Raw genomic sequence first — 141,741 nt, 5'->3', positions numbered from 1 at the left:
ACCATGTTGGGTGTTGAAGGTGATTTTTTGATTTTTATAAGAGATTTAGCCACAGGTATCCAGAATGCACAGCACGGGCTGTACCAGAGAGGGGTCAGGACAGCACAGAAAATAAAGGACTCATATTGCACTCACTATAATTTCATCACTATGGTAATTCATCAAAAGCAGCATAAGAAAACCCAAAACAAAGGCAGGCATCATATGCCTACCTGGAATGTAGGATGAGAAGTCATTTTTAGTCTACTCTCTTGTGAATTGAGATGCAGGTCTTCAATGTCACTGTGCAACCTTGAAACAACAATATTAATCTTCAAAAATCCCAAAGTTGGCTTTCTTTTGAATCTCAGAGAACAGTTGAATAAGCTTGTCCTCTGTTTGCCACATCAGCGCAACCAAACCCTCACTGACCTCACGACCACGAACTAGCTTGTTCTGACCCCTAGTGGCCATTAGAAAGGTTTTGTAAATCGATGTTTTCACATACACTAGCGGTACTGATTGTAGGCGTGGGAATCCCCTTTGTCCATCTCCCTATCAACAATCATCCCATGTTGAAGCATAATATGATTGCGTTTATGGATGACTGCATGCACAAATACATCTTCAAATCCCATATGTATGACTCAGCAAAGTGTATTCTGTCAAGTCTCTCAGTCAGAACAAAATCTCATGACAGGCAAAGAACTGTCTTTCTAGTCCAGCTCAAGCACAATATTTGGTACTATTTGCTGGTCATTCTAGTAAAAACATTTGATTGAAACATATGCCTAAAGGTTTTCGTGCCTCACGTTGCTAGGTAACGACAGCTGTTACCATGGGAGAGAAGTCCCCGGATAGAGACATTGTAGCTGATTGTAGTTCTTTAACTACAGAATAGTGTCATCAACATTGATTTTCCCATTCTTATATGAGCCGGGTAGAATGGTGGACTACAGTTGCTACTTCGCCTACAACTCGTCATGACAATGGCTGTATGAGTTGGTGCCAGAGTTGGTATTTCAAGCGGTGTGGCAGTGGCACTTTGAAAACTTTGTGAGAGATGTCACAAACGAAGCTTTGTGATACATTTTAGGAATGGCATTTGCTAAGAAACGACATGTTGCCAGAATGGAAATTCTGTCGCGAAAGCACCAGCGACAGGTAGGCTAATTATGACATACTGTAATGGAATGTTTCGGGTGTATTGGAATGTTTCAAATAATTCTGTGTGGATACAATTGCATCGCACATTGGTGTGCGCAGGTTTTGCAGTGGGTTCGTGTGTTTTAGACACATATTTCAAAGGGTTTAGTCTTAAAACATGTTATATCCGCTGTATAACCACTGTCTCTAGCTTGACGTTACTAATTTAATTGACAATTTCCTAAATTAAAAATGGAACGCTTAAAAGAGGTAGGCTATGCTTTGTTTTGATAACTAAATTATGCATACAACATAAGTGTGTTTGTGAATCTAATGGCCAGAGAGCCTTGCTCAGCTGAGTGAGAGTTTCTATTTGAACTGCAGATGGAGGATGATTCTATATATAACATGAGTCATGCAAGAGGACTACCTGGTCTCCCACCTCAGCCCCAGGCCTCTAGTGAAGAACCATCAGAGCTTTACCAAGTAAGACCTTTATGTAAAGAAGCCAGTCCCTAAAGTGCTATTGATTGGTGGGAAATTATTATTAGTGTGTTCCTTTGTGGGCATACCTACTAGGACAATTCCATGTCATTCCTGCAAGTTAACTCATTACTATTAAATTGTTCCAGATTGTTCTCAGGCACAGCCATCACCCACCCATCCTCCAGAACACCTCTTGGACTCTGGCTGTCCCTTATAAGGAACAACGGCACCATCGCACCCCCAGTGAGTCCATTGGGAACAACTACAGCCCCCAGGCTCGTCACCTGAAGATCAGAAACCTACAGAGGAGACCTGGAACCGTCAAAGACTCACTTGGGGATGTACCTGCACCTTGTATCCTTTTGACATTTTCATATGTGAATAATTCTTATTCTGATTCATCCCACTGTTGCTACTTTACTGACCACCTGATCGGTGCTGAATTGAGTGGCATCAAAACAATAATATCCAAAACAAGATAGAACATTTTATCTTAATTCTCATTTTAGCATCTAGCCCAGCTGAGAAGAGGAAGAGACTCACCCCCAGGGGATGGTAAGATACCTATCAAATACATCAACATTAAGTGTTGACCACTGAAATCTGGACAAAGGGGTGTCATTGAAGTGGTCTTTTGTAATGCTTTGTCATCTCAATCCCAGGGATTCAGCTCCTGACACCTCGAACTCACCTGGACTTAAGTTCTGCCCCAGAGAGCCTCTGCCCCCCATCAGCCGACCCCTGACTCCCAAACAGCAGCTGGACATCATGCGGCGCCAAGAGGAACAGATGTGGCCTTTTGAGACAGAACCTACAGAAAGAGACCTGGAGGTAAGCATCCAGAATAGAATGGATAAGGAAATAGAATAGATAGAGAAATATAATGGAATATGGAAGGAAATAGAATAGAGAAGGAAATATTATATAGAATTAAATAGAATGTAACCGAATAGAGGAGAATAGAATAGTGGGAATAGAATAGAGCAGGCAATTAGAATAGTATAGCCTCCAGTCCATTCAACCAATTTAGTCAGTCAATTGTTCCATTGCTTTCACTCTTTTGGCAGCTTGTTCATTTTGGATGTATACTTGATGTGAAGTGTTTTGCTGATTTCTACAGAGGTACGTGTACTACATTAGTAACGGCGTCCACAGCCCAATGCTGGCCCACCAGCCCCCCCAGCAGATCAAGAACATAATGAAGCTCCTGCCCCCTGGCATTCAGGACAGCAGCAGGAACATGGAGATACTGAAGGGGAATCTGCTAGATGAGGTCAACAAAGACTACGGCTTCAGTCTCAAGAAGAGCATAGGTGAGCAATACTCCCAGTAGCAGGAGAATTTGTTACATGACTGCAATGTTTGTTACATGTACCGCAATACTACTTTCATTTATTAATACACTATTTGTAATGAGTGTACTAATAATGTAGATAGTCATTTTAATTTTACTGTCCAGCAACAACTGAAAAGAATATAGCCTACACATATTTGCAAACATTCCTATCAAAGCAATGTGGTTGTCTATCAAATCACCCTTCCCCCACTGAAAGTTCCCTTGCCTCCATGTTTTCTGTCTCCCCTCTTGGATCCAACCAGTTGATTACATCCTGAGGGACCCGTCGGAGAGGCAGCGTCTTTTCATCTCCAGCATCCCCAGGCCCTTCCCCAGGAGGGTGATCCGAGGGCCCGTCCCCTGGGCCTGCAATTACAGCCAGGCCTACACCTGGCAGAGCCAGCACCTCTTCACTCTCAACCCCATGATGTTGCACCTGCAGGACCTCTGGGTGAACAGGTAGCCTAGTAGCCTGAGCAAAGACGGACTTCAAATGAGCATCAACTGCAACCGTTTCCATTTTGTGTCAGGGTTTGTAGTTCCAGTAAACTAGGTAACAAAATGGTTTGCGTAGGTTTACATTCCCCAAATCACAGATCACATTTGGTAGTAGGTCTATATGTGGCAGAATACACTGTTGCTCTGGCAACCAATATGTTTACCAATCTGTTTAAATAAACTGTTTACAAAAAAAAACATAAGGAAGCAAAACTAAGCTCAGTACCATAAAACAAGCTAAACAACTGTTTAAATGCTCTAAGATCTAATCTCCTCCCTGTGGATCAGAAGATTGAGCTTCAGATACAGTTTCTTTAATGGACTTGCCTGAACCTATGCTTGGTGCTCTTTTGATCTCCTGTATTAACCTGCATTAGTTGATCAAACCAAGTGAATCAGCATCAACCCCTTCTGTTAATAACCATGTCTTAAGTTTCTTTTCTCATCCTTTCAGTTTCTCCTCCTTGAGGTTTGTGAGACTAGGGGACCTTTTCTCTGCCAACTTCCCCCTGCTGCCCACCGAGTTTGAAGACCTGATTCAGAGACAGTGCCAAATCACCAGGGACGACCTGGCTAATAGGTTAGTAACCTGCTGTCTTCAGTCAGTCAGGCAGGCAGTTAATCAAACAATCAGTGAAACAGTCAGTCAGCCAGCCAGAAAGACGGGTAGACAGTCAGTCAAGTCAACCAATTGGACAGACAGTCAGAGCTTGTAAAACAGTCATTCAGCCAGGTAGACAGACAGGCGGGTAGACATACAGGTTGGCAGATGGGCCAAGGTCTGCATGGCTCATCCCGGTATTGTAGTGAGAGTCTCATGTCTTCTCCTTATTCACTGTGTCATACCCCTGTCGTGTCTTTCTTCTCACTTAAGGATTCCATTGCAACCTGCTTTGTTTAGAGCAAGGGACCAGTAAACATGATTTGTGGCTGAAATATGAGCCTTTGAAATTTCACAGAAATGTGTTGATTTTTTTTCTGAGTTTGTGCCTGCTTGGATACCATTGTTCTCTGACAGTTCAGTCTCCCTTGCCAACCACAGTAGAGCCAAAGGAGATCATGTTCTGGTGTGGCGCTGTTGAAATGCCTAAACATTGCACCAGTTGCTAGGTTTCTTCCTTTTTCTGGAGGCGGAAACCACGTCATAGAGTAACATACATACAGGGGACACATATATGTGTCACAACAATACTACACACATACAGGGGACCAGCAAGCAAGCACCTATTGTATCAGACCACTGTATCAGACCACTGTCGGCGGCAGAATGCTGGTGGCAACTTTTCTATCAACCACTGGTAGCAAAATGGTGTCACACCGCTGCCAGCAAGCCTCTATTAAATCACTGGGGGCATATACAGTGAACAAAAATATAAAATCAAAATGTAAAATGTTGGTCCTATGTTTCATAAGCTGAAATAAAAGATCCCTGCCATATTCTATATGCACAGAAAACAAATTTCTCTCAAATGTTGTGCACAAATTTGTTTACATCCCTGTTATTGAGCACTTCTCCTTTGCCAAGATAATCCAGCCACCTGACAGGTGTGGCATATCAAAAAGCTGATGAAACAGCACGGTCATTACATAGGTGCACCTTGTGCTGGGGACAATAAAAGGCTACTGTAAAATGTGCAGTTTTGTCACACTACACAATGCCACGGATATTTCAAGTTTTGAGGGATCGTGCAATTGGCATGCTGACTGCAGGAATGTCCACCAGAGCTGTTGCCAGGGAATTTAATGTTAATCTCTCTACCATAAATCGCCTCCAATGTCATTTAAGAGAATTTGGCAGTACGTCCAACCGGCATCACAATCGCAGACCATTTGTAACCACACCAGACCAGGACCTCCACATCCGGCTTCTGAGACCACAACCGAAAAAATCACACAAACTGTCAGAAACCGTCTCAGGGAAGCTCACCTACGTACTCGTTGTCCTCACCAGGGTCTTGACCTGACAGCAGTTCGGCATCGTAACCCACTTCAGTGGGAAGATGCTCACCTTTGATGGCCACTGGTATTCTGGAGAAGTGCGCTCTTCACAGATGAATCCGGTTTCAACTGTTTCGGGCAGATGGCAGATAGCGTGTATGACGTTGTGTGCGCGAGTGGTTTGCTCATGTCAACGTTGTGAACAGAGTGCCACATGGTGGCGGTGGGGTTATGGTATGGGCAGGGATAAGCTGTGGACAACGAACACAACTGCATTTTATTGATGGCAATTTGAATGCACAGAGATACCTTGATAAGATCCTGAGGCCCATTGTCGTGCCATTCATCTGCCGGTATCACCTCATGTTTCAACATGATTATGCATGGCCCCATGTCCCAAGAATTTGTACACAATTCCTGGAAGCTGAAAATGACTCAGTTCTTCCATGGCCTGCATACTCACCAGACATGTCACCCATGGAGCATGTTTGGGATGCTCTGGATTGACGCATAGGACAGCGTCTTCCAGTTTCAAATATCCAGCAACTTCGCACAGCCATTGAAGAGGAGTGGGACAACATTCCACAGGCCACAATCAACAGCCTGATCAACCCAATGCAAATGACATGTGTTGCGCTGGATGAGGCAAATGGTGGTCACACCAGATAGTGATTGGTGTTCTGATCTACGCCCCTACCTTTTTTTTAAGGTATCTGTGACCAACAGATCTCTATTCCCAGTCATGTGAAATCCATAGATTGGGGCTTAATACATTTATTTCAATTGACTGATTTCCTTATATGAACTGTAACTCAGTAAAATCTTTGAAATGGTTCTATATTGTGTATATATTGTTCGGTGTACATACAACAATCCCTCATGTGTACTATATGAGACCCCAGTGCCTGTGTCTTGCAGGTGGCTACCACGCTGTGTGTCCCTGTTTGTCACCTACAAGAACCTTTGGCTGCCCCTGGTGCCCCAGAGTGACCACGTGGCCCCAGTCAGTGCTCAGGAGTTCTTCTCCTGTGTGGCCGCCCTCATGTCCCTGCAGCTCCGGAGCCTGATCATTGCCTCCCTGCAGGACCTGCTCCAGTTCTTCACCCTGCACCAGGTCTGTCTAACCATTCAACTCTGTCAGGGTTCAACCACGTTTCAAATATCTATGCAAGGGGTGTCAAACATATGGCCCGGTGTCACACCCTGACCATAGTTTGCTTTGTATGTTTCTATGTTTTGTTTGGTTAGGGTGTGATCTGAGTGGGCATTCTATGTTGTGTGTCTAGTTTGTCTGTTTCTGTGTTTGGCCTGATATGGTTCTCAATCAGAGGCAGGTGTTAGTCATTGTCTCTGATTGGGAACCATATTTAGGTAGCCTGTTTGGTGTTGGGGGTTGTGGGTGATTGTCCTTATTTCTGTCGTGTGTTAGTTTGCACCAGTATTAGGCTGTTTCGGTTTTCGTTTATTGTTTTTTTTGTATTTGATTCGTGTTTACTTCATTTTCATTAATCATGGATCGCAATAGCCACGCCGCATTTTGGTCTGACTCTCTTTCACCTATAGAAAACCGTGACACCCGGCCCGCAAGCCCATTCAATCTGGCCTGTTGTCCCCGGAATTTTTTTCTTGTGGGACGATCTCAATCGACATTCAAATTACTAAAACCAAATCGAAACTGTGTCGAAATAATAATGGACCGACAGTTGAAGTCGGAAGTTTACATACACTTCGGTTGGAGTCATTAAAAGTTGTTTTTCAACCACTCCACACATTTTTTGTTAATAAACTATAGTTTTGGCAAGTTGGTTAGGACATCTACTTTGTGCATGACACAAGTCATTTTTCCAACAATAGTTTACAGACAGATTATTTCACTTATAATTCACTGTATCACAATTCCAGTAGGTCAGAAGTTTACATACACTAAGTTGACTGTGCCTTTAAACGGCTTGGAAAATTCCAGTGGGGCAAAAAATATTTCATCAGCCACCAATTGTGCAAGTTCTCCCACTTAAAAAGATGAGAGGCCTGTAATTTTCATCATAGGTACACTTCAACTATGACAGACAAAATGAGAGAGGAAAAATCCAGAAAATCACATTGTAGGATTTTTAATGAATTTATTTGCAAATTATGGTGGAAAATAAGTATCTGGTCACCTACAAAAGTTTATCTCAATACTTTGTTATATACCCTTTGTTGCCAATGACAGAGGTCAAACGTTTTCTGTAAGTCTTCAATTTTTTCACACACTGTTGCTGGTATTTTGTCCCATTCCTCCATGCAGATCTAGAGCAGTGATGTTTTGGGGCTGTTGCTGGGCAACACGGACTTTCAACTCCCTCCAAAGATTTTCTATGGGATTGAGATCTGGAGACTGGCTGAAATGCTTCTTACGAAGCCACTCCTTTGTTGCCCGGGCGGTGTGTTTGGGATCATTGTTATGCTGAAAGACCCAGCCACATTTCATCTTCAATGTCCTTGCTGATGGAAGGAGGTTTTCACTCAAAATCTACATGGCCCCATTCATTCTTTCCTTTACACGGATCAGTCGTCCTGGTCCCTTTGCAGAAAAACCACCCCCATGCTTCACAGTAGGTATGGTGTTCTTTGGATGCAACACAGCATTCTTTTTCCTCCAAACACGACAAGTTGAGTTTTTACCAAAAAGTGATATTTTGGTTTCATCTGACCATATGACATTCTCCCAATCTTCTTCTGGATCGTCCAAATGCTCTCTAGCAAACTTCAGATGGGCCTGGACATGTAGTGGCTTAAGCAGGGGGACACGTCTGGCACTGCAGGGTTTGAGTCCCTGGCGGCGTAGTGTGTTACTGATGGTAGGCTTTGTTACTTTGGTCCCAGCTCTCTGCAGGTCATTCACTAGGTCCCCCCGTGTGGTTCTGGGATTTTTGCTCACTGTTCTTGTGATCATTTTGACCCCACGGGGTGAGATCTTGCATGGAGCCCCAGATCGAGGGAGATTATCAGTGGTCTTGTATGTCTTCCATTTCCTAATAATTGCTCCCACAGTTGATTTCTTCAAACCAAGCTGCTTACCTATTGCAGATTCAGTCTTCCCGGCCTGGTGCAGGTCTACAATTTTGTTTCTGGTATCCTTTGACAGCTCTTTGGTCTTGGCCATAGTGAAGTTTGGAGTGTGACTGTCTGAGGTTGTGGACAGGTGTCTTTTATACTGATAACAAGTTCAAACAGGTGCCATTAATACAGGTAATGAGTGGAGGACAGAGGAGCCTCTTAAAGAAGAAGTTACAGGTCTGTGAGAGCCAGAAATCTTGCTTGTTTGTAGGTGACCAAATACTTATTTTCCACCATAATTTACAAATAAATTCATAAAAAAATCCTACAATGTGATTTTCTGGATATTTTTTTTCTCATTTTGTCAGTCATAGTTGAAGTGTACCTATGATGAAAATTACAGGCCTCTCTCATCTTTTTAAGTGGTAGAACTTGCACAATTGGTGGCTGACTAAATACTCTTTTGCCCCACTGTATATTATATTATAGCTATACATACAAAGCACCGGGGAGTACTGGCGTTCCGGTTGGAATGGTGGCAGCGACTTTGGGTCGCCACCAATGGAACCGGGGAAGCCGAGCCAGCTTATCGGGCTTTCACGCCCTAGCTGGCTCGAGAGGTTTCCTTGCCCTGGTTGGCTCGGATGGCGTCCATCCCACGTCGGGCCTCAGCCGGATCGTCAGTTCTTGTCACGCTCCTGCCGGTTCGTCTGGCTTTCATGCCCCATACGGCTTGCCCTGCACCCATGTCTCGGCCGGTTCGCCGAGGTGGGACACCGGGTGGCGTCCCAAGGGGAGGGGTACTGTCACGTCTGCTCCCGCTCTTCCCTTCCCCTGGCGCTTAACTGACTTGCCTAGTTAAATAAAGGTTAAAAAAAACACTTGATATAGAAACACATACTGTGCCTATGTATTTCAATTAGTTCATTATAAAGAAGACCAATGTTATTTGTTCTGTTCTCTATGATTTGTTGGACAGGACGGGAATGACTTTGGTGAAGTGTTTGACGAGATGCGCTTCGTGCAGCCTCAGGTGCTGCTGGTCAAGCTGAGAGTGGAGGAGCCTCGCATTGTCTTCCTGCCCAGCCTTCAGGAATGTTGGGAGCTCATCCACCGGGGCTTCATGGAGATCATCAAGAGCGCCCAGAAACTCCCACGGGTATAAAAAAAAAGAACTCTCAGCCTCCTGTCCTTTCAGTTCTTCATGATTAATGTTCAGTTGTTTATCTAATCTGTTCAATCTATTTCTGTAATTAAAACATTTCCAATATTAACAGTTTAAAGTGGCAGTGCCGTCCTGTTTTATGATATTTCCACCCTATGAGGTTGAAATAAAACTCTGAAATTGTGAAAAATATGATAATGCCCTTTTAGTGTAAGAGATTTTGAAAATATATCCTGAAATTACAGCCTGTTTAGATGGGATCACAATCTGATCAGATTATTCTGACCAATGACCATTCATCTTTTATTTGCATATGTATCCTCATACTTTGAAGTGGTAAGCGGGGTAGGCTCAGGGTCTAAATGATCCTAACCGCACAGACCGATAATTTCAATGGCAAAAGGAGGCTCAGGGAAATAAATGACTAAACAAATATTTTGACTTATTTTCATGGAAAAAACTCACAGTGATTTATTAAACATATACAGTGATGATTTAAAAAATGTAATAAAAAAAAGTGGGCTTTAAATTAGTTTATTCACATTTGTACCCATTGAATGTGACTAATCTGTTCTGGTGCTCAGCATGGAAAGGATTGTGACTGACAGTTTGTCTGGTCTTCTCTGTACAGGTGGAGTGTAACCTGTTCCCAGAAATCCAGGGACGGGGCCTTTATCTGCACTCCGTCAGACCTGATGAGCTGCTGGTCACAGACCTGATTAACAGAGCCAAGAACATCTTCCAGAAGAACACTGTGGGACCAAAGAAGTATGGGGACATAACTAAACCTATACCACCTAAATTTGAGTCAACTATCTGACATTCTACTTTCTTACAATACTTATATGTTAACCTGTTTGGTGGATGAAGGTTCATTTAAGAAAATTACTCATTGCAATATTTCAATATGATCTCCAGGTACCTGAACGTGTATAAGAAGTACAGCAACCTACTAGACAACACTGCAAAGCAGGATATAGTGGCGTTCCTCAAAGAAAAACATTCCCTGCAAGGTTTTACTAAGGTAGATTTGCCTCTCTGCCGTCCTTCCTTCAAACACTACTAGTAGACCTACAGTACCAGTCAAAAGTTTGGACACACCTACTTATTCAAGGGTTTTTCTGATTTTTTTTACTATTTTCTACATTGTACAATAATAGTGAAGACATTAAAACTATGAAATAACACATGTGGAATCATGTAGTAACCATAAGTGTTAAACAAATCAAAATACATTTTATATTTGGGATTCTTCAAAGTAGCCACCCTTTGCCTTGATTACAGTTTTGCACACTCTTGGCATTCTCTCAACCAGCTTCACCTGGAATGCTTTTCCAACAGTCTTGAAGGAGTTCCCACATATGCTGAGCACCTGTCGGCTGCTTTTCCATCTCAATTGGATTGAGGTCTGGCCAACTGATGCAGCACTCCATCACTCTCCTTCTTGGTCAAATAACCCTTACACAGCATAGAGGTGTGTTGTGTCTTTGTCCTGTTGGAAAACAAATGACAGTCCCACTAAGCGCAAACCAGATGGGATGGCGTATTGCTGTTGAATGCTGTGGTAGCCATGCTGGTTAAGTGTGCCTTGAATTGTAAATAAATCACAGACAGTGTTACCAGTAAAGCACCCCCACAGCATCACACCTCCTCCTCCATGCTTCACGGTGGGAACCACACACGTGGAGATCATCCGTTCACCTACTCTGCGTCTCACAAAGACTGTGGTTGGAACCAAAAATCTCACATTTGGACTCGTCAGACCAAAAGACAGATTTCCACCAGTCTAATGTCCATTGCTCGTATTTCTTGGCCCAAGCAAGTACCTTCTTCTTATTGGTGTCGGTGTCCTTTAGAAGTGGTTTCTTTTCAGCAATTCAAACATGAAGGGCAGATTCACGCCGTCTCCTCTGAACAGTTGATATTGAGATGTCTGTTACTTGAACTCTGTGAAACATTTATTTGTGTCACGCCTGCCAAGCTGCCTTCATTACGCACACCTGTCACCATCATTACGCACTGCAGCGCTCATTGGACTCACCTGGATTCCTTCACTTTGTTGATTGCCCCGTCTATATCTGTCTGTTCCTCCGGTGGGTCCCTGTCAGCATTATTGTCATTGATGTCGTTTTTTTCCCCCTGTCCAGACACTTTTCCTGTTCTGTTTCATGTCCTTGTTTATTAATGTTCACTCTCTGTACTTGCTTCTCATCTCCAGCGTCGATCCTCACAGAATGTTGACACCACTAAAGGAAGCATCAGGGAGTTTTTATTTTTTGTTTTGGTTGGTGACGTCGGGTCCTGGTGCCCATAACTCAGCTAGCTCGTCGGGCTTCAACGCCTTAGCTGGCTCGAGAGGTCTTCTTGCCTCGGTCGGCACGTCATGCTTCAGCCGGCCCATCAGGCTCCCACGCCTAAGCCGGTTCGTCAGGCTCCCATGCCTCGGCGGAATCGTCAGGCTTTCACGCATCAGCTGGATCGTTGGGTTTCCACGCCCCTGCTTGCTCGTCGGTCTTCTACGCCTCAGCCAGCTTGTCCAGCGCCCATCCCTCGGTCGGCCCGTTAGGCTCACCCAGGTGGCACCCCTAAGGGGGGGGGTACTCTCATGCCTGCTCCCGCTCCTCCTCTCTGGCTCTCGAGGGCGCCAAGCTGCCTTCATTATGCACACCTGTCACCATCATTACGCGCAGCAGCGCTCATTGGACTCACCTGGATTCCTTAACTTTGTTGATTGTCCCGTCTATATCTGTCTGTTCCTCCGTTGGGTCCCTGTGTCAGCATTATTGTCATTGATGTCGTTATTTTTCCCCTGTCCAGACTCTTTTCCTGTTCTGTTTCATGTCCATTGTTTATTAAATGTTTACTCCCTGTACTTGCTTTTCGTGTCCAGCGTCGATCCTCACAATTTGGGCTGCAATTTCTGAGGCTGGTGACTAATTAACTTATCCTCTGCAGCAGAGCTAACTCTGGATCTTCCTTTCCTGTATCAGTCCTCATGAGAGCCAGTTTCATCATAGTGCTTGATGGTTTTTTACAACTGCACTTGAAGAAACTTTCAAAGTTCTTCAAGTTTTCCAGATTGACTGACCTTCGTGTCTTAAAGTAATGATGGTCTGTTGTTTCTCTTTGCTTATTTAAGCTGTTCTTGCCATAATTGTGGACTTGATCTTTTACCAAATAGGGCTATCTTCTGTGTACCACCCCTACCTTGTCACAACACAAATGATTGGCTCAAACGCATTAAGAATAAAATAAATTCCACAAATTAACTTTTAAGAAGGAACACCTGTTAATTGATGTACATTCCAGGTGACTGCCTCATGAAGCTGTTTGAGAGAATGCCAAAAGTGTGCAAAGCTGTCATCAAGGCAAAGGGTGGCTACTTTGAAGAGTGTCAAATATAAAATATATTTTGATTTGTTTATCACTTTTTTTGGTTATTACATGATTCCGTATGGGTTATTTCATAGTTTTGATGTCATTACTATTATTCTACAATGTACAAAATAGTAAAAATAAAGAAAAACCCTGGAATTAGTAGGTGTGTCCAAACTTTCGACTGATACTGTATAACCTAAAAAATATTCAACCATTTAACATGAATTGCATTGTCAAGCTGAAAATAGAGGCTATTATTCGAATGGCGAACTTGGAGATCGGATGAGAACACTTACGTCTACCCACCCCTTCTCAGAAAATCGAGGGTGTGCAGCAGTTGTGGAAGGAGATTGCCTCAATGCACATCACGGTGCCCCTGTCCATGTTTTGCCTGGACGTGCTGAGCCTGAACAAGGACCTGTGTGACCGCGCTGAGAGGCTGAAGGACAGGCTCATCGTCTTCGAGGTGGATGAGAACCGAGAGCTCAACAAGAGGTGAGAGAGGGAAGAACTCCTTATGTTTTAGATAGAACTACACTACCCATAAGACCACACTTTACACAAAAATGACTGGATGGTAAATCCACTCAATTATGTAATGCTCCTACTATTGTGTACTAATGTTACTGCTACCTTTGAAGTGTTTGACTTATAACAAAGAGCCACATCTCCCATACTGTTGGAAGAAAATAATCGGAAATCCGATTTTCTTTTTCTAGCATCTGTCACCGCTATGACGAGATCGCTGCAACCATCACAGGGGCCCCAGGCAACACGGAGGAGCTGGTGTCCCTGAACCAGTACCTAAAGCACACAAGCGAGGTGACCGTCCACAAGCTGAAAGATGAGATCAACGAGGCCGCCAACCGCCTCAGCTTCCTCTTGGACTACGCCACCCTGCCTCGTGCGTAATGGAGGACCTCTGTCGATAGTTGTTTACGGTTGGGGATTTGGGCATAGAATTGAGATGCACTGAGCAGATATGCTGTTTGGTCATGTAGAGTAGAACACCTGTTGTTCTAGGAAACACATTTCTGCATTGGGATTTAAATGGGGAAATCTTATGGATTGCGAAGGTGTTATCCATAAGATTTCAAGTTAATTTAATTGAAATCTTATGGTTACCGCCTTTGAAGTGTTACTGCTTATTGTGTTGGAGGTTTTGCATGTTTAGTTCTATACTTACCATGATATCTCTGTGCTCTCTCTCTCTCTCTCTAGACGATGATGTGAAGTTGAACAGTAGTGTGTTCCACTGGCCAGAACAGATCCTGGCTGTGTTTGAGATCAGTAAGAGCCGTCTGGCCACCAGGAGAGAACATGCCGAGGACCACCTCCTCAAGAGGTAGCTACACACCAGTACACATTGACAGTCCTGACCCTAATAAGGCTAATCCTCATCCCGAACCATCATGTCAACTTTACAACCGGAACCTCCAATACTAAACCTTGCATGGAGACATCTTCTATTCTCTTTTCTTTCCCTCTCTCTCTCTCTCTCTCTCTCTCTCTCTCTCTCTCTCTCTCTCTCTCTCTCTCACCCTCTCTCTCCCTGCCCTCTTTCTCTTCACACTCTTCAAACTTCACCGTAATGCCCTAATACTCTTCATGAAATACACACTAAACCTAAACTGCAATACTAGACCAAAACCACAGACGTCTTTTGTCTCATGCTGAGTCTCCTCTCCTGTCTCTCCTCCTCAGGACAGCAGAGTTTGAGCAGATGTTGCAGTGTGTGGGGAAGGAGGTGGAGGCCTTCAAGAAGAAGGAGCTGATGAGCCTGGAGGAGATGAAAAACAATGTGGAGAAGCTCAACGAGCTCACCTCCTGTCTGGACGCCGCCGTCACCGAACTGGACGTGAGTGAAAGGAGAATCGGAAAATGGTTCAAACTGAATCGTTTTTTTCCTGTTTATTAATTGTTTCACTTCACTAACTCAGTTTGGACCTGCCGTCACTGAAACTGCTTGTAATGAGGAGCGATATGCGAAACGAATTTGTTAGCCATCGGATCACCTTGTGGGTTTTGTTGCTGTGCTTGCTGCTTTTGCTACTGAATGACTTTCACGTGGTATTGGTTTGTCGCCTTCTCCTCTCACCTCCAGGACATCAACAAAGAGGAGACTCTGCTGGAGAAGGAGCAGAGCCAGTTCCCCATGCTGCAGACCCTGATGGGCAACAAGCAGCCCTATGACCAGCTGTGGACCAATGCCCTCAACTTCCAGAACAAATCAGAGATCTGGATGAACGGTACAGAAGTACACACAGGCCATGTTGTAAAACATTTATCAAGGTGTATCATAGATTTATGATAAATGTCAACTGGTGTTATAACTTGAATGGTTCCACGCATAAGACTTTTAATAGAAAGAACTGACGTAATAACTGTATATTTTGTTTCTACACATTGTGGTCCGAAATGATTGTTTGTTTGCTTACTTGTTTGTGTACTTTCTCATCTTGCGACTCACTTCCCAGGTCCCTTCCTCCACCTGAATGCTGAGAAGATCTCAGAAGAGCTGGTCACTATGTGGAGGACCATGTACAAGCTGACCAAGTCCTTCTCCGACCTGTCAGGGCCGCGCCGCGTGGCCGACAGCTTCAAGATCAAGATTGACAAATTCAAGCAGCACCTGCCCATCCTCACCACCATCTGTAATCCTGGCATCAAGGACCGTCACTGGGAGAGAGTCAGTGCCCTAACCCTCCCTCTCTGGAGCTCTGAAGCAGAGCACCAACACTGAACCAGGAGACAGAATATAATGTGTTTTTAAGGATTTATGTATGATAACACATGACATAACATTGTCGGCTTGTCCTAAAATTGGAGAGTCTGAAAACGGGTCATATTTTGTTATTTAAAAAAAACAACGTTATTATCATGAACAGTCAGTACCAGACAGTTCAACCTCAGATAAGATGGCCAGTGAGTCCTGCATACCTGTGATCCATGAAGCTGAGATGAATAATTGATGCTTCTCTGTGTCCTGTTTTCAGATCAGCACCATCGTGGGCTTCGATGTCAAGCCAGATGTGGACACCTCACTGTTTAACATGGTGGAGCTGGGCCTGTCCAAGTTCTCCGACAAGTAAGAATCCATCATTCCTACACTACGCTCTGCCTTAGCATTGCGATAGATAGGAGGGAACTGAAATCCGAATAATTGTTGGTGAGAAACAGGGACTGTATTGGTGGTTTATTACCATAATGACATTCAATGTGGTATAGTGTTTCACCAGTAGCACCTTACTCGTTAATACCGTGGCAAGGAAACAAAACACAAAGAAGATTTTGCCTCTTTAGGAAACCAGCCCTAATATTGGAAACAAACATCATTATGTTGTCATCCAGAGTCACCTTTAATTTAATTTATACACAATATTTTACATAGAGCAGGTTTATAAAGGACCAAAGAGTTGTCTACTTCGTGTTTTCATTTTTGCTATGGAAAGAATATTGTGATACTGGTATTGTCCCAGCCCGAGTGATAATACCGTTTTCAGTGGGTTTCTGCTCTTTTCCATAAATGTGTTAGTTTGTTATTTGCTGTACAATGTGAAGCTGTCTCTGACTTTTCCTTCCTCAACTCTCAGGCTTGAGGAGATAGGGGCGTCTGCCAGTAAGGAGTACTCTCTGGAGAAGGCCATGGAGAAAATGAAGACTGAATGGTCTGAGCTCTGCTTTGCCTTCACTGCCTACAGAGACACGGTAAGCAGCAGCAGGCACACAAATGCACACACACACACACACACACACACACACACACACACACACACACACACACACACACATACATACAGTATTAACTAATTACAGAATTTGTCATCTGGACTTATGAATTATTAAAAAGTAACCAAGTATGCCAATATTAGATACTATTACACCCTAGACAGGATCAACTTTCTTAAAGGCCCAGTGCAGCCATTTTTATCTCAATATCAAATAATTTCTGGGTAACAATTAAGTACATTATTGTGATTGTTTTCACATAGCTTCTTAGCAAGAACAATTTCTCAAGCAAGGACTGTCTGGCACTGGTGTGAGGGGTAAACTGAAAATGAGCTGTTATAGGCAGAGGTTTGGAACACTCTTATTGGTCTATTAACTAATTTACCAGCTGGTGATGTCATCAGGTAGGCCAAAATTCCCACCAAAACAAACAGCTCTTACATTAAATGGCCATTATCATAATTTTCACAATTGTTCAGTATTATTCCAACCTCATAGTGTGGAAATATGCAGTACCAGTCAAAAGGGGTTTTCTTTATTTTAACTTTTTTTTACATTGTAGAATAACAGTGAAGACATCAAAACTATGAAATAACACATATGGAATCATGTAGTAACCAAAAAAGTGTTAAACAAATCAAAATGTATTCTTCAAAGTAGCCACCCTTTGCCTTAATGACAGCTTTGCATACTCTTGGCATTCTCTCAACCAGCTTCAGAGTCTTGAAGGAGTTCTCATATATGCTGAGGACGTGTTTGCTACTTTTCCTTCACTCTGCGATTCAACTCATCCTAAACCATCTCAATTGGGTTGAGGCCGAGTGATTGTGGAGGCCAGGTCATCTGATGCAGCACTCTATCACTCTCCTTCTTTGTCAAATAGCCCTTACACAGACTGTATGTGTGTTGGGTCATTGTCCCGTTGAAAAACAAATTATATTCCAACTAAGGGCAAGCCAGACGGGATGGCGTATTGCTGCAGAATGCTGTGGTAGCCATGCTGGTTAAGTGTGCCTTAAATTCTAAATGAATCACTGACGGTGTCACCAGCAAATCACCCCCACACCATCACACCTCCTCCATGCTTCACGGTGGGAGCAACACATGCAGAGATCATCCGTTCACCTCTGTGTCTCACAGAGACTAATGCTCGTGTTTCTTGGCCCAAGCAAGTCAAATCAATTTGTATTTGTCACACGCTCCGAATACAACAGGTGTAGACTTTACAGTGAAATGCTTACTTACAAGCCCTTAACCAGCAATGCAGTTTTAAGAAGAAAAAAAAGTGTTAAACTATTTACTAAAATAAACTGAAGTGGTGCAGCCGTCTAAGGCACTGCATCACAGTGCTAGAGGCATCACTACAGACCCTGGTTCAATTCCAGGCTGTATCATAACCGGCAGTGATTGGGAGTCCTATAGGGCCCAGCGTCGTCCGGGTTAGGGTTTGGCCAGAGTATGCCAACATTGTAAATAAGAATTTGTTCTTAACTGACTTGCCTAGTTAAATAAAGGTTCAATTTAAAAATATATATCATTTAAAATATATATCAATAAAAATAGAAAAATAACAAATAATTAAGGAGCCACAATAAAATAACAGTAAAGAGGCTATATTTCCAGGGGTACCGGTACAGAGTCAGTGTGGGGGCACCTGTTAATTGAGGTAATATGTAGGTAGAGGTAAAGTGACTATGCATGGATAATAAACAGAGAGTAACAGCAGCGTAAATATGGGGGTGGGAGGGGGACAATGCAAATAGTCCGGGTAGCCATTTGATTAGCTGTTCGGGAGTCTTATGGCTTGGGGGTAGAAGCTGTTAAGAAGCCTTTTGGACCTAGACTTGGTACAGCTTGTCATGCGGTAGCAGAGAGACCAGTCTATGACTAGGGTGGCTGAAGTCTTTGGCAAGTTTTTGGGCCTTCCTCTGACACTGCCTGGTATAGAGGTCCTGGATGGCAGGAAGCTTGGCCCCAGTGATGTACTGGGCCGTGCGCACTGCTTAGTGCCTTGCGGTTGGAGGCCGGGCAGTTGCCATACAGTGATGCAACCAGTCAGGATGCTCTCGATGGTGCAGCTGTAGAACCTTTTGAGGATCTGAGGACCCATGCCAAATATTTTCAGTCTCTTGATGGGGAATAGGTTTTGTTGTGCCCTTTTCACGATTGTCTTGGTGTGTTTGGACCATGATATAGTAGTAGTTTGTTGGTGATGTGGACACCAAGGAAGTGGTTTCTTTGCAGCAATTCGACCATGAAGGCCTGATTCACGCAGTCTCCTCTGAACAGTTGTCTGTTACTAACAGTGTATGTTACTTTAACTCTGTGAAGCATTTGTTTGGGCTGCCATTTCTGAGGCTGGTAACTCTAATGAAGTTATCCTCTGCAGCAGAGGTAACTCTGGGTCTTCTTTTCCTGTGGTGGTCCTTGCCAGTTTCATCATAGCTTTTGATAGTTTTTGCGACTGCGCTTGAAGAAAGTTTTGAAAGTTCTTCAAATTTTCCTGGATTGACTGACCATGTCTTAAAGTAATGCTTATTTGAGCTGTTTTTGCCATAAAATGGACTTGGTCTTTTACCAAATAGGGCTATCTTCTCTGTACCACGTCTACCCTGTCCAAGTTAAGTTGTAGTAGGCTGCTTTGTTCTGGAAGTGTTTGTTAGAATGGATCCTTCAGACGTTCCGATGGTTGCTTGATGGAATCTTTCTCGTGTCTTTTGTCAAAGTTCTAGACTACATTACATTACCCAGCTGCAGACTGAGAATGTTTGGTATAGTCTTTGCCTTCTTCACTTGTCGAGTTTCAGAGGGTCTTAACCATTTCGTAACATTCAGCTCACGCTGTCGGTCACGCTGATCTGTATTTAAATTGCAAACATTTCAACGTATTCAGCTCGCGCTGCACATATACTGGTCTGTTGTAAATTTCGTTAGCAGTCCTTTTATGCACTCGCCTTGGAGGGCGGTTCCATCACGTTGCCACAATGTCTGTGCTCACATGGGCGTGGTCACTGACTCGGCAAAAGCTTACATGAAAAACAATTATCATCTAGAAGGCCAAAATCACATTTAATCTTTTCACAACTAGTTTCATATTTAATCATATAAGTATTACAACATTTAGATTCAAAACTACATTGTGAAAGCTCATAAAGATACAGATCTTGCTATAAAGATCTTGCTATACCATCCGTAATGACATCACAAAATGCTAAATTATATGACATGATTATTGTTTTGATCCCCACCAATCATTCCCCACATGGTTTATGTTAGAAATATTGTTTCAATATCCAATCTTTTGATGTTAAAGTACTGCAAAGTCTCTATTCTAACACTCAGACATTCCATTCTCAATACTGCAAAGGCAAGAGAGAGAAAGTTTACAATAGGTTGTTAAAATCATAAAACCGCCCCCCCTTCCTCTTTGGTGGGAGAGGGGGTGGGGGGGCTCTCTTTGATCCTCACTCAGAAGGAAAAGTCATGACAAGGTGTTTGAGAGAATACCAAGAGTGTGCAAACCTGTCATCAAGGCAAAGGCTGGCTACTTTGAAGAACCTCAAATATTGAACACTTTTTTGGTTACTACATGATTCCATATATGTTATTTCATAGTTTTGATGTCTTCACTATTATTCTACAATATAGAAAATAGTACAAATCAAGAAAAACCCTTGAATGAGTAGCTGTGTCCAAACTTTTGACTGATACTGTATATAAAACACAGGAAAATCATGTTTTTTTACAGCACTGGGACTTTAATAGGCCAGACTGGTTCAGTTTGATGTGTGCTGTGTGATGTTGGGTGTGGAAAGAAGCCATCTCTTATTCCGCATGTGTGTGTGTGTGCGAGTGTAGGGTACGAGTATTGTATCTGCAGTGGACGACATCCAAGTGCTCCTAGACGACCACGTCATCAAGACCCAGACCATGCGAGGGTCACCCTTCATCAAGCCCATAGAGGCTGACTGTAAGGTAGGATCATCACACTGCCACCTGTCATCCCTGGTCTACTGGATTGGGTGACATCCCAGTTGAGATCATTCATGGCCATGAAATTGATACTAGCCAATGTTCTCCTGTAATGTACGTTCGTATTGTACATTCATTCTAAGGGTTTTTAAATCTTTCTGTTTTTCTCACTCTCTCTTTCTTCTTTCTCTTACCTCTCACTTTCTTTATCCTTTTCACTTCAATCTCAAATCTCTATTTTCCCTTCTCCCCCCGTTCTCAGCAATGGGAGGAGAAGTTGCTGATGATGCAGGACATCTTGGACTCCATGTTGAAGTGTCAAGCTACCTGGCTCTACCTGGAGCCCATCTTCAGCTCTGAGGACATCATCGCCCAGATGCCTGAGGAGGGACGCAAGTTTGCCATCGTGGACCGATACTGGAAAGATATCATCGCTGAGGCGGTGAGACACGCCCCCCCCCCCCCCGAAATGACTGTGTGTGCGTGCCTATATGTGTGTGTGGGGATTTCCTTATCTTGACCAATACCCTGCATGTGTGTGTTCAGATGAAGGACACGCGTGTGCTGGTGGCTACAGACCAGGCCAACATGCTTGGCCGTCTCGAGGAGGCCAATGTATTTCTGGAGGACATCCAGAGAGGCCTCAACACCTACCTGGAGAAAAAGAGACTATTCTTCCCCAGGTAACTCTAACAACTATTAACATTCTCTTTGAAATTGCCTGTCACTTTGACATACTTTGACAGTATAAGTACCATTGTATGTTAATTCTCACAAGAAATTTATTTGTGTATTTTAGCATTTACGTCATTCTTGTGTGTATTCATGTCTATGGGAGACTTGTGAGTTAGCCCTTGAAGAGACAGGCCCTTGGAGAACTGTCAGAACTGTCAACTGATCAAAATTAGTCGGAGGATGTGTCTGAAAGAGCACCTTATTCCCTTTATAGTGCAATACATAGGGAATAGGCTGCCATCTCGGACTCACCTCTGACTGAATCTAATCCACAGATTCTTCTTCCTGTCCAACGATGAGTTGCTGGAGATCCTGTCAGAGACAAAGGACCCGAGGCGTGTCCAGCCTCACCTGAAGAAGTGCTTCGAGGGCATCGCCAAGCTGGAGTTCACAGAGGACATGGAGATCACTGGCATGATCAGCTCTGAGAAGGAGTTAGTGCCGTTTAGCACCAAGCTCTACCCCGCCCAAGCTAAGGTACTATTGTAGGACACACACACACGCATTCAGGCACACACACACACACACACACGCTGATGTGACTGTGTGGTGTGATCCCATGCAGGGCATGGTGGAGAAGTGGCTACAGCAGGTGGAAAGCATGATGATGACCAGCGTTAGAGATGTCATCCACAAAGGAGTGGACCAGTATGTCGAGGTACAGTAAAGACATAAATACAATTTAGAAAATAACAAAAAATGTAAATTGAAATGTTTATTGACAATTACACTTCAAATGATTATTTTGCAGGTCCCCAGGAAAAAGTGGGTGTTGCAGTGGCCTGGTCAGGTTGTTATTTGTGCCTCGTCCATTTTCTGGACCAGTGAGGTCTCTGAGGCCATCGAGACCAATACCCTGCTCGTGAGTCACTTAATACATAGCATTACCAAAGACAGTACACTATGAAGATAGGCAGAAACTGCATGTCCTATGGAAACCCCTGATCACTCTTGTAGGCAAGTCAAGGTGACGTTGGCTAGCTAAGCTCATGCACAGAAACACGTCATCGGGTCTAACAGTCGTCTTGCGTCGAACTGCGCATGTGCAGGCTGTCAAATCAAAGGCACACCTTCGATGTAAAAATTTTTTTGACAAAAATGAAAAACGTGTCAGTTTGTGATTTTTCATGAGGTTGGAGTAATAACATGTTCAACTGCTTAAGACATTGGCTCCAATCTAGGTTGTGCCTTTAGATTTTGAGAAAATTAAGTACATATTTTACTTTTTAAAATTAGATTGAACCTTTATTTAACACGGCAAGTCAGTTAAGAAAAAGTCAGTTAAGTTCTTATTTACAATGATGGCCTACACCGGCCAAACCCGGACGACGCTGGGCCAATTGTGCGCCACCATATGGGACTCCCAATCATGGCCGGTTGTGATACAGCCTGGAATCGAACCAGGGTGTCTGTAGTGACACCTCAAGCACTGCGATGCAGTGCCTTAGACCACTGAGCCCAAGCAAGAATGTTTCACTTCTCTCATTGACTTCTCTAACCACAAACACCTGCTTGGCCTGCTTTGCTATTCACTGGTACTGTATATGTTGATCCATTCTAAGGCCTATGTGGATAAGAGCAATGCCCAAATAGCTGACATTGTGGAGCTGGTGCGTGGGAAGCTGAATGGAGGGGCCAGAATGACCTTAGGAGCTCTCACAGTCATTGATGTCCACGGTATTTCCCACTTTTTCCTTAATATTAGTTCTTCTTCTGAGTTCACCCCAGAGGAAGTCGGTGCCAGATCTCTCACACACACACTTTTTTCTCACTCACACACTCTCTCCTCTCTCTCCCAGCTCGGGACGTGGTAGCTAAACTGGCTGAGGACCGTATCTCCTCCCTGAATGACTTCTCCTGGATCAGTCAACTGAGGTACTTCTGGGAGGACGGAGATGTGCGCCTGCGTATGATCACCACCACTGTCAAGTACGGCTACGAGTACCTGGGCAACTCCGGCCGTCTGGTCATCACCCCACTCACTGACCGCTGCTATAGGTCAGTCATCAACTGTATCCTCGACTTGGTTGACTTACCACTAACATAGTATTGACCATGGTTATAATGCAAGGATACATACATGGGTACAGTTGCTGGACATAACTTTATTCCATAAGGATACTGAAAGAGAACAGTCATGTCATATTGGAGGTTGCATGTTACATGTTCCCATAGGACACTGATGGGTGCCCTGAAGCTGAACCTGGGAGGAGCCCCCGAGGGCCCTGCAGGGACAGGCAAGACTGAGACCACCAAGGATCTGGCCAAAGCTCTGGCTAAGCAGGTACATGATCATTTTGTATTTTTGAACCTTTATTCAACTAGGCAAGTCAGTTCAGAACATTTTTTTTATAATTTTTTGTTTTTATTATAGGAACACAAAGAAAGTAAAGTTTTTTAAAAAGAACAACAAAAAAGATAACTTTTTTCCCAGTATTCCTGACCTCTCTCCTCTTGTGTTCTTAAAGCAAAGGTCCATGCTCCATGTGGTGATTTATTTTACAATGTCTATCCATTGTGTCACTGTGGGAGGGTCTTTTTGTAGCCATTTCCTAGTGATAGCCTTTTTGCTGGCTGCCAGTAGGACCTTCAAGAGGTACTTTTCTCTATTGTGTAAGTTGTCAGGTATTTCACCCAAGTACAAAGAAATGAATGTTTGTTCTATGTCAAATCCCATTATTTTTCCATTGTTAGATCTTATTTCTCCCCAGTAAGTTTAGATTGCTGGGCAAGTCCAAAAGATATGAGAGTGATCCAACCTCAATAGACCGCATTCTCTCCAACAAGGGTGTAGGGAGCCAGTCTGTTTTGATTTCAGTTTATGAAGAAACATATAATATTCTTCCAAAAGAACTCTCTCCATGACCTTGTGTTGGTGGAGCTTGTTGAGTCTCTAATATGTTAAGAACATTCTTATATACACCGGCCAAACCTGGATGATGCTGTGCCAATTGTGCGCCACCCAACCACGGCCGGTTGTGATACAGCCTGGATTCATACCAGGGTGTCTGTAGTGACGCCTCAAGCACTGAGATGCAGTCCCTTAAACCACTGCACGACTCGAGAACCCTACTAATGCATTACTGTCTTAACTTTTCACCCAAAGTTTGTTCAGTCTTCAGGTATCATATTTAATTGCATTAATTTACTACAATTTGATTTGTTTTGTCTTGTTTTTTGCTTCTCTCAGTGTGTGGTGTTTAACTGCTCTGACGGCCTGGACTACAAGGCCATGAGTAAGTTTTTCAAAGGACTGGCACAATCCGGGGCTTGGGCCTGCTTCGACGAGTTCAACCGAATCGAAGTGGAGGTGCTGTCTGTGGTGGCCCAGCAGGTGCTGAGTATCCAGCAGGCCATCGCCAGGGACCTGAAGACCTTCATGTTTGAGGGGACCGAGTTGTCCCTCAATCCCACCTGCTCCGTCTTCATCACCATGAACCCTGGCTATGCAGGCAGGGCCGAGCTCCCAGACAACCTCAAGGTACAGTACACCTACCACTGACTATAGGATCAACAGTCGTTATTTGAAACTTAAAAGGGATAGGTCACAATTTACATTGTATAGTTCAACTAGTTTTGCATTAGGTTTATTGCAAGAAAAACAATGAGATTGGGAGTGTGGCGCTGTCAATCTTCTCTTGCAGGTTCTTTTCCGTACGGTGGCTATGATGGTGCCTGACTATGGTCTCATTGGTGAGATCTCACTTTACTCTGTGGGCTTTATCGAGTCTCGCAGGTATGAATCGTACCGATTATATAACTAATCTATTGTGGTTGTCTTGTCATACATAGTTCTCTAACTTCTCACGTTGACTCAAAAAAACAAACTTTCTTGGTGTTCCTATCAGTCTTGCCGGGAAGATTGTGGCAACCTACCGCCTGTGTTCAGAGCAGCTGTCCTCGCAGCATCACTACGACTATGGTATGCGCGCCGTGAAATCAGTCCTGACTGCCGCGGGGAACCTAAAACTGAAGTACCCGAAGGAGAACGAGAGTGTTCTGCTGCTCAGAGCACTGATGGACGTCAACATGGCCAAGTTTCTGGCCCAGGATGTGCCTCTGTTTCAAGTAATGTTGCTTATGTTTCGGCATTATTCAGCTTTGTCACACCTGATTTTGTATATCTTATCAGTCTGTTTTTTTTTACATGAGTTCTCTATCTACGTAACCAATGGCATCATTGTCACACAGCAAGTTAAATTTAAACACAGTTCCAGTGTCCATACTTTTCAGTGTTAAATTACCACTTTGCATTTCCTAGTGTGCCTTTCGAGGGATGAGTTACCACCTGTGACTGTTTTTGTTAGTGAGAGAGAAATGGTGGTTACATTCATTCATGTTCAGTCCTGTGGCCTTTACCAGATGAGATCCTAAGCAAATATGTTACCATTAAAATGTAATTATTACAACACATATTTCATAAGGCCTTATTTTGAGGGCCTAGTTTTACCTTAATACAGTTGCCTCAAACTCATTGTTTACGGGCCACATCAAGTCACATTATGCTGGCTAGCAATGTGATGTGTAATTCCTATTAGAATCCAGCCAGAGTGGGGATCTCAAATATTTGTATTCACCTACAACCTGCATTTAGAATGACTGCCAGATTTGGGAAGAATAAGATGTGAGATCTTAACTGGAACAACCATTTCAGTAACTGGTGCAACAAGTCCAAGTAACAGATTGGATTAGTATAGAAAAATGTATGTTATTTATATTTGAGTAGGATACAGTAGGTAGCCTAGTGGTTAGAGCGTTGGTCTAGTAACCAAAAGGTTGCTCGATCAAATCCTCGAGCTGACAAGCTAAAATTCTGTCGTTCTGCCCCTGAATAAGGCAGTTAACCAACTGTTCCTAGGCTGTCATTGTAAATAAGAATTTGTTCTTAACTGATTCTAAAAATACAACTGCAATAAGAGCATGCTGGGAAATCTGATAATGATGGGTGTGGTTTTAGTTTAACTCTTGTTATTAAAACCAACACTGGGGTTCATTTACTCCAATAAGTGTTAATTTAACATTTACTTTCACTCTGGAATTAACAGTAGAAACAGTAGAAATGTTAACAGTAGAAATGTTACACTGAAAAACCAACACCAGGTAACACTATGCACCTATGCACCAATGTCATCATTACAAACTGAGTCATTTTATGTTTCTCCAGAGAAGCAAATTCTGTCAAAGCTTTCTGAGCTTTTCCACCTGTTAGTGCACATTTAAACTGTCGTATCTCTCAGTCTTTCACGCATGACTGTATGCTTGAATTGTATCCATAGGGTATCATATCGGATCTCTTCCCTGGGGTGGTCCTTCCCAAACCAGACTACGATCTTCTCATGCAGGCCCTGAATGACAACATCACCAAGCTCCAGCTCCAGCCTGTGCCCTGGTTCATCGGCAAAATCATCCAGGTAATCCAAAAACAAAATGGCAGCATTTCTCTGTCCTTCTCAGTGACACTGATGCCTCAACCTCACCTATTATTCAAAGACATTGTGGTTGAATAAGGGTCAGTGCTGTAAGAATTCCTCTCGTTGGTTCTTTCGCGTTGATAGGTGTATGATATGATGCTGGTGCGTCACGGTTTCATGATCGTGGGAGACCCTCTGGGTGGGAAGACCTCTGCCTATAAAGTCCTGGCTGGGGCCCTGGGTGATCTGTTTGAAGGTCAGTCCTACCAGACAGCAACTTGATGACATCGAAAGTCCACATTATCAAGCCATAAGCAGCATCAGTTTTGGCAACTACAAATAAATTGCACCAACTACAAATAAATTGCACCAACTACAAAATCTGATACACACTTTATATTCTATTTTTATGGTCACCATGTTTCCATCCTCTGACATCCTCTTTACCCCCAGCTGGTCTGATGGAGGAGTTTGCGGTCGACTACCGGATCATCAACCCCAAGGCCATCACCATGGGCCAGCTGTACGGTTGCTTCGACCCGGTCAGCCACGAGTGGTCAGACGGGGTGCTGGCCGTCTCCTTCAGGGAGCAAGCCGTCTCCACCTCGGACGACCGCCAGTGGATCCTCTTCGACGGGCCCATCGACGCGGTGTGGATCGAGAACATGAACACCGTGCTGGACGACAACAAGAAGGTAAGGCGTTAGCTTCATTAACTAGGTATCCATTCAATTGGCAACAGATTTTCATGCAAATATTCTAAAATCTACAAAAAGATTTTCCCACCAGAGTTGTTTTTCCATCAAATTGACTTATTGGGAATAAAAGGCCAAGCATTGATCATCATGTCACCAGAATAAGACCCTCAATATTTATTGGAAAGGAGCATCAAGCTCATCGCTGTGCACTTTCACCACCATGTGAAGTTCATCCTCCCAACTTATTTCATCTGTAGCTTAATAAACTGTACGCTTTCCCGAGTCATAGTGTGATCCCAAGTTCTGAAAGAGCTGCAAAACCTGGACCCGTACTCATCAGCTGGGCTTGACAATCTGGACCCTCTATTTCTGAAACTATACGCCGCCATTGTCGCAACCCCTATCACCAGCCTGTTCAACCTCTCTTTCATATCGTCTGAGATCCCCAAGGATTGGAAAGCTGCCGCAGTCATCCCCCTCTTCAAAGGGGGAGACACCCTGGACCCAAACTGTTACAGACCTATATCCATCCTGCCCTGCCTATCTAAGGTCTTCGAAAGCCAAGTCAACAAACAGGTCACTGACCATCTCGAATCCCACCGTACCTTCTCCGCTGTGCAATCTGGTTTCCGAGCCGGTCACGGGTGCACCTCAGCCACACTTAAGGTACTAAACGATATCATAACCGCCATCGATAAAAGACAGTACTGTGCAGCCGTCTTCATCGACCTTGCCAAGGCTTTCGACTCTGTCAATCACCATATTCTTATCGGCAGACTCAGTAGCCTCGGTTTTTCGGATGACTGCCTTGCCTGGTTCACCAATTACTTTGCAGACAGAGTTCAGCGTGTCAAATCGGAGGGCATGCTGTCCGGTCCTCTGGCAGTCTCTATGGGGGTGCCACAGGGTTCAATTCTCGGGCCGACTCTTTTCTCTGTATATATCAATGATGTTGCTCTTGCTGCGGGCGATTCCCTGATCCACCTCTACGCAGACGACACCATTCTATATACTTCCGGCCCGTCCTTGGACACTGTGCTATCTAACCTCCAAATGAGCTTCAATGCCATACAACACTCCTTCCGTGGCCTCCAACTGCTCTTAAACGCTAGTAAAACCAAATGCATGCTTTTCAACCGATCGCTGCCTGCACCCGCATGCCCGACGAGCATCACCACCCTGGATGGTTCCGACCTTGAATATGTGGACATCTATAAGTACCTAGGTGTCTGGCTAGACTGTAAACTCTCCTTCCAGACTCATATCAAACATCTCCAATTGAAAATCAAATCAAGAGTCGGCTTTCTATTCCGCAACAAAGCCTCCTTCACTCACGCCGCCAAACTTACCCTAGTAAAACTGACTATCCTACCGATCCTCGACTTCGGCGATGTCATCTACAAAATTGCTTCCAACACTCTACTCAGCAAACTGGATGCAGTTTATCACAGTGCCATCCGTTTTGTCACTAAAGCACCATATACCACCCACCACTGCGACTTGTATGCTCTAGTCGGCTGGCCCTCGCTACATATTCGTCGCCAGACCCACTGGCTCCAGGTCATCTACAAGTCCATGCTAGGTAAAGCTCCGCCTTATCTCAGTTCACTGGTCACGATGGCAACACCCATCCGTAGCACGCGCTCCAGCAGGTGTATCTCACTGATCATCCCTAAAGCCAACACCTCATTTGGCCATTTCCAGTACTCTGCTGCCTGTGACTGAAACGAATTGCAAAAATCCCTGAAGTTAGAGACATTTATCTCCCTCACCAACTTCAAGCATGTGCTATCTGAGCAGCTAACCGATCGCTGCAGCTGTACATAGTCTATTGGTAAATAGCCCACCCATTTTCACCTACCTCATCCCCACACTGTTTTATTTATTTACTTTTCTGCTCTTTTGCACACCAGTATCTCTACCTGTACATGACCATCTGATCATTTATCACTCCAGTGTTAATCTGCAAAATTGTAATTATTCGCCTACCTCCTCATGCCTTTTGCACACAATGTATATAGACTCCCCTTTTTTTTCTACTGTGCTATTGACTTGTTAATTGTTTACTCCATGTGTAACTCTGTGTTGTCTGTTCACACTGCTATGCTTTATCTTGGCCAGGTCGCAGTTGCAAATGAGAACTTGTTCTCAACTAGCCTACCTGGTTAAATAAAGGTGAAATAAATAAAAAATGTAAAAAAAGTTTACTTCTGTATGATGGTTATTATATCAATATTTGCGCATAAAAGCGTTTCCACCGCCATTTCTTGCATTATTCATTTTGCCGACACAAAAAGATCCCACCTTGTCTAGCGTATTTTGTTTTGTCGACATTTGGAAAGTTTACCGACAAAGTCGCTGTTTCTATATATTCTATATATGTATTTTACTCTCATAAAACGTTGGATGGTTGGTTGGATGGATGGAAATCTGGATATAGAGAGACATAACATATAAGCTTTATAATATGAAGTTATAGAGGTGTACACGCGTATAACAAGTAACTAAGCATTATACCTGTCTGCTTTGAGTAAATTGAGTTTTCTTTTTTACTTCTTCCAGTGACCTTTTACCATGATTTTCCCTCTTTGGACAGTAGTACATTGTCCATTGATTAAATAACTACTGCCCTGTTTGTCTAGTGCCAAACACTAAGGTATGTTTTGTACTTTGTTCTCTGTAGCTGTGTCTGATGAGTGGTGAGATCATCCAGATGAGCGCTAAGATGAGTCTGATCTTTGAGACGGCCGACCTTGAGCAGGCCTCCCCAGCTACGGTCAGCAGGTGAGTGGGGGTGTTTTTTGTTGAGAATTAGTGTCCTCAAATTCTATATGTTGTGGCTTACTGTATCTTGTGACTGGAAGAAAGGAGCAAACCATTCTGGTTGGGTGTTGAGTCAACCAGTGGTAGTATAGCAAGTTGGTTGCTGGTTGTTGATACTTTGATGAAGAAATTATTGTTCTGCTTTTAGGGGTGGATCTTAACTTCCACTTAACTTGAATGTTCACTTAGCTTTCCATTGACATTAATGGATGACTAAGTGAAAATTTGACTTAGGTGGAAGTTAGGATTTGCCCCTTAATGAATTGTACATGGCTGGCTGACTGTCCTTGTATCTTCAGATGTGGTATGATCTACATGGAGCCTCACCAGTTAGGCTGGGCCCCTCTCAGAGACTCCTACATGGACACCTTGCCTGAGAGCCTGAGCACTGAACATAGAGACCTGGTGAGAACAGACACATAAAAAAACACTTTTCTTTTTTGTTTTACTTAAGGAAGGTCCATTTGAATATTCCTATATAATTATCCCCATACAGCATAATCAATGATTTATACCACGCTTTGTCCACTGGGTTATAAGACACATTTTGGTTGAATGCATTCAGTTGTGCAACTGACAAGGTATCCCCTTTCCATTGTATTATGTGTGACACACCATCTCGTGTCTTTCTGCAGATTGTAGACATGTTCAACTGGCTGGTCCAGCCCTGTCTGGACTTCATCTCCAGAGAGTGTCGTTTCCTGGTGTCGACATCCTCCATCCACCTGGCTTACAGCCTGATGAGGCTCTACACCTGTCTCCTAGGTCAGCCAACACACAGCTGTTTCATGATACAATGTCCAAACTATGAAGTCCAAACATAAACAGTGTTATATCTGTCTAGAGACGGTTTACAAGACCTTTCTATTGATTGATGACCTTGAATGCATGTACTGTATGTATGCGCGTGAATGCGTTCCTTTGTGTGTGTTGCTGCGCATGTACTGCTTCACCAGACGACATTGCATCATCGGGGGCCGATGGCACGGAGCCCATGTCCAGTCAGCAGGTGACCATGTGGCTGCAGGGCCTGTTCCTATTCGCTGTGGTGTGGAGCGTGGGCGGGACAATCAACGGGGACAGTCGCAATAAGTTTGACGCCTTCTACAGGAACCTGATCATGGGCATGGATGACAACCACCCCCGGCCCAAAAGTGTCAAACTGACCAAGAACAACGTTTTCCCTGAGAGAGGTGACATGACCCTATCAATGAGTTGTGCTGTGACTGACAACCATACCTGACAACAGTCCCAGAGCGTTGCTGCTTAAGACATGGCTTTTTAGCCGTGCTTTTACCCAGGGTGCTTTTAGTTCTCTTAGGCATATGATCTACTTGATTTAATTCATCCCTTTCTAAGTATCTTATTTTATCGCCTTTTATTTATTGCTGCGTTAGTCTGTCATATCCACGGTTATCTTACTATTGTTATACTATTTCAATTTATCTCTTCATTTTATCGATGTCTATCTTGATTTTACATTTTGCACAGAAATGTTTTTGTTTTATCTTCTTCACGTTGTATTATTTTATTTGTTAAGCACCTTGGAATGCATTTGTTGTAAGAAATGTGCTATATAATAAAATTTGATGAATTATTGTATTGAGCAAGTGAAAGAATCAAAGGTACAATTAGTCATATTTTTCATTTTTTCCCCTCCTCTGTAGGCACCATCTATGACTACTACTTCCACAAGCAGGGCACAGGGCAGTGGAATACATGGACTGATTCCATCACCAAGGAGGAGTCCACTATTGCCACTGGAGCCAATGTCAGTTGTTTACCTAAGAGGGGGACTGCTTGACGGGGTCAAATGGAGCTATAACTGGGTGGCCATGTTCTGTAAAATCTCTCTTCTCCTTGTCAGTTTACTAGTGATTGGGGGGGTTCAAATGGGAGTAACCAGGTTGTCATGCTCTTTAACTAAAATTCCCCTTCTCTCTCTCTCTATTCCCGCTATTAGGTGTCAGACCTGATCATCCCCACCATGGAGACAGCCCGTCAGCTGTTCTTCCTGCAGACCTACCTGGCCCACGAGGTGCCCATGCTGTTCGTGGGGCCCACCGGCACGGGCAAGTCAGTCATCAACAACAGCTTTCTGCTCAAGCTTCCTAAGGAACGCTACACACCCAACTGCATCAACTTCTCGGCACGCACCTCAGCCAACCAGACCCAGGACATCATCATGGGCAAGCTGGACCGCCGGAGGAAGGGCGTGTTCGGGCCACCCATGGGAAAGAAGTGTGTCGTCTACGTGGGTAAGGAATGAGTAGGGCACTCAGTGGAGCACATTACTGTGCCCATGCTACTCAATGCTTAACACAGGTGTGTCTGACATGGCACCCTAATCCCTATAAAGACTCAATAGAGCATTTGAAGCCAAAAAAGTTGGTTAAGATGGCATCTCATGAATAGATAACATGTGCAGTTTGAGCCACTCCAGGAAGTGACATTGCAGGCTAGCTTAGTGCTGCGCCCTCTCATTGAGTATTTCAAGTCGAGTGCCGACCAAGGTTCTGCAGGCTGCAATTAGCAACTAAATTATCCTTAGAACTTATTCTGTGTGGTTCAAGGACATACATCTGGTGTAATAGAAGCAATTGTTGGTACCATGACTGTCTTAGAATCGTTCATTTATTTACACAAAGATTATCCACAAAGATTGTCATTTTCCCATTCATTATAATGGGGATCCTGTTTTCTGCAAACAATGCCTGCAGTACCACGGTCAGCTTTGAACTTTGTGGCTTTAATGAGAGGGGGCAGTCATTCTCCCCTGCTCAAAACGCATTGTTGAAGAAGGTCAGAGGGGAGGAACCTTGAATTTTCTTCTCCAATACATTTTAAAAAGTGGGTGAGGAGAGAGGATGTGAGTAATCAAGGAAATATAATTTAGATTCACCCTAGTGACCTTTGATCTATCAGATGACCTCAACATGCCTGCCAAGGAGATCTATGGTGCCCAGCCACCCATCGAGCTGCTGAGGCAGTGGATCGACCACTACCACTGGTACGACAAGAAGGACACCTCCAGGATTGACATTGTGGACATTCTGTTTGTATCCGCTATGGGACCCCCTGGTGGGGGGAGGAATGACATTACAGGTACTCTTTCTTTGCCCTTCAGTACTGGGTGATGTTCAGTAAGGCACATCAATTTGCGTTTCTTATTGAAAAAGTTGTGGTATTAGCTCTCCATTTAAAAAAAAAATCTCTGATTTTGATCGTACTGAACAAGACCCTTTGCTTCAGTGACTTGGTATACATAAATTGTTTTACCTTTCAAGTAGGTAGGTTTTCTCAATGTGCATATAATTCTGTTGTAACCAGTTTACCAGTTAGTTTCTCTTTTAAATCATAGGCCGCTTCACTCGTCATTTGAATATTGTTTCTATCGACTCCTTTGACCATGAGACGCTGAGCAAGATATTCACCTCCATTACCGACTGGCATTTTGGCAAGGGATTTGATGCTGCTTTCTATAGGTGAGATGTCTTAAAGGTATTCAAACCTAGAATTGAGAGGCTATGCAGTTCTAAGGCCCATTTATGTTTTAGAGTGATGAACTTGGTGATGAACAGAGACATTAATTAATAACTGTTAAAGGAATGAAATGGAAAATTATATCTGTTCAATTAAAATGGCCCCTAAAAGGCTTGTAACCAACAATTTATGTAACCAACAATCTCTGTTGTTGAGGAAAGGACAGAGAGAGCCTATATGTGCGACCAATGGATCAGCTCACTCAATGGAATACATTCTGACCTCTGACTTACAGTGAATCGGAAAGTATTCAGACCACTTTACTGTTTCCACATGTTGTTACTTTACTGTCTTATTCTAAAATGGATTAAATCAAATGAATTACTCATCAATCTACACACAATACCCCATAATGACAAAGCGAAAACAGGTTTGTAGATTGAAAAAAACAAAAGAGAAATAACTTATTTACATAAGTATTCAGACCCTTTTCTATGAAACTTCAAATTGAGCCCAGGTGCATCCTGTTTCCATTGATCATCCTTGAGATGTTTCCAGAACTTGATTGGAGTCCACCTGTGGTAAATTCAATTGATTGGACATGATTTAGAAAGGCACGCACCTGTCTATATAAGGTCCCACAGTTTACAGTGCATGTCAGAGCAAAAACCAAGCCATTAGGTCGAATGAATTGTCCGTAGAGCGCCGAGATAGGATTGTGTCAAATCAAATCAAATTTTATTTGTCACATACACATGGTTAGCAGATGTTAATGCGAGTGTAGCGAAATGCTTGTGCTTCTAGTTCCAACAATGCAGTAATAACCAATGAGTAATCTAACTAACAATTCCAAAACTACTACCTTATACACACAAGTGTAAAGGGATAAAGAATATGTACATAAAGATATATGAATGAGTGATGGTACAGAGCGGCATAGGCAAGATGCAGTAGATGGTATCGAGTACAGTATATACATATGAGATGAGTATGTAAACAAAGTGGCATAGTTTAAAGTGGCTAGTGATACATGTATTACATAAAGATGCAGTAGATGATATAGAGTACAGTATATACGTATACATATGAGATAAATAATGTAGGGTATGTAACCATTATATTAAGTAGCATTGTTTAAAGTGGCTAGTGATATATTTTACATCAATTCCCATCAATTCCCATTATTAAAGTGGCTGGAGTTGAGTCAGTGTGTTGGCAGCAGCCACTCAATGTTAGTGGTGGCTGTTTAACAGTCTGATGGCCTTGAGATAGACGCTGTTTTTCAGTCTCTCGGTCCCAGCTTTGATGCACCTGTACTGACCTCGCCTTCTGGATGATAGTGGGGTGAACAGGCAGTGGCTCGGGTGGTTGTTGTCCTTGATGATCTTTATGGCCTTCCTGTGACATCGGGTGGTGTAGGTGTCCTGGAGGGCAGGTAGTTTGCCCCCAGTGTTGCGTTGTGCAGACCCCACTACCCTCTGGAGAGCCTTACGGTTGTGGGCAGAGCAGTTGCCATACCAGGCGGTGATACAGCCCGTCAGGATGCTCTCGATTGTGCATCTGTAGAAGTTGGTGAGTGCTTTTGGTGACAAGCCAAATTTCTTCAGCCTCCTGAGGTTGAAGAGGTGCTGCTGCGCCTTCTTCACGATGCTGTCTGTGTGGGTGGACCAATTCAGTTTGTCTGTGATGTGTACGCCGAGGAACTTAAAACTTACTACCCTCTCCACTACTGTTCCATCGATGTGGATAGGGGGGTGTTCCCTCTGCTGTTTCCTGAAGTCCACAATCATCTCCTTAGTTTTGTTGACGTTGAGTGTGAGGTTATTTTCCTGACACCATATTCCGAGGGCCCTCACCTCCTCCCTGTAGGCCGTCTCGTCGTTGTTGGTAATCAAGCCTACCACTGTTGTGTCGTCCGCAAACTTGATGATTGAGTTGAAGGCGTGCGTGGGTGAACAGGGAGTACAGGAGAGGGCTCAGAACGCACCCTTGTGGGGCCCCAGTGTTGAGGTTCAGCGGGGTGGAGATGTTGTTACCTACCTTCACCACCTGGGGGCGGCCCGTCAGGAAGTCCAGTACCCAGTTGCACAGGGGGGGTCGAGACCCAGGGTGATGGGTTTGGAGGGTACTATGGTGTTAAATGTTGAGCTGTAGTCGATGAACAGCATTCTCACATAGGTATTCCTCTTGTCCAGATGGGTTAGGGCAGGGACAGATCAGGGGAAGGGTACCAAAACATTTCTGCAGCTTTGAAGGTCCCCAAGAATACAGTGGCCTCCATCATTCTTAAATGGAAGAAGTTTGGAACCACCAAGACTCTTCCTAGAACTGGCCGCCCGGCTAAACTGAGCAATCGAGGCAGAAAGGCCTTGGTCAGGCCTTGGTCAGGGAGGTGACCAAGGACCCGATGGTCACTCTGATAGAGCTCCAGATTTCCTCTGTAGAGATGGGAGGATCTTCCAGAAGGACAAACCTCTCTGCAGCACTCCACCAATCAGGCCTTTATGGTAGAGTGGCCAGACGGAAGCCACTTCTCAGTAAAAGGCACGACAGCCCACTTGGAGTTTACCAGAAGGCACCTAAAGGACTCTACGAACATGAGAAACAAGATTCTCTGGTCTGATGAAACCAAGCTTTAACTCTTTGGCCTGAATGCCAAGCGTCACGTCGGGGGGAAACATGGCACCATCCCTACGGTGAAGCATTTTGGTGGCAGCATCATGCTGTGGGGATGTTTTTCAGTGGCAGGGACTGGAAGACCAGTCAGGATCGAGGAAAGATGAACAGAGCAAAGTACAGAGAGATCATTGATGTAAACCTGCTCCAGAGTGCTTAGGACCTCATATTGGGGCGAAGGTTCACCTTCTAACAGGACAACGACCCTAAGCACACAGCCAAGACAACGCGGGAGTGGCTTCGGGACAAGTCTCTGAATGTCCTTGAGTGTCCCAGCCGGAGCCAGAGGTTTTGCTTTGTCATTTTGGGGTATTGTGTGTAGATTGATGAGGGGGAAAAAGCAATTTAATAAATTTTATAATAAGGCTATAACATTACAAAATGTGGAAAAATCAAGGGGTCTGAATACTTTACGAATGCACTGTATGTTGTCTGTGTGTCCAGACTGGGGAAGATCATGGTGCAGGCCACCATGGCTATCTATCAGGATGCCATGGAGAGTTTCCTGCCCACTCCCTCCAAGTCCCACTACATCTTCAACCTCAGGGACTTTGCCAGGGTTATCCGCGGGGTGCTGCTCAGCCCACCCACGCACCTCCAGGCAAGGCCAGGCGACAACAGCTCATAGTTAACGTTTATACAACTTCTATATACATTTTTTAATTAATAATTTACCTTATAAAAATACAAATATATATATATATATATATATATAATTTATGTATGATCTGTTTCTGTGTGAGCAGGAGGGAGACAAGCTGATCCGCCTGTGGATCCATGAGGTCTACCGTGTGTTCTACGACCGCCTCATCGACAACGAGGACAGAGAGACATTCTTCAACATTGTCAAGGAGAGAACCTCCGGCTACTTCAAGCAGAGCATGGATAAGGTAAGTTCCACATGACCCTTTTTATACATTCACAGTTCTTCATTGTTGGATGATCATTGCCTTTCGAAGATTTACCATGTATCTTCTGTCAGGCTTCTGCATTAGTGTATGTGGGATTTATTTTAAGGGACTGAATTGAACTTATTCTAATGGTTACTAGTTCAAGGGCAATGCACATGTTATTTACTCTAAATCCATTCTACTGCCCCCTGTTGTATGTAGCTGCTGACCCACCTGACGCCTAGCGGCAAGGTTGTGGACGAGACAATCCGCAGCCTGTTCTTTGGAGACTACGCCAAGCCCGACTCGGATGCCAAGGCCTACGACGAGATCACCGACCTGCACGCTCTGACCAACGTCATGGACTACTACCTGGACGAGTTCAACAACATCAGCAAGGCACCCATGTCCCTTGTCATGTTCAAGTTTGCCATCGAGCACATCTCGCGTATCTGCCGTGTGCTCAAGCAGGACAACGGGCATCTCCTCCTGGTGGGCATCGGGGGCTCAGGACGGCAGAGCGCCACCAAACTGGGCACCTTCATCAACGATTACGACCTCTTCCAGATTGAGCTGACCAAGGTAACTGGATCAAGAAAACTATGAAGGTTAATGTGCTTAGTGAAAAATAGCGTGCTGGTCTCCGATAGAGGTGCCGGTTTAAATATATAGGTAAGAGGACTGATAATGACCAGCAGGAGACAGGGATACAATCCATACTTTATTGTCACCCCAAACAGACACATGACTTTACAGAGCAGGTGGTAGTGGTAGTGATAGTGGTGTAGTGGTTAATGGTCAACAACGCTCTAAACACCAGTCATTGAGTCCAGAAGAAGGATTTTCCATTTGGAAAGAGTTCAGATGTGAGTTGAGCTGGAGGACAGGAGTTTATAGAGGTTGTCTCAACCTGCCCTCCTGGAAACAACTAAAGAGTTCAATGGCAGGCTTGGGTCTCCAACCCCTGACCAGGCACTTTGGCTAACTGGGTCAGCTGACTCAGTTCCCTGGCAACCTGGTCCCTAGCACATAAGTTTGAAGGGTCTTCTGCAGCAGGACAAAATACTCAGGCTGAGGTCAAGGGTTTGGTAGCCTACCTTAGCTGTAAGAAGTCAGAAAATAAGAAGTCACAAAGTCCCAGGGCCAGAAGAGGGTTCTGAGAAGTACTCATGAGAAACTGTAACGGTTTTCTACAACCACCCCAAAATGCCGCCACACTTTCAGTGGAATGGATGGAGCGGACAGTGAGGGACAAGGTGCTCATAGGGTCTGTGAGGCAGGGCAGTCTAGAAGGAGTCAGGGTGGTCCATGCCGGTGCTGCTGGAGGTGTCCAGGCTGGTGGAGGAGATCATCCCAATGAGGTGGGCCAGGCATCTTCAGGGCGAGAATGCTGGTTGGGTGGTGGCTCTCCCAAGGGGCAGGATGTGTATCAGTTCCGGACCCAGAGGAAGGCCTAGATCTGGTCCAGGGTTGCCGCCGGATTAGGCGGTGTCCTGAGGGTGGTATGAAGCCTCAGTCCCAGTGCTGGTTGTGGGTCTGGCAGTGGCGTTTTCTGCCCACATGGGCCGATGGGAGCCATAGTGGTAGGACTGGCGCTGGGTTAGACAATGGTGTTGATTCTTGGACAAGAATAGATGGCAGACCCAGGACTGGAGCTGAGTCGGCCGGTGGGTCCAGGACAGGGCCGGGTAGCAGACCCAGTGCTGGTGCTGGGTCTGGCGATGCGCCCAGTTCAGGTCTTGACTGGTTCTCGAGAACGGCAATGGATACTGAGACCAGATAGTGTGTCAGGTCAGCCGACTGCAGGTCCAGAGGACATGGTGCTGGAGGCTCTAGTGCTGGATGGGACGTCGACTGGGACTCTGTCTGACGAGTCAGCTTGGGTGTCAGGCTCAGGCCAAGCAGGTCTGCAAGGGCAGCAGGCAGTGTAGGGACCAGCAATGGAGTTGAGTTTGGTGATGGCTGATCCAGGAGAGACACTAGCAGGAGTGTGTCCTCAGGTTTCGGTTGTGGTAAGGACTCAGGCACCGGTGGCTGCAGATCCGACTGGCAATATGCAGGTAGAGGTGGAGTAGGCTTGAGTGCTGGTGGTTGCTGGTCGGGCTGCAGCTCTGGCAACGTCTCGACTTCCTTGAGCTCTGTTGGTCTCACGGCAGGCTGCAACACTGGCAGCGGCTTGTCTTGCTCAGATGCTGCTCGTATTGGCACCGGCTGGGGTGTGGAGTGGAGCTCGGCCGGCTTCTGGGACAACTCGGGCCTCAGTAGCCGTCACAGGACAGGCTCGGGCACTCGCAGTCTTTGGTCTGGCTGAACCTCTGTCGTTGGGTTGGCTGACTGGAGCGCATTGGATGGGACTGAGTGGGGTTCTGGTTGAGGACTGGCGACGGGAGCTGTGGAGACCGGATTGTTGCCAGCCTGGGCGTGTGAAGGGAGGCCCGTTGTGGCATCGTGTTTGGTGGCAACTCCAGGCTAGACCACTGATTGGCTGACCGGGTCAGCTGACTCTGTTCCCTGGCAACCTGGTCCCTAACACATAGGTGTGAAGTGTCCTTCTGCATCAGGACAATAGACACAGACTGAGGTTGGGGGTTGGTAGCTTACCTCAGCTGTAAGAAGTCACAAAGTTTGTCTCTAAATCCCAGGGCCAGAGGGAGGGTTTGAAAGAAGGTTCTGAGAAGTACTCATGGGTAACTGTAAGGGTTTTCTTTGACTTTCGAGGTCATGCTAATTAGGCTACGTATCTTGTGTAGTCTTGATGATGGTTTCCATTTGTATATTGTATGTATTATATGTATTCCCATTTGGATTATATTTTAAGCGCCTTTAGTGACCAAAGTACAGTCAGTCCTGCCCATTCTTTTACCCGTCTGATAAAGTCCATGAAAGTCTGGAAATAAGTCCATAAGTCCAAATCATGAATTCATTTATTCACCAAGAACTACGGAGTGTCAGAGTGGCGCGACGACCTAAAGCGGTTGATGCTGAAGGCAGGCCTGCAGGGCAAGAACATGGTGTTCCTGTTCAATGACAGCCAGATCAAGGATGAGGCCTTTGTGGAGGACATCAACATGCTGCTCAACACAGGCGACGTGCCCAACATCTTCCCAGCCGACGAGCGCGCCGACATCATCGACAAGGTACAGGGCATCGCACGCATGGAGGGCAAGAAGATCGACGCCACGCCACTCTCCATGTACAACTTCTTCATCGAGCGTGTCAAGGCAAACCTTCACATTGTGCTCGGTGGGTACCTTCAACATTTCATACATTTAGTATTATTACCAGGTTACCCCCCATACTTAATCTCCTTACTGGTAATTGTGATGATTTCAATCCCACATCCATTGTGGCTTTTAGTTACCTTGCTTTAAGAGTCTTCATGTCCAAATAGTGATGGTGTTTGTCTTTGGAATAGCAATGAGCCCGATTGGGGACGCCTTCCGAAACCGGTTGAGGATGTTCCCCTCCCTCATCAACTGTTGCACCATCGACTGGTTCCAGGCCTGGCCTAAAGACGCTCTGGAGATGGTGGCCAACAAGTTCCTGGAGGACGTGGAGCTGGAGGACAACGTCAGGCTACAGTAAGAAACTGATACACTCATAACATCCAGCTAGAGTGTCTCTCTCTGTAGATTTAGCTACAAGCTACGAAATAGCTATTAGCTGCTAGGCTGCTAGTAATCTATGGTAGGCTACTGGACTAGCTAATAGTCAACAGACTAGGTACTTAATATTCAATTTCTCTTCAGCTTTCTGCAAATTGATGACCACACACTTGATGGAAATGTATATGAGCTTGACCCTTCTTGTCAATTTATTGTGACATCCATTTCATGGATTTGTTTTACCAAGTCAGTGATTTGTGTGTCTCTCAGTGTGGTGGAGATGTGTAAAACCTTCCAGGAGAGCGTGGGAGGTTTGTCCGAGAGGTACTTCTCTCAACTCAGGAGACACAACTATGTGACGCCCACATCCTACCTGGAGCTCATTCTCACATACAAGGTCCTGCTCAACTCCAAGAGGAGTGAGGTGGACACTCAGAGAAACCGCTACATTGTGGGTCTGGAGAAACTGTACTTTGCTGCATCTCAGGTAGGATAGTTTAGTCAACTAATTCTACTTACATAAGGCCCATTTCTATTTGCTGAGTTACAATGCTTTGGTACAGAGTTAACAGATAACTATGGCCTATTTTGACATGTGATTGGCAGAACAATCCCCATTGTGGGAATTATGAGGCCTCGGTGTCCTGTCTTAAAGATGCACTGTGCAGAAATTGGTCCACCATTTCATTGTTGCTAAAATGTGAATTTCTGTTTATGTGACAAAACAAGTATTGAGTAGAGAATCATTGTAGCATCTAAACACTGTGAAATTTATTTTCCATAACAAAAAATTTCAGCTGTTTGGAGCTGGAGTACAAAACCGAAAGTAAAATATGTTTAAACAAAACTTAGGAATGGAAGCATAGAAATAACACACATAGAACAGATATCACTTCTTAGACTTGCTTTTAATGAGAATTGCAGATCTATAACTCACATTTCTATGTGAATAAGTTACATATTGCAGCTTTAACCCTTTAATGTACAATAAAGCCTAATTAATCAATACAAAGACCAATAACTCACATTGTAAAGTCCCTAAATTGACTAAAATTATGTTAAAAGCCTTAAACACTCTGCCCCTTCCATCTGAATGACTCCACTCCATGTTGGCTCCACAGGTATCGATAATGCAGGAGGAGCTGACCGCCCTGCAGCCAGAGCTGATCCAGACATCAGCTGAGACAGATAAGATGATGGTCAACATTGAGAAAGAGACAGTAGTGGTGGATGCTAAGAAAGAGCTGGTGTTGGCAGACGAGAAGGTTGCCAACGACGCTGCTGCAGCAGCCAAAGCTATAAAGGTATGTCTACACTGTCAATTTACAACACCTTGTATCATTCAGATCGACTCACACTAGAATTATAAAGACGATATACTGTAAATTACATATTTGGCGCTGCACATTCCAATTACAATTAGCTTGGTATCTGTAATATTAGAACTGCCAGCAAGGAAGAAAATGTTGACATATGACAGTAGTTTCTATATTAAAAGTGAGTGACTGCCTGCTGTTTGTGTTCAGGATGAGTGTGAGGGTGACCTGGCGGAGGCCATGCCTGCCCTTGAGGCTGCCCTGTCAGCTCTGGACACTCTGAAACCCTCAGACATCACAGTGGTCAAGTCCATGTCAAACCCTCCAGGTCTGGTCAAACTGGTCATGGAGTCCATCTGCATCATGAAAGGCATCAAGCCAGAGAGGAAGCCCGATCCTGGTGGCTCAGGTAAGCACTCATTGCATTGTAAAGAAGACACTAATATTGTTTTATCAAATTGTAATGTACTCTGCGCCAGCTGTGCCACCAGAGACCCTGGGTTCACGCCCAGGCTCTGTCGCAACCGGCCGCGACCGGGAGGTCCGTGGGGCGATGCACAATTGGCCTAGCGTCGTCTGGGTTAGGGAGGGCTTGGCCGGTAGGGATATCCTTGTCTCATCGCGCACCAGCGACTCCTGTGGCGGGCCAGGCGCAGTGCACGCTAACCAAGGTTGCCAGGTGCACTGTGTTTCCCGGCTGGCTTCCGGGTTGGATGCGCGCTGTGTTAAGAAGCAGTGCGGCTTGGTTGTGTTGTGTATCAGAGGATGCATGACTTTCAACCTTCGTCTCTCCCGAGCCCGTACGGGAGTTGTAGCGATGAGACAAGATCGTAGCTACTAAAAACAATTGGACACCATGAAATTGGGGAGAAAAAGGGAAAAAATTAAAAAATAATGTAATTTATTTTAATGTACTGTATGGGCCCTACTTTAAATGTTTATCATCAAACTGATTATTTATTTATTTAATATTAAATTACACAGATGAAAGCATGAAATCAGATACTTTTCTGTAAATATGTTTGAAAGAACATGGGCTTAATTATGTATTTTTTCTATGTTTGATTATTTGTGTTACAGGTAAGATGATTGAGGACTTCTGGGGCCCCTCCAAAAAGCTCCTGGGAGACATGAAGTTCCTGGAGAACCTCAAAGCCTATGACAAAGACAACATCGCTCCCGCCAACATCAAGAAGATCCGCGACAAATTCATCGACAACCCCGAGTTCCAGCCCTCCATCATCAAGAACGTCTCCTCTGCCTGTGAGGGCCTTTGTAAGTGGGTGCGGGCCATGGAGGTGTACGAGCGTGTGTCCAAAGTGGTGGCCCCCAAGATAGAGAAGCTGAAGGAGGCTGAGGACGAGCTTGGGGTGCAGATGCAGATGCTGTCAGTGAAGAGAGCTGAGCTGAAGGAGGTGGTGGACAAGCTCCAGGACCTGAACGACACGTTTGAGGCCATGTGCAACAAAAAGAAAGACCTGGAAGAAAACATTGAGCTGTGCTCCCAGAAGTTGATCAGGGCAGAGCAGCTGATTGGAGGGCTGGGTGGGGAGAAGGACAGGTGGACGGAGGCTGCCCGGCTGCTGGGGATCAGGTACACCAACCTGACAGGCGACGTGCTCCTCTCCTCCGGCACTGTGTCCTACCTGGGGGCATTCACCGTGGACTACCGTGTGGAGTGCCAGCGTGAGTGGCATATGCTCTGCCAGGCCAAGAAGGTGCCATGCTCTGAGGACTTCACCCTCAGCAACACCCTTGGCAACCAGGTGTCCATCAGGGCATGGCAGATTGCCGGCCTGCCCGTCGACTCCTTCTCCACTGACAACGGCATCATCGTGTCCAACTCACGCCGCTGGCCCCTCATGATCGACCCGCAGGGCCAGGCCAACAAGTGGATCAAGAACATGGAGAAGGCCAACAAGCTGGCCGTCATCAAGCTGTCAGACGGCAACTATGTGAGAACACTGGAGAACTCCATCTCGTTCGGCACCCCTGTTTTGCTGGAGAACGTTGGAGAAGAACTTGATGCAGTACTGGAACCAGTACTGCTGAAACAGACCTTCAGACAACAAGGTGTGGAGTACATGAAACTAGGAGAGAACATTGTGGAGTACTCCAAAGACTTCCTCTTCTACATGACCACCAGCCTGAGAAGCCCTCACTACCTCCCTGAGGTGGCGGTTAAAGTCTGCCTGCTCAACTTCATGATCACCCCACTGGGTTTGGAGGACCAGCTTCTGGGCATCATGGCCGCCAAGGAGAAACCAGAACTAGAAGAGAAGAAGAACCAGCTGATCCTGGAGAGTGCCGCCAACAACAAGCAGCTGAAGGAAATTGAAGATAAAATCCTCAAAATCCTGTCTTCCTCAGAGGGTAACATCCTGGAAGACGAAACAGCCATCAAGGTCCTGTCTTCCTCCAAGGTGCTATCCGAGGAGATCTCGGAGAAGCAGAAGATTGCTAGTGTCACAGAGAAGGAGATTGACGACACTCGCATGGGCTACCGGCCTGTGGCCGAGCACTCATCCATCCTGTTCTTCTGCATCTCGGAGCTGGCCAACATAGAGCCCATGTACCAGTACTCGCTCACCTGGTTCATCAACCTCTACCTGCAGTCCATCGCCCAGAGCTTGAAGAGCGACGACCTGGCCACCCGCATCGAGAACATTGTGGAGCATTTCACCATCAGCATCTATAACAACGTGTGCCGATCGCTCTTCGAGAAGGACAAGCTGCTCTTCTCCTTGCTCCTCACTGTGGGCATCATGCAAGGCAAGGGCCAGGTGGACGACACCATCTGGCGCTTCCTCCTCACCGGTGGCATTACTCTGGACAACCCCGACCCCAACCCCGCTCCTGAGTGGCTCTCCGACAAGTCCTGGTCAGAAATCGTAAGAGCATCCAAGCTGCCAAACTTAGAAGGTCTCTTCGAGCACGTCCGAGACAACATTCCCAAGTGGAAGAAGATCTATGATTCGGGGAAGCCTCACGAGGAGCAGCTGCCTGACAGCTGGAGGATGCTGGTGGGGATGCATCGCATGGTGGTGCTGCGCTGCTTCAGGCCGGACAAGCTGGTTCCGGCGGTGCAAGAGTTCATTGTGGACAACATGGGGCGCAGCTACATTGAGCCCCCGACCTTCGACCTGGCCGGGAGTTACAACGACTCCAACTGCTGCTCTCCTCTCATCTTTGTGCTCTCTCCAGGATCTGATCCCACTGCAGGTAATTCATTAGAGATACCTGTGACTTTTGAGCTGTATTCTGTGCTTTAACTTAGGTTTTGGATATTTATTTGGGTTTTTTGTGTCCTGCTCACTTAACTTATTGAATTATGATGCATCAAGAAATTATTCAGAAATAATAAGAAACTAAACTAGTCTTTAACCAACTTTACATACATCTGTTATACATCTGCATTAAAGAGGTCACATCTGATTGGATTTTTGAGTGCTGAAAAGTTCACACCAGTACTTAAATGTTCCTTTGGTCTCCAGGTCTGCTAAAGTTTGCTGACGACCTTGAAATGGGGGGCAGTAAAACCCAGACCATCTCCCTGGGCCAGGGCCAGGGGCCCATCGCAGCCCTGATGATCAATGCTGCCATCAAGGATGGCACCTGGGTGGTGCTACAGAACTGTCATCTGTGCACCAGCTGGATGCCCGCCCTGGAGAGGATCTGTGAGGAGGGCATCACCCCCGAAAACACCAACCCCACCTTTAGGTCAGCCGTTGCAGGGCAGGGGGAGTTTCTATCTATTATAGCCATTGGCCAGGCAGTTGATTTGTAATACCCTGGCTTGTAATACTCTGGTTGCTTATGATCCTATACATTTGTATTGCCGACAAATAAAACCAAGAGCAACAAAGTAAACTAACGCTATCATTGCTAACTCCACAGGTTGTGGTTGACCAGTTACCCGTCTGACAAGTTCCCAGTCAGCATCCTGCAGAACGGGGTGAAGATGACCAACGAGCCGCCCAAGGGGATGAGGGCCAACCTGTTCCGCTCCTACGTCAGCGACCCCATCTCCGACCCCGCCTTCTTCAACAGCTCCAAGAAACAGGAGGCGTGGCAGAAGCTGCTGTTTGGTCTCTGCTTTTTTCATGCTCTGGTGCAGGAGAGGAGGACCTTCGGACCTCTAGGTGAGACTAACACTCTTCTATGATTCTCTTTTCTTTCTTTTTACCCATTTTTTCTTAAAACAAAATGTTCTCCCCTTCTCAGTCCCTTCCAGTCACTGAAATTGTATTTTGGTGTTTTCCCTCATCCAATACCTTTCTTGTTCCTTCTCTCTCTCTCTCTGGGGAAACACATTTTCCTCCAGTATACATCATGATGAACTAATAATGTCACCGCATTGAATATCCTCTCTTATAACTTGAGTTAAAGGGTCAAATCTTGTCATTGTTGTTGTTTTTTTTCCGCATTTCACCCCAAGGTTGGAATATCCCGTATGAGTTCAATGAGTCTGACCTGAGGATCAGTATGACGCAGATCCAGATGTTCCTGGATGAGTATGAGGAGATTCCTCTGGAGGCCCTCTCCTACCTAACTGGTGAGGCTCTCACAGACACAGCTGTGTGGATTGGTATAGAGGGAGAGAGGGACTGTATCACATAGCATTAAAAGAGGTTCATTCTCTGTTTGTATCAGAGCATAGGAGGGTTTACTAATCTGAACTAGTGGAAGACAGACACATTTTCTCTCTCTTTCAGGTGAGTGTAACTACGGTGGCAGGGTGACGGACGACAAGGACAGGCGTCTGCTGGTGTCTCTCCTGTCCATCTTCTACAGCAGGGAGCTGATAGAGCAGGAGGGCTACCACGTATGTGAGGGAGACATGTACTATATCCCCCCTCACGGACCGTACCAGGTACTACTGTCACCTCCATCATATCTTTATCATACAAGATGGCGGACTGTCATATCCATAGACGATGATATTTTTAGTTGCCCTTAAGGTTCAGATATTTGTTGTCACCTTAATGATTCAGGGGTCAGGAAGTGCAGTGGGGGTAGAGTGATCTGATCCTAGATCTGTGGTTAGGGGCAGTCTACTGGTATCTGCTTAGATTTTGTCACACCCTCTGTCTGGAGCCTCTGGACCACATTGCCAGGTCAAGCATAAATTGGCATTTAGACTGCTAAATAATTTGTGAAATAGTTCAACAAATAGCTACCTGAACTATCCGCATTGACCCTTTTTGCTCTTCACATACAGTGCTGCTACTGTTTACTGTCACTTTATTCCTAGTTATATGTACATATTACTTCAAATACTTCGTACCCCTGTACATCGACTCGGTACTGGTACCCCTTGTATATAGCCACGTTATAGTTACTCATTGTGTATCTATTACTTTTATTATTAAGTGTTTTACTTTTCTATTATTTCTCTATCTTCTTTCTCTCTGCATTGTTGGGAAGGGCCTGTAAAATAGCATTTCACTGTTTGTCCACACCTGTTGTTTATGAAGCATGTGACAAGTACAATTTTATTGGATTTGAACGAATTTGTACTGTTTGTCTTTTCAAGACCTATGTTGATTACATCCGCAACCTACCCATCGCGGCAGAACCTGGCGTGTTTGGACTCCACAGCAATGCTGACATCACCAAGGACAACCAGGAGACCAATCAGCTGCTGGATGGAGTGCTGCTGACACTTCCCAGGCAGACTGGAGGCGGGGCTAAATCCCCTCAGGTTAGTTGGACAGTGGACACTCGGGTTGAATGGCAGGAACCCGGTTACTGAGATTTACCGGGATTTACTGTCCAAAACCACTCACTTTTTCCAGGATAAATAACTGTGAGAAACCGGTAAATGATAAATTATTTACATGAACAGCATGGCGTGAAATGGAACTGTTAAATTATATGCAAAGTCTAAATCTGGCTTCTCTATGGCCTCTGCATGATGAATCACCAACGCTCAGGGTGGGGACAGACAGTCCATCTCAGTATGGAGCACAGTTCACACTACATGTAGACTTATCATGTCATCATGGTCATTTTCTTGTGACAGGTAAACCTGCATTTGCTGCAGCAAAGCCTATAATACAGAAATATAAAGACCGAATGCGCATCTAATTTACCCATCTCCACCTGGCTTTCGGGGGTCATCTTATTTCTTAATTGTAAAGATACGTTTTTTTTTAAATTGAAGCTGCAGAGTTTTAAAACAGCATAACACTTGAATATCGTGGCTTTAAAACAATACAAGTGCGAGCAATCTCTCGCAGTCTTTCTCTGCCTCCATCAACTCCATTCAAATCGCATCCAAAATAGGTAATCCTGTTCTAGATTGATATATAGCCCTATATATATATATATGTCCTAGCCTACCTCTTTCAGGTAATACATTCAATGCAGTATTAGCCTTATATTCAGCTAATTAATGATGGGTTATGCATAATAAGCTTCTAACTTATGTCTCTTGCGCAATACGCACGCACCTCTGCTCTGCTGGCCTCTCTCCTTAAAAAAACGCCCCTTAGCTCTTAGGAGTCCAATGCAGGAAAAGCTAGACTAGAGTAGCTTGCTGGACATGACTTTTTCTCGCATTTCTTATATCAATAGACTATTCGACGAGGGACGGAAGCTCTTGTTTGCTGACGGCACAATCATTTGGGCTTTTCTGAGTTTGGGATTATTAAATGTCTTTAATGTAGGGCTCATAAAGTGGATTTAATGTATCTCGTCAGTCTCAGGTAGCATCAGGGCTGAATTGTTTTTAATCAAAGCTCTAATCAAATCCAGAGAGAGGCTTATTTATATGCTTTATAACGCTTTTTAATGACACTTCCGTTTTTTTACTACCAAGGAGAAAAGTGATTTATTCTCTGGATGGAACATTTGTAAAATACCGGGAAAATATTCACCTCTACTGGACACTTCTCTGTGTGATCAAAACAGACCGGCACTTTATGTGGATAAGAAGTTGTGATGCCTCAGAACAAGCCCTGATATGTCAGCTCTGTACAAAAGCTTCAATTGTTTTGAATTTATTATACTGGTAGTTATATCTCTTTGATTACTACAGGAAGTGGTTGATGAGCTTGCGGAAGACATCCTGTCCAAGCTGCCAGCAGACTTTGACATCCAGATGGTGATTAACAAATACCCAGTGATGTATGAGGAGTCCATGAACACTGTGCTGAGACAGGAACTGATCCGCTTCAACAGGTAAATATCCTGATCTGGAATAAAGAAACAGAGGGTCAGGAAGTGTAGCGTTTCAAACGGACACAATGAATGCACTCATAAAATACTTACTCTACATCTGGCCATGGTAATTGGAGTCTTATGGTCAATTGATTAAAAGCAAAGTAAAATGTTTTGTGTCCCACTTAGGGTTGCAAAGGGAGGGTATATTACTGGTAATGTTCAATGATTTTATAGACTTTATCACGTTACAACTAGTGGCCTTTTTGGATACTTCAGATTATCACAGGTGTCTGTAATTATCTCTGGCCCTCTGTGTGGCCTTATCTGTCTCACTATTGTTTGTGGAGATATGCTCTGATGAAGGTCGACTGACCGAAAGCTCAGCCTCTATTCAAATAAATGGACATCTGCCTGGAAGTGTGCAGAGACTTTTTTTCCCTGTTTCTCCAGTTTAGCATTTTGCCTCCAGCACTTTCACTAATCGGTTTTGGGTGTGCAGTATTTTCTGCCTATTATCTACATGGAATTTTCATCACATGTAATATCTATAAAGTAAGATTTTAAAATAGAATGACAAAGCTGTTAAACATTATCCTAAATATATCCCATCAACTCAAAGAAAAGGGTTTCAGTATGAAATATCCTTTACATTTTTATACACGTTTACTTATTTTACTATGTCAATTAGTCTTTGTTGTAACTATTGTGGTGCCAAACTGGTAGCAGTTGTGAAAAAAAGTCTATAGTTGGTAGAGTGTCATTGTTGTTTAGATGCTTTCTTCATTAATTAAGCTATTTTCTCTTGAACCATATGGTTTATCCACTAGAAGTTATTTAAGTATAAATTACCAACTTTGCCATAGATTACAATAGATTCGGTAAATTACCGGTAGTTTTACAACACTAGTCCCACATTTAAAGACCACTATAGGCAGTTGAATTGTACTCTGTACAGACTGTCATTACTACACAATCATTACAGGCCTTTTTGGCTATGGGGAATTTGGGATTAGCAATTATGTGTTCATAACATGCTGATAATGATGCTTTGACCCCCTCAGGTTAACTCAGGTGGTACGCATCAGTCTGATAAACATTGGAAAGGCACTCAAGGGTCAGGTGGTGATGTCTTCTGAGCTGGAGAACGTCTTCAACAGTATGGTGGTGGGCAAGGTGCCAACCATGTGGTCGGCCAAGTCCTACCCGTCTCTGAAGCCTCTGGGCAGCTACGTGTCCGACCTCCTCGCCAGGCTAAAGTTTCTACAGGTCAGTTATGATTGCCAAGAGAGTGAGGGTACTGAGCTGCTCAACCCCAACAATACACATTCAAATGTGTTTGTATGTTCAATTAAAGTTGTTTTGAGGACAGGGATTTTGTTTCCTGTGAAACTGATACTTGGGGGCGGCAGGGTAGCCTAGTGGTTAGAGCATTGAACTAGTAACCGGAAGGTTGTAAGTTCAAACCCCCAAGCTGACAAGGTACAAATCTGTTGTTCTGCCCCTGAACAGGCAGTTAACCCATTGTTCTCAGGCCGTCATTGAAAATAAGAATTTGTTCTTAACTGACTTGCCTGGTTAAATAAAGGTAAAATAAAAAAAAAAATAAAAACTTCTGAAAGACACAAATACTGATGCATGGGAGTTGGACTGGGTGTTTGACAGGACTGGATCAACAATGGGCCACCACCAGTCTTTTGGCTCTCTGGGTTCTACTTTACTCAGTCCTTCCTCACGGGCGTATCTCAGAACTTTGCCCGAAAGTATACCATACCCATCGACTTCATCGGCTTTGAATTTGAGGTAAGGGAGTACAATGTAAACCTCATCTTTGTGTCCAGTGAATGCATGGCATGACTTCCCTGTCTCTATCAGGTGACCAAGCAAGAGACCCACATGGAGAACAAGCCAGATGATGGGGCCTACGTGAAGGGGTTCTTCCTTGAAGGGGCACGCTGGGACCGGGAGAAGATGGTCATAGGAGAGTCCCTCCCCAAGATCCTCTTCGACCCCCTGCCCATCATCTGGCTCAGGCCAGGGGAGATGTCAAAGTTCCTGCATGAGAACATCTACGTGTGTCCCGTGTACAAGACCAGTGCCCGGCGCGGAACCCTGTCCACCACGGGCCACTCCACCAACTACGTAATGCCTATCGAGCTTCCCTCCGACCGGCCACAGAAACATTGGATCAACCGCGGGGTGGCCTGTCTGTGCCAGCTGGATGACTAGGCATAGCTATGAAGACATCTTACAGGATGTTAGATATGAGAGACAGACAACCAACTCACTCCTTTTAAATCGCTATTAAAGGCAGATTTGTTTGCTGGATATTTTCAACTCGATTTCTTGATATTTTTAAAGATTGCACAGGCTGTCATATAGCCTGTGTACAAGTCTCTTTAGCTGACATTCCACTCCTTGACACTCCTTGTCATTGCCAAAGAGACTGGCCTCTCAATGTTCAATATGCAGCTGTATTTACAGCACAGTTGCTGGTTGGTTGTTGGAAACAACATTCATATTTTCCATGACAATGTTATGGATGGAGCATATTTGACACAATATAGAATTTGAATTTGAAGAACGGCAACAAACAAAACCATTACGACCTGCTGAGGTAATTCCCTGGTGAGAACCAGTGTCAATGGCAAGATCATGTTGTTCAAATTGGCTAGAGAGGACTCCATAATGAGAGTAAAATGATGATACGTCAAATATTAGCCTACAAGAGTCAATCGAGCTACGTTTGCTTCAGTTGCATCCCATTAATGAGAGGAAAGAGACGCAAAACTGGCACCTGTCCTCATTGCTCGCACATATGCTGATCATCATGAAATTGCTTACTTTTTAATTTGTTGTGCTTGTTGCAACCTGGTCCCAGAGCATTTTGTATTATTCTATATGTAAATCCGAGACACTCTATTTGGATATGTTACATTTTGGTTGTCCATTACCCATTTCATATGATATGTTACGAATTACAATTCATATTATGTTATGAATTTGCTAAATGTACAATATGTTACGAATTTTCAAAACGTTTAATACGTTACAAATTCTAGCTAGCTGGCTAATATTAGCTAGGGGTTAGGGTTAAGTTTAGGAGTAAGGTTGAAGGGTTACTTAACATGCTAAGTAGTTACAAAGTTGCAAATTAGCTAAAATGCTGAAGTTGTCCATGATGAAATTTGAACTTGCAACCTCTGGGTTGCTAGCCATTCACGCTATATACCCACCCATCCACACTGACCAACCACCCTCCTTTCATTTTTGTCTTAACCATCTGTCTTATGAAACCGTAGCAAACATAACATACTTAATAAATGGAGTGTCTCGGATTTATATGAAATGCTCTGAGACCAGGTTGCCATTTCAGTTCTATTATTTGCCCCTCCTCTCATATTAATAAGAGATTGAGTCAAGATGGGATACTTTAGGAAACTTTCTGAATGGACATAGTGAGAATTAGTGAACACACACACCCTAAAAGGACCCATCAATCAAACCCACCAGCGCACCTCAGACACAAACAAATCTCAATTCTCCTTTCCTAAAATGTTTTATTAAAAACCTAGGCCATCTGAAAGTAGGCCTATGCTACATTATAGCATAATGTTAAAATAATGTTGCCTTTCAAATTAATTGACAATGAAAGTTTGAAAGGGGAGAGAGAGACAGCTATAGTATAACTTGGTTGATTATTGGTTGTAGTTATGTAATTATTGTCCAAGCATGTGCTTATTCCAAAGGAAGATTTCCACAGAATTCCATCAATAAGGGATCATAGCTTTCACCTGGTCAGTCTGGATGTCATAATGGTTTTGTACAACCAGTCGTTTGGGCAATTAAAAAGAAAATACACTACCGTTCAAAAGATTGGGGTCACTTCAAAATGTCCTTGTTTTTGAAAAGCAAAAATTAAAATAACATCCATTAAAATAACATCAAATTGATCAGAAATACAGTGTAGACATTGTTAATGTTGTAAATTACTATTGTAGCTGGAAGTGGGTATTTTTTTAATGGAATATCTACATAGGCTTACAGAGGCCCATTATCAGCAGCCATCACTCCTGTGTTCCAATGGCACGTTGTGTTAGCTAATCCAGGTTTATCATTTTAAAAGGCTAATTGATCATTAGAAAACCCTTTTGCAATTATGTTAGCACAGCTGAAAACTTGGCAGGTGCTTTTACACGTGGTCTGCCACTGCGAGGAAGATCAGCTGTCCGTCCTGTCTCCCTGTAGCGCTGTCTTAGGCGTCTCACAGTACTGACATTGCAATTTATTGCACTGGCCACATCTGCAGTCCTCATGCCTCCTTGCAGCATGCCTAAGGCACGTTCCCGCAGATGAGCATGGAATCTGGGCATCTTTCTTTTGGTGTTTTTCCAGTCAGTAGAAAGGCCTCGTTAAGTGTCCTAAGTTTTCGTAACTGTGACCTTAATTGCCTCCATCTGTAAGCTGTTAGTGTCTTAATGACCGTTCCAGAGGTGCATGTTCATTAATTGTTTATGGTTCATTGAACAAGCATGGAAACAGTGTTTTAACCCTTCACAGATCTTAATTGTAAAGTTATTTGGATTTTTACGAATGATCTTTTAAAGGCAGGGTCCTGAAAAGGGGACGTTTCTTTTTTTGCTGAGTTTATATTAGATGAAAGAAGCATCTTGTTCTTGCTTGCTGGATATAAAATAGACTACAGCATTCACAATGAACTGACGGGGACGTTAAGGGTGAGAGCTTCTCTGGTATAATGTCATCACATTAGGGCTGGTGGTAAAAATGCAATAAACGGGAATCCTTTGTGCTCCCTGTGCCCAATGTTTATGTTCACAATTAAATGTATTACATCAGAATGCCCAACGTTAGAATGTTTCTAATCAAATTTATTTGAATTAAATTAGAACGTTTTCCTATCAGTCTAATTTGCATAAACATTGTGATTGGATGATAGCTGTGAAGGTTATCGAATCCTCTGATCTCCTGGAGCTCATTAATGATGGAACGTTCATATTTGAATATTGCCCGAAAGGCCGGTCTCTTTGGTAATGACAAGGAGTGGAATGTTAGATAAAGACTAGCGGTCATAGAGATGGATCCCCTTCCTTGGCGGTGCGTGGGTAAAGTCCCTGGGGGAGCCAAGCCAGAAACAAAAATGTCAATTTACAACCTGTGTTGTGATAATTGCGTTGTTTGCGCTATAACCTGTTAGTTCATATGCCATGTCACCGTGAAATATAGGCCTTAGGCTGAGACAATAAGAAAACTGTGGCAGAATAAATTGAACCACACCTTTGTTTCATCACAAAGTCAGAGAACAACCTCTGTCTGGTGAAGTCCACAAAGCATATTGCATGTAACAAACAGTTACATGACCCAAAGCATGGTCAAGCAAGTTAAAATTTCCAACATTTTCAGAGTACTAAAACAACTATTGATTTAGAACCACAGTAATAACGCTTGTGTGTGTGCATGTAGAAAAAACATGTTGACTCACCCGACTTGTAGAGAAACACCAATGCCATCCTCCTCTCTGTCATGTTGACGAAACGGTCTATCACTCTATCATACAGTACACACTTTTAGTTTTTGTTGACCTCGGCAACCTGGCTAAAATGCTTGCTCGCTAGCCTAACTTCCTTTCATTGGCAACGATTAACCAACTAGTTAACCTGTTTACTCAGTTTCAAAAACCATAGAGGGCTGGTGGTGTTTTACATACACTACATGACCAAAAGTATGTGAACACATGCTCCTTGAACATCTCATTCCAAAATAATGGGCATTAATAAGGAGTTGGTCCCCCCTTTGCCGCTATAACAGCCTCCATCCACTCTTCTGGGAAGGCTTTCCACTAGATCTTGGAACATTGCTGCGGGGACTTGATTCCATTCAGCCACAAGAGCATTAGTGAGGTCAGACACTGATGTTGGGCAATTCGGCCTGGCTCTCAGTCGCCGTTCCAAATCATCCCAAAGGTGTTTTGATGGGGTTGACTGGCTCTGTGCAGGCCAGTCATGTTATTCCACACCGATCAACAAACCATTTCTGTATGGCCTCGCTTTGTGCACTGGGGCATTGTTATTCGGAAACAGGAAAGGGCCTTCCCCAAATTGTTGCCACAAAGTTGGAAGCACTGAATCATCTAGAATGTAATTGTATGCTGTAGCATTAAGATTTCCATTCACTGGAACTAAGTGGCCTAACCCGAACCATAAAAAACAGCCCCAGACCATTATTTCTCCTCCACTAAACTTCACAGTTGGCACTATGCATTGGGGCAGGTAGAATTCTCCTGGCATCCACCAAACCTAGATTAGTCCATCGGACTGCCAGATGGTGAAGCGTGATTCAGAATTCCAGAGAACGCGTTTCCACTGCTCCAGAGTCCAATGGCGGTGAGCTTTACACCACACCAGCCGATGCTTGGCATTGCGCAAGGTGAGCTTAGGCTTGTGTGCGGCTGCTCGGTCATGGAAACCCATTTCATGAAGCTCCCAACTAACAGTTCTTGTGCTGATGTTGCTTCCAGAGGCAGTTTGGAACTCAGTAGTGAGTGTTGCAACCAAGGACAGAAAATATTTTGTGGTTGCACATTACCTTTAAAACTGGAAAGCCACGAAAAGAGAGTAGCCTACTAATCTTTAACTGGTTATAGTATGACATTGTTCCTATCAGTCAAATTTAACAGTTGATAAACTGAAGGTGGTGGTAAATGAATAAAACCTTTGTTGTGTGTATGCACTCTAATGCACTTTACTCAATAAATCCTTAAGTTTATTTTTCAACCCGACAGAGTTCATCTGACTTTTTAGTAATTCCTTGAAAGAATGAATGCAGAGGAGTGGTTCTTTTCAAAACTCAATTTATTGAAATGATAAATATATTCAAAATAGTATCACAAATCTTTATGGCTACTTATCTTACAGGACAGACAATGCTGACATCCACATAGCAGCTTTTGTGAGGAATCACATGTATAAACATACTTGGAAATTAATGACTTTTTTCTCCAATATATAAGATGGATTTTCAACTCAACTCCTGAGATTAGCCAGTAACTTTCCTCCTGTCCTTGGTAACATCAACCCTTTCACGAGAATATAGAGTTCATCTAGTATCAGCTGTAGTATCAGCTGTCCTCATGTGACTGTAAGTAAACTGGCTGGCCTGCTTCCTCATGCGTTGCTGTGCTTTCAGCTTCCTGCCTTTCTGGGTTGCCGGTCCCATTATAAGCAGGTAGATCTGCAATGAAGGGTATGGAACCGAAATAAAACCATGACATTAGATAGTGAAATCACACAATATCGCCGGAGATATATAAACATTTCTTCTGGTTTAGATGTCTGTCACTTACAAGTCTTGGATAGGGATTCCTGTAATGAAGACCTGCGAAACGTAGTGGGGGAAAACATCACTCAGATTCTCACACGAAAAGCATTTAAGTGTGAACTCTAAAACATGTCTGATTTGTCCAGAGATTATTACTAAATGAAAGAATTTGAAAATGTCAACCAGGCTTTTCTTGACACTCACCAATTTCTATCCTTGTCTCACATTCTGCTAAGCACCTCTTTATTGATTCCTGATCTGTCAACTGAAAGGGATACACAGAGCAACAGATTCATCAAACAGATACAGGTGATACCGAGCTACACAGACAAACATAGGGTCTGTCTTTTTGCCTGTTGGTTCTGTCTGAAGAGGGTCTGGGCCTCCTGGACAATGTACCTTCTGTCACTCACAGTGTCTTGTGGGAGTGTGGACTGCGCCCCAGGCGATCCGAAATACCCTAATATACAGTGACAGGACCTGATTACGTGTGGCTGTCGTCATTTGGTCTAAAAACAATACAAAGCAGGGAATAGAAAAAATATATGCAAGGAGTAACTTGACCTATATACACTGCTCAAAAAATAAAGGGAACACTAAAATAACACATCCTAGATCTGAATGAATGAAATATTCTTATTAAATACTTTTTTCTTTACATAGTTGAATGTTCTGACAAAAAAAATCACACAAAAGTTATCAATGGAAATCAAATTTATCAACCCATGGAGGTCTGGATTTGGAGTCACACTCAAAATTAAAGTGGAAAACCACACTACAGGCTGATCCAACTTTGATGTAATGTCCTTAAAACAAGTCAAAATGAGGCTCAGTAGTGTGTGTGGCCTCCACGTGCCTGTATGACCTCCCTACAATGCCTGGGCATGCACCTGATGAGGTGGCGGGTGGTCTCCTGAGGGATCTCCTCCCACACCTGGACTAAAGCATCTGCCAACTCCTGGACAGTCTGTGGGGCAACGTGGCGTTTGTGGATGGAGCGAGACATGTCTCAGATGTGCTCAATTGGATTCAGGTCTAGGGAACGGGCGGGCCAGTCCATAGCATCAATGCCTTCCTCTTGCAGGAACTGCTGACACACTCCAGCCACATGAGGTCTAGCATTGTCTTGCATTAGGAGGAACCCAGGGCCAACCACACCAGCATATGGTCTCACAAGGGGTCTGAGGATCTCATCTCGGTACCTAATGGCAATCAGGCTACCTCTGGCGAGCACATGGAGGGCTGTGCGGCCCCCCAAAGAAATGCCACCCCACACCATGATTGACCACTGCCAAACCGGTCATGCTGGAGGATGTTGCAGGCAGCAGAACGTTCTCCATGGCGTCTCCAGACTGTCACGTCTGTCACATGTGCTCAGTGTGAACCTGCTTTCATCTGTGAAGAGCACAGGGCGCCAGTGGCGAATTTGCCAATCTCTGTGTTTTCTGACAAATGAAAAACGTCCTGCACGGTGTTGGGCTGTAAGCACAACCCCCACCTGTGGACGTCGGGCTCTCATACCACCCTCATGGAGTCTTTTCTTTTCTCATGGAGTTTCTGACCATTTGAGCAGACACATGCACATTTGTGGCCTGCTGGAGGTCATTTTGCAGGGCTCTGGCAGTGCTCCTCCTTGCACAAAGGTGGAGGTAGCGGTCCTGCTGCTGGGTTGTTGCCCTCCTACGGCCTCCTCCACATCTCCTGATGTACTGGTCTGTCTCCTGGTAGTGCCTCCATGCTCTGGACACTACGCTGACAGACACAGCAAACCTTCTTGCCACAGCTCACATTGATGTGCCATCCTGGATGAGCTGCACTTCCTGAGCCACTTGTGTGGGTTGTAGACTCCGTCTCATGCTACCACTAGAGTGAAAGCACCGCCAGCATTCAAAAGTGACCAAAGCACCAGCCAGGAAGCATAGGAACTGAGAAGTGGTCTGTGGTCCCCACCTGCAGAACCACTCCTTTATTGGGGGTGTCTTGCTAATTTCCTATAATTTCCACCTGTTGTCTATTCCATTTGCACAACAGCATGTGCAATTTGTCAATCAGTGTTGCTTCCAAAGTGGACAGTTTGATTTCACAGATGTGTGATTGACTTGGAGTTACACTGTTGTTTAAGTGTTCGCTTTATTTTTTTGAGCAGTGTAATTAACACTAGACTCAACCAAAGGATCCAGAGTACTGCAAAAGACTGGTGGCTCCGTTTGAATTGATATAATCTGTGATCAAACATCATTGAATAGGTGAAAACATATACATTTAGAATATATACGGCGGTTGGTGAAAGTAAATATTCCATTACATTGCTTTGAATGATTACTTAAACAGTGGTAGATTTAGTGCTGGACATGTGGGTTAATAACACATGTACATACATGTTTCAATAAACCACTAGGTGGCAATATAACATCTGAAATTAAGTAATAGTAGCAGAGACTAGATAGTTCTTATTATATAAATTGACAGCCGTGGTATATCAGACCGTATAGCACAGGTATGACAAAACGTTTATTTTTACTACTCTAATTCCGTTGGTAACCAGTTCATAATAGCAATAAGGCACCTCGGGGGTTTGTGATGTATGGCCAATATACCACGGCTAAGGGCTGTGTCCAGGCACTCCGTGTTGCGCATAAGAACAGCCCTTAGCCGTGGTATATTGGCCATATACCACATCTCCTCTGGCCTTCCTGCTTAATTATACCTCAGTGGACTAAATAGCTACTTGCTTCTTCTACAACTACAGCCATTCATTGGTTTCCACAAATACAAAGTAAGAGAAAGGAAAGGGAAAGGGGGATACCTAGTCAGTTGTACAACTGAATGCATTCAGTTGAAATGTGTCTTCTGCATTTAACCCAACCTTCTGAATCAGAGAGGTGCGGGGGCTGCCATAATCGACATCCAAGTCTTAAACATAGGCTACAACGTAAAAATGTATGAAACCAAAAATGTGCTTTTTGGTCTTAATTTAAGGTTAGCGTTAGGTTTAAGGTTAGCAGTGTGGTCAAGGTTATGGCTAGGTTTAAAATCACATTTTAAGAAGATGAATTGTAGGGTTTATGATTTTTGTGGCTGTGGTAACTAGTGACGGCCCTTTCCCAGTGACTGGTTAAAAATCAAATCAAGTTTATTTATAAAGAGCTTTTAACATCAACAGATGTCACAAAGTGCGTATACAGAATCCCAAACTAAAACCCCATATAGCAAGCAATACATGTAGAAGCTGTCTTTATGTAGCCTAGAATTATGCTGCGTTCAAAACAACCGGGAACTCTGAATCTCCGACTTCAGTGTGTTCTAGACAACTGGGAACTCCGAAAAAAAAACAAGCTCCGACTATGAAAAATTGGTTTGAATTGGTTTGAACATCCAAGTATTAATTCCAACTCGGGAACTCTGGCCTCTTTCTAGAGCTCCGACTTTCCGACCTGAAGATCACTGACGTCATGATTTGACCTAGTATTTTTCAGAGTTCCCAGTTGTCTTGAAAGCACCATTCAACCTCAGGAGGCTGAAGAAATGTGGCTTGTCACCGAAAACCCCCACAAACTTTTACAGATGCACAATTGAGAGCATCCTGTTGGGCTGCATCACCGCCTGGTACGGCAAACTGCATCATCCACAACCGCAGGGCTTTCCAGAGGGTGGTGCGGTCTGCACAGCGCATCACCGGGGGAAAACTACCTGCCCTCCAGGAAGGACAAAAAGATCATCAAGGACAACAACCACCCGAGCCACTGCCTGTTCACTCATATGTATATAACGTATTTTATCCCATCTATTGCATCTTGCCTATGCCGCTAGGTCATTGCTCATCCATATATTCTTATTCCATTCCTTTACTTAGATTTCTGTGTATTAGGTAGTTGTTGTGGAATTGTCAGATTACTTGTTAGATATTGCTGCACTGTCGGAACTAGAAGCACAAGCATTTCGCTACACTCGCAATAACATCTGCTAACCATGTGTAAGTGACCAATAAAATTAGATTTATAATGAGCTGATTAATGTTGAAAATGTTAATTTTCTAGGGGAATAAAATGAGGTCAAATATTGTCTTAGTGATAGTGATAGTGATCTTCAGGCCGGAGCTCTAGAAAGACGCCAGAGTTTGACCGTAAAAGCGCCTACCCAGTGGGCGCTTTTATATTCCCAAATACCTAATTGTCTTGAAAGCACCTAAATCAGATATTCTCGAATTCCTAGTTGTTTTGAACACGGCATATATAGCTAGTTAGTTATCTAATGCCATGTTCAAAACAACTTGGAGCTCGGAACTCCGAAATGTCCAACTTCAGTGCGTTCAAAACATCTGGAAAATACGAGCTCCGACTGAAAAAATCGATTTGAACAGTCATCCATCTTTCTAGAACGACATTCCAACTTGAAGTTCAATGACGTGATGATCTACCTCATATTTTTCCGAGTTCCCAGTTGATTTGAACGCGGCATAATGGGGTCTGTGCGTCACACCTATGAATATGGGCTAGCAGGGTAACAAGGCAAAGTATCTGGTTTATGGCACGCTTATCGTTCATTTAATACGAAAGTCTAGGGTAGGAATATCTAACGCTGTATGTTTACATTGCAATAACACCATGCTGACTTATCGAATAGTAGTATTATCTGTCAATTATTACTTGACCTACCTGCTGTGCTGTTAGCTTTTTGACAACATGTCGCATTGAAATGACGATTAAATTGACGTATTTGAGAGGTGTGTTCGCAGCAATTAGTGTTATAAAGTCGCTTCGAAACAATTAAATAGTCATTTTTTTCATTCACTTTTCAAAGCCCTTCAAGTTAAATGATTTCACCAAATATTATGTTAATTCATGTTCGTTGGGTTTTAGCTGTATTAGTCAGGTTGCCAGCTACTACAATTTTGAACTAAATCTGAACAGGGGACCCCATCCACACAGATCAGTGGATGGTATAGTTGCTAGCTGTCTAACTGGTGCTCTGTTGGGAGGAAGTGATGCAGGGAAAATCCACTCAATGACTAAAGGGGAAACACAAAGAAACTATAAGCCTTTCGTACTGGTTCATCCGACTTTTTTTAGTAGTCAATTTAAAGTAAAAGACAATCGTCTTGGGCGGTTGTTTGCAAACCAGGTGCGTTCTTATCAGGCAAAAGCTAACTTAAACGCTCGTTTTTGTTTATGGTGCTGACTAGCTTCCTACTAGCATTAGCTTAGCTGGCTAGCATTTAGCTAAGTGGGGCTGATTGTGTCGTTGTGTTCTAAGTTCGCTATTTGTTTTACTGATGTTATTGGAGTGATGTACGTGATTTTCTCGACAATCAACTATTTTTAAGAGGTAACGTTACGTCTCCTGTTTGTGGTCTAAAATAGTTTATATATTTATGGCATACTAGATGCTAACTTTACAGATAACTAGCTAACGGTTAGCTACATGATGACGTGCTAGCTAGCCAGTCGGTAGCTAAGTATGATGATGGCGAAGTGTAACCAGCCACAAACGAGGCTCTATATTATTACCAGGGAACTTAGTTGCTGTAGTTGTTAGACAGTCGAGTTGATTAGGTTACCATGTTAGCTGGTCAAACAAAGAAACAGGTATGTTAGCCAACGTTCAGATGCAAACTAGAACTGCACAGCTGAGCTAGCTAACGTTACCAAGTTTAAATATAATTGTTGGCAGTGTTATTTTCATAAATGGGTTGCTAACTAAATAGCTATATATTCCCCACAGTATATACATGCCGATGTGTTCCTAGTCAGCTACCTACAACAATAAAGTATATCATAGAATGTGGTGAACGTGGTTGAAAGCACTGCAGTCTTTCCAGGAGGTGTTACGCCTGTACATGTCCACGGAAGTTTTTAATTCCTCGTGAATAGTTTCAATAAATGTGAGCAGGGGCTTTTCGCATGTTGTTAAGTGTTTCATTAAATCATGAAAGACAGAAACAAAATAAAACACCAACTAGTTGAACAGGAATTGTAGTACAATATTTGACTTATGAATCTTGCAACAGCTGGAAGCCATCATGAATTCCTCATTGGGTAACATAATATTTCAAATGTAGGCCTATGTAATTAAAAGGTCTCTAACAAAGGAAAGGGCTAGGCATATTTATCTCTATAGTTTCCTGCTTTGTGGTTGAAAAAGTACCCAATTGGCATACCTTAATAGAAAATGACTCAAACGTGAGTCGGCCAGTAAAATACTACTTGAGTAAAATTATTTGGTTTTAAACATACTTAGTATCATAAGTAAATGTAATTGCTAAAATATACTTACGTTTCAAAAGTAAATGTATACCTTTTCAAATTCCTCATATTAAGCAAACCAACTGGCACCATTTACTTAGAATGTTTTTATTTACCAATAGCCAGGGACATGCTCCAAACATCATTTACAAATGATGCATGTGTTTAGTGAGTCCACCAGGTCAGAGGCCAGATACCCCAGAAAACTAAAGTAGTACTTTCAAGTATTTTTTACTTTTTTACACCACTGGCTGCTTTCAATTAAAAGTAGTTCATCCTTGATTCAAGGCTGTGGAAATGCATGTTGTAAATGACTGCTTTCTCAATCTGAAATGACAAATTCACAGCAAGTTCATACACTGAATCTACATGTGGGGGAACAATACCCCTGTATCACATTATGCTTATGGTGACAAGATGCTGTGTGTCTTTCAGCATTACCGATGTTAAGGTCACCACGATGGAGCAGAAAAAGATGACACCTTCATCTAGAGTGATAAAGGCATTCTGAGGAAGTGTCTGTAAGTACTTATCAGAACCAACCCATTTCTTCGCTATCGCTGAGCAATTCTGGGAGCGTATTGTGCAGGCTAGTAGTATGTATGATCCAGACAACTTACATTTCAATTTTAGTGTTTTATTTGGTGGTATCTTGTAGTTTTAGTATTTTAGTCAGTTATATGGTAATCCATGCTGTATTAGGCTCTTCTCTATAAGTAGTTATTCAGCCCTCTAGTTTGATATGAACCCTCCTATACATGGTACAGTACCAGCATCTATGGTAACTGGGCCAGGCTTAAAACTGCCAGACACTTCACCCTTTTCCATTGGTGATGTATCCTACTTGTATGGTCTTCATATGATTTTCTTATTTTAGCATTTAGCAGTTGTCTTCTCAAGTAATTATTACCTCAGTGTTGTGGCTTTTGACCCTTTGTGACTAATGGGTTTGTTGATTCAGTGACTCATTGTCACTGTAGTTGTTGACCCCATGTGACTGTGTTGGACTCCTCCTCTGTTCCAGGGCCCAAGGGCATGTTGAGACGTCTCACCAGGCCAGAGCAGAGGCGTCTTGGTGGGGCCTGAAGGAGGGGAGGACAGACCGAGAGGACCAGAGAGAGAGACATGGGCCAGTGCGTCACCAAGTGTAAGAACCCATCGTCCTCGCTCGGCAGCAAGAGTGGCGACAAGGAGCAGGGGTCCAAGTCCCACCACAAGAAAGGCGGCGGGGGAGGAGGGCACAAAGAGGAGCCTGGCACTGTGTGCAGCAAGACCTCCAGTGAGCACATGTTCAACGGCACCAAGACCGCCATGGAGGTTACCGTGGAGACCACGGTGATCCCTGCGTCAGCCATGCTGGGGGACCTGAGGAAGGAGGACCGCTTGGTGGCGGATAGGGAGGGGCCGTCCTTGCTGCGCATCGAGGAGCTCTTCTGCTGCTACAAGGACCCGCATGAGGATGCCATCTTGGAGGAGGGCATGGAGGGGTTCTGCAATGACCTGTGCGTGGACCCCGCCGAGTTCCGCGTGCTGGTCCTTGCCTGGAAGTTCCAGGCGGCCACCATGTGCAAGTTTACAAGGTGAGAGACGGGTTGGGGATGAGATCGGAAGGAGTAAGGATGAGACAGGCGATGCTTCATCAATGTGTTTTTTCCTGATATTCAGAAAACATGTTCAGAGAAGATTCCTCAAGTACTTTATTGGTCCAAAAGGGACCATATAAGCCTGTAATATTGATTAGCATGGCTGATTCAATGGCTGATGTTAGACATCTGACCAAATTTCTAAAATGGCTACTGCTGCCCTGTATGTTTTAGGCTAGCTTCCCCTCTCACTGTGCAGTGTTTCATTTAACATTGGTCTGGCTGGCCACCCCACCCCCACTTCTGTCAGCTTTCAGCAGCACGGCAGCTCACTTGCTATTCTGACAGGTAGGGGGCACACAGGAAATCGAAACAGGCTCTGACACTGCACTCTGTAATGAGTAAGGATTAGACAGGGTCTTTCTCTGATTGTCTATTGCTCAGATGATTTTGTCCTCTTCATTTTCATGTAATCTTGTACCAAGTCTGAAGATTGTACCTATTACCATCATTTGACCTATTAACAAATTCTCATCTGAGCTACCTAGAGCCAGAAACTTGAAAGGTTTACTGTTGCTTTGCTGTTCACACCAAGTCTAATTTCATGTCTGCTGTATAAAAGGGGGTGGAAAAGCAATGTATATCAGGGGACATATCTGGCCAGGGACTCATGCTGAAGTGACAGCAGAACAATGTGACAGGATGTGGTTAAGTGAGTCAAATCCAGTGTTATTCGTCACATGCTTCGTAAACAACAGGTGTGGACTTACAGTGAAATGCTAATTTACAGGCCCTTCCCAACAATGCAGAGAGAAGGAAGATAGAGCAATAATAGAAACACAATGATAACGTGGCTATATACAAGGTGTACCAGTACCAAGGGGTACGAAGTAATTGAGATAGATATGTACGTATAACTAGGAATAAAGTGACAGATGGTAAAGAGTAGCAGCGGTGTATGGGATGAGTCAAGAGTTAGTGCAAAAAGGGTCAATAACAGATAACCAGGCTAACTATTAAACTATTTAGCATTCTTATGGCTTGGGGGTAAAAGATGTTAAGGGTCCTGTTGTTTCCAGACTTGGTGTGTGTGTGTGTGTACACATCCTATAGTAGGGACTAAACGACTTAGACTGTGTGTGGACATCCTATAGTATAAACGGCTTACTGATTTTTTGTGTGTGTGTGAGCTCGCTCGTGTGGATGTGTGTGTGGTGGATGTGTGCACGTGTAAGTGTAGACTTCCTAACACTAGCGTATTGACTTCCTATAGACACTGTATGAGGGCATAGGCTTCCTATAGACCATATATATGCTAATTATGCTTGCTGTAACCTCTCCAACCCCTAACCTCTCTCTTCTTCCTTCTGTACTCTTCCAGCCGTTCTGGGTTGGTGTAAACTTTTTCTCTAAATTTTGTCAGCCTTCGCTAAAGATGTATTTTTGTCACTTGCTGACTGTCTGCAATTAAACAGGACATAAAGCAAAATATCAACAGTTAGCAAGTAATATTTAAATGAATAGTTAATTATATTTAAAAATATAGTCTGTATGATTAAATTCTCATTACTGAAACAGAAGTTCTCTCTACCGCAACTGGCTTTAAATTGCAGCATTAAGTGAGAATGGTGTTGTGAAGGATGAGGAAACGTAGCATGTTTTGCTAACAATAGAGAGACTTGATGACTCAGCAAATTTTTACTCAATGTACATAATTAGACATTAATTAAGTATATTTTCATTGAAAATTTAATAACGTTTTTCTAAATGTCAAACTACTGTCATGTACGCGGTCTGCCAAGAGAATGTTTAACTTTTAACTGGAGAAATATAAAGAGATCTTCTTACCTGGTAGCCTTCTTGAAGGTACTGGCAGATGTGTTGCTTATTTAAATTCTCTGTGTGTGAACAGTCCTTCAAAATGTCAGTCATGGACACTTCATTTTTCCAATATTTTTGCATTATTATTATACATGAATATTCAGTTTAATTTTTCTGTCATTTGAAAACATCTAGTAGAACATCCATTTATTTTTTTCAGAATATTTTCATTTTATTCTGTTTAAATTACAACATAACATACATTCCGACAGAGCTGGACGCATTGTGGTAATGAGAATTTAGCAGAAAATGCAATAAAATACAAAAATAATTAATTCCTATGTTGAAATTACTCTTTGTGCAAGGTAGAGAACACTTATCTTTATGATATTTTGTTATATTAAATTACATGTTTTATATTTAAAATCATTACTGCCATGGTATTTTAAGGATTTCATGAGAATGACCCAATAGCGAAACAGTCCTGTAGTTTATTTAGCATTCGCTTCATTGGACCACTTCCGTATTGAGCGTGTCACTGGTACTTCCTGTTTGAGTTTTTGCTTGTAAGCAGGAGTCAGGAGGATAGAGTTGTGGCCAGATTTGCCTAAAAAACGCTAAGAGAGCTTTGTATGCATCTGTGTGTGGAGTAAAGGTGATCTAGAGTTTTTTTAGTCTCTGGTTCCACAGGTGACATGCTGGTAGAAATGAGGTAAGAACGATTTCAGTTTTCCTGCATTATAATTACTGGGCACTAGGAGTGCCACCTGGGTGAGTTTTCTCTTGTTTGCTTAAAGCTCTGTACAGCTCGTTGAGTGCTGTCTTAGTGCTAGCATCAGTTTGTGGTGGTAAATAGGCAGCTACAAAAGATAGATGAAAACTCACTTCATAAATAGTATGGTCTACAGCTAATGATGTATTCTAACTCAGGTGAGCAGAGCCTTGACTTCCTTAGTATTAGAGATTGTGCACCAGCTGTAGTTAAGAGAACCCCCCCTTGAGCTTACCCAAAGCTGCTGTTCTGTCCTGCCGATGCATAAAAAACAGCAAGAATATTATCCATGCCAGTTATTATCCATGTTCAGCTAAGTTTCTTTGAAGCATAGGATATTACAATTCTTCCGGCCCTGTTGATAGGATAGTCTCGATCGTAGCTCGTCCAGTTTGTCCTCCTGTGATTGTACATTTGCCAGTAGAACAGAGGGTAGAGGCCACTTATTCACTCGCCGCCGTAATTTCATCAGGGTGCCCGCACGTCAGCCTCTAAATCGCCCCTCTCTTTCTCTTCCGCATGTCGGGGATTCAGGCCTGGACTGGGGTGAGCAGGGGCCCGTATAATGGCCGCTATACATTCCAGCACCATTCTCATCAAGGGGGTTTCTTGCCCTTTCTCTCCCTGTGCTGTAAAGCGTGCTCCTCTTTTTTCTGTTTTTACTTTACCTGACTTTATGTTGAGGCCCATGTGATGTTTATCAGAGTTAGCTTAGTTGGGAAACTTTTACCTATTAACCTTTCTAGCGCAGGCACTAGCGGAACCCCTCAACAACATTCCGCTGAAAAGGCAGTGCGTGAAATTAGAAAATATTTGAAGAGAAATATCCACCATATTGGAGTCAACAGAAGTTAGAAATAACACCATTAATATTCACTTACCTTTGATGATCTTCATCAGAAGGCACTCCCAGGAATCCCAGTTCGACAATAAATGACTGATTTGTTCCATAAAGTCCATAATTGATGTCCAAATAGCCACTTGATGTTAGCGTGTTCAGCCCACTAATTCATCTTCATGAGGCGCAAGCACTTCGTCCAGACAAACTCGAAAAGTTCCGTTACAGGTCGTAGAAACAAGTCAAACGATGTATGGAATCAATCGTTAGGATGTTTTTAACATAAAACATCAATAATGTTCCAACCGGAGAATTCCTATGTCTGAAGAAAAGCACTGGAACAAGAGGTTACTCTGTCTGGAGCGCGCATCACGAGCCTGAGACACTCTGCCAGACCACTGACTCAAACAGGTCTCATGAGCCCCTCCTATATTGTAGAATCCTTAAACCAGTTTCTAAAGACAGTTGACATCTAGTGGAAGCCGTAGGAAGTGCAACTTTATCCATATCCCACTGTGTATTCGGTAGGCTAAGCTTTGAAAAACTACAAACCTCAGATGTCCCACTTCCTGGTTTGATTTTTCTCAGGTTTTCGCCGGGCCATATGAGTTCTGTTATACTCACAGACATCATTCAAACAGTTTTAGAAACTCCAGAGTGTTTTCTATCCAATACTAATAATAATATGCATATATTAGCATCTGGGACAGAGTAGGAGGCAGTTCACTCTGGGCACGCTATTCATCCAAAAGTGAAAATGCTGCCCCCTATCCCAAAAAGGTTAACTACTTAAAATTGCTCAAGTTGTCTTTGTTGCCAAAAATGTAAGAAACTGACAGGTTTTGCCCCTATTGCTCATTGCCCTGAGTCAAAGGTTGATATTATGTTGCGTTCTATAATGCAGCCTTGTTTCTCCCCTCCTGTCTGTAGGAAGGAGTTTGTGGACGGATGCAGGGCGATCCAGGCGGACAGTCTGGAGGGCATCTGCTCCCGGTTCTCCTGCATGCTGCTGGAGGCACAGGGCGAGGAGAGCTTCAAGGACCTGTACCGCTTCACCTTCCAGTTCGGCCTTGATGCCGAGGAGGGCCAGCGCTCTCTTCAGCGCGACATCGCCATCGCTCTGTGGCGCCTGGTCTTCACGCAGGACACGCCGGCTATCCTTGAGCACTGGCTGGACTTCCTCGGCGAGAACCCGTCGGGCGTGCGGGGCATCTCGCGGGACACCTGGAACATGTTCCTCAACTTCACACAGGCCATCGGGCCGGACCTGAGCAACTACAGCGAGGACGAGGCCTGGCCCAGCCTCTTCGACACCTTCGTGGAGTGGGAGATGGAGCGCAGGAAAAAGGAGGAGCAGTTGAAGAGGGCAAAGGAGGAGGAGAGGGGATGCACTGAGACCGAGGGCTCTCCCTCCAGCACAGATGGACTTGAAACAGAGAGCGGATGGGGCTCACAGACCTGGGTGGGCCACTGACTATGGAATTCTGGGAAGGGAGGAAGGTCGGGGTTGGTGGGTTCTGACCTATAAGTGAACTGTACATCTGTGAATCTTTGGATGACAAATTAGTATTAACATTACCATTATTCCTCTCGCTCCTTTTCTGTTGCGGTGGGACAGGGTTTCCTTGCACCCTGCTTTATTTCTGGTTATTAAAAGGGCTCTAAGAACTGTATTGTTTTTAAGCACTTCTATTTAAGTTATTTGTTTTATTTGTCTTTAATGTGTTTGTTTTTTAATAAATAATTTGGACATGTGGTCCATTTTAATCTTTCCCAACTCACAAAGAAAGCTCAGTATATAGGGTTGCTTTAAAAACCAGGTGCCAGAAAGCCATACCAGTTCCCAAGTCTCATTGACCTGGAAACACTGGTGACTGGACCTCTCACCCAAAGACGTAGGCTTATTAAATCCTCATATTGCATTAAGAAGAAGGGAAATTGGGACAATCTATTTGTCCTCAAATAACTCCTTATTACCAGAGACTGAGCTTTATCTTTATGGGGTCAGTGAAATCAACTTGATTGAAATTGTTTTATTTTGGAACAACATTTGAGTGTGGATGAATTGGCTTTCATTTTTGACATGTGGACTATATAAAGGGTTATATTCTTGGCTTATCTATTGCCTGTAGTTGTGATGGCCAACCAAGATTTGTTCAAGACGTTGTCGTACTCGAGTGTGCATAATGTCCTAAAGTAAAAATTGAAGTGATGCGACGGTGAAAATACCTTGTTACTATTTTTATTCTATTTATCTAAATAAAACATTTGTTGAAGCTATATTCCTATAAGTCCTTTAAATTTCAAGTTAATTTCTTTGAAAATTATCACACCCTTTTTTTTTCTCTTCTGCAGTGTAATTTATGAAAAGGTTGTTGAGTGTTTTAGACCATGGTAGTGTCTTTAGCTTATTCTAACTACCAGGGCTTGGTTACATTTTGGTCCCTAGCCCCTGTCCCTTTAGTGTTCACAGATTCCAAAGGACTGAACACATGTAAGCAATATGGTATTGGCCACCACCCCACCAAGCCATTCAATGGACTGTGGGCTTCTACCTGAAGTTATAGCTTGCACATATGTAGTTAATTTAGATCTGTGAACAGGACAGAAGGTGACTGTACCTGGGCTACATTCAGGGCTGTTGTGTTAGGTCATTACAAAGCTTTTGTCCTTCCATGGAGGGCCGAGTATCTACGGGGTTTTCGCTACACTTGTATTTGATTGAATCGAGGTCACAAATTACTAAAGAACAACCCTCACCTGGTTGTCTGGTTTTTCCTTTCAATTAAGACCTAAAAACCCACAGACACTAGGCCCTCCATGGAATGAGTTTGACACCCTTGCTTTAGGGACTCTGTAGTTAGTTAGAATAAGTTAAGACCCTACCAAATTTGCAACAATCTTACAACATTGGACAGCTATTCACTCTAGTCTTGTGGGCATGTCAAGAATGTGTGTCGGCTGCTAGTGACTATTGTGTTAAGTGCACAAAACACAATGGCCCTCCTAGTCACCATGCTTGTAATGCTCTCATTCATGTCTGCAGCTTCCAGACCATTCACAACTGTTGAATTATAATGAAACAGAGCCCAGGCCTTTTGGTGACAGTGGATCATTGTTAACCAGGTGCATGGCTCATTGAGTGTCTGCAACTGAGTCCAGTGTGGTCAGGGGGTGCCCTTGTGAGGTTTATGTTTTCCTTTGCTCTTTTTATATAAAATGCATTGATTTATAATGAATAAAACCATGTTCCAACTTTTGACAGTGGACCACAAAATACATATGGGGAGTTTCATTTTGTTTCGGTGGTGTCATAGTCCTGTTCTGATGGAGGGTTTGCAGTTTGGCTTTTGAGGACATTTGAACACGACTCGGGCATCTGATCGGACAAACCTGCTGTTTTCTAATGTCCCAGGATGCTCCTTGCCCTGGTTTCTACTTTTTAAACAAAAAAATTTCTTTAGAAATATAACTTTTTTTTATTGATACCTTGGTGAAGTTTGAGAAAATTGCAAAAATTGTAGCTCTGATATGACCATAATAGAGTATAATCTATTATGGTTAGTAGGGGTTGCTGGGCAAAGTACAGTATTTCTTGCTCTGCTGTAGTGTATTTGCTGTAGGCAGGCAGTGTACACAAAACATGGTCCTCCTCCTCAGGGGGTGTGTCCAACACAGGGGCTTTCGCTATTGGTGGATGTTTCTCCTGGTAACCAGCATCCACTGTTATCAACAACACTGGACACATGAGAATCGGAAACTTCATCTGATATCGAGAAACGGCATTAAAATACCCGTGTAAATATTTCTGGATTGTGAGTATTTAAAACATTTAATCAAAGTGTATATTGTCTAAAAACAGGAAGTTGATAAAAATGATGAGTGGTAAACTTCCTTAGCCTAGTCATTCGTTAGCTTAGCTGGCTAGTTTAGCCACAGTTTATTCCTGCAGCCAGCAACATCAGCTAACGTTAGCTAGCGCCGAGTTGCTAGCTGCATAGCCTGCACAAATAAAGCTGATTATCTAGCTAGCTATGTTTCTTAATTCACCGAGTGAGCTAACTTCAACATGTGGTGTGCATTGTTGAAATGTATGTGAAATGCAAAAAAACTGCCGTTGTAACAATGACCACGAATGTAGCTAGGGCCAGAATTTTAGCAGCGGCGTGCAGTTTTTGCTTATGCGGGAGAAAAAAATATATATTTCGGGTGCGGCAACATTGCTGTCGGACGGTCCTCATAAAAAGGTCATAATCTCGGTTAATTTCTATTTCCTTGCTACAGAGTTGAATTTAGAAAATCATCGTGGGTTGACATCCTCTCAAAATGTGGAATTAGGGCTATGTGAAAACCAGTGTCTGTGATCCCACAATGGATAAAGTGGTGAGTTCCGTTTTATTTTATATTCAAACAATTGGAGAACACAGTAGCTGAGGTCATGTGGATAGACGTTCACTACAAAAAGGGATGGCTTTGCGTTTCACTGCCATAAAGCTTGATTTATGTGCCTACTCCCCACCTCTAAGGTGGGGGATATTGGTCAGGGGCAAAGGGAGCCTTGTAAAGGAGATGCATATCCTGACAAATATTAAAATAATTAACAAAACGTTTTTAGGTTTGTTAATGTCATGTCTGTGCCTCTTTACCACATTATTTTTTATGATTTGATTACCAACGTTGTGACAAGAAACACGAGCACATTTAGTATTCTGGGTATTTTATTATGATCCCCATTACTTGGGCGGGGTACATTCTTGTAGCCTATGCTCGTTCCATAATGTGGTTTATGGATTTTAATTGATTCGATGTTTGGTGCATACAAGGATGCCAGTCTGCTGGAATTTCTTCTTTTTTAAAAGGTATTATATGGATCTGGAATTACTTAAAGTGTGCGAATAACCCTCTTTTCAATAGATTGCCTACATGGTCACTTGCCAAAGTTAGTATTGAACCTGTTATAACATAGTCATATATGAACCAGAATCTGGCTTTATGGTGAATCTCCTTTTAAGCCCAGGAAGCAGCTATTCAATATGCCATTCACTAGCTTTTCATGCTTATTAATGTTCAAATGCATTCATTACTCACCAAATGTGGAGTTTTGATTACTAACTATAGTCATGTGTTGCCACCACAGAGGGCATATAGTTCCAAAAAAGGTTTAAATAAAAATGAACAAGCAACCGAAAGAATACCTTTTTCAGCACCTCCAATCACTCACAACCCAAGGATCTCGGATTGCTACAACATCTTAACCAATACATTGGAGGTGTCGAAGAAGCTTTCTATTTCGGTTGCATGTAACTTTTTACTTGGACCTTTTATGGAAGTATGTACCATCCGTGACGGCAGTAAATTAGGATAGTTGCTAATCGAAACACCATATTTGGTCAGTAACAAACTTTTTTTTGACATTGTTAAGCTTGAAAAGCTGGTGAATGGCTGCTGCTTCCTGGGTTTAAAGGAGATTCGCCACATCAACATCTCCTGCAAGACTAGATTCTGGTTCTCGTCATATAGTGCATCTATTCTGCTGTTCTCTTTTCTTCCTTCACCTTTCCTCCTCTTCCTCCAGTGCTCCTGCAGATGGTGAAGCCTAGTTGGCTGCTAGACTTATGTAAGAGAGCTAGTGATTACATCCCCTTTTCGGGTGATTCCATGCCAGCATAGGCCGAAAATATTTTTGGTATCTCTGATTGTTCTGGCAATTCTTACATCAACACTTCATTGGAAGGAAGTGTGTTCAACGTGCTTTTTACATTTTGTATCACACATCTGTGAACCATACATGATACAGACAACATATTGGTGTTGTTATACTCCTTAGAGTATGCTCTCAAATATGAAGTATGTCTAGATTCTGAAAGGGAAAAAATTACATTAATTTATTCAACATAAAAAATAGGAATACTGTATCTTAGAAGTTCCCCTTTAGATTTTTCATATTTTTAGACATATTGTTAAGAACAATATAGGCTCCTCTTCAAACGCGTCAAATTTCCAGAGTGGGCTCTCTGGTAATTTTAATAGGTCATTAGGTCATCCACCTAAGGCAGCAGGTAGCCTGTGGTTAGAGTGTGGACTAGTAACCGGAAGGTTGCAAGATCGAATCCCCGAGCTGACAAGGTAAAAATCTGTCGTTCTGCCCCTGAACAACAACACTGTTCCCAGGCATTGAAAATAAGAATTAGTTCTTAACTGACTTGCCTAGTAAAATAAATCCCCCCCCACAAAAATTAACCAGTCACAGCCCTTATTTAGGATTGCAAATCACCAGCAGAATTCTTTTTAATCAATTTTTCCATTCAGTGTGTTGATGGTGCTCAAAAATTTGATCAAAACCTCAGAATGAGCAGAGAGCCCACTCTGGATATGTGATGTTCTCTTAGGGTATATTGTTCCAAAAAATGTCTTTAAATTCTCAAAATCCAAAACGGTACTTTTGAGGGTAATATTTTTATTAATGTTTATAATGTTGAATAAATTAATGTGAAAATGTGTATTTCAGAATCTAGACATTCTCCATATTTGAGAACACACTATACGGGATATAATGAGACCACAAGGTTGGCTGTATCATGTACAGTTCAGGGATCATAAGGTCTTACAAGAGGCTTGTATAGGTCTAAAATGGGCACAAAATGGTTTGTGAGACAAATCTAAAAAGCATTTCAAACACCCCTCGCAATGACGTTTCTATGTGAGAATTGACAGAACAATCTAAAATAGCCCAAAATATTTTCTGCCTACGCTGGTGTGGAATCGCCCTTTCACAACCTGCACGAGCCTGTGAATTTGCTATGTCTTGCTATTGTCAACACTCAAACCAGAATACAATCCTCATAGCCTATCCATTATCTTCATTTCAAAGATGCAGTCTGATGCTAAACATACTCCCATTCAAAATGGTTGAAGTTATCTTATCCTTTGACACTATCTGTTTTTGTTTTTCTCATCACGTTTCAACTTCAGTAGACTGAGCGCATGACTATAGAGTTCACACTACATTTGCTACCAGAACATCCTTTCTGTCTTTCATTGTTATGTCTATGGTAGGTAAACGGATTGCAGTATTTTAGTATTTCTTGTGTAACACATGAGTCTTACAATAAACCAATTGCATTTAGGTCCTGTCTCTTATTAATTAACTTAATTAACAAATTATGAGTATAAAGTCATTTGTATGGACTTTTAACCGAAATAAGAATTTGTGGATTTCCATATCGATAACAAAAGATTACGCCCACACTATTTGTCAAGATTTCAACGTGTCATCTCAACCCGGGGTCGTATTTACTCAATTTGAAGGCCGGTCACCTAGGCTATGACAATAAACAGGGTTAATGATTCAGCTTGTTTCAAGACTCTGCACCTCTTCTCAAAATTAATCACTGCAGCATGACCCTAGTGTATTGTGATACTGTACGTGTTCGCATGGCTTCTCTGTCTGACACTGCTTCCTGTTGTTGTCTACCTATCTGTGAAGGAGAACCAGAGGTGTCAGGGAGGCTTGGCTGCTGAAGAGATACTGGATGAATATTTAATCGCCCTTCAGCACAAAAACAGGTGAACTGTGAGGCAGACACGGGCCTTTGGGAGAGGCAGCTCCGGTTACGCTGAGAGGACACAGTAGCTGACTGTCAATGGGCTTATACTCACACACATAGGGTTGACTTTGGTTGCTTCCTCGTGCTGAGAGATTGAATGACACCAATGATGTGCAGTGAGGGGGGTGGGTATTTGATCCCCTGCTGATTTTGTACGTTTGCCCACTGACAAAGAAATGATCCGTCTATAATTTGAATGGTAGGTTTATTTGAACAGTGAGAGACAGAATAACAACAACAAAAAGATCCAAAAAAACGCATGTCAAAAATGTTATAAATTGATTTGCATTTTAATGGGGGAAATATGTATTTGACCCCCTCTCAATCAGAAAGATTTCTGGCTCCCAGGTGTATTTTATACAGGTAACAAACTGAGATTAGGAGCACACTCTTAAATGGAGTGCTCCTAATCTCAGCTTGTTACCTGTATAAAAGACACCTGTCCACAGAATCAATCAATCAATCAGATTCCAAACTCTCCACCATGGCCAAGACCAAAGAGCTCTTCAAGGATGTCAGGGACAAGATTGTAGACCTACACAAGGCTAGAATGAGCTACAAAACCATCGCCAAACAGCTTTGTGAGAAGGTAACAACAGTTATTATTACAACAGCGATTATTTGCAAATGGAAGAAACAAAAGAACTGTCAATCTCCCTCGGCCTGGGGCTCCATGCAAGATCTCACCTCGTGGGGCTCCATGCAAGATATCACCTCGTGGAGTTGCAATGATCATGAGAATGGTGAGGAATCAGCCCATAACTACACTGGAGGATCCTGTCAATGATCTCAAGGCAGCTGGGACCATAGTCACCAAGAAAACAGTTGGTAACACACTACGCCGTGAAGGACTGAAATCCTGCAGCGCCCGCAAGGTCCCCCTGCACAAGAAAACACATATACATGCCTGTCTGAAGTTTGCCAATGAACATCTGAATGATTCAGATGACAACTGGGTGAAAGATGAGACCAAAATGGAGCTCTTTGGCATCAACTCAACTCGCTTTGTTTGGTGGAGGAGGAATGCTGCCTATGACCCCAAGAACAACATCCCCACCGTCAAACATGGAGGTGGAAACATTATGCTTTTGAGGTGTTTTTCTGCTTAGGGGACCGGACAACTTCACCACATCAAAGGGATGATGGACAGGGCCATGTACCATCAAATCTTGGGTGAGAACCTCCTTCCCTCAGCCAGGGCATTGAAAATGGGTCGTGGATGGGTATTCCAGCATGACAATGACCCAAAACACACGGCCAAGGCAGCAAAGGAGTGGCTCAAGAAGAAGCACATTAAGGTCCTGGAGTGGCCTAGCCAGTCTCCAGACCTTAATCCCATAGAAAATCTGTGGAGGGAGCTGAAGGTTCGAGTTGCCAAACGTCAGCCTCGAAACCTTAATGACTTGGAGAAGATCTGCAAAGAGGAGTGGGATAAAATCCCTCCTGAGATGTGTGCAAACCTGGTGGCCAACGACAAGAAACGTCTGACCTCTGTGATTGACAACAAAGGTTTTGCCACCAAGTCTTAAGTCATGTTTTGCAGAGGGGTCAAATACTTATTTCCCTCATTAAAATGCAAATCAATTTATAACATTTTTGACGTGCATTTTTCTGGATTTTTGTTGTTGTTATTCTATCTCTCACTGTTCAAATAAACCTACCATTTAAAATTATAGACAGATAATTCCTTTGTCAGTGGACAAACATACAAAATCAGCAGGGGATCAAATACTTTTTTCCCTCATTGTATGAGTGATACCGAAATGCAAACTGTGTGAGGACAATTTTGTTTCCATGGAGTAGGCTTCGCTCGTTTGACCTGCTTGCCTCTATAATATAATACTCTCGCACATGCATACAAAAACCATGAAAACAGACTTAAAACATGTTTTTTCATCTCATCTTCAAGTGTAGATTCATAAACCACTTTTATACGAAAATGTGTGTATTTTCTAGTGATGAGTTGACCTTTGACCCATAGGATCTTAAAGAGACTGAAAACTAAAGAGCCCAAGGAGATCGAGCTAGAGCGCCTGGAGCAGGGCTTCTCCATCTATCTGAACGGCGCTAATGCTAGCAAGCAGACCAAGAGACCCTGCCAGAAGTCCGTCACCTCGCCGGCTCTGAGAGCTACACACACGGCTGGTACGCAGCATGCAGGACTAAAATAGATCCGCCAACAACTTAGCACTAAAATACATTATTTCAGTGTCCCATCAGCAACTGAGTATAGACTACAATCCATCTCTGCTACCGTACTACGTCCTTGTTAGGCTATTGTAGATGATGTCCCTGTTTGTTACTACTTTATGACTAAGCTAATGTTTGCAGCATCCCTGAACACCAACCCAGTCCCTCATTTAGCATAGTATAATCCTATGTCCACGGCCGTTGAACAAATGATAATAAGTGACAGTCGTAAAACCAGCGGCCATTTTCCCCTCCTCTCTTTGTTATGGAACCATCTGTGTCTGGTTCTCCTCTTCCTCTGAGGGCGGACTTGACTGCTCATGTGCAGTGTCTGTGTTCTCGCTTTCTCTGACTCCTCACCAGATGCCTCCAGAAGGGGTTTGCAGCTTGCAGAGGAGGAGACCTACAATCTGGAGGTGAACAGCAGCAAGAGGAGCCACACCGCCCCGGGAGAAGTGCAGAGGAGAGAATGGGTTCAGGTACCGTTAGTCTACACCTTTTGAAAGAGAATGTCTAGTCATTCTATTTCTATAGTATCTGGTCATTCTACGTCTAATGGATGACGCCAACAACCCTGTTGTGGTTGAATAGATTTAGTGAACGAATCAACGATCACAGACATGGGTTGTCTCAAATGGAATAGAAGTGTATGTGTTTTGAATAGTGTTCTGTTTTCGTCTTTGCAGAAGTCGGTCAATATTCGAACAGAACAAGGACCCTGTTTGCGGATCTCTCCAGAGAGACGGTACTCTGAAGACTTTGAACCCTACGACAGTATAGAGATGGAGGTACAGTAGGAAGAGAACAACGGTCCTTTGTAGCTCAGCTGCATAGCGCTTGTAACATTCAATTCCCGGGACCACCCATATGTAAAATGTATGACCCCATGACTGTAAGTGGCTTTGGATAAAAGCGTCTACTAAATTATATATATTATATTATATAAAATTCCCGTGTATGTGCACTGTTCTTCAGCATTTTTCGATGGTGTGTGTCAGCATCTGTATATGTCAAATACAGCAGTAAGTCTTGAGTTTGCATGATTTGCATCTCACTCTGCTCTGTCTTCACCCTGTGCCTCTCCAGCGGTCGAGTCCCCGTTCTCCTCGTAGCCCCCCGCGAGACTCCTGTAAGGTGTCACGTTCGTTTGGCTCCAGGGCTGATGGCCGAGGAGGTAGCCAGGCGGAGCCTGAATATCAAAGTGAAAGGGTCCTACTCAACATCGACGAGGTCAAGGTGAGAGGGTCAACTGTTTTTCTCTCCCTCCTCCGTGGCCCTCTTCTCTCTCCCTCTTCTCGCTTTCCTTTTTCTCCTCTTCTCACTCCCTAAGATACTGTAGCGTATTCAAGACACTGATCCAAGCTACCAAAGTGCAAGAAATACAGCCATCTTCACCATTTCCATCTCACCAGAGTACATGTCGCAGTAAATCATTGAATTCTATCCAGAGTGCTGCCTTAATTTACAACTTTTTAAAATGTCCTTTTACGTCAAGCAGACATTCCCTTCAGATCAATATAGGAACATAAAATGTAGAACTGCCCTGTTTCTTCAACCTGCGTTATAGCTCAGTGTTAACCTTGTTTGTGTTGCATATGGTGGAGTGGCGTGAGGATGAGAGCTGAGTAGTTTTCATTTTGGTCCCAAAAACTTTTGAAACCTGGGAGGAAAAGCCTGTGGTCGTCTGATAACAAGACCAGTTTCATTTCCATTTCAACTCAATTGAACATACAACATTGGTGTTTTATTGGTGATCAGGTGCTTCGACGGAGCCTGGAGGTGAGTGTGCTGAGGAGCAGCAGGGGGTCGGCGGGGGAGGAGTCGGACGAGGAGTGGGTGGAGGAGCAGATCGAGAGGGAGGAGAGCACGGAGAGTCTGGAGGAGCTAGGCCTACCTCCCTCCTCCTCCAACAAAACATCTGCTGACACGGGTCATCCGCGAGTAACTGGGCCCAAAGGCTGCCTTCGCGACCCTGCAGAGCTCATGGTGTTGGACTTTGGGCCCTCTCCTAAAGGTACTCCCAGCAATACGGATGACAGTATATTCATGTTATTCAGCCAGGGATGCATCTTAACATTCAACCATAGTGGCTTCCTTTCCTGGTCCCCACCCTTCATTTGCACTGATCTTAAATGATAGGATAGGTGAAAGCAATATGTTGGATGCCCACTTACCCATCCAGATGTTTGATGTCATTGCAGTTGAAGGGAAGGAGACATGTAGAAGACGCCTGTTAAGAGATTTTATTGAGATGCAGCCCGGAATTTGCTTCAGGTTGTCTCTATTCCTTTTCCTTTCGTAGACCGTTTCTTCCATTATGTTGCAGGCCGTAAGATCGAGCGTTCGCTGTCGGCCAAGAGGAAAGACAACATGGAAGCCTACGTCCCCACCAAGCCTCTGCCAGTGAAGAGCAGAACTCTGGACAGGCCCTCTTCAAAGGAGTGCAGGGATGGCAGAGATCCTCAATGTATGTTCTGTTCTTCCCTGTATGTGTGTCATTCATAAAACTAAGAGGCCTCAAGAGTGTGACTCGCCCCCCCCTCTCTCTTTCTCTCTCTCTCTTCCCCCACCCTCTCTCTCTCAGGGCCAAGGAGTCGCATAGAGCGCCCCTTGTCTGCAGCGAGGAAGGCCTCCCAAGAGGAGCGTGACTCAGAGGAGACGGCGTGCAGGGTGCTCCAGGCCCTGCAGATCGAGAACAGCCCACTGCAGAGCCCCGAGCCCAGGGCCTTCAGCCGCACCCCGGTAGGATATATAACAACCATAGAATGTAATTCTATATCTGTAGGCACAATCAGGGCTGTGCCGTTTTGGGTCCTTTAGTTGGTTGTGTTGTATTCTTCTAATCTGTCTGCTGTAATGATTCATGTTTTACATCCTAGCCTATCCCCATCTCTCTTATTTTAGTTGAACCTGGTTGGGCTACCACCCTGTCTTAAGTCGAACTCTGTTGTGCTCCTCCATTCTAAATCCACAGGTGAGAGGACACCAGATGACGAACGGCTCGCTGCGTGACGACGATGACGACAAAGATGAAAGTGGGGTGACCAGAGCCATGCAGAGAATTACACTCATGGGTCCCAGGTAGTGTATTACAACGTTACACGCCAGTGTCATTGCACACTATGCATTAGGTGTTGATCCTTAAGCACTATATGGAGAGGAAAAGGGAAGTTACTATCGAAGTCTATACCAGGGGCGTCAAACTCATTTTTCCCCTTGGGCCGCATTTGGTCTTCACCGAGGTCTGGAGAGCCACACTGGAAATGTTATATTTTCTCAAAATGTGCAAAAAATAATTATCTATCTATCGTTTTTTACATTTTATTTTACATTTTCAAAGCTCCCTGACTATTCAGCTTTTGTTTTGGTGATTCTTAGCAACCTGGAAAGAGGGTAGAGATTTTATAAATATAAGTCCAATATCATTTCTACACGGTTTGGTTTGAGTCCTTTTTAATGTAGACTGATGTTGTTGTTTTTTTAAACTCAAACCACCCGCAGGCCGCATTGAATGGGCTCGCGGTCCATATCTGGGTCGATACTAATCCCTTGACTATCACAAAGGGAAAAAAAACATTGAATGGCTATGTTCCAATAGTGTCCACACTATCATACTGCAGAGAAAGAAACCATCTATGAGGTATGGGTATCGGGATGTGGCCAAATGGAGTCTTGTCTGTTGACCGTTTAGAATGACACTGGCATCGCTAACTCCCTCTTGCCTGTGTACTATGTCCTTTCCCTTGCTGGGATGAGAACGCCATGTACAGACTCTGCAGTACAGTAAAAGAAAACGTGTGGTAATGCAGTACGTCCTGGACGGCCGGCGCAAGAGCACCAGTAACTGTATACCTTCCTGACCGAGGCTCTCTAACAATCCGAAACGTGTCGGTGGTAACCTAACCTCTCTGACCTTGAAGCGGGTTTAGTCAACCAAGCCGCAGGGAGTCTTCAATAACTGTCAATGACCGTGCGTACATTTCCGTAGATGATCACCAAGAGCAAGGTCAAAGACTACTGATGTGGTGAAAGACACAATACATTTGATGACTAATCATTTTCTTCCAGGCAACAGCAGAGACTACTGAAGGCGTTGGAGAAACTGGAGGCAGGCACAAACTTTGACAGCCCTCAGACAGTGAAGACAGACAATAGCAAACCACCGGTGAGTCACTCCATCAAATACCAGGGCTTGGAATGACTAAGCGTAAAACCGCAAGGTGAGACAAACAGTGAGGCTAAACATAGAGCGAAAGAGACACACACACAAAGAGAGATCTACCAGCATTCTAATTATATTTTTATGATGCTAAGAATACACTGTATGAAGTGACGGCTTCACTCGACTCGTGAAGTTCTGTTGTTGTCATGGTGGCAGAAGAGGCGCGTCTCGGCCGAGGCACCGCCCACCGTATACGTCACCATGGAGATCCTGAGTAACTGGGGGAACAGGGGCCAGGTGGGACTGACGGAGATGCAGTTCTTCGGCCCAGGGAACAGGAAGCTGTACGTGTCGCCACACGACCTGGACATCCGGAACGCCGACTACCCTGGGAACCTTGGAGCACTGGTCAACGGGAAACCTAAGGTGAGTTGAGCTCTGCCCCCAAGCCTTTCTGATAACACTAATTGAACTATTTGGAAAGGTTTTTGGTGCATCGCATTTACTATTCATGCATCATTTTAGAGGGATTTTTGGTGACACTTCCTATAACTAGATACCCTCTTCGTAATCCACTATAAAGGCATTTAGAACACATAAGGAATCATGAGACAGCTTATGAGCTGTTATTAGCCTATGTCGTGCATGACAAAGCATTTTGCATTGGTGCTATAAATACGCTTTATACCCATTTAAGCGCTGATCATAGTCCAAAATGTGTATGTCCACACGGAGATGTTCTAGAATATTGGACCGTTGCCTTCCATGCTTTCCGAACTCTCTGTGCGGCTCAAGCTATTTCTCCAACCGTGACCCCGTTCAAATGAATAGAAGGCGCGTACGAGGAGCCACGTTGGTTGGGAATCTTGGGGAGGTGCGAGGTCGTCCCCCGCGGACGGTGTCTCAGTAGTCTACAAACAAGGTTAAATAAAATAAAAAAAGAAATAGCTATGTCACAATGGGCCGCCGGACTATCGTGGCTTGGGACTCTGAATTATCCTTTGGGAAGAGGGTCTTCAATGTGTTGTATTGGGTCTCTGGTCATTTAAAGGGAAGGTATTCATCTATTTTCTGACTGAAACGGACTGCTTTTCACTCCATGTTGTTTTGACCGCCAGACCACGAAGGAGCGTCATATGTGGACCTGTCCTTTCCATCCTCCGGTCCAGCTCTACTTCATCATCAGGAACACAGAGCGCTCTCCGGACTTTCAGATATCCCGGATCAAGATCTGGAACTACAACAAGAGCATCAATGTAAGAGACCAGACGGACAGGTTGAGTATGAAATGGCACCCTATTTCTCCTTCTGTCGTGCACTACTTTTGGTCCCGAGCCTTTGCGATAGAGGTTGCCGGTAGGTTGCCAGTTCTAGTTAAGAGGGTTGCGTTAAGTGAAGATTCGAATGGAATCTGATAGAAATGGTACTTAAGTTGTTAGCGCGTACTGTGTGTGCAACCCTTACATATGCAGCTTCTGATTGGTTCATCACGCCAGTCCTAGTTCAGGGGTTACCAAAATGCACTCCATCATTTGTTAACAGTTGCTCATAAATCCGGCTTGCTTCAGCCAGCCCCAGTCATTCTCGAGGGTGACCACCATATTGGCAGCAGGCTTTAGGAGGGAGGGAAGTTGTGTTTAACCGGTGGCTGCGTGAGCTGCCAGTCAGTCCAAATGTGGAACAGTGAGAGATTAACCCTGGAGGATTAGTGAAAGGACTCCCAGGTTACTGCTTCTGCCTCCCGCCCTGCTGCTGTCACAAACGGGACTGACGGGGCACAAAGCCCAGGCAACCAGCGCTCTGTCTGGAACGATGGATGTTATGGGTTGATATTAACAGCGTCTCTGTTCATTGAGTCCGTTGTTAGGGTACTGGTGGTGTGTTTTAAGCTGCGAGGTAAGGAGCAGTGTGGTCCAGTGGGTGGAGATGCACTGATTTAATGAGCAGGGATTGAGGAGATTGGAGTCTGGTTTTAGCCATCCACTATGTCTGTCTGTGTGTTGGTACGGAGGCTACTTACGGTTAGCTTTACAGTTGACTATGTCTGCAAGGTTAGCTTCATTTCTCCCAGGTATGTATGAACATTGGGGCCTACAACTAGGAAGCTCCTTGGTTAAAAGTACAGTATCACATTCAGTTTCAATGTTGATCTAGCGATGTCATGGTAACTTGAATATTCTAGCTCTTTGACATTTCCCTTTTCACCTCTGCATTTAAAAAAAAATGTAAATGTATTTGACTTGGAGTTCGTTTTAATGTTTATTTTCTTACATGGTCTACCAATATCAATGCATTAACTTAATATTGCCCTGCGTAGAGCCTGAAATAGCCGTACTGTTCTTTTTCAGGACCTGGACATTGGCGCCCGGCATGTGAATCTTTACCTCAACAGCACGCTGGTGTTCGAAGGCGAGCTGGACAAGGGCTGTGGCAACCAGGTTTTCGACTACAGCACCAACATTGCCCTCCAGGCACTCCAAGTTCCAGAATCTTTCTCTCCCAGCCCCATGGCATCCGGACACGGTCTCTGTGGCACCAGCCCACAGCGCCATTGTGACAGGAGCGTGGAGGGGAACAACGGAGGGCACCATCGTGACCCCAACCACGGACTCTCTCTCGCTGAGGGGCTAGCCCAGGTCAGAATAGACTTGCAGGATAAAACGCACAACCCCGTCGCCCCCACGCCTACACACCGTCCCCTACAGAAGAACTCCTTTGACGTGGACCCACTGGAACTGGACCTCCCCCACCCCCCTCTGAAACAGCAGCTGGAGCAGTCGGGTCAACCCACAGAGCGCACAGTCACCACCCAGCCTTCCTCCTCCAGGACTCCCCAGTGGCTACAGCCCCTGGTCCGGAGCGCCCCCGAGGGCTGCGAGGCTGGGAGGGAGAGGCCCCTCTGGCTAGTTCCCCAGCAATCTGTGGAGTCCAAACCTCCCCTCCCCCAATCCTCCTCCACCTCTGTGCTCCCGGAGCTGGGCTGTAACCCGGGGAGGGTGTGTCAGGGGTTGGAGAGGACGGTGAACGGGGGCCAGGGGAGTGCAGACTCTCTGGACCTGGGAGGTGACCTGCTGGAGGAGCTGAGTGACCAGCAGCGCCAGGACCAGCCTGTTAGTGGACGTAGGAGCGCAGCCAGGCACAATAACACTAGTAGTACCAGCAGCAAACCAGCAGTGGAGCACCAGCATGGAGCCATTGGACTGTCTATAGGTAGCTAACCCAGTGTGTGTGCTATGTGCTCGTACCTGTTGTGAGCCATTCCATACCTTTCCATACTTTTGCAGCTCTTATATCTACTCTGCACACAGGGCTGTGCAGGAAAGAGGCCAGACGTTCATTTGATTTCATGTAACCGTCTTAAGGTCAGAGACAGAATGATCTCTAGTGGGAGACTGTTTGTCTACTTGCCTTAGTTTTGCAACTCACTAATGACCCCCCCCCCCCTTCGGGATCTGACATTAGTTTCCCAATGTTCTTGTCAACGGCAGACCAGACATATCTTTGTTTGTCCCTAAATAAGATTATAGAGCAGACAGATTGCTGCATCACATTAAATCTACATCCTATAATAATCTATCTTTATCTCCCTGACAACAGACTCCCAGCCAGACCCTCTAGTTATGTAGTTATGGGTCCCCCCCCCCCCCCCCCCCCCTTCCCGATCTGGAAACACACAAGGCACATGCCAGCTGGCTCTGACAATATCTATTGTGGACATATCACCCTGAAGTGGGTCAAAGACTCTTTGACTCGCATCACACCAGCTGTCGGAGCTGGGCTATTCAGTGTGAAAATCACATCACCATTACCATGACTTTTATCTTCTACACTCCTGGAATATGTTAACCATTATTAAATTATATATATTTTTATTGCGAGCCATAACTTTAGTAGTGTAAATCCTACTCTCAAAATTATATAGAGTAGTACTACAATGTATAAAACGAGCCCAAAATGACCTTGCTTTCTTCCCTATTGCTCTTAACTACACTTTTATTATGTACTCTGCACTGCCTTTGAGGTAACATGAGAGTGTGTGTGTTGATTCCACAGAGGATCCAGGTTCAGTATCGGGCAGCAGCAACCGGAGGCAGCAGCGTACCCCCCGGGCCCATCTCCGCAGCCAGCAGGACCATGACGACACCCTCATGGAGTCCTGGGACTCCCTCACCAAGTTCAACCAGTGCCAGCGAGGTCGCATCTCCAACATGAGCTTCGAGGGCGACATCTTTGACGAGTTTCTCCAGCGTTCCTCCAGAGCCGCCACTATTGCTATAATCCCCTCCTCCGGCCCAGGAGCCTCCTCCTGCAGCCCCGTCCCCCACTCCTCCCACCTCTCCTCCCCCGCCCCTCAAGGGGGACTCTGCGATGACCCAGAGGATGACCTTTCCGCAGAGCCGGAGCGCGAGGAGGAGTTTGAAATTCCGGTCCTCCCACGTGGTCAACGTCTGGTCATTAACATCTTGTCCACGTGGGGCGATCGCCACTATGTGGGCCTCAACGGTCTCGAAGTCTTCAGCTCCAGCGGTCAGCCCCTCCTTCCCACCCGCATCCGCGCCGACCCGCCTGATATTAACGTGCTGCCTGCATACGGAAAGGACCCGCGCGTGGTCACCAACCTGATCGATGGCGTCAACCTCACACAGGACGACATGCACCTGTGGTTGGCACCTTTCACCCAGGGGAGGAGTCACGTGATCTACTTGGAGTTCGCCGGGCCGTGTCAGGTGGCCATGATAAGAGTGTGGAACTACAACAAGTCCAGGATCCACTCGTTCAGGGGGGTGAAGGAAGCTGAAATGATGCTGGACGGGAGGTGCATCTTCAGGGGAGAGATCGCCAAAGCATCAGGGACTCTGTCTGGAGGTAGGGGAGCATTAGTGAGGGACAGGTTCTCTCCTATGACACCCAAATGGGTAGTTCTATTTCATTTCAGTAAGCTATGACACCCATCATCTCAAATTGTTCTGAAATGGTTTCGGATAAGATAAGCACTCTTGCAACATTACATCTGAACTCTGAGAAATTCAACTAATTGATCACACCCAAATTGGCCATTTCAATTTATAGGATTCATATAATATTCAATAAATATAGTAACCAACATCCAATTTGGACCAAATCTCTTAACAATGATTAAGCCATCCACTGACCCCCAACCCCACACCAAGCCCACCCCAACATCCAGTATACAGCATAAATTCTCTATGTTTGACAAGTAGTATGAAGCTGTGGCTCGGAGTATTGTTTATTCATACTGTGTAATGTATTCTCAGTACATTTGGTGGTATTTTGTTCCCCCGTTTAGAGAAACTATATGTTGAAGTCGCTTACATTTATGGGGGGAAATGCATGTTAAAATACCAGGTTTTGCCCACTAGATGCCACTGTTTCTTCTACTGCCACACCCTTTTATCAATGTTGCTGGTCTCTTGTATTTATTAAGTGGATCACAACATTGTCTTTGCAATTTTGGGTAGAAAATAGCTTTTGCTCATGATGAAAATAAGTGGTGTGGTGATCCGCACAATTCAAGCCAGTCCTCCATGAAAGCAATTCTATTTGTCCTTCCATTAGTCATAATCTGTGTCCAAGAAAGGACCCCTCTGTGTGTAGTTCATTCCCATCAAAAAAGGTCTGTATTAGACCATTCCTGGTGAACTGAATTGCTTTCATGGAGGACTGGCTTGACTTGTGAGGATGACCACACAATGAATTTAAATCACCAAACTGCAATCTGGGAATGACAAGAACATTAGAACTATTATCTTAGATTATAGAACTAGAGCATTTGTTTTGTGACAAAATAGGTTTAGTGTCATTTGTTTGCCTCTAACATACTGAATTCTACCTCCACTAGGGATTATTCATGCCTATCCTTAACCTCCACTAGGGATTATTCATGCCTATCCTTAACATCCACTAGGGATTATTCATGCCTATCCTTAACATCCACTAGGGATTATTCATGCCTATCCTTAACATCCACTAGTGATTATTCATGCCTATCCTTGACATCCACTAGGGATTATTCCACTAGGGATTATTAGTATCCTTGACATTATTATTCATGCCTATCCTTGACATCCACTAGGGATTATTCATGCCTATCCTTAACATCCACTAGGGATTATTCATGCCTATCCTTAACATCCACTAGGGATTATTCATGCCTATCCTTGACATCCACTAGGGATTATTCATGCCTATCCTTAACATCCACTAGGGGCTCTCATCTGCCTATCCTTAACATCCACTAGGGCTATCCCTTAACCTCCACATTAGGTCTGGACCAGTTCACTAGGGATTATTCATGCCTATCCTTAACATCCACTAGGGATTATTCATGCCTATCCTTAACCTCCACTAGGGACACCATCTTGTTCACCACTTGGACGATGAGATCCTGGAGGCCATCGGGGACACCATCTTGTTCACCACGGACGATGAGATCCTGGAGGCCATGTCGCGCTACGACGAGACGTTCTGCGGAGAGGCAAAGGGTTCCGAGGGTCTGGTTGGATACGAGGAGGAGCTGCAGAGGCCCCGCACGGCCGACGGAGAGGGGGAGGAGAGACCTTTCACCCAGGCTGGCTTCAGACCCGAGGACGACCTCACTGTGAGTTTGACCGGTCTGACCTGGACTATACAGTGTAAATGTGGAACGCCTTGATTGATCCAGGGCATGCAGGTTTTGTTCCAGCCCAACACTATAACATTTGTGATTTCTATTCACTGCCATTTTTCAGTTAAACCTCCATCTGAACCCTACTGTTGGTCAGTCTGAGACCCTGGAGCAGATCCCTGGAATGTACAATGGAAAGTGTGAGTGCTCTCTTCTAAATTTAGTGTTATTCATGATCATTACACACATTTTACACACAGGACTGTCTTTTTATGTCTGTAAAATATAGCTAGCTCAGCTTGTTCCATGCTGACTCTCCTCTCTCTCTCCTTCTCTCTCTCCACCATCCCTCTTTCCAGGCCTTAGGATAGAGTTGAGTATGACATGGGGGGACTCCCACTACGTGGGCCTGACGGGGTTAGAGGTGGTGGGGAAGGAGGGGGACAGCCTGCCTCTGGACCTGACCATGTTGGACGCCTCGCCACGGGACCTCAACGACCTGCCTGAGTACGGCCAGGACACACGCACCCTCGACAAGTCAGTACTGTATATGTGTGTGTGTGTGTGTGTGTGTGTGTGTGTGTGTGTGCGTCTGACCTCACAACGCTGACAATATAGATGGATCTAACTGCGTACCCTCTGAGGATGTATTTTAAGACATGAAACGCCAAAGAGATCCAGTTGACTTGTCAATGACAACAGCGTTGCAAGGGATTTTATTCATCTGACTCCAACTCTTATGTGTCTATCATGTCAATGTTTATTACAGCTTTGTTTCGATATATAGCAGTGGTCGTCCTCCCTTCCGTGGTAAGCAGGCACACCTTGGACAGTCAGTAAAACCCTCATGGGTGGCTGGTAGGCCCTCGTATAAACTCTCATAATCTATGAATCCCATCGAAACTTCACCTCTACCCTTTCCTACTCCCTCAACCAGTCCCCCTCCCTCCATTTTGAAATGCCAGACTGGAGTAGGCCCCTACCCTCTTCTGGCCCCTCTTCCCGGGGCCCCTCACCAGTGTGCACTGCGCCCGGCCCGCCACAGGAGTCGCTAGTGCGCGATGAGACAAGGATACCCCTGCCGGCCAGTGCCTTAAGTGTAGCTTTTTTTAGTAGCCATAAAATGTATTATTTTTTTCTGGTTGCTTACCAAAGTTGATTCTGCTTTGTAGTATACCCCTCTGTAGGCGCAACAACAGTGCACAACAAAACTGCCACTGAAAAACGTAAACAATGTCACATGGCGTTTGAAGCAGCAGCAGCAATGCACCATCATAAAAACAAAATGTAAACTTTTTTTTTAATGTATTTCAAATATCATGCCTTGCATGGAACAATTGTGTATTTGAAAATGTTTTTTTTTTCTTTTTCTAAATGCACATTGTAAAAACAAAAACAAAAAAAGGTTCACTTTACACAGAAGTGAACACGTACCCCTACTGCAAGGATAGGAAGCAGTCTAAAGTGTCCCAACTATAACAAAGTGTATCATATATACTAGGTTTTCATGTCCGTTATGCTGCAGAATGACATGTACATAACCAGTGAGGTGTCTCTCTCTCTCTCTCTCTCTCTCTCTCTCCTCTGTCCAGACTCATTGACGGCCACAACATCACCACTGAGGACCAGCACATGTGGCTGATCCCGTTCTTCTGTGGCCAGCACCACACCCTGACAGTCAACTTTGACCAGGCCCATACGGTGGCTGGCCTCCGTATCTGGAACTACAACAAGACCCCAGAGGACTCCTACAGAGGGGTGAGAGAGAGTCACTTGTTTAGTCACTGCGATGGAGAACTTCCTGCCTTTTTAGTATTCTGGTGGAAGTGTCAAATGAAATAATAGAAATATCTGGGCCCTGTAGGTTGCCATTGTATTTCGGAGTTGTCGTTAAATGTGCGGTGCGTTGTAGTTGTACAAATCTATACGATGCACCATAAGAGTGCATATACAACATATGCAATAACTGCCATATATTTATTAAATAGCTCTGAATTGACTGAGAATGTTGTTTTAAGGGGTGAATCCCTATTCCCCACAAAAATACAATTCTAACCATGATCCACATTTTGTTAAGAGACCCATGTATTGTTCCTGTTCCTGTGTTCTCCAGGTGAAGGTGATCCATGTGTCTCTGGACAATAGGCTCATCTCTCCAGCAGAGGGCTTCCTTATCAGGAAGGGACCAGGGAACTGTCACTTTGACTTTGCTCAGGAGATCCTCTTCATCGACTTCCTCCAGAACCCCACCACTGGCCTGGTCAACAGCAAGACTACAGCAGAGGACTTGGCCTACACACTGAAGTGAGTACTTGTAGGCTAGTCTGATCCCAGATCTGTTTGTTTCCGTCTTGCCAATGACCAAAAGAGTTGGCAAAACAGCATAAACAGACCTAGGACCAGGCTAGTTGTAGGCCACCTCCCAATAGGAAGGTGTTTAAAGTAATGGCTCTGTTGTTGTAAGACGTCTGTTTTAAGACGTCTGCCTGCTTCCCAGCCAAAACAGTCTGGTAGAGTTGGTGCATATACTATGATGACATTTTGTGACGTTTTTGTTTGTTTTGGACTCCGGTGAGGGTTTTTTCGGCTGTTCGGGCACACAAACAATTCTCTGGAGGCGAGCTGAAGTTCGGAGCCGAAGTCTACGCCCCTTCGTCTGTGATTGGTTAACAGTGGAGATTCTAAAATAAAGTCTTTGTAGTCATTCAACGAGAGACGACTCATTTAAACATTTTTAGTGAAAAATATCTGACAGATTTCTTGAGTTATCATAGATGATTTCAGAATATTTTGAGGAAGTGTATACTGGCTAGGGCGCCTCAAAATGGACAAACAGTACTATTGACGCTTTTTTTACTAGTTTTTGAAGCGAAGGTCTTTCAAGGGAGTATTCAAGCACACTCGTTCTGTTCGGCCCAGCCGGACTGAAGCGTCCTGATGCCTTTAGCGTCTCGTAAAACAGCATTCTGCCCATTATCCTCACTGTGCCAAACACTTAGTCATGCATCAAAAGTATGACGAATTCATATGATAATTCATATAGAGTGGCTACAGATACAGGGTTTCTGTATCCTAATTTGCCCAGGCTAAAAATACAGATGTTTTTTTTACGGAGCTGAGTGCCCACTCTGCTGCCTACATAGCTGCTGTGGTGAGTGCTTCGCTGCCACTCCCCCCTACTCGATCGTTTTTGTCTGGTCACTGGTGCAGCGGCAATTTTAGCATGGAAATCTTGGTGGGGCAAAAAAATAACTATTTTTATTTTATTTTTGCATGCCAGCAAAGCAACTACACAACCCTAAGCAATACATTAATTGCACTATAACGGTGACAAACGGTGCCCACAAACTGCCTACATAAATCTGTCCCAACAGAGCTTTCTTTTCAGCACCATGGAGTGAATCGTTACCACTGCTACACCTGGCTATCAGTAGAGCCTTGTCTGGCAGCGAAACAGTTAATTCAGCCTCATGTAGTTCCTTTTTTTTAAACATAGCTGATATGGCACACTTGCTTAAACAAATGTGGTTTCTACTGATAACTGAGCTGTACAAACTATGGCATAAAGGAAACAATGAGTGGTTGAGGCAACTCGTAATTTCGATTGCGACATTAATGAGCGAGCTAAGACGGGCGTAGTCAGTATAACTATTTGTTCAGCACTTTTGAAATGTAAGAGACAGAATTCAGAACACGGGTCGTTCTTACAGTATTCTCCCTGTACACCAAGTCAGAACCGTAGGATAGATAAAGGGGGCAGGCATATAAGCAGACAATGAAAGCTCCTACAATTTTCAATGATGACATTTCTCAAAAACAGCCTACATGTGCACCACCAAGTCAGAACAGTAGGCTAAGTTATGAGTGGGAAAGGCAGAAAATTATTAGGTTGAGACACATGGGCTACTAACATCTTACTACACAACACACACTTAGTATTACTTTCTTAGCTACAGTATACATATCTCCCTGGCAAATTACATAATTTATGCAGCAGCATACAAGACATTTTTGGACTCACCTTGTTGTGCTGTGCTCACGTGAACAGGAAGATGTCGCAGCGGCCCTTCTTGTCGGCAAATTTTGTCATCAAACTTTTTCATCAAAGTCTGGCATTCTCTGGATTTATGGGGCATTCAAGACAAGTGGGAACTCTGGGGGGGAAAAAACAAGGTTGTATCGTTGTCAGTGATCTTCAGGTCAGACCTCTAGAAAGAGGCCCTAGTTCCAGACTTGGAATTCCCATTCATAACGTATTTTCCCAGTCGGAGGTCGTTTTTTTTCCAGAGTTCCCAGTTGTCTTGAACTCACTGAAGAGTTTCCAGTTCTTTTGAACACAGAAGAAGTCATGCTGGATTGACAGCCTGGCCAATGTATTCAACCTTTTCTGGCCCATGGTGTTTCATGTGAATGTTTATCCTTTTAAGCTTGCAAAATTGACCCTTAAACCCAGACTTGGACCACACACCCTTCCCACTGAATTGCAGGCTAGTGATTGCTTTGCAAAGCTTGCAGTTAGCCACTGATTCCTTTCAAACCACTCATTATTGAATTTGCATTTCCAACTTGTTGTGTAATGTTTATGTCCAATGGCCGGTGAGCACCAATGCGTTTTATCTATAGTTTTTCTTCGTATTTCTTCAAGGATTGAAAATGATTTGCCAGTAGATTGTCGACTTGATTCATGATGATGACTGCTTGTCTAGCGTGCTAGCTAAGATTTTGAAAGTATGATGTTGACATAATCAGTCCATTCAAAGCTACTGCGGCCAATGACCTTGAGCCTTCTTGGGTGGGCACTTCTAATGTAAATCTATGGCGGCACCCAAGGGGCTTGAATTCTCGAGCTCTCTGCGTTTGATTTTGCGGTTACATAGTGTTCCCTTGAGTGACAGAACACTGAGCCAATCACAGCGCAACTAGAGAACATTACCAACCCCTATGCTCTGTATGTTCCGCTGGCTGCCCCTCCATCACAGAAAGCACTGAGCTAGGCTGAAACACCTGCATTTTGGAGTTGCCTTACTCAAGAAAGCAAAAAATACACCATGTTTGTATGCAGCATTATTAACTCAATGATTTTTTTGTTTTGTTTTTACATTGTTTGCAAACTGATATGTGACACGTATTGAAAATAACATGGAAAACAGACAACAGCAAAAGCACCATACCAGGAGGTTATGCAACCGTTCAAGATGCTCTCGATGGTGCAGCTGTCGAACCTTTTGAAGACCTGGGGACACATGCCAAATCTTTTCAGTCTCCTGAGGGGGAAAAGGTGTTGTTGTGCCCTCTTCACGACTGTCTTGGTATGTTTGGACCATGATAGTTCGTTGGTGATGTGGACACCAAGGAACTTGAAGCTCTCGACCCGGCTATTTTCATGTTTTATACACAATACATTATGGACATATTCGTACAAACTTTGTCGTCAGTATTGCATACATAAGCACAACACAGACAGGCAGTCTAGTGATTTCATGTTCTTCTTAGGCACGGAGTTACATGCATCTATTTACTCTCGCCACGATATCAACATATGGCGTAACTATGGCACCGGATGACACAAAATGAAAATGTGCACACAAAATGTGTCCAAAGTGTAGGGACTGAGTCCTGCTTGTGCAACTGCGATATCTGTTATTGAACGAATAATATATATGTTCGTTCAAATCTCTTCCGGGTTTTTACTTCAGCTGTTCAGAAATACGAGGCAGAGATATAGGCTTCATCATCATCACAAAAGGTGAAGGGAGCAGCAGCTACGTTAGAAAAACCAATGTGTGCATAAAATAACACAAGGGCAGAATGTGATCCGGATCCTTACCTTTAAAAAATAAGTTTCCTGGAGGGGCGGGTGGGGCGTGGGCGAAAACTCTGTTTCCGTAGCCACGGCCTATTTCATATTCTCAACTACAGCACTGCTATAAAATATGAGATATAATCTTAAGTTTTGTGTCTTGTGTGGTTTTCAGAGCTGGTTCCAAAAGACAGGAGCATGCCAGCATGGACTACGAGGCCCCCATCATGCCTTGTGGATGTATCCTTTCTCCAGCTGCTCACAAGAAATAGTCCCACAGAACACTGTATGCCTTTACTAACATAACATGTCACCTTAAATAGTCCCCTTACATGGACATGCAGAAATAATGTGACCAGTGGATAGAATTGACCCCAACAATAAATAAATCACCTTATAGTGGATAAAATTGACAAATATATATTATTATTGTTTCGCTTTTCGTAAATGTCATTCCAACCAGTTTTGCCTGCTGGGATACTGTGATCAGGACAATCACTAAATTACTTGTTGACTGCCAAAGTCCTGAGTGTGTACATGGCTCCACGTCTCTCTTCCTTAACCCTTGACCCACCAGTCATCTTCCAGCTGCAGCTGCTGACCACCTGGGGTGACCCCTACTACATCGGTATGAACGGCCTGGAGTTCTATGACCAGAACGACGAGAAGATCCCCCTCAGTGACAACAGTATCCTACCTACAATGTAAATACACACACACACACACACACACACACATACACATACACACATACATACTGAGAACCATCACTGCTGCAATCTGCACTTGGTGGTCGCTAGTCTCACTCGACCTGACTGGCTGAGCTTCACTATATACAAAAGTATGTGGACACCCCTTCAAATGAGTGAAATTGGCTATTTCAGCCACGCCCGTTTCTGACAGGTGTATAAAATCGAGCACACAGCCATGCAATCTCCACAGACAAACATTGGCAGTAGAATGGCCTTACTGAAGACCTCCGTGACATTCAACGGGGCACCGTCATAGGATGCCACCTTTCCAACAAGTCAGTTCGTTAAATTTCTGCCTTGGTGCTGTGAAGTGGAAACGTCTAGGAGTAACAACGGCTCAGCCACGAAGTGGTAGGCCACACAAGCACACAGAATGGGAACACCGTGTGCAGAAGCACTTAAAAACCATCTGTCCTCGGTTGCAACACTCACTACCGAGTTCCAAACTGCCTCTGGAAGCAACGTCAGCACAATAACTGTTCGTCGGGAGCTTCATGAAATGGGTTTCCATGGCCGAGCAGCCGCGCATAATCCTAAAATCACCATGCGCAATGCCAAGCGTCGGCTGGAGTGGTGTAAAGATCGCTGCCATTGGACTATGGAGCAGTGGAAACGCGTTCTCTGGAGTGATAAATCACGCTTCACCATCTGGCAGTCCGACAGACAAATCTGTCTGGGTTTGGAGGATGCCAGGGTAACGCTACATGCTCCAATGGATAGTGTCAACTGTAAAGTTTGGTCGATAAGGAATAATGGTCTGGGGTTGTTTTTCATGGTTTGGGCTAGGCCCTTTAGTTTCAGTGAAGGGAAATCTTAATGATACAGCATACAATGACATTCTAGACATTTCTGTGCTTCCAACTTTGTGGCAACAATTTGGGGAAGGCCCTTTCCTGTTTCAGTATTACAATGCCCCCGTGGACAGCGTGAGGTCCATACAGAAATGATTTGTTGAGATCGGTGTGGAAGAACTTGACTGGCCTGTACAGAGCCCTGACCTCAACTCCAACGAATACCTTTGGGATGATTTGGACCGCCGACTGCGAGCCAGGCCTAATCGCCCAACATCAGTGTCCGACCTCACTAATGCCCTTATGGCTGAATGGAAGCAAGTCCTTGCAGCAATGTTCCAACATATAGTGGAAAGACTTCACAGAAGAGTCGATGGAGGCTGTTATAGTGGCAAAGGGATGACCAACTCCATATTAATGCCCATTATTTTTGAATGAGATGTTCAACGAACAGGTGTCCACATGCTCCACATCATGTAGGGTAGCTAGCGTGATACCTCAAGTCTGGCCTGAGACTGGTCACCAACCCTAGTCCTGGAAATCCACAGGGTGTATAGGCTTTTGTTATAGCCCAGCATTAAAACACCTGATTAGTTGAATCCGGTTTGTTTAGTGCTAGGGTGGAACGAAAGCTTGCTCTCCCTGTACTGTCATCACTATCTGGCCAACTTGCAAAGTCAAAAACCCTGCCTAGTTCTACAATTTATCTTCTTAAATTCTGATTTTAGGCCTAACCTTAACCACACTGATAACCTCACGCTTAACCCTAACCTTAAATGAACACCAAAAAGAGATTTTTTTTTTTTCATAAATGTCTACAATACAGACAATTTTGATTTTGCAGCTTGGCCATAAAGTAGGAACCCAAACCGGACCAAGTTTGGTGAAATCCCAAACATAAAATATGCCCTGAAATCATTAAAGGGGGTCCTCTAGTGGAGGAAATAGAAATGGCAGGAGTAAAGCCATAGTAGTCAACACAAATTGGCTGAGTCCATTCTTTAACAGTGCTTCTCCTAGATATTGCTGCGTTCCCAGACAGTGTGAATGTCCTGGACAGTGTGAACGGGGATGTGAGGACTCCGGATAAGCTGGTAGATGGCACTCATGATGGCAGACACATGTGGCTAGCACCGGTGCTCCCCGGACTGGTGAATCGCGTGTATCTCATATTTGACCAGCCAGTGACCGTGTCCATGATCAAACTGTGGAACTACTCCAAGACACCACAGAGGGGGGTAAAGGAGTTTGGGGTAAGTCAGTCTTCTGTTCTCTCTCCTAAATAGTATGGTAACACTGACCATGTTCATCAGTGAGACTCAGGATTTAGGACTTGGGAACAGATCAGAATAATAATAATTTCTGACAACAATGGACTAATAAAGTATGATTATTATTATTACTCTAAACTCTTCCCTAGATATTTTATGTAAACAATAATATGTTCTATGTTTAACTTTCTGGGTGAAAATCAAAGCGAAAAATGAATGACTTACTGTTAGAACCAATAAGAACGTCTGTCCTTGAAAAGACACGAGAGTTCCTCCACTATGCTTCCCACAGTCTCCTGTGGGTAGTGTAATGGACGCCTGTTAGCCTTCCTTGTGTCTTCCTTTGTGTCTTCCTTTGTGTAGCTGTTAGTCGATGACCTCTTGGTTTATAACGGCGTCTTGGACAGCGTGAGCCAGGCGGCGCGGGGCATCCTGCCCACCTGTGACCCGGTGTTGCCCTACCACACGATCCTCTTCACCGACAACGCCCGCATCGCCCACCGTGAAAGGAACACTGTCATCAGGTAACCCAGCATGGGATTGGCTGCTGTAGCCTGATATAAGCAAATTATTTGCTCTGCTGCCTGTCCATCAAAATTCACACAGGTGCAGATTGGTTTGGCTGCTTGGCCAACAATTTGCACACATGCTTATTTGTTCTTCTGTCCAGCTGCTGTCAACGTGTTCATAGTGGCAGAGTATGTGAAGTAATTTACCATATTCATATGTTGTTTACGAAGCATGTGATAAGTAAAATTCGATTTTAAATTAGTTGTTTCATATGGAAGGAGACTGTGTAGGATAGTGGATGAGCTGTCATGTCTTTACAAGGACGGACATTCCTATTAGTTCTATAAGTGAATGATTGGCACTGAAGTCTTTTTCTTTGTTAAACGGAGATGTGCTCTCTCTACTCCAGCCCCCGCAGTAGTAGCAGACATCACGATCTGAAACAGTGAGTAACAGAGTCCCAGATTGGCCTTGTGTCAGTCAGCCCTCCCTCGGGTTGCGTTCATATCCCCAAGTCACCCCAGTCATCCCAACCTCCAACCCACAGCTTAGCTTGTGATGCCAAGTCCTTCAAGTTCCAACAGACCTCCTGGTCCCTTGTCACTCCACCTCTCTGTAGCTTCTTTGTAGGACATAAGACTTGGAGCTTCAAGCTTGCTTGTCTGTCCGTCCTCCATTTTGTGTCCTCCGCGGCTCCTGTGCTCCAGCCTTTCATATACCTGGCCAGATACTGCACGGGCAGAAATGAAACTGTTTTGTTTTCCCCTCCTTGTTTTGTTTTGCAGCAACTATGTGGAGGACCAAGATGTGAAGATGACCAATGAGAATCAGATAGTCCATCACAACAAGAAGAAACAAACCGCTGATCCAGGTAGCCAATGCAATTCAGTCAGAATTTCTTTGTTCAGTAATTATACATTTTAAAATACCACGTGTAATACAATAAACAGTGAGAAGCAAATTAAACAAAAAGCTATAACTACCTTGTTACATTATCAGTATTGTTAGAGGTGATATTTCTACACTATTATTGACCCAGATGTTTTGGTGTATTTTAAACATACCAAATGCAACAAAACATCTGTTTGAATGTCCCCCCTGCCTGCTGAAATGCAAGGGGAGAAAATACTCTTTTTTTTTAACAAACTTGGAATTTCTGATGTTTTATCTATTTTTGTGTGTGAACAACCCTTAACTTTTTTGGACACTATAATTAACCAAAACCATATTTGGTTTCCCATCTTGCAGCGCTTCGGCCTAAAACCTGCATGACAGACACTGGAAAGCTGGGGAAAAGGAGGTACTGACAGACGGACTGACTGGCAGACGATCAGAAAGAGAGATGGTGGTTGGTGTCTCACTGGTTAATTGTAGGGAACAGTAATGAAGGGATGAGGGTTTACTGACTATCTGCACTATCCCCCTCTGGGGACTTTTAACACAAGCCTTGACCAGCCGAAAAGAAAACAACTCCCATTGTCTTCCATCAGTCATTGAACTATAGTGTTGCCTAGTGACAGCTCTTCTGTGTGGGGTGGGTCTAATTTTGAAGAGGCTTGTACAGAACACATTGGGTTTGTATCCATCCGCCCACAGGATTGGCCTTCCACTTTCTGGTTGGATTGGTTCTCTTGTCACTCCGATCTCTCTAGACTCCTACAGATGCATAGTACCTGTGTAATACTATATCAGATGCATAGTACCTTTGTAGTACTACATCAGATGTATAGTACTTGTGTAGTGCTAACGTTACATCCGATTAGTAGTCCCTGTGTAGTAGTACTACATCACATAATAACTGTGTAGTACTACACCATATGTATAGTACGTGTGTAGTACTACGTCAGTACTGCGTCACACACGTAGGACCTTTTTGTAGTAACTCCAGTTGTGATTGTCCTTTTCACAGTGTCAGAGTGAACCTATATTAGGCTGCTATGTCGGCCATCTTTGTGCCTGGTGATGTTACTACTCCTGTCTGTCGCTGCCCATCTTGATGTTGTGCTGCGTTCTCCTGCCGCTCGTGGTGCAGAGCTACTCAAAGATGAACTCCGTGGCAACAAGTACGCTCTTAATAGATGGGATCCGGATCCTACATTTTATGAATGAGTTGTGTTGATGAAAAGCCTAGTTTTAATAGCCCCTCTCCTAGCGGCATAACACATGACAATTGAGTATTGCAACTGCAATGTGCACCAACCCCGTCTGAATGCTATGCAGTAAACCAGTTCATATTTTCTCTCGTCTAATATCTCACAGTCAAATGATTTTTCTAGGTGTCTGTGGTATCGGATGGAGGTTTAACCTTTGAAAGATTTACAACGCAGGGTGGATAATTTGACTGACTGTCTGTTTCATAAAGTAGAATCAGGCATCGGTACTGAGTATTGGGTCACATTGAAGCAATAGGTCGGATACAGTTTTAAGGCATCTTAGGCCGCTGCATTTGCTTAACACAAAAACAGTACACTTGCTTAGATATGCATTTTGCAATCTCAAATATATTAATATCATATTTTTGATTAAGTAATATATCGGCAAAACTATAGACGTTCAACACTATGTATTACTAAGACATGTTTGCAAACTAAGTGACCTTTTATTGAAGTTGTTTGATATGAAAACAGTTATTTGAGACACCCACTTGTAGCGATAGTTGTAGGCTAAAATATTGTTATTTCCATAACTTTAGATATATTATCAAGATATAGATTGTTGTGTAAACAACATTTTGGCCTTTAGTTGAAACACACCTAAGAATATGTAACCATATGTAACCAGAAATATTGAATATGCAAACACTGAAACATACCTCAAATAGGTCAAATGTGATCTTTACAAAGGGATGGATCTTTGCAGAAGTCTTGTTTTATCTTGAATGTTTGAGTATAATCTATAGTTGGCGTGGTATACCTTATACCCAGTAGTATTTTGTTGCATGGACAAGTTACCACAGTTGTGGCTTCGGTTACAAATGTAAAAAGGTAGACCCTTGTATTTTTTAAATAATTTGCTGCTTCATTGAGCCACAATATAGCCTATTTCTTACTAAATACTCTTGTATATGATAGAGGAGTTACATGTTTGTTTTTTTAAATGCAGTTTTATGTATTTGATTTAAAATGTCAGTCTGTGGGTATAGGCTTCACACTGCACCTCCGTCATGCTTTGAGTGACGGTGTTATTACTGTTAAGTGTGACATTCCGCGTTGAAATATTTTTATTATTTTTAAAAATCTTGTTCAAATAAGTGTATTTTATTTGAATAAATAAAATGAAATCCTTTTAAAACAAGTGACAGAGTGAGTCTTGGTGTCATGATGTCATGTAATGCTGCTTCTCTTCAATCCCCCCCCCAAAAAATATATGTACTCTTCAGTTTGATAAACATCGCCCAAGACACTTTAATGCATAATCTGCAACACAATTATTCTCTTTGATAAGGAATGACTACGGTATTCAGTTATACTCTGCTCACATTCCAGAGGAGTAGTGGACGACCGACCAGGAGTCCTACTCATACAAACTTATTGCCATGAAGTACACTTCTTTGGAGATGCCATTCAAATTTTCCCTGGGAAGGTCCCCGCCTCCCTCTGGTCGTCCCATTTCTGGATCTGGGGGACAAACGGGTAAAATAAACATTTACTTGACAGACCAGACCAGTTAAAACCCCTACATGTTGATGTAGTTGTAACAGACCAATTATCCTGCATGATTTTTATTAGATTTGGATTGGGTATAGTAATACAGTATCTCATTTTGCAAAAGGTCAATGAACTCTGAGAGGAATCACATGTTTGAATATTAACTCTGCTGACTAAAGAGTTTTCCTTTTTATGGACACTATTTGCATGACTTGATAAGGCCGGAGTCATGTATAGCTCAGAATAGGGCTAATTGAATAAGGCCAGAGCTTTTTCCTCCAATAATGCTTACTGTCTGTTGTACCAGCAATAGTTGAAGTCAGACCCCCTTCAAATGATGTCTATAACCCTTTGAACCCAGTAACCTCTTTAATAAAAAAAAATGTAAAATGCGTTGAAATTCAGTTAAGTGTAGCAAATCACACTATGTACCATAATAGCCTGTTGTTTTGCTTATTAACTGTGAAACAGGATGAACAATGGACACATTACCTCAAATGACCTCAATGTACTTATAGACCAGTCAGTCAACCCACAGTATGTGTTATCAATACTGTAGGTCTACTTCAGAAATCCTTTCTAATTCACTTAAAGACTTTTAGCTAATGAAAAATAATATCTTAAAAGCATTACCCAGGAAATGGGGCAGAGTGATTTGTAGACCCTCTTATACCAGTCACACGGGGCAGTGTCGACTCCTTTGGCGTCCAGGGATTTTTGGCAGCGATGAAAATCTATAAATATAGCAACAACAATGGGGATGTTGGGGAAAAAATGTGCACGTCAATGAGTTTGGGGCAAGGGTTGTGGTCTTGTCACTGGTCTTGTGTAAATATACAAAATTGGATTACAGTCCTCTAAAAAGGTTAAGGTCAGGGTCTTTAATTTGAACCCTTATTTTACCATGTAAGTTAATCACCTTTTTGACACACATTCTAAAATAGAAGTTTTCCACAAGGACATGGTTCTGTCCCACATAATTAATTGGCACACACTAAACACATTCACAATTAAGAAAGGAACTGGATAAATTTAAAGATTGATCTGTACTTGCCTACGTGACTGGTATGACTACAGAACCAGAGTCCTAGACTTTGACCTTGGAGTCTAGACTTACCCAGATAGTTGTAGAAGCAGTTCCTTGTCTGATTTTGATTGGGGAATCTGGCATCGAAGGGAGCAGTGCGGTAGTTCTGGAGCTTAGTCGCAATATCCTCTGCCATTTTTAGTGCTGTCGGGAAAACATGCTTGAATGAGGAGGATGCAAGAAAATGGAATAACCTCTGTCCAAAGCCTACAATGACGCTATCAATTGAAGGCAGGGCCGACCCCAGGCATAAGCGACATAAGCAGTTGCTAAGGGCTCCCGCCAGCTAGAGGGCCCGACCAAAATATATATGTATGTATGTATGTATGTATGTACGTACACACACACACTGTATATATTATACGTGTGTATGTGTGTGTTATACATTTTTGGCAACTCAGTCATGTTCTCACCTTACTGAGAGTAAGAATAAAAGAATATAGCACGTGCAATTTCGAAAAGTGGTTGTGCATCAGCAGTTTTTCTCTTCTTATGTCAGTCACTAACAGTCACTCAATTAGCTCTGTCAGCTGACAATTTTTTGATTCGTAGCTAGTTTAGCCAGCTGTCTAAACTTGTTATAATCATGGCCGAAAACCGACCAGATACGCAGAGCACGTGTCCATGGGCCCTAACCTCCAGGGGGGCCATTTTAATTTTGTTCATCATTCTCACTATTAACATTGCAAAATGTTTGGAATTGCAGGAAATTAGCTTTAAAACTGCAAAAAGTTCTCTCCACCCCATGGCAAAATAGGTAGGATTGCAGGAAATTAGCTGTAAAACTAAAGAACAAAATGTCTCTGCCCAATGGCAAAATGAGTAGAATTGCATGAAATGTGTTATAAAATTGAAAAATGTTTTCTCTGCCCCATGGCAAAATTAGTAGAATTGAAATTCAGTAGAATTGCATGCAATATGTTATACAATTGCAAAATGTTCTCTCCGCCCCATGGCAAAATGTGTAAAATTGCAGGAAATGTACTTTAAAACTTAAATGTTTCACTTTATCGTCAAGAGGGTGGGCCACTAACATGTTTTTCACGAGGTGCCCCCTAACCAAATTTCGTTTAGGGCCCCCAAAAGGCTAGGGCCGGCCTTGCGTGAAGGTGACTAAAAATCTCCTTCGCAGGTATGATGAGATGAGGCTATGTTTAGGCTACACCACAGACAAATTATTCTCATTTCAATTGTCTACGACCTAAGTGTCGATTTTTAAGGAAAAGTACCAATAAACATTTCTGTGGTTACAAACCAAATGTTGCCACTGAGGATAGAAGTGGGGCGCTACAAGTCTAATACAATGGCCACTTTTCTACATTGCAGAACTTAATTAGACGAATTGGTATTTAAGTACAATAATACAGATATACAATAGACTAATAGGAAAGCCAATACAATGTTCTTAAACATAATCATCGATATCTAAGAAGTAGACTTCTTAATCAATATGAATTAGTCCTAATTACGTTTTTTGTCTGTTAATGGAGAGTGTTGCATACGATAAATAAGTCACTCGCAAGAAAATGAGGAAATAAAATAACTAGGCTAATGATCGACTTATTTGCTCATGGTTTCATTTTCAGAAGCTTCCCACCTTAATTAAAACACTATATTCGTGTTGCATAAAATATGTTGTATGTCTAATATAGGCAAAAAAATTATTTAGGCTTATACTACAAATGTAACACATATTTACCTTTGTGGCAAGTGCTGCGTTGTTCAAAGTGACTATTGTACTAAAGATGATGATACCCGAACACCACGCGTAGGCTCCCTTGGCTGATGACTGGAGTGCGCCCTTGCGCGCGCGCTGGTCTTGTGGCTGTTGTAGCCGTGCAGTCCTATCAAAACGGTATGGCGGACGCAGGTCACATTGGAATGACTGAGATAGTTTAATCATGTGCAAGATCGATCCCATACAACTAATGATAAATCACTGGAAACCTTTCATTTTACCAAAAATGTGGTAATTGCCATCATTTGTGTGATATTATAGGTGCATGGCAAAACATGATAGCCTACATTTTGCAGTTGAGGAAGTGGCATTTTAACAGGAATTCTGTCCGCCTGTAACTAGTAGATAATTGATATAGGTTTGGCCTAATGCCAAAATAGGTTAGATAAGACAAAAAGTTTGTATTTGTAAATAATAACTGTAATCTGTACCTTATGCTACACTGATAACTTTTAGGGAATGAATTTAATAAAGATAGGCTAGGTTGAATAAGTTGAATTTGTATTTTATTTTGTAAGAACTATAGCCAGCTGTATTTGGATACCATTTTGGGACACGGAATGGATGCAAATCCATTGCCAAGTTAAAGTCACAATTCATGCTACCCAGATACGCCTATTGATCAATCGATGGATATAGATGGACAGACATCCATCAACACCTGCACGCTATCATATGTCTGAGCTGGTTTAATCGCTCTGTTGTTTTGTAAAACAATAACCCTTCCCTACACTATAAAGATCATTTTCAAATGACCTCAAACAAACGCCGAGACAACCGTCACTGCGCAACAGTCTCCACCTCTTCGGACATTGAACTTTCCCTTTTCTATACAGCCTGCCTCTCAATGCAAGAGGAGTCACTGCAGGCCCTGGTTCGAATCCAGGCTGCATCACATCCGGCCGTGATTGGGAGTCCCATAGGGCGGCGCACAATTGGCCCAGCGTCGTCCGGGGTAGGCCGTTATTGTAAATAAGAATTTGTTCTTAACTGACTTGCCTGGTTAATTAAATGTAAAAATTATAAATAGAATGCAACATAATGTCGAACAGCTTCGCTCTTTGCCACCCCTTTAGGACTCGGTCTGAAACTCCGCGAGGAAAGATGTGGGCTAATTGATTGCATGTCAGCATTACTACAGGCTGGAGTGTAGTTCTTTAATTCTCAACGTTTATGTTGCTTTTGTCAGTAAGCATGTAAATAACATACTTTCATTCAATCACATGGACAAAACACTCACTGTACAGAAACAGATTAGACTATACATGTACATCAGCTCTCATACTGGCTAAACAATATGAAAAGGATTAGACTATATGTATATCAGTTCACATAAATGACTGGGTAAACAATATGCCAAGCAGACAAATGCACTTGGTATTGACCCACGACTGGTGTCTGAGGTACTTAAGGGGCTCATTAAGGACCAGTTTCCCTCACACAGATGTAAGCCTCAAATTGCTAGTGTAGAAATCCCGTACAATAATCCATGTCTAGTCTACAATATGTTTACTGAACAAAAATATAAACACAACATGCAACAATTTCAAAGATTTTACTGAGTTACAGTTCATATATGGAAATCAGTCAATTTAAATAAATTCATTAGGCCCTAATCTACGGACTTCCCCTGACTGGGCAGGTGTGCAGCGATGGGTGGGCCTTGGAGGGAATAGGCCCACCACACTTGGCAGCTCGGCTCACCCACTGGGTAGCCAGGCCCAGCCAATCAGAATGAGTTGTTTCCCACAATTTGGCATGATTACAGATAGAAATACTCCTCGGCACCCCACCCCCCGAGGGTGATCCCGCAGGTGAAGAACCTGGAGGTGGAGGTCCTGGGTTGGCGTGGTTACATGTGGTCTGTGGTTGTGAGGCCGGTTGGATGTACTGACAAATTATCTAAAACAATGTTGGCGACAGCTTATGGTAGAGAAATTAACATAAAATTCTCTGGCAACAGCTCTGGTGGACATTCCTGCAGTCAGCATGCCAATTGCATGCTTCTTCAAAACTTGAATCATCTGTGGCATTGTGTTGTGTGACTCAATTTCACATTTTAGAGAGGCATTTTATTGTTCCCAGCACAAGGTGCACCTGCATAATGATCATGTTTAATCAGCTTCTTGATATGCCACACCTGTCAGGTGGATTATCTTGCAAAGGAGAAATGCTCACTAACAGGGATGTAAACAAATTTGTGCACAACATGAGAGAAATACACTTTTTGTGTGTATGGAAAATGAGTTTTTTTTATTTCAGCTCATGTAACATGGGACCAACACTTTACATGTTGTGTTTATATTTTTGTTCAGTGTATTCCATTTTATTAACACACTTAATAGACAATCAAGACATTTGAATTTGTTTGGTGAAAGCAATATTGCGGACAAGACAAATTGTAGGCTATAACATTGGGCAACATTACAGTAACATCTAGATAAATACATTAGGTATATTTTATTTATTTATGCTAGAAATTTGGATCACATGTATATGCCTATGTAATTTAAATGCTAAATAGTCATCCACCCAGAAAAGTAAACATGCATTGATAATAACCAATGCTAGGTGGCCACATCAACCATTTATGAGCATGTGTAATACCTTATGCTTCCAAGAAAACAGAAAAGGTTGTCTCTCACAAAGCTTTGGTTCTGCAGAGAAACTGCAGATATTTAGTCGAAAGTGCATGACGTTTGATTACATGTTTGTTGTTGTCGCAAATCTGACCATTTTTATACCCATAATGCAGCACACTTTGAAAGCCTTGGCCTAAGTGATCCACCTCGAATGCACCCATTGATTAAGTAATAAAGCTGGTCCTAGTGAGATGTAACCGAACCCTAGTCAACCCATGTAGATTAGTGGATTTGCTGTAACAATTCCGTACTTCCCTTTCTTTAACATGCATTTTTATATTGGGAGTAAATGATTATGCTATAGCCCAAACTATACACTGTCATTGTGTATAGTTACTACCAATATTTATCCTATTTTCAAACTCGTTAAGCTTGCCAGCATAACACAGCTTCATTCATTCGGTATTTTTTTCTAATTCAATCTATAATATTTGAAATTACAACATAATTTAGGCCTAGATTCAAATCAGATCAAGCATTAACCGGCAATAGCAGACACCCCAATATATTATGTTTTGACGGTGTAACGGAGCTGGAGATTTCAAATCCGTCTGCAGGTTCTTGTGATTTGTCATGAAGCCAAAACCATCCCACTCGCGACAAAGGTACAATATGCAGAAATCACTCCGCCATTTCCTAGTTGCTAAAATTCTTAATTCACCTAAAGCCTAATTTTAGTTAATGTAACAAAACAAGCAAGTACAGTGTGTAGAATCATTGCATCATCTAAACCGCGGTGAAATATATTTTCAACTGTTTGAAGCTGGTGTACAACACCAAAAGTAGAACACGCAAAAACGAAATTTAAGAACAGGAAGCATATAAATACCGCATATAGGATGAATCTACTGCTTCTTAGACTTGCTTTCATTGAAGATAACAGATGACCAAATTAATATAAATGTGAGTTGTGTCACCCAAAAAGCTACATATTGCAGCTTTAAAAGTTCCGAACAACAAAGAGTCTATATATAGAAATGATGCTAAAATTGAAAATCATTCAACAAAATAATGAGGATTCATCAGCCTAATCAAGGTGTAAGTTACAAATCACACTCCAGTGTTCGAACTGGCAAACAATGCTGCATGGGATTTGTTTTAATGCGACTCCCTTTCCATGCAGCCAATGGAGTACCACAGTGTGAGTCACAATACCCATAAAACCTTGTGGTCAACACATTATAATGACTAGAAGACACATACCGGGAGACGCGTTGGTTGGGCATTGTGAGGAGAGGTTGTACGTCCCCCTCGGTTGGTGGTGTCAGAGACATGTAGCTATGTTACAATGGGAAGCAGGACTATCGCGTCCTTGCGTCTGTGGACTATGATTTATGCTTTCGCCAATGTCCGCTATAGGTATATGTTGCGTTCAGAACAACTTGGAACTCTCCGTCTTCCGAGCGTCCAAGACAACTGGGAACTCACATTTTTTTGTTGCTCTGACTGGGAAAAATAGTTTTGAACGGTCGTCCAACTCGGAATTTCAAGTCGGGAACTCGGGCCACTTTCTAGAGGTCTGACTTTACGACCTGAAGATTACCGACATCCAGTGGTGTAAAGTAACTAAATAAAAATACTTTGAAGTACTACATTAGTCATTTTTTGGGGCTCTCTTTTACTTTTACTCCACTACATTCCTAAAGAAAATATGTACTTTTTCTCATACATTTTCCCAGACACCCCAAAGTAGCCTACTCTTTACATTGAGAATGCTCATGCTGTACAGCATTTATGGTCCAATTCAAGCACCTATCAATACAACGCATTGTCATCCCTACTGCCTCTGATCTGGCGAACTCACTCAACACAAATACTGCATTTGTAAATTATGAGTGTTAGTGTTCCCCTGATTGTACATAATTTAAAAAACAAGAAATTGTGATATCGGGTTTGCTTAATATAAAAAAATTGATGTACAACTTTTACTTATGACAATTGAGTACTTTTTCAACTACTGTACATTTAAAACCAGATACTTTTACTGAAGTAGTATTTTACTGGGTGACTCACTTTTACTTGAGTCATTTTCTATTAAGGTATCTTAACTTTTACTCAAGTATGACAATTGAGCACCTTTTCCACCACTGCAGACATCATGATTTGACCTCGTATTTTTCCAGTGTTCCCATGCTGCGTTCAAAACAAATGGGAACTTGGAAAAATAATAGGTCAAATCATGACTTTAGTGATCTTTAGGTCGGAAAGTCAGAGCTCTATAATGAGGCCAGAGTACCCGAGTTGGAATTCAGAGCTAAATGACCATTCAAATCAATTTTCCCCCAGTCGGAGCTTGTTTTTTTTTTTTTACGAGTTCAGTTGTTTTGAATGTACTGAAGTTGGACATTTCCAAGTTCCCAGTTGTTTTGAACGTGGCACCAATTATGCTTGGAGCAGCTGTCGGATTTGACAGCTCATGCAATTCCACCTAGTCTGGTTGATACGCAACTACACAGCAAATTGTGTCTTAAATCAGGGACTTTGAAAGATGGGGGGGGTAATACTACAAAATAGGATCAATGAGTTAGCCTGCTAACTTGGCTAAATATTCTGATGTAACTTTTACAGATAAGCTTGAAATGGGCATGGTCTAATTTATCAAACCAACAAAAACATATCTAAGTTTAGCTCTTTTAACGAACCAGAAAACCAATAGCTATTTCTGGTTGCAGATTCAGCGATATAAATGTAAAAGGTCATTTCCAATTGGGCCGACATGTAGCGTTTACCGTGAATGCGGTTGCCGCTAAAGCGCGAACATGTCTTTGCATCTCAATCACACTACAAAGCTGAACTTCGGTGATACGGGTTGAATAGCCCCAAGTTCCTCCTCCAACACTGCAAAAACAACAGCTATGCGGGTGTCGTCTCGCTCAGATCTGAAAAATGTTTTTAGAGATCAACGGATAAGTAAAAAGAAGGAAAAATCATCTCAAAAATAAGGTTCAATATATTCATGTATAAGGCAAACTATAAAACCCTCATTCCCATTCAAGATCACTTTAAAACATTTTTTTAAGAGATGGGGGGGGGCATAATAATTTTCTCAAGCTTTCCCTTTATCTTTTGCCTGATTTGAACATCAACACACAGATCACCAGAAACGTTCAACTTTCAAGGCTTGAGTCCCTCATACAGGGCCTACAGCTCTATCGATGTGCATTTAAATTATACCCTAATTTACAGCAACTTGGAATAGTACAGTACCTGCTACTAGTTTCATCTGATTGTCATCTATCACAGTACCTCTGGCTACAATATAAGGCTATGACTTGTAATTTTATATGGAAGCAGTACCCTTAAGATATTTCCACTAACCACAGGGTTGCCCATGCAGCTCTTTGGGGCTTTTAGTGCCTCTTTTTGTTGCATAACATAAACGCTTAGTCACTTTGGCCACCTTTACATAGGCTGAAGTTGCTACAGCAAAGGTATCTAAAAACTATCCCACACAGTAGCCTACTAGTTGTGCATAAATGAATTCAGATACAGTACCTGATAATACCATATTGCCTGGTTGGTATACCCTGGCAGTCTTCTGTGATTAGGGCAGTTATTGGTTGCATCGACCCAAAGCCACATCTGCCTCTACCTTGCCTATTTCCACGCTAAGAAAACTGAGCTAAATTAATCTGATTGTCATGATGGGACAGTTGGAATACAAGGTCAGCAGAAGAAGGTTTAGTAGTCAGCTTTAAGGTAACCATAGCTACACAGTTGGTTGATTGTCAGCAGTAACGGTTGTCATATCTATTGTAACACAGTTTTGATATCAGCAGCAATGTTGTCATGGTAACAGTGGCCTGTCACTCATCGCTGAAACGCAGTCTCTGGAAGGCCTCTTTGATGTCCTCGTTAGTGTCTTTGCTGCTTATGGAGCCCAGGCGGAGGACCCGGCTGTCGGTGACGTCCTGTTTCAGTTTGCGCTTGCTAAGGTCCACTGTCCCCTCGGCCCCCTCCCCCTCGGGCCCCGTCAACATGATGTAGCAGGCGTGGCGCCCCCGCTCCAACAGAGTGGCTAGGACAGGCAGAAAACACATGGACAACAAGTCATTTAGGCTTAGAGAAGTCATTATCCTCAAGTACAGTAGACTAGGGCTGTCTGAAAACGTTACTAGACGTCAAATCCTTGCATCCCAAGTCCTTTTCCCCCTCAATTCCTCACCTTCCTCTCAAAGCGCATTGGAGGAAAAGATCCAAGGTCCCTCCTCCTCCCTGAGAGGGCGGTGCGGTAATAACGTTTTTAGACAGCTGAGCTATTGAGACGGTTCACCGGCCCCGCATAATGACATTGTTTTGCTCAATCGTGTAGCTCACCTTTAAACGCGATGATGTGGTCCATGACGTTGCTCTTCTCCAGGAGAACTGAGGAGTAGTGGGGATACAGCATGTAGGAGCGCCGCTCCTCACTCAAATCCCTCTGGTAGGAAAGCATTCCTTTAGAAACAGGTCAGCGTGTCTAAAGAGTACCACTATGACAGATGTGAATTGGATCAACCCGGGTTCGAACCCGGGTATTCTGCATGCCACAAGCATGTGCTAGCCCCCTGAGCTGAATCCTAGGCATTAACTCGGGAAGCTAACGCAAGCCTTCAGATTCTCAGGCTAAGGTTCCGTGAACACAGAGGGAGATGAAGATCAGTGAATGATCCGTTCTCATAGAGTCACTGTACTCACAGTAGCGTTGGCCTCGGAGGGCATCAGCCCCCAGAACATGAACACAGAGAAGGAGTTGATGGTGTTGACTGAGGCTGGCTTGGGTGAGTTGGGGCTGGCCAGTAGGTTGACCTCCCACACTGTGCCTCCAGTGTTTCCGTCCAGGATCACCACCTACAATGCACACAGAGCAGGGACAGATGTCGCATTCAATGCAAATGCAGCGAGGAGTGGAAAAACAAAAAGGGATGAAATGCCAAGCAGGTAAGTTGAGTCTCTTCTATTGCTTCCAAGCTGATCCCCACATACCCTTTTAATGTGGTTGCCAATGTCCTCCTCGATCACTATGTCGAGTGTGCCATCTTTGTTGAAGTGGCCAAAAGAAGGCTCGCTGAGGGGAGAGGAAAAACGTACAGTACCAGTCAAAAGTTTGGACACACCTACTCATTCAAGGGTTTTTCTTGATTTTCTACATTGTAGAATAATAGTGAAAACGATGAAATAACACATATGGAATCATGTAGTAACCCAAAAAAAGTGTTAAACCAATCAAAATATATTTTATATTCTTCAAAGTAGCCACCCTTTGCCTTGATGACAGCTTTGAACACTCTTGGCATTCTCTCAATCAGCTTCATGAGGTAGTCACCTGGAATGCACGTGACTGTTAACTGAAATGCATTCCAGATAACTACTTCATGAAGCTGGTTGAGAGAATGCCAAGCGTGTGCAAAGCTGTCATCAAGGCTAAGGGTGGCATCTTTGAAGAATATCAAATATATTTTCATTGGTTTAACACTTTTTTGGTTACTACATGATTACAAATGTGTTATTTCATAGCTTTGAGGTCTTCACTATTATTCTACAATGTAGAAAATAGTAAAAATAAAGAAAAACCCTTGAATGAGTAGGTGTGTCCAAACGTTTGACTGGTACAGTACTTAAAAACCCTCCCAGTCAGTACACAACATTGGCCCAAATACCTGGTTATCATAGATGTCCACACACACACGAGGAATTCATAGCGTGGCAATTTATTACAAATGTTAAGGAATACGAGGTTGTTAGTCCTAATATGACCATTCAAAACTGTGTATTGAGTAAGCTACATGACAATGTTAACTAACTAATCAGTGCTTAGGGTGATGACGCTTTTTTTAACCTGAGGACTGTGCTGGTGTTGACTCTCCACAGTAAGTTCAGACTGTCACCATCTATCAGCACCACACTGCCCCCAGTGACCAATAGCAGGTTGGAGGGACCCTCTGCCTTCCCTGTCCTTAACACATATCTCAATGTCCCAGATCTGCAGGGGAGGAACGGCCGTCAAAAGAAAAGACTTCATGTTAGCATTAGCAATTAATTTCAGTCTATGGTCCAGGTTACTGAACATAAGACATGAGAAATCATCATTTAACCACTAGACGTTTGGTATATTGGTGTTGTGTTTTGCCCCCAAGCTGTGACATTTTGAGGCATTGTGAGAATTGTGTATTAGCGTCTAGCTGCTGCTCCATCTTACTCATAGATTGATACAAGGCCAGAGGAGTCATTGGCTTTGCGCTCCCAGTGCTTGTCCTTCTTGAGGCTTATTTCCATGCCTGCCTTAGCCTGGGCTGCAATCCTCCACAGGGCCAGGCCATACAATCCCGAGTCTGGGGAGAGGGGACAAAGGGCAGTGACAACAGTCATATAACATTACACTGACATCAATATGCTGTGGGCTGTAGCCAACTGGCCATATAGAACCCTTAAATCAATGTACTAGGATAGCTCACTGACCATTGGACAAGGTCACATACAGTAGGACTGAAATCAATGTGTTCTATCACATAGAATGTTATGAGATCAATAGTTTGGTCAGTGAATTATTGACAACAGATCTATAAATGAGCTCACTAGCAGGCTTTGGCAAATGGCTTGCTCACCTTTCTGGAGCAGTACATAGTTGGAGCCTTTCCCTGTGGAGTGGAGTAGATGCATGGCACACTCAGCTGTGTCAAGAACCACCTCTGAGCCAATCTGGACACCGGTCTTCCCTGAGAGGATCGTCAGCTGTGTCTAGAGCGCAACGAATAACAATAGAACAAACTGTCTTGAGGTCTTCTGTTGAAAGGTACTGGCACAGAGGTTGCCATTTCATGTGTGAAGCACACATTTTCTCATGCATTATTGTCCTGTGTTTTAAAGCAGAGGTATAAAACGGAAACAGTGAAAATACTACAATATCGCATCCTCTAGTCTGAGCGGTCGTCATGCGGAGCACAGCTGGTGAGTGCGACTAAACTGAGACATCGAGGACACCTCTGAGGTTTACCTGCGTTGGGTTGGGCGCCACCAGAGCCACGTCGCTTACCCCGTCCCCATCCAGGTCTGAGACACTGAGGACCGGTAAGGTACTCCTCAGGTTGGGAGGCTGGGGCCGCGCCCACGTCACCACTCCTGTACAGAAATACCAAGTATTCAGAATGCACTCACAGCTACAACCCCCCTGCATCAGAAATCACAGAAGTTTTCTTCGAAGTGAGTCATGTTACAAAATAGTGGTGAGACACAGACCAAACTATCATACATTAGAGGGATAAGCAGGCACATACTTGCGATTTATGAAAGGCATGAGGAGAGAAAGCATGACTACTTGAAGTGTGATGTTCAACCACCATTGTGGTGGAAAAGGTGTGAAAACATGACTATAAGTTCCTGATCAGGTGTTGTTTGTGAGATAGTAGAGAGAGAGAGAGGTGAGTAAACAAGAGAGTCATGAATCGGAGTCACTCACCAGTGTATTTGTTGATGGCAGTGAGCTGGTTGGAGTGAGACAGCAGGCAGCCCCTGTCGGTTCCTCCAAGGCCGTCCAGACCACACTGGGCCCAGTGGAACTCAGGGGCCAAGGGCCGCTCCCACAGAGTCTCCCCGTTGGTCCCTGCTACCGCCGACACAAACACACAAGGTGTGTCCAGACCTGGAAGTCATACAGCACACGTGAATCTCACAGACACTGCCAAGCTAGAGATTTGACAATGACACAGCAGACAATATATTGTTAGAACAATTACAGTAGGAATTATTAAACAGTATCTCTGTATTGAGGGGACTTTAGCTTGTCTTCTGGGAATCTTTGGCTGGTAGCCTCTACTTTTACTGGAATCTCAATGAAACCATTCTACAAAAGCAGCGACATACTCCTCATTATTATGCTTAAATGCCCAATGCAGCCATTTTTTATATTAATATCAACTTATTTCTAAGTAACAATTAAGTACCAAACTGTTATAGATTTCCATTCAAATGTGCAAAAATAGTTTTTTTTACAAAAAATGTTCTCAGGCAAGAATTCTGATAGGACTTTCTGGGAGTGAACAGAATGTTTTATTTTTTATTTTATTTAACTAGAATGGGGATGTCACCACGGAAAGCTGAAACTCCCACCCATGCAGACCTGCTGATTAGAAGGTCCTGTGTAGATTGTATTTTAAACCAGAAGCTATTAGGAAATAACAATAATATTTGTTAAACCTTTTACAGTGTTAGTTTCATCAGCTATCTACAATATAATACTTAAACACAGGGAAAACATAACTTTGACTGCAATGGGCCTTTAGCAAGACAAAGCATGAAGCATTTGCTGTAAGATCTGTATTACTAGTACCTTCAGCAAAACAACTAACGTTCTGACTGCCCTCCTGGGCCTTCAGGATAAACAACACGTCCATCACTTTGTCTTTGCTTGCATCTTCAATGGCCAGGAAATCATAGGTGGCTGTGAGAGAAAGGAAAGGAAGTAAGTTGAACCTTTTGGGTAAAGAAACAAACAGTACATATAGGGCTGTTTTCCCAAACAGTTCAAGCCTGGTCCTGTACTAAATGCTATTTTCATGGAGATTGAGACTTTTTCCATCCAGTCCATAGTGGAAAACAACACAGAGTTTAAATAACTTCTTAACTGGCCTTCTCTGGTCTATTGTGTCACTGTACATCTTCCTCACCTGCATGGGGGAAGGTGCGGTTCCAGAAGGTGAGATATTGCGGACGGACGGGACAGGGGATGATGAAAGAGAAGGCGAAGACGATGATGAGGCAGAGGAAGAGGGAGAGGAAGAAGGCAGCCGTCCTCCAGTGGGACAACTTGGCCAGACCCAAACTCTTCTTCTTGGTCTGCGCTGGTGGTGCCGTTCCACCACCCTCAACCCCATCCTCCTCCCTCTTCAGGGGGTCGGCTTCTGTGGCATGGTCTGTTGGCTCCATTATCTCTTCAGCAATGTGTCATAGCCCAAACAGACCTAAACACAGAGAAAATGTGGTGTGAAGAACACAAACCTTATAACACCCCCTCAACACTGACACAGTACCAAATGTATTCCTGTCTGCCTGTGGGACTGCAGCCATTTCCACACTCGCACCATCTCACTCCAAACATTTTCAAGTTTGCCTCCAGAAATGTCTGAACAAAACAATAACATTCATAACCCATGACCTTAGCTAGCAAGCTACCATGTAACAGCATGCACTGATTATATCCTGAGGTACAATGTCAGTGTTTAATTCTAGCCATACACCCGGACTCCGTTTGGGTCCATCACTTCCGTAAACAAGTGTCGTGGACAGATGAAACAGTAAAATAAACTTTCGCGAGAGAATTGCACTTCTGGGTAACCGAGATTAAGAATTAGCTAGCGTTATTTGGCTGCGGTAATAATGCATAACATGTCAATTTAGCGAGTTAATTTCATTGAAAGCCTGGTCAAGATACCACAACTTCTGGCTTAGATTACTTGCTAGTTAGCATAGCTAGCCATTGTAACTGCCGTTACATAACGCGTTCCAGGCTCAAAACGTATTCGTTGGCATTCTCTCAGACTAGACTAGTTAGCAAACTATCTAGATAGTTTCGAGCCCTTAAATGTCTCATTTATCTCAAGTAGTTGATTTATTTCTGTATCTTACTTTAGAAGCTACTTTTGTCCGTGACTTTGTTTGATCGATAACTGTCAATCCAACTTCACCTGCGGAAACAATTCACACCTTAAAGCATCTACGAGCTATCGTGAAATAGTCATTGCAATCTGGGATCATTTGAACGACCAACCTTACCCGTTTTATGTTTCAGCTTCAATGGGGATAGGGACATCCCAAGGATCCCCGATTGCGTGCACCATCGTGAAACGAGCTATCTTGAGCTCAAGTGGCTGTGATTGGCTCGTTACCAAGCCACTCCAATTGGCCAATTCTAGCGTAGAGGAAGTGTCGTCATTTCCTTAGCAAAGAAAGAAGGGGCTGACGAGATCGTTGAAGAAGCTTGTCCGAATAATAAACATATTGCATTAGTAAAATAGGATACAATATATCGTGGAACCTTCTGTTTTGTGTGAAGCTTTCAAGAATTAACCCACAGCAATGTCGGCCCAAGCTCAAATGAGAGCTTTGCTCGATCAACTAATGGGGACAGCGAGGGATGGTGAGTAGCAAAACGGCGGTGACTAGCTTGTTAGCTACGTTAGCTTGCTAGCTAAAAGATGGAGCCGTTCAGAGATACTTTTCTACGGCTGCGTTTACACAGGCAGGCCAATTCTGATGTTTTCCACTAATTTGTCTTTTTACCAATCACATGAGATCTTTTCACATCAGATTGTTTTCAGGGCTGATATGATTGGTCAAAATACGAATTAATTAATTAGGGGGGAAAACTCTGAATTTGTCTGCCTGTCTGAACGCAGCCTCATATGTGAGCCATTGGCTTGCACTTAGCCTTCTAGCTAGCTAGTTTTTGTGGCGTGTTTCAGTTGGACATACCTTGAATGAATGGCGTACAAGAGGACGGCTGTGTGACACAAAAGCAGCTCAATCATGATCTGTCGCCGGCCTAGTCGTTGTTTCGCGATTTAATGTTTGTATCCATAGCTAATTACGTCCACTCTGGCATTCATTGTTGATAGACCAGCGGGCTAGATAAGTAATGATCATCTGGGGGACCCTTATTTTAAGTGGTCCCTGAAAAAGCGGGGATAAAACTCATGTTATAACTAATACATTTCAATCTAATGTTTTTTTTACAACACAGATCCACGTTCTTATGTTGTTCAGTTAGATACATAGCTAGCCAGGGTTGGGGTCAATTCCATTTAAATTCCAGTAAATTCAGGAAGTACACATTCCATTCCAATTCTCTTAAATACTTTTCAATTATAAAAAAATGTGAATTACAATTTGGTTTACTTTCTGAATTGACTAATTGAAACTGAATTGACCCCAACCCTGAAGCTAATTATATTTAGCAAGGCCTACATGCGGTATAGGATAACAAAGATAGCCGGCCTTGTAAATACTAAATAGTCTGCAAGTCCTTGACAGGAGGTTAAAACAGTTAGTCATACTGTGCACAGTATCTAGTATTGTGTAGCATTTGCACAAGCACCACTTCCATAGTAAATTACGTATCTGGCTACAAGGATACTAGACCTACGAAGCTTGCTGTCACATATATGGTAAATAACAGTAAGTACAGTTATTTTAACAGTAGCCTTCAGTCTTAGTGCATTCTATAGTAACAGCTTGTGAGATATGCACCCGGCCCATTGCTCTACCTGTATTTAGAAGCATGTGTCCCACGTTGGACGGTATCCGTAGACGGTTCTGATAAAAATAAAAATAAAAACGTTGTTTGCATCACCGAACAGTGCCCAAGAAAGTACTACATCCAATTGTTTGATGCTACTTTCACCCCCTCCAATCTAATTCAAAGATGGATTCACGCTCTTGGATGTAATACTTTCTTAGTCACCCCTCTACTGTCTACAACTTCTACGGATAAGGTCCAAAACAGGTACAGCAATATCTCTCAAGCTGTCACTATAGAATGCCATTAGTCCCGGCTTATTAATAAATGAAAAGGTTAATAAAGGTGTCAAATTAGGCTACAAGGATACAAACATTGAAAACATAACAGCTGCCATTTAGTAAGGATGTCATGTCTACAATGGTGACATGTAAAGTCGGATAAACTGACTTCAGTCCATGATTCTTTTTTGGGCTTAATCAGCCTGACAATGTGAGTTTGTGTCGAGTGAGTTTGTGTGTGTGTTGAGATGAATACAAATTCTTCCCGTACATATGTTGCATACAAACTGAACAATTGTGGCCCCTTTATTTTATTCATAAAGGTTCAGTGTATCTTTGCCAGCCTACATCAATCTGCAAAGGAGTTGCAGAAAAGCCTCATGTTCATCGAGCCGTGAGTCACACATGATTTTTAAAGCTGTTATGAATAATAATAATCCAAACAATTGTTTTCTTTCCGGAAGTTGTATCTTTTTTTTAGCATCACAACAATGGATATTAAAATCTTGGAAGTAGTTGCAGCTTGAATTAAGACGTTGCCTGGTTGCGTTGAAAGCTACGTTTATTGTCAAGCAGAGACAATATTAGCCATCGAAAAGCTCTGCACAGATCTTTACAATCTTACTTGTGTATCATTCCACACTTCCTTACTACAGGTTTGAGCAAGAACTGTTCCCATTTATACTTTCCTACAGCGGGTTTAAAATTCTGCAGCTGAGGTGTTGGAGAATGCAGATGGGTACAGTATGTTGCAGCTCGCAGTGTGTATAAAGCTAACATTTTTCTTGGGTTTTCTTTCAATGTTCCATTTGTGTCAGGGACTTCGTTGGCGCCAACTATAGCCTAGGCCTGAATCTATTTTAAATGGTCTCATTTTGTTGAAGTTAGGATATCTAGCTGACGCCGTAACAGCTGTTGCAGTGACACAGCACTGTTAAGCTGAGTGACAATGTCATGAGACCAAGGGATCGTCATGGGCCTGTCCCTGTCAATCACTAAAAACACCCATACAGTAGGCTTACAACCATTTGGCTGTTGATTTTTCTATAGGCCTATATTCTTCAATTGAACCGGTGCTTTCAGAATGCCATGACGAGAGTGTCAAGTCACAGTCTTAGCACAACTATATTGTTAATGTAGTATCGAGGCTCTGGTAAGGTAAGCCTCTAGGTTACAACAGAAAATACAGCAAGCCTTAAGGGACACACCACTCTGGTCCCAATGCAGGCCTCATTGTTTACTGACTGGTAAACCTGGGGCTGGTTTAAGATTACCTATGGTTCCGCTTTAAACACAATTGTTTTTACAAAGCCACATTTTGGGATATCTTAAGACAAAGTGGATGTCTTTTGAGTACTGTCCAAAGGCACACATTCTGTCACTTGATGCATTCTAGCTGAATATATCTATGTTCATTTCACCCCAATAAAGAGAATACCAAGATGCAATTGTAAAAAAAAAAAAAAAAGTCGACTCTTTGCCACTTTACCCTAATATGGGTATAAAGTGTTGGATACCTCGCTCTAGTGGACCAATAGCTATGTGAGCTATTTCTGACTGTTGCTTTTTGCATGTTTCAGGGGACGAGACGCGGCAGAGGGTCAAGTTCACTGACGAGCGGGTCTGCAAAAGCCATCTCCTGAACTGCTGTCCCCACGACATCCTCTCTGGAACTGTAAGCAGACTACGCACCGCGTCCTCCCATATGATTTATTGCAGTTCAAGTCTAGTCAGTAATATTGGTCGATCGATTCTGAATATTTTAATGCAGTGACCGTAAACTACTTTCTAAAGTAGTTTGCCGCAGATTATGCAGGAACTATGGCTGTGTCTTGACTAGCTGACTGACTTAATCGACAGCGTATGGATCTGGGAGAATGTGCGAAGACCCACGACCTGGCGCTCCGGGCCGACTATGAAATCGCCTCCAAGGCGAGGGAACTCTTCTTTGAGCTTGACGTAAGTGATGTCCACAGTCAGTTCAATGAAATACAACTTCATTCATCCCTTCCGTGCCAAATAATTTGTACTTGTTCTGTACTGAACAAAGATGTAAACGCAACATTGCAACAATTTCAAAGATTTTACTGAGTTAATTCATTTAAGGAAATCAGTCAATTGGAATAAATTTGTTAGGCCCTAATCTATGGATTTCATATGATTGGGAATACAGATATGCATCTGTTGGTCACAGATACCTTAAAGGTAGGGGCGTAGATCAGAAACCAGTCAGTATCATTTTCCTCATGCAGCGCGACACTTCTCCTTCGCATGGAGTTGTTCAGGCTGTTGATTGTGGCCTGTTGAGTGTTGTCCCACTCCTCTTCAATGGCTGTGCAAAGTTGCTGGATATTGGCGGGCCATGGCAGAACTGGGACATTTTCAGCTTCCAGGAATTGTGTACAGATTCTTGGGACATGGGGCTGTGTGTTGTCATGCTGAAACATGATGTGATGGTGACTGATGCATGGCACGACAATGGGCCTCAGGATCTCGTTACGGTATCTCTGTGCATTCAAATTGCCATTGTTGTCCGTAGCTTATGCTTGTCAATACCACAACCCCACCACCACCATGGGGCACTCTTGTTCGCAACGTTGGCATCAGCAAACAGCTCGCCCCCCACACAACGCCATACATGTGGTATGCGGTTGTGAGGCTGTTTGGACGTACTCGACTTATGGTCGAGAAATGAACATTAAATTCTCTGGCAACAGCTCTGGTGGACATTCTTGCAGTCAGCATGCCAATTGCACGCTCCTACAAAACTTGAGACATCTGTGGCATTGTGTTTTGTGACAAAACTTCACATTTTAGTGGCCATTAATTAACCCCAGCACAAAGTGCACCTGTGTAATGATCATGCTGTTTAATTAGCTTCTTGAAATGCCACATCTCTCAGGTGGATGAATTATATTAGCAAAGGAGAAATGCTCACGGACAGGGACGCAAACAAATGAATGCACAAAATGAGAGAGATATGCTTTTTGTATGTATGGGAACATTTCTGGGACCTTCTATTTCAGGTCATAAAACATGGGACCAATACTTTGCATGTTGTGTTTTTATATTCTGATTCAGTGTTGTTAATTTTACCTGTGCACCAGTCCGTGTTCCATTGACTTGTAGGTCATTGATTTTACATTTACATTTAATGCAACCACTTTTCTGTGGTTGACTGTAGGCTGTGGATCACCTGGAGTCTTTCATCGCTGATTGCGACCGTAGAACAGAGTTGGCCAAGAAACGACTGGTGGAGACTCAGGATGAGATCAGTGCGGAGGTGGCTGCAAAGGTAAGAAAGCAAGATGAACCTTATTGTGGAATGTAAGGACATGTTGTTGGAAACGTTCTGATCCAGACTGATTGTGTGTGTGTGACTCTCCAGGCAGAGACTGTCCACGAGCTGAACGAAGAGATCGGGAAGCTCCTGGCCAAGGCAGAGCAGCTGGGAGCCGAGGGGAACGTAGATGAAGCCCAGCTGATCCTACAGGAAGTGGAGAAGGTCCGCAGCAGGAAGAGGGATGCCGAGGTGAGGGGTTGTTTTCCTCACAACAAATCTAGTTTCCATTTAACTCATCCTGACTATAAACCTGGGCTGTGTTCATCAGGGCACACCTTAGCAAAAACATTTTGCAATGGGAAATTCAAATAGCCTTCTTATTGGACAAGTTTAGGGGGAACCATCTGGGTTCACTTAATTTTCACCATAATGAACTCGACCCCATTCTTTCCGTTGCGGACTAATTTTCTTTCATATTTTCTGTTCTCTGCTTCTCAGGAGGAGTACAGAAACTCCATGCCTGCCTCCAGTTTCCAGCAGCAGAAGCTCCGTGTCTGCGAGGTATGCTCGGCCTACCTGGGTCTCCACGACAACGACCGTCGCCTGGCCGACCACTTTGGTGGGAAGCTGCACCTGGGATTCATCCAGATCAGGGAGAAACTGGAAGCCCTGAAGGTAATCTCTGAACCACCTCAGACCACACAGGTTGCTAAATACACCTGCCGAGTTTTATTTTAAATTTTTAAACTGATTTCCCATTTTGAAGATATTGTTTGGGATTAAAAGCACTGCCAACGTCTGTATTTTCGATACCTTTGAATTTTGCAGTAAGGACTTTTTGACCTTAAAAATTTTCTTGTGTTATTAAATTCTATGTTAAGACTTCGGCTAATGCCATTGCTCATCATTTTTTTTAAATCAGAAAACAGTCATTGACAAGCAGGAGAAGAGGAACCAAGACCGTCTCAAGAGGCGAGAAGAGCGAGAGAAGGAAGAGCAGATGAAGAAGAGGTGGGTATAGGACTCAACTTTTCAGAAATAATTAAATTGACATGGGCACATGGTTTATAAACATGTTGGTGGTGATGGCAGAACTTCTTTGGGGGGGAAAAATATTGATTTATGTACTGTATGTGGAGGCAAATTAAGATTTTCACAGAGGCATCTTCATTATTGTCTGTTGTTTTTATAGGACCAAATCACGGAGCAGGGAACGGAGCAGGGAACATAGGTTAGTATGGCCCCCAGCCATCTGCTGCCATATGAACTATATTAGATACACTATCATTGTTTATTACTGTATATAGAACTTTTCTGTGTCTGTGCTGCAGGTCCCGCTCTCGCGAACGTAGGAGACGGCGTTCCCGTTCCTCGTCTCGGGAGAGGCTGCGTTCCTCCCGCTCGCGTTCCAGGGACCGGGAGAGGAGGAGACGCCACCGCAGTCACTCCCGATCCTGCAGCAAGGGCCACCGCCACGAGCCCAGCACCAGACACAAGTAGGAGAGAGAACACACACACACACACACATACGTCATCTCATTACTCAGACATGTACACCATAATAAATGTACGTTAGATGTGTGTGTAACCAGACCGCGTGGAACGGTTCCAGGTCGTCCAGGGATCGAGAGCGCTCCTCCAGAGACCATTCACTGGAGCGAAGCAGGAAGAGGGGATCCTCCGAGCGGCGGCAAGATAGCAGGGAGCAGAACGGGAGGACGGACTCCCGCCGGGCGCAGGACAGGGACAGAGACACCGGGGACCTCTGAGGACTCTCGCTATCTATCCATCCTCAAAACACAACCTCCTTTTCTCTCTTTCATACCTGTCCACATATCTATAAGGACTCTCTTATCAGCAATGTCCAGAGACGTTTTGATTTGACAGATATTCCAGCCAACCCACTGTGTCCCAAATAAATAGAGCTTATATGACCACAGGTGTGTGTGTGTATGTATCGTATATTGCGCAAATATATACAGTACCAGTCAAGTTTAGACACACTTACTCATTCAAGGGTTATTCTTTATTTTCTACATTGTAGAACATTAGTGAAGACACAAACAATGAAATGACAGATATGGAATCATGTAGTAACCAAGAAATGTGTTAAACAAATCAAAATATATTTTAAAAGTAGCCACACTTTGCCAAGACAACAGTTTTGCACACTCTTGGCATTCTCTCAACCAGCTTTATGAGGTGGTCACCTGGAATGCATTTCAATTAACAGGTATGCCTTTAAGTTAATTTGTTGTATTTCTTTCCTTAATACGTTTGATCCAATTAGTTGTGTTGTGGCTTTTTGACTGGTACTGTATATATTTCAAGCATTCAAAAAAATCGGTAGTTGTTGAATGTTGTGGGGGTGCACAAAGTCCTGCCAGCATATGTTATAAGTGATGGCTGTTGATTGCAATTAATTTGATTTTATATACATATTCTATGAAACAATCCTAAATATACAATTTAAGTGGTAGCTATAGAAAGGATAAATGAATGACCATTGAATGAACCATAAACTTAAAGAATAGAGCATTTAAATATTTCTTTGTTTTGATACTGTTATTTTTAAACTGTCAGGATTGCTGTGCGATTGAGACACTGCTTAATCATACTTCCTGCATACTGTCCTGGGTCATGTTCATTAGGCACCAAACGGAAGAAACCGGACAAACAGGGAGGGGTCATCTGGATTTGTCCAATTAAAAAAAGCAAATTTTTGCTCTCCCGTAAAAACGTAGTGAAATGTTTTCAATTAGTGCCCTAATGAACACAACTCGGCATACTGCCTTAGATTGGCTTCACTCTTCGAGGCTTCACTATGCTGGTCGCAGTAATTTGCCATTTAAAGTTGCAAAAAATATTTAACATACCAGTAATCATAGATCAGATATGTGCAGAACAGATTATAAGATTGATCAACGAAGACATATTGTTGTTGTTTGACTGGTCAGGACATTTGGAAATACAAATGGAATTTGGTCAGTTGTGAACATTAGTGAGCTCATTTCTGTCAGCTTGTGAAATACCCTTTGCTTCTATAGTTGTGGCCTAGACTGACTGGCGGGACATTTATATTTGGAGAGATTGCAGCAGTTCGAATGAATATGTCATAATATGGACAGGATTTTCTCACGCTTTAGATTTTATTGTCCTTTGTGTTCACAAATGGAGTCTTTTTTTTAAATAGAATTTTACAAGTTTGTTCCAAGTTTTCATGTCATGTGAAGTCTATTTGTGTGTCGTAGACATGATGGACTTTGCATGTCTCCAATAGATTGAGTAGGAAATGCTGTTTTGAATTGAGAATGACTGTATGTGACCCTAGAAGTTAGTTACGTTACCCAGGAAGTCAGCTATGTTACCCAGCAAGTCAGCTATGTTACCCAGCAAGTCAGCTACGTTACCCAGGTAGTCAGCTACGTTACCCTGGTTTTGGACTATGACACTTGGTGCTGGGAACAATATCCTAAGTACCTGCTTATGTTCATTTTACTTTCCAGTATTTTGATGCTGAATCCGCAGCGTGTACATCTTCTGAATATGTTGGTTCATGTTTGTCAGTCACTTGAAATTGGATGCAAACACATATAAAGGAATGCATAACTTTTCCTAATGGGTGCCAGCTCTATTGGTTTGGTCTGTTTGTATTATTTTGTTAGAAGATGATTTTCTCTGAAGCCTGAATAAAAATCCCAGAATTGTATTCATCTATTTACCTGAGATCATTGCTCAGGGCCTAAGTGTAATTGTACATTGGCTTAACAGAGGACAATTTATCCTTAAAAGTTTTAACCGAAGCAAGCATTTGCAACAAAAAACAAAGCCTTGATTCAAGACTGCACAGCCTGGCTTGAAGAGCAACCATAAAATGAATATTTGCATAATGTTACATCTGACAGTTTTTGAATGTTTGTTAAATAGAATCAAGCCAGTGGTGCGGGCTTTTTTCTCTTTTAGTTGGAGTCTTCCTTATGGGGGAGTGACACATGTCTGAAACGTGGGTCTTATAGAGTGCTACTCTCCAGCTTCAGATCCATCTTCATCTTCTGTTTTTCCATCACTGCCTCCAGCTCAGTGGCCTTCCGGGCGTCCTGGGAGAACACAACTTCAAATTAGTTCAAACATGGAAAGACGACACAACAGGGACATTATGGATTTAAAACTGCGTACGACTGGAGTAAAACTGTTGGGAAATGTATTAGTCTTATGCTTAAGTCAATACTGAGGAACACTGCAATCATCATAGGCTGCCTACTAAAGAATTCCAACGTGTATTAACCAACAAAAGGTGAAGTAGTACCTCCAACAGTGCTTTCTGCACAGTGAGCTGGCTGTACACTCTGGCGCCCTCGTCTGGTAGGACTTGTCGTAGGTCCTCCTTGTTCAGAGAGAAGAGCAGGGCTCCAGTCAGCTTTCCCAGTAATGTCACCGTCCTAAGCAGGGGAGGCACACAGCCAGTCAGTAACCTTACTCAGACATTACCCTTCATTTACCTGTCACATTCAATCATCCATGAACAACTCAGTCATCTCTGTACAGGAACTAGACAGATCGACTTAGTCGCAAGGTTACTGTGTCCAGATCTTAAGGACTATTTCAGGTTCAACCAATTACATTTGATTTGGTAGAAATGTATTGAATATCTGTATATTGTGACAAATTCCTTTGAACAGATCAGTAAGCAATACATAAGCAGTACCTAAATCTTGGAGTTCCTGTAAGTCTACTAGACACGAGAAGTACCCATGACCAGAATAGGTCCCTGATTGGAATGTGATCAGTTTTGAGTTTGAGGTTGTTGGGGGTCATGTCAAACTCACGTCTCACTGAAGCCCTTCCCCCTGAGCCACTGCTCCACCTCCTCGGGGGGTGAGTTGTAGTCCAGGGGGACCAAGGTGTCCGACGAGCGAGGGATGACCAGTGGCTTGTTCAGGTTGGCCTTCCCATTGGTCAGTCTCTGGAGCAGTTCGTCATTCACCATCATGACTGAGGAGAGTTTTTACAATGCGTTAAAGTGTTTTCAAGGTCTTTGTTTGGCTTATCTTGCTAAAACAGAGCAATCAGAAGACTTTCCTGTCATAAGAATGTAACCAAAAGGTTGCAGGTTCAAATCCCCGAGCTGACTTGGTGAAAAATCTGTCGATGTGCCCTTGAGCAAGCCCTTTAACCCTAGTTGTTCTTGATAAGAGTGTCTTCTAAATGACTAAAATGCTTTTATGTCATTTGCACAGTGCATACAAACAAACACTTTCCCCCTCTCTGGAGCCTCCCTCACACACAATTGCGCGTGGACACAGACACAAACACACATTCACATAGCAGAGCAAAGACCAAGAGCGTCTCTGTGTAGTGCAGTGCCTGAGTCTCTCCTCTGACATACACAGACAAACACACACAGTGAAGAAATACACTGTTAATCCTCTCAGTATAGTGTGATACCTTTGTCTGCGTCATCTCCGGCTGGAATGTGTTGGCTGTATTGGTTATATGATAGTGGGCGAGGGCGGTGGTGCGCTGAGGGACTAGGAGTCAAGGAGCTAGGGTTAAAGGCTGGAGGGCTGGGAGGAATGTGAGTCTTGGTCAGGGCAGGTGAGACCGGAGGCTGGACCAGAGCAGAGGGGAAATGAAAGAGAGAGGGAACAACATTGAAAACACTGATATGGAATATCGAATCACTGAAATGAATACCTGTACCAGTATCTGGGTGTGGGTAAAGGAACGTGTGTTGTTTGTGTGTCTTTGTATTACATTGGGCTGTTTGTTACCTTAGGTTCTCTCATGGTGACAGGGCTGTCTATGTGAGCCATTGGCTCCAGGATGTTGAATGGGACAAAGCCAACCTCGTTGAAGCGATTACGACACTTCCACCAGCGTTTGGAAGACTCCACGACCTGACACAGTAAAGGAGAAGAGCCAATGTTTTTACAGAGAATAATTAAGGAAGAATAAAACAAGTGATATATTTAATCGTGTATTATTACACAACTCACAATTTTCTATCTCTAGAAGTGATAGCTGTTGCCAAGGTAACAACCAGTATGTACAGTTGACTTCGGAAGTTTACATACACTTAGGTTGGAGTCATTAAAACTAGTTTTTCAACCACTCCACACATTTCTTGTTAACAAACTATAGTTTTGGCAAGTCGGTTAGGACGTCTACTTTGTGCATGACAGAAGTAATTTTTTCAACAATTGTTTAATGACAGATTATTTCACTTATAATTCACTGTGTCACAATTCCAGTAGGTCAGAAGTTTACATACACTAAGTTGACTGTGCTTCGAAACAACTTGGAAAATTCCAGAAAATTATGTCATGGCTTTAGAAGCTTCTGATAGGCTAATTGACATCATTTGGGTCAATTGGAGGTGTACCTGTGGATGTATTTCAAGGCCTACATTCAAACTCAGTGCCTCTTTGCTTGACATCATGGGAAATTCAAGAGAAATCAGCCAAAACCTCAGAAAGAAAATTGCAGACCTCCACAAGTCTGGTTCATCCTTGGGAGCAATTTCCAAACATCTGAAGGTACCACGTTCATCTGTACAAACAATAGTACGCAAGTATATACAATATGGGACCACGCAGCCGTCATACCGCTTCTGGAAGGAGACGTGTTCTGTCTCCAAGAGATGAATGTACTTTGGTGGCGAAAAGTGCAAATCAATCCCAGAACAACAGCAAAGGACCTTGTGAAGATGCTGGAGGACACAGGTACAAAAGTATCTATATCCACAGTAAAACGAGTCCTATAGTGACATAACCTGAAAGGCCGCTCAGCAAGGAAGAAGCCACTGCTCCAAAACTGCCATAAAAAAGCCAGACTACGGTTTGCAACTGCACATGGGGACAAAGATCATACTTTTTGTAGAAATGTCCTCTGGTCTGATGAAACAAAAACAGAACTGTTTGGCCATAATGACCATCGCTATGTATGGAAGAAAAAGGGGGAGGCTTGCAAGCCGAAGAACACCATCCCAACCGTTAAGCACGGTTCATGTTGTGGGGATGCTTTGCTGCAGGAGGGACTGGAGCACTTCACAAAATAGATGGCTTCATGAGGATGGAAAATTATGTGGATATATTGAAGCAACATCTCAAGACATCAGTCAAGTTAAAGCTTGGTCGCAAATGGGTCTTTCAAATGGACAATGACCCCAAGCATACTTCCAAAGTTGTGGCAAAATGGCTTAAGGACAACAAAGTCAAGGCATTGGAGTGGCCATCACAAAGCCCTGACCTCAATCCTATAGAAAATGTGTGGGCAGAACTGAAAAAGCATTATGTGAGGAAGGAGGCCCACAAACCTGACTCAGTTCCACCATCTCTGTCAGGAGGAATGGGCCAAAATTCACCAAACTTGTTGTGTGAAGCTTGTGGAAGGCTACCCGAAATGTTTGACCCAAATGAAACAATTTAAAGCCAATGCTACCAAATACTAATTGAGTGCATGTAAACTTCTGACCCACTGGGAATGTGATGAAAGAAATAAAATATGAAATAAATCATTCTCTCTACTATTATTCTGACATGTCAAATTCTTAAAATAAAGTGGTGATCCTTACTGACCTAAGACAGGGAATTTTTACTTGGATTAAATGTCAGGAATTGTGAAAAACTGAGTTTAAATGTATTTGGCCAAAGTGTATGTAAACCTCCGACTTCAACTGTATTTACAGTATGCCTAGAATCTGGCAAAGTGTACCTGTGCTATGCATCAATATTTATTTCCTAGGTTTTTTAACTCTGGCATTACTAATGCTTGATTGAGGCTACATTTATTTTAGAACTGGATTTTGTACAGTATCACCAATATAGCCGGATTGTGTACTGGATTTTTCTAATTTACAGATGTAGGATCTTAATTTGATCACCCTGTTGCAGGAGAACTTTCCTGCAATGCAGGAAATGTAAAACATGTAGTGTATTTGAGGTTTAAAAAGGCTTCTGATTATAATCAACATAATAATTCACATTTCCTGTTGCTGCAGGATTATTTTCCTGCTCAAGCAAACTGGCTCAAATTAACCTCCTACATCTGTACCAACCATTTGTCTTGCCATTAAAAGAGCCAAGCCCTTGAAGATTAGCTACCAGGCGTGTGTTGTTCAAGAACGCTCCTGAATTTGTCTGTTGTGTAATATTACCTAATGTCACTTAATGACTTTTCAGATGTTTACCTCCAGTGTATCTCCCTGTTGTACTGACAGCTCACTGTTGTTGCGGGCCACAAAGTCATAGCTGCAGCTGTACATCCTCTCTCCCTCGGGGGGTAGGACACTGCTATCCCTGAGAGGAAATTAGTGTATTATTGATATAACTGCAAAATAAAAGTCAACAATACAAAAAAAATATGTTTGACATGAAAACGTACATTTCATTGCTCTTAGGGGTGACTGGAGGTCCAACTGGCTGAGTAGGCTGCAACTGAATGAGAGAGAGAGAGAGAGAGAGAGAGAGAGAGAGAGAGAGAGGGGGGGGGGTTGAGGAAGAGGTCAGGACAGTAAAGGGCACATTCTTATGATGTTACACTCTTTGTCAACTTCTCAATATACATGATGTACATGAATGTACATCTCTCGTATTACAAACCTCTTGTTTTTCTCTCAGGGCTTCATGTTTGTGTTGTGACTCAACTGGATCCTCATAAACCTGCCTGTCTGCCCTGGAGGCCTCTGGCTTCCACCCGTCCAGAAATACCGGTGTGTATGGGGCCACTGGCCCTTTGAGCTGGGAACTGAGAGGAGAGAGACAAATTGCTGACCTTAACAAACAAATATTCTAACGAATAGTATAGCCAGTGTAGACATAGCCTAGAAAGGAATTTGACCAACTCTCTCCACAGTTGAAATACTGTACTATTTCCGTGGCTGCCTGAATAAACATTGACATTGACATGTCATGCTGTGTCATCATGTCATGTTGCTCCAACGTCACAGACCATAAGCCACAGAGTCAAAGAAGAGCCTTATGAGTCTGGCATACTGGCACATGACCTGAGACAACATACTGCCACACTCAATACCCCAATAATACGGGTCTATGGGGGCATCAAATGTTCTGTTGTTGTCAATACTGACCGTGGGAGTGTCCAGTGGGGCCCCAGAGCCGTCCATAGCAGCCTCTCCTCCTCAGACAGGTTGTCTTGAAGCAGGGTTACGGCTGAGTTGGTCAGGGCAGGACTGGTCACTGAGGCCCCTAGGGCAGGGCCCCCGGTAGTCCTCACCAGCTGGGGCCACAGAGTAAACAGACCACAGTTTAGATCAGGATCATTGGAAATAATGGGTTGACTGAACAATTGGCAACAGTAGATTCATTTTGAAACAAAATCTCGGCCTAATGATCTCTAAAGGTCGGTTTTCCCAGACACAGATTAAAGTACTGGACTAAAAATAATATTCAGTTGAGATTAAAAAGCTCTTTTCAATCCAGGACTAGGCTTAATCTGTGTCCGGGGAAACAGGCCTTATAATATATTGCCAATCACTGACTGGTATTACCCAATATGTGAATGTTATTACATGTCATTAGATATCACCATAGTGAAAAGATTGTTCAATGTGGGTCATGTGCGGTTTCACCCTCTCATCCCTCTCAGCAGACAGAAATCTACAGATCAACAAGCCGTTACACCTCTCTTGGTTTCTCCCTGTTTCCATGAAGGTGTGCCAGGATACACACACCTAAGCTGCCCGTTTTTTTCCAATTCCACCCTCTATTCTTTCATGTAGTGATACAATAGTTTTATAGGCAGGCTGTTCTTACACTGTGCCAACCCTCTCTGAGTACCTGGCACACCTGAACATATTTCCTTTGCTTATCTTTACCATCTTCCATAACACTTGAATTTAAACAATTTTAAGTCACAGTCATATGACACTATTGGGTTAAATTGTGTCTTAATGAGTCCGTTTATAATGTTTTTGCTAACAAATACGACATTATTTATGTGACCAAAGTCAAAATAAGTGATAACACACTGGGCACTACCTTGTGCAAATATTGAACAGCACTCAAAATATATAACGTTTTTTTTTTCTTCCAGTAACACTACCTCCCGCCTGTGTTGAAAACCATTCAATTGTTTCAACACAGTACATACTTGGGTAGCAATACACACTATATACAGGCAAACACACTGTATGTACAAATAGACAGAGCCTGCATATAGTCTACATACAATAGTCGAGTAAGTATACGACAATAGGAAGTCACAAAATCAACATGACATCATTATGAGAGTACACAGCCATTCAGGACAGATTGTTCTTCAACAATCTAATTCCATAATTGAGTAGACATAACAAGGATACTTATTATTATGTCAAATGTTGTTTTAAAGATACTAGCTACTTTTATTCTGCCCCTTCCAGTTATAAATATCTAATCCTGTGTTGACAGCAATAGCAACGTGTGTCGTCCCCGTAGTTCTCTCCCACCAGGCCGCTCATAACCAGCGCGTAAGCAATGGTTATGAAGGTTATCATTGTTGACTCACCATATCCAGAGGTTTGAACACATGGTGGAGCAGCTCCTCTGAGGATGGGTTGGAGATGGAAGACTTGAGACGAGCCTGGGAAGAGGATGAGAGATGATGAGTGGGTACACAATATCTCAACTGTTGTTGACATAACCAAAGCTTGAAAGCAGTGTGGAGTAGTCATGGCAATGCTCCCTTTACTCACCAATAGGCTGAAGCAGTATTTCAATTTTTGGAAGATGTCCATGAATTCTTCTTCAGGTGGAGGGCGAGCTTTTGCAGTAAGCAAGTCCTCTGTATTTGAGAGAAAAGACACAGAGACAAAAAAAAAATACACCCGAAAAAGATCAGCGATTTCAGCTTTGAACGGCATCTTGAGTTGAGCCAGTTTAGGAGGTCACTTGGCCAGCAAACCTATTGTTGCTCAAGTGAACTTCCTTAACGTTGAGCCCTATAGGGTATGTTGCTTATCCCTCTTACCCTCTTCTGTTTGCTTTCGACTTTTCTTCTTCTTCTTCCTCTGGCTTAAAACTGAGGCAGCTTCTGCAGTCTGTTGGAGCTTTGCCATGAAGACCTCAATGTCATCGAAACAGTGATTAAGGATCCCCTGGAATTTAGATGCATGAGAAAAGAGTTAACTCTACAGTAGAATTGTGATTAAAACATTTTAAAGCATTTAATGGTATTATTACGTACCACTTCTTTCTCAGCTCGTAGAAAAGAGCTATCAGGTTGTTGCCCGCTGTTGTTGCCATTCGCTGTTGAGGACATAGAAGAAGAGTCAAAGCGTCCATTTCCATTCATTACCTTGGTTGGAATTTCCTGCATTTAGAATTCCTGCCCCCCTCTAACTCCGGACACACCTTCCCCCAACACACACAATGCAACCTCTATACTCATGAGAACCTTTCACCTTAAAGGGGCAATCTGCATTGCTACATTCTTTTTTGGAATGATAAATACTCATTGATATGTACTCATATCAATGAGTATTTATGTACTCATTGATTTGATGTCAAGGAGGGTCAGTCCTTGCATCCATAGCTCTGTCTATGAATTTGAAAGAGGTTACATTTCTCCTGCCCCATCCCCTTTTACTGAAAGGCAGGGAGTTCGCTTTGTTATTTTTTCAACTGTTGATTGCCGGTTGAAATACCCCTACCGTGCTTCATTTCCCCCCCTATCTCCCTCACTCTCGCTCATCCTCTCTTTTCCCCACTCTTCCCCTCCTAGACAATTCGTTTCAAAGCATTTCATTGACTTGGCAAACACGTAAATTGCCAGAGCATGCACAAACAAGATGGTTCCTGTCTTCTTACCTCTGATTCCTGGGTAGGGTGGAGGGTTGGCAGGCGGGGCATTGGGAGCATGTGGAATGGGGGGACTCGGAATTCCGTAGGGGTCCATCATCGCTGCTTTGGTATTTTGAGGAAGAACAGGGTCTATCGGAGGAAGTCTGTAGGAAAAGGAGAGAGATTTTTCCGAAATCAAGAGACATGCTATATCATGCACCTTTCTACCTTCCAGGATAGTTTTTGTAAAACTTGACTTCATGGTTGGAATTCACCTGATAGAACACAAATTAAGCTGTAGTCAGTCAGGTCAATATCCTAACTTGCAACAAAGGCCTGTCATTATCATGAATATGATTCATGCAAAAATGTCAATGCTGTTCTTAGGTCATCCTGACTGTTGCTGATAACAACCATTCATTCAACCCCATAAGAAACGCCCTTCACTAAAGGCATGTGAAACATATTGAATCTCCCTGGTAAAGAATTATCAACATATGGAGTCAAATGTGCACAATCCAGTATCAATAGGTCATTTTCAGATCATCTGATAAACTGAAAAGAAAGCACAAATAATCTCTATCTGTGCTAATTTCAGCGAATAGAAACTTTTTTAAACATAAAATGTCAGATTTAACAAGCAGAGGTCCTCAGATTAGTTCTCATATCAATATCAACGTAGGCCCGCTGTGACTAACATACGTCAACTCACATATTCAACTTTCTATAGCTAAAATGACAAACTTTAGTCAGAATTGGCACAAAAGATTTAGACAGACATAGAGTTCTGTCACATTTGTCACATTTGCAGGTCGAGGCATTGTTTGACATTGGTCTGTTTGCTAACCCTCGAAGACTAACATACTGTACACAAAGTAACACCTACTCAACAGTATGCATTTCAATGCGATTCGGCAATTCAGAAATATACCCCAGGTAGCATCTTAATTATAGCCTACCTTTTCTGTGTGTCCTTTAAATGTCATTAACTGTGTGTTTCAAAGCATTTCTGAGTTTAGGCCTGCATCAGTGAACCAGCGCCATTCGCTCTCTCCTCTCCTCCATACTACAATGGCCTTGTTCTCTCTGTCACACCTTCTTAAGTTATGTAGAAACCAGTCAAACAAGTCTGTCCTCCCTCGTTCTCAGCTGCTCATTCTCTTCTCTCTCTCTCTCTCTCTCTCTCTCTCTTTCACTCATATAGAAACTCAGTGGACGGTACACTCTTAGAAAAAAGGGTTCCAAAAGGGTTCTTTGGCTGTCCCTATAGGAGAACCCTTTGAGGTTCCAGGGTGAACTCCTTTTGGGTTCCATGTAGAACCCTCTGTAGAAAGGGTTCTACCTGGAACCCAAAGCGTTCTACCTGCCACCAAAAATGCTTCTTCAAAGGGTTCTCCTATGGGGACAGCCGAAGTTCTAGATAGCAGCTTTTTGTGTGTAAACAACATAAGTCAGTCATGGCCGTGGGACCTTCCTACATCTTTTAAATCTCTCTCTGTGCCCCTCTCACTCTCTCCGCCATGAAGGACAATATCAATCACAGTACCTGAGGGCCTCTGGGCGCTTCTTGGACCTCGATGAGTAACCTGACACTGCCCTTGTGATGTCGTCACGAATTTGCTCTGCCTGCGAACACAACCATCAATAAGAGACATCACTGTTGTCCGGTTGAACCTGAACTACAGTGACAGTTAATTTCCATTTAGAATGCGTACCATATCAGGTAATCACAGGACAGGCTCATATAGTTTAAGAAAGCATATTATTCAGATGTAGAATTTTATTTTGACCATCCTGCATTGAGATTTAAAAAGGCTTCTGAAGTATGTAATTAAGTATGTAATTAACTATGTAATTTCCACTTTAAAATTTGACTTGTTTTTCCCTTATGTTTTTTTTTGCAATCCCCACAAAAGTGTCCATTAATTATAATAAACATACTAATTCACATTTCCTGTTGCTGCAGGATTATTTTTCCGCTGTAGAATACTGACTCAAATTAAGATCCTACATCTGTAACTAGGGTCAGGAGTTTTGCCTGGCCTGTTCTCCCAGGACCCAGAGTTTTCGGAAGCATCCATAAAACAGCCATACTGCTGCACTCACCCTTACGGTCTCACAGTTGAAGAAGAGAATGTCAGGCTTTATCTGAGGTGCGCTTTGGCAAACAAGTAACAGGAGGGATGGAAATCGTTTCTCAGTGAGGATGGCGTCACAGCGATGGACAGATGCAACTGGATACTTCTCCAACTCATCCTGCATGAATACAATACAATCAACATTTCAAATGACTGGAACTGCAGCGCCTCACATATAACCATAGCTAATGTCAATTAGAAAACAAGGTCTGAAGACAAGAGAGCTTTTAAATCAGTAGCATCATGAAGGTCATATGTACAATCCTTAACTGAAATGTAACTTGCCTTTGTTAATTAATAAGCCATTGTCCTACTGTTCACACATCTCATATAAAGAAAATGTTTAATTGTGACCCCCCCCCCCCCCACATGTATTGGTAGGGAGATGTGCAAAGCATTATGGGTACTGTAGTAGATCATGCTACACAACCCACCTGGCTCTGTGTGTCTCTGAGTCGGAGGGCCTCAGGGCTAATCTCCAGAACTATCTGCTGGCTCCACAGCTTCTCCGCCCGGGCCAGTCGGGACAGACGAGACTGGGCCTCATCCACACTATTCACCTCCCCATCCTGCAGGGAGAACGTCACCAGGTGCTGCACAGGGAAATGAAATAAAGAAAAAAGATCTTCCTCGGTCTGTATGTTAATTACATGGGTATAACACTTGAAAAGTTCTAATATAATACAACTTAAATAATGTTCAGAACACTTACATTGATAAGATATCGTGAGACGTCTGTCATCATGTGACTGTTACTTGACAGATATCTGGGTTTTCCTGGAGGCAGAGTAAACCGGTCTGAGGAAAATTCTTACTTGGTAATGATGAAGATCATTGTAAGAATGATGACACTACAGAGCCTCTCATTCATAAACGATTTAGAACTGTGTAACAGAGGGTGTAGTCAAAAAGAACTTTGGTCTATGATGGGTGTAGTTCATTTGGTATTGTCAGTTATCAATGAGTCTTAGAATCCAACTGCTTTGATTTGAGCAATTAACTGTCCTGAATGTACTGTCCTCTCACCATAGATGATGTTACCCGGATGACCCAAGAGGAAACTGAAAGTCCTCACCTGGAGTTCCTCCCTGTGTCAGTGTCGTGCTGTCCCTCACCCACTGACCTGTGACTTACCAACCCAACCAGTTTGACCACAGTACTGTAGTGCCACATGTTATTGATCTGCCTGATAACCCAAGCGACTCCCCCAATCACATTCCGGAAAAGTCTGAGTAACTCATATGCATAAAATCCATTCATACTTGATGACTTGTTTTATGTTCCGTAAAAAAATCTTTTAACACCCCAAGTCTGTTCCCATCAGCAGTCAGGGGTACAATAATAATAATAATAATGTGGTCTTATCTCTCATGTAAGACTACATAACGACCACGAGCATTCCGTTTCTCTGCACATGTTTTCTTACCAAAATGTCATTAGCATATATCATAGTAATAGTAAATATATGGCCTAAGACCTGACGTTGAAATGTACAGCAGGTGCCATGATGTACAGATCTCACATATTGTCAAGAACATTTCTGAAATCAATACCACTGCAGTGAAATGTCATACAATCTTTACGTAGCTACCAGAGCATCTTATTTCCACCTCGTCAATGTTGGGGTTAATCTTATTGTGAGAGTGCATGACAATGCTTCCGAAGAGAGAATAAATGCATTTGTTTTACAGCATAATGATTGTTGTATTGAATCTGTGAATGCATGTTATGTGCGTTCTAATCCCTTACCTCCAACCCTTGACCCGAAATCCACTGGTTCCCAAACAAAAGGTAAACAAACAAAATCAGGTAAAAGTTAGTGGCCTCTGATTTAGCCTTCTATTAGATATATGTGTTATTTTAGTAAATCAAAAAGTCCAAAATATTTATACCAAAGTTGAGAAATGTGTCTCGTTCAGTGTGGCAGCAGCTTTCTTAATCCTGTTCCTGCTCTCTCTGTCACTCTCTGTAAGGCAAGGATTTCCAGTGGTGCGTCACCTAACCCAGGCAAGCCCAGCCCAGCCCACTCCGCCTTAAACATTTACACACACACACGGAATGCTATTTATGTCTAGGTACATTTAAGGTGGGCCTTTTTGGATAGTCAACAAAGTGAGGGAGTGCCTCTTTACTGGAGTTTCAGGTAACAGAATATTGAGGACCCTTACAGAAAAAAATGTCACATGTAATCATGTGATTTTATGAGAGGGGTTTTGGGGGACATGAGATGTGATCACATGAGATGTGTTTACGTGAAATTCATGTGATTTTTCCATAAGGGTATTTCAGTGGGCACTTTTTGTGTAGTAACACAACTGTTGTTATTTTCGTGGCGTGATAACACACATATTGTTATTTTATGGGAATTTTTTGGAACACTTCACATTTGTTAAATTTAATGTGAAATCATGTGCAAGTGAAAATTCACATGTGAAAACATGTGCAAACATATCTTTGGAACGCTTCACATGAGATTTTGTGGGAATTTGATTATCAGGTCTGGGATGCTCCAGTGGGAGGAGTTTGAACTGGGTGAATAGTGATTGCATTTGTTTTGGGACCAGGCTGCCTACTGGGCATGAGCCCGGTGCCCCGTTCAAAGCCCACGGCAAGGCTCGGCTCCAAACAAAACCCTATGCTGCTTTGTTTACATGACCTAAGAAACAGATTACTGTTCATTTAACAAAGGGTACTCCTCCCTCAGCGCTTTTGCTCATTCACGTCACAGGGCATAGGTGGGTAAACCTCGGCTCAGGTTATTAGAACTCCCTCTATGTTTTCACACGTGCTCACATGTCGTCACGTTTAGTTTCATGTTGTCATATGTTGCTTTATATGTTGTCACATGTTATCACATGAACTTCCCATGTTATCACATTTAACTTCACACGTTATCACATTAACTTCACATGTTATCACATTAACTTCCCATGTTATCACATTTAACTTCACACGTTATCACATTTAACTTCACACGTTATCACATTTAACTTCACATGTTATCACATTAACTTCACATGAGATCAGGATAAATTCCTGTGTTATTTCCGTAATGGTGAGGACCATATTAGGTTTTTTGTAAGATGTTCTCAAGACATTTGTTTTACCAGTTGCCAGGACGTCAGGTGATCGTCCCAGATGGTCCCAAACACAGGAGGTTGGTGACACTTTAATTGGGGATGATGTTTCCATGTGTTTATACCCTTCTTTTAGCTCTGTCCCTGACGTTATTATAAGCCTTCCTCCACTCAGCAGCCTCCAATGGTCCCAAACCATACCAAACCATTATAGGTAAAGTAATGGCATGGTGGTTTTTAAGTAAGTAGTATGCGGTTCAGCTAAAAACAAAAATTACCCCAAATCCTCACCTGGGATTTGAACTCAAAACCTCTGGATTTGAAGTGTGCTGAGCTTTCTGTTGTACCACACTCATTACATATAATGCAGCTCTACACTTAGTGGGTCACTTGTCATCTGCACTGCTATTTCAGCTATCAGTTAATCTGACTTTTCTCACATCATTGATTTCATTTACTTATTTCAGCAATTTGAAGGTTTTCTGGTATAGTTTCCTAATGTTGGTAAGGCATGTTGTTTTGTTTCAATGTTACTCCTGAATCACTTTGATAGATAAAATTGTTGTTCATTCATGTATTTTTAACAAAGCTGAGATTTACTCTTGAAGTCCAAAGTGTAGAAATACACGTGAAATCAGCCATTGACAGAGGTGATAGCGTAGCAGAAAAAATGTTGTGAACCAGGAGGTTGTGAGTTCAAATCCTGGGTGAGGACAAGTTAAATAAGAAGAACTGTATAAACATACGTAATGTATGTCAAAGTCTAATGAATATGTATCTTGAAATAGCTTTGTGTTAAAAGCACTGTGTGTGTATTGTAACCACTCATTTTTGTTGTCCAGTGAAGTGCTCCAAAAACACGTTTTCACATGATTTCACATATTCCCCTTGAGTCCTACAGATATCAAATACTATTTGAAGCTGAATATATCATAAGATACATTTGTGCGTTTGTTTTTATTTTTTGCTGGTGGCTCACTCTCTGATGATTAGCCTAGTGTTGATCTACAAATGTCTACAGGATTAAATACTATAGCCATGATAATTCAGAGGCATCACTGACACTATTGCCAAAAGCTTGCCAGCCATGTCTGTCAATGAGCTTGGGGATTTGGCGAAGTTCCAAGTTATGGCCCATGGTTAAATTCACAACATTTTCTGACTGGAAGCGAATGCAAAAGGAAATAAGAGAAGTAAAGTGGTAGTGAAAACCTGTAAAAACTAGTAAGTCTTTCTTGGTTGGAATATGGCTTTTGGATCAATGCTGTTACATTACTTTTTTTTAAATTTATTTTTATACTCCATAATGAAAAGCAAAAACTGCTTTTTATTTTTTTTGCAAAAAAAAAACGTTGCTATGAGACTCGAATTTGAGCTCAGGTGCATACTGTTTCATCCTCTATACAACTTGATTGGAGTCCACCTGTGGTAAATTCAATTGATTGGATTTGAAAAGGCAGAGACCTGTCAGTTGACAGTGCATGTCAGAGCAAAAACCAAGCCATAAGGTCGAAGGAATTTTCTGTAAAGCTCTGAGATAGGATTGTGTTGAGGCACAGATCTGGGGATGGGTACCAAAAAATGTCTGCATCATTAAAGGTCCCCAAGAGCACAGTGGCCTCTATCATTCTTGAATGGAAGTTTGGCACCATCAAGACTCTTCCGAGAGCTGGCTGCCCGGCCAAACTGAGCAATCGGGGGAGAAGGGCCTTGGTCAAGGAGGTGACCAAAAATCCAAATGTCACTCTGACAGAGGTAGAGAGTGAAGCACGGGGGTGGCAGCATCATGTTGTGGGGGTGCTTTGCTGAAGGAGGGTCTGATGCACTTACAAAATAGATGGCTTCATGAGGATGGAAAATGATGTGGATATATTGAAGCGAGATCTCAAGACATCAGTCAGGAAGTTAAAGCTTGGTTGCAAATGGGTCTTCCAAATGAACAATGACCCCAAGCATACTTCCAAAGTTATGGCAAAATGGCTTAAGGACAACAAAGTCAAGGTATTAGAGTGGCCATCACAAAGCCCTGACCTCAATCCTTAAGAAAATGTGTGGGCAGAACTGAAAAAGCGTGTGCGAGCAAGGAGGCCTACAAACCAGACTCGGTTACACCAGCTCTGTTAGGAGGAATGGGCCAAAATTCACCCAACTTGTTTTGGGATGCTTGTGGAAGGCTAACCGAAACGTTTGACCCAAGTTAAACAATTTTAATCCAATGCTACCAAATACTAATTGAGTGTATGTAAACTTCTGACCCACTGGGAATGTGATGAAAGAAATATAAGCTGAAATAAATCATTCTCTCTATTATTCTGACATTTCACATTCTTAAAATAACGTGGTGATCCCAACTGACCAAAGCATGGCATTTTTATTAGAATTAAATGGCAGGAATTGTGAAAAACTAAGTTTAAATGTATTTGGCTACTGTGTTTGTAAACTTCCGAGATCCTGGACTTCCTGTAGGGCCGTCCCCAGGTGGTAAGGGTAGGTAACAACACATCTGCCACGCTGATCCTCAACACGGGGGCCTCTAAGTTTTGCGTGCTCAGTCCCCTCCTGTACTCTCCGTTCACTCATGAGTGCAAGGCCAGAAACGACCCCAACACAATCATTGAGTTTTCAGATGACACAACAGTGGTAGGTCTGATCACCGACAACGACAGCCTATGGGTGGAGGTGCCAGGGCAACAATCTCTCCCTCAACGTGATCAAGCCAAAGGAAATGATTATGCACTACAGGAAAAGGAGGACCGAGCATGTCCCCATTCTCATCGACGGGGCTGTAGAGGAGCAGGTTGAGAGCTTCAAGTTCCTTGGTGTCCACATCACCAACAACCTAACATGGTCCAAGGACACCAAGACAGTCGTGAAGAGGGCACGACAAAGCCTATTCTCCTCAGGAGACTGAAAAGATTTGGCATGTGTCCTCAGATCCTCAAAAGGTTCTACAGCTGCACCATCTGGTTGCATCACTGCCTGGTATGGCAACTGCTCAGCCCTAGACCGCAAGGCACTACAGAGAGTAGTGCGTACGGCCCAGTACATCACTGGGGCCAAGCATCCCGCCACCCTGGACCTCTATACCAGGCG

General features: G+C 43.3%; 7 protein-coding genes and 1 long non-coding RNA gene across 16 annotated transcripts; 4 read left to right on the top strand and 4 right to left on the bottom strand.

Moving 5' to 3' along the window:
* Positions 1 to 1,377: 1,377 nt before the first annotated feature.
* On the top strand, positions 1,378 to 51,876 carry dnah3 (dynein axonemal heavy chain 3). Its single transcript, XM_064923921.1, has 60 exons — positions 1,378 to 1,395; positions 1,510 to 1,611; positions 1,758 to 1,952; positions 2,314 to 2,442; positions 2,732 to 2,924; positions 3,211 to 3,406; positions 3,900 to 4,025; positions 6,302 to 6,497; positions 9,402 to 9,581; positions 10,219 to 10,355; positions 10,506 to 10,611; positions 13,282 to 13,460; positions 13,685 to 13,869; positions 14,187 to 14,310; positions 14,670 to 14,823; positions 15,070 to 15,214; positions 15,443 to 15,654; positions 15,962 to 16,053; positions 16,559 to 16,673; positions 20,553 to 20,669; positions 20,929 to 21,108; positions 21,213 to 21,349; positions 21,677 to 21,878; positions 21,967 to 22,059; positions 22,153 to 22,263; positions 22,964 to 23,078; positions 23,201 to 23,399; positions 23,577 to 23,685; positions 24,592 to 24,882; positions 25,046 to 25,137; positions 25,250 to 25,469; positions 26,678 to 26,812; positions 26,957 to 27,068; positions 27,266 to 27,507; positions 30,194 to 30,294; positions 30,633 to 30,738; positions 30,969 to 31,098; positions 31,290 to 31,526; positions 32,001 to 32,104; positions 32,297 to 32,591; positions 33,259 to 33,438; positions 33,695 to 33,818; positions 36,937 to 37,093; positions 37,239 to 37,382; positions 37,605 to 37,964; positions 40,319 to 40,625; positions 40,798 to 40,963; positions 41,258 to 41,474; positions 42,109 to 42,291; positions 42,514 to 42,712; positions 43,384 to 45,525; positions 45,798 to 46,023; positions 46,201 to 46,445; positions 46,742 to 46,858; positions 47,019 to 47,176; positions 47,840 to 48,007; positions 49,346 to 49,488; positions 50,532 to 50,736; positions 51,133 to 51,270; positions 51,343 to 51,876. The coding sequence occupies exons 1-60, from the start codon at positions 1,378 to 1,380 to the stop codon at positions 51,694 to 51,696; spliced, it is 12,045 nt and encodes a 4,014-aa protein (XP_064779993.1). The 3' UTR covers positions 51,697 to 51,876.
* A 4,463-nt stretch (positions 51,877 to 56,339) lies between these two features.
* On the bottom strand, positions 56,340 to 61,486 carry LOC135504954 (uncharacterized). Of its 2 annotated transcripts, XR_010450198.1 has the most exons (4): positions 61,458 to 61,486; positions 57,007 to 57,067; positions 56,828 to 56,859; positions 56,340 to 56,715 (listed from the first exon to the last, which is right to left on the bottom strand). It is a non-coding gene; the product is annotated as an uncharacterized LOC135504954 (long non-coding RNA). The 2 variants fall into 2 exon arrangements; XR_010450197.1 differs by lacking the exon at positions 61,458 to 61,486 and having other exon boundaries at positions 57,007 to 57,857.
* Positions 61,297 to 71,337, top strand: dcun1d3 (defective in cullin neddylation 1 domain containing 3). 2 transcript variants are annotated; one of them, XM_064923919.1, is made up of 4 exons: positions 61,297 to 61,923; positions 63,480 to 63,565; positions 64,069 to 64,624; positions 68,989 to 71,337. In XM_064923919.1, exons 3-4 carry the CDS (start codon positions 64,170 to 64,172, stop codon positions 69,530 to 69,532), a joined length of 999 nt encoding a protein of 332 aa, XP_064779991.1. In that variant the 5' UTR covers positions 61,297 to 61,923; positions 63,480 to 63,565; positions 64,069 to 64,169; the 3' UTR covers positions 69,533 to 71,337. The 2 variants fall into 2 exon arrangements, with proteins under 2 accessions (XP_064779991.1, XP_064779990.1); XM_064923918.1 differs by having other exon boundaries at positions 61,297 to 62,127.
* A 425-nt stretch (positions 71,338 to 71,762) lies between these two features.
* Positions 71,763 to 101,054, top strand: LOC135504948 (katanin-interacting protein). 2 transcript variants are annotated; one of them, XM_064923906.1, is made up of 29 exons: positions 71,763 to 71,873; positions 72,343 to 72,441; positions 75,545 to 75,624; positions 77,647 to 77,810; positions 78,219 to 78,334; positions 78,542 to 78,643; positions 78,942 to 79,091; positions 79,614 to 79,869; positions 80,182 to 80,322; positions 80,440 to 80,597; positions 80,830 to 80,936; positions 81,924 to 82,020; positions 82,234 to 82,443; positions 83,136 to 83,273; positions 84,366 to 85,227; positions 86,071 to 86,883; positions 88,303 to 88,316; positions 88,436 to 88,636; positions 88,767 to 88,842; positions 89,002 to 89,179; positions 90,235 to 90,400; positions 90,756 to 90,946; positions 94,618 to 94,682; positions 95,020 to 95,130; positions 97,006 to 97,238; positions 97,620 to 97,780; positions 98,552 to 98,637; positions 99,015 to 99,066; positions 99,676 to 101,054. In XM_064923906.1, exons 2-29 carry the CDS (start codon positions 72,430 to 72,432, stop codon positions 99,695 to 99,697), a joined length of 4,962 nt encoding a protein of 1,653 aa, XP_064779978.1. In that variant the 5' UTR covers positions 71,763 to 71,873; positions 72,343 to 72,429; the 3' UTR covers positions 99,698 to 101,054. The 2 variants fall into 2 exon arrangements, with proteins under 2 accessions (XP_064779978.1, XP_064779979.1); XM_064923907.1 differs by having other exon boundaries at positions 99,015 to 99,114.
* Positions 101,055 to 101,145: 91 nt separating this feature from the next.
* LOC135504952 (cytochrome c oxidase subunit 6B1) lies at positions 101,146 to 109,675 on the bottom strand. 2 transcript variants are annotated; one of them, XM_064923917.1, is made up of 4 exons: positions 108,084 to 109,675; positions 102,531 to 102,644; positions 102,047 to 102,147; positions 101,146 to 101,383 (listed from the first exon to the last, which is right to left on the bottom strand). In XM_064923917.1, exons 2-4 carry the CDS (start codon positions 102,634 to 102,636, stop codon positions 101,330 to 101,332), a joined length of 261 nt encoding a protein of 86 aa, XP_064779989.1. In that variant the 5' UTR covers positions 102,637 to 102,644; positions 108,084 to 109,675; the 3' UTR covers positions 101,146 to 101,329. The 2 variants fall into 2 exon arrangements, with proteins under 2 accessions (XP_064779989.1, XP_064779988.1); XM_064923916.1 differs by lacking the exon at positions 108,084 to 109,675 and adding an exon at positions 104,200 to 104,525.
* Positions 109,676 to 109,812: 137 nt separating this feature from the next.
* On the bottom strand, positions 109,813 to 116,616 carry fam234a (family with sequence similarity 234 member A). The gene is made up of 12 exons (XM_064923911.1): positions 116,481 to 116,616; positions 115,523 to 115,816; positions 115,186 to 115,296; positions 114,316 to 114,498; positions 113,854 to 113,978; positions 113,465 to 113,597; positions 113,059 to 113,191; positions 112,699 to 112,842; positions 111,846 to 111,927; positions 111,558 to 111,710; positions 111,198 to 111,300; positions 109,813 to 110,898 (listed from the first exon to the last, which is right to left on the bottom strand). Exons 2-12 carry the CDS (start codon positions 115,779 to 115,781, stop codon positions 110,687 to 110,689), a joined length of 1,638 nt encoding a protein of 545 aa, XP_064779983.1. The 5' UTR covers positions 115,782 to 115,816; positions 116,481 to 116,616; the 3' UTR covers positions 109,813 to 110,686.
* Positions 116,617 to 116,771: 155 nt separating this feature from the next.
* LOC135504951 (putative RNA-binding protein Luc7-like 1) lies at positions 116,772 to 125,362 on the top strand. 3 transcript variants are annotated; one of them, XM_064923915.1, is made up of 11 exons: positions 116,910 to 116,991; positions 118,694 to 118,764; positions 119,951 to 120,045; positions 120,231 to 120,329; positions 121,555 to 121,665; positions 121,759 to 121,902; positions 122,152 to 122,328; positions 122,576 to 122,664; positions 122,846 to 122,884; positions 122,985 to 123,149; positions 123,266 to 125,362. In XM_064923915.1, the coding sequence occupies exons 4-11, from the start codon at positions 120,234 to 120,236 to the stop codon at positions 123,420 to 123,422; spliced, it is 978 nt and encodes a 325-aa protein (XP_064779987.1). In that variant the 5' UTR covers positions 116,910 to 116,991; positions 118,694 to 118,764; positions 119,951 to 120,045; positions 120,231 to 120,233; the 3' UTR covers positions 123,423 to 125,362. The 3 variants fall into 3 exon arrangements, with proteins under 3 accessions (XP_064779985.1, XP_064779987.1, XP_064779986.1); XM_064923913.1 differs by lacking the exon at positions 118,694 to 118,764 and having other exon boundaries at positions 116,772 to 116,991; XM_064923914.1 differs by lacking the exon at positions 116,910 to 116,991 and having other exon boundaries at positions 118,624 to 120,045; positions 120,211 to 120,329.
* Positions 123,665 to 137,532, bottom strand: LOC135504949 (epidermal growth factor receptor kinase substrate 8-like protein 1). 3 transcript variants are annotated; one of them, XM_064923909.1, is made up of 20 exons: positions 137,464 to 137,532; positions 137,321 to 137,344; positions 136,284 to 136,348; positions 136,006 to 136,164; positions 135,540 to 135,689; positions 134,980 to 135,059; positions 133,461 to 133,597; positions 132,838 to 132,899; positions 132,622 to 132,748; positions 132,347 to 132,435; positions 132,160 to 132,234; positions 130,742 to 130,890; positions 130,254 to 130,398; positions 130,036 to 130,088; positions 129,842 to 129,950; positions 127,425 to 127,550; positions 127,099 to 127,261; positions 126,480 to 126,645; positions 125,960 to 126,092; positions 123,665 to 125,750 (listed from the first exon to the last, which is right to left on the bottom strand). In XM_064923909.1, exons 3-20 carry the CDS (start codon positions 136,314 to 136,316, stop codon positions 125,664 to 125,666), a joined length of 2,043 nt encoding a protein of 680 aa, XP_064779981.1. In that variant the 5' UTR covers positions 136,317 to 136,348; positions 137,321 to 137,344; positions 137,464 to 137,532; the 3' UTR covers positions 123,665 to 125,663. The 3 variants fall into 3 exon arrangements, with proteins under 3 accessions (XP_064779981.1, XP_064779980.1, XP_064779982.1); XM_064923908.1 differs by having other exon boundaries at positions 137,321 to 137,528; XM_064923910.1 differs by lacking the exon at positions 137,321 to 137,344 and having other exon boundaries at positions 137,464 to 137,481.
* Between the last annotated feature and the right edge of the window lie 4,209 nt (positions 137,533 to 141,741).

The sequence above is a fragment of the Oncorhynchus masou genome, chromosome 18 (genome assembly GCF_036934945.1).
Source record: "Oncorhynchus masou masou isolate Uvic2021 chromosome 18, UVic_Omas_1.1, whole genome shotgun sequence".
Classification (NCBI taxonomy): Eukaryota; Metazoa; Chordata; class Actinopteri; order Salmoniformes; family Salmonidae; genus Oncorhynchus; species Oncorhynchus masou.
The sequence above is the reverse complement of the archived record's forward strand: the minus strand, read 5'-3'. Positions and strand labels throughout refer to the sequence as shown.

Excerpts from the sequence above, each read along its gene's own strand:
- dcun1d3 (XM_064923919.1), top strand. The coding sequence starts at position 64,170 with ATGGGCCAGTGCGTCACCAAGTGTAAGAACCCATCGTCCTCGCTCGGC. Across the intron at positions 64,625-68,988 it reads ACCATGTGCAAGTTTACAAG|GAAGGAGTTTGTGGACGGAT; the intron begins GTGAGAGACGGG and ends TCCTGTCTGTAG.
- LOC135504948 (XM_064923906.1), top strand. Across the intron at positions 78,335-78,541 it reads AGAGGAGAGAATGGGTTCAG|AAGTCGGTCAATATTCGAAC; the intron begins GTACCGTTAGTC and ends TCGTCTTTGCAG. Across the intron at positions 97,239-97,619 it reads GGGGGGTAAAGGAGTTTGGG|CTGTTAGTCGATGACCTCTT; the intron begins GTAAGTCAGTCT and ends TCCTTTGTGTAG.
- fam234a (XM_064923911.1), bottom strand. The coding sequence starts at position 115,781 with ATGGAGCCAACAGACCATGCCACAGAAGCCGACCCCCTGAAGAGGGAG. Across the intron at positions 113,598-113,853 it reads TGGCGCCCAACCCAACGCAG|ACACAGCTGACGATCCTCTC; the intron begins GTAAACCTCAGA and ends GTTGCGCTCTAG. Across the intron at positions 110,899-111,197 it reads CCACATCATCGCGTTTAAAG|CCACTCTGTTGGAGCGGGGG; the intron begins GTGAGCTACACG and ends TGCCTGTCCTAG.
- LOC135504949 (XM_064923909.1), bottom strand. The coding sequence starts at position 136,316 with ATGATGACAGACGTCTCACGATATCTTATCAAT. Across the intron at positions 129,951-130,035 it reads ACCCCTAAGAGCAATGAAAT|GGATAGCAGTGTCCTACCCC; the intron begins GTACGTTTTCAT and ends ATTTCCTCTCAG. Across the intron at positions 127,551-129,841 it reads AACAGGGAGATACACTGGAG|GTCGTGGAGTCTTCCAAACG; the intron begins GTAAACATCTGA and ends TTACTGTGTCAG.
- LOC135504952 (XM_064923917.1), bottom strand. The coding sequence starts at position 102,636 with ATGGCAGAGGATATTGCGACTAAGCTCCAGAACTACCGCACTGCTCCC. Across the intron at positions 102,148-102,530 it reads CTGCTTCTACAACTATCTGG|ATTTTCATCGCTGCCAAAAA; the intron begins GTAAGTCTAGAC and ends CTATATTTATAG. Across the intron at positions 101,384-102,046 it reads CACTCTGCCCCATTTCCTGG|ATCCAGAAATGGGACGACCA; the intron begins GTAATGCTTTTA and ends TTTGTCCCCCAG.
- dnah3 (XM_064923921.1), top strand. Across the intron at positions 41,475-42,108 it reads TGTACTTTGCTGCATCTCAG|GTATCGATAATGCAGGAGGA; the intron begins GTAGGATAGTTT and ends TTGGCTCCACAG. Across the intron at positions 42,292-42,513 it reads CAGCAGCCAAAGCTATAAAG|GATGAGTGTGAGGGTGACCT; the intron begins GTATGTCTACAC and ends GTTTGTGTTCAG.
- LOC135504951 (XM_064923913.1), top strand. The coding sequence starts at position 116,931 with ATGTCGGCCCAAGCTCAAATGAGAGCTTTGCTCGATCAACTAATGGGG. Across the intron at positions 122,885-122,984 it reads GAACGGAGCAGGGAACATAG|GTCCCGCTCTCGCGAACGTA; the intron begins GTTAGTATGGCC and ends TCTGTGCTGCAG. Across the intron at positions 123,150-123,265 it reads GAGCCCAGCACCAGACACAA|GTCGTCCAGGGATCGAGAGC; the intron begins GTAGGAGAGAGA and ends GAACGGTTCCAG.